Source organism: Pholcus phalangioides, unplaced genomic scaffold (assembly GCF_987345545.1).
Source record: "Pholcus phalangioides strain wild (caught in Gottingen) unplaced genomic scaffold, Ppha-v1.0 ptg000015l_1, whole genome shotgun sequence".
Lineage (NCBI taxonomy): Eukaryota > Metazoa > Arthropoda > Arachnida > Araneae > Pholcidae > Pholcus > Pholcus phalangioides.
The window spans coordinates 17,307,396-17,451,574 of NW_028301608.1; the positions used below are offsets into that span (position 1 = coordinate 17,307,396).

Here is a 144,179-nt window from a genome sequence, read left to right on the forward strand (position 1 = left end):
ACGTGGTCAGCAACGATGTGGAGGTAAGCACTGGCATTGACGAATGTTTCCAATAGAAATATGGAACCAAGAGTATACAAGGAAAATGCTCTCCAAACAGTGATTCCCCGCCACCCGCTCAAACAGTTGTCACGTGGCATGCCGAATCCTTGCCTTCGTTTTACTTGTGCCACACATGATCCTGCCATCAACATCACGGAAAAAAAGTCTTGACTCGTCAGACCAGACAACCTTCTTCCATTCATCAAGTGTCGAATTTCGGCGTTCTCTAGCCCACAAAAGCCGTTTACTTCAGTTTTCAGAGAAATCGAAGGGACTCTTGTTGGTCACCGGCTATTAAAACCAATTCGTTTTAAGATTCGTCTTTAGAGCGTACGGATATGCTTTGCGATGATCCTGAGTTGTATTGCGCTGCAATTTGTTGCGTTGTATACCTCTCCTGTTGCCGCACACAATGTGTGTCACTCACCTGGAACCTCTTTCGTCACAAGCGATTTCCGCCCACTATTCCGCTCGAAGTTTTTTGGCTTAGCTACCGTTCTTCGAAGACTCGTACGAAAAAACCCAAGAAAGTTAACGGCTTCGGAGATACTGGAACCGCCCCTTCTGTCGCCCATAATCATGTCGCATTGAAAGTCACTCAAATCTATTGTTTTCTCCATTAACAAGCAAATTGCATAGTTGAGTGGTGCTTCTGACCAGGAGAAAGTTTTTTTCATCAGTAAATATCCGGTTTATTACGCCAGTGCACGTGCTGAGTGTTTATAATTGTTTGGCCACTGAGTGTATATCATATAAGGCATTAAAATTCTACATATAACATTTACAAAAAATAATCTGAAGAAAAATCTTATTCAACCAAGTATCACAAATGTGCTTTTGCGCACTTTTATGAGAAAACATGAAAATTAATAAATTAAATATTTATTCCGAATTCAAAGACAAAATTTATTTATTGAAAATCCAAGAACCACATTTTCTCTCTCTAGTTTTTAAAATCGTGATTCTCCACGTTATGTGTTATTTGCATGTTGTTATGTTGCGTAGCATAAAGATACGTTTTCCTGCACTTTTATTTTCGTTATACTACGACGCCAATGCTCGTAACCAGGGTGAAGGGTATTGTAATGTGGTAGGTCTTCTCGTGGTGCAACTTGGGTACCGCAAATGCTACCACCAGTTATTATACCGCTTGATCATTGTTTGGCGCAGCATAACCTTGATGGAAGAGTAAATTAACTTTGCTCAAGAATATTAAGAAGTCACCAACGAATACGGCAAATGCATGAAAATACTAAAACTCCTAAGCATTTCGACAAACAATGGGTGTCGTCTTCAGAGGAAAAAATATTTAACCACTAATCACACACGTTGACTGAGGACCCCACTTGGGTTAGAGGCCTTTCACACGGAGCGGATGCGGGTCCGGAAGAAGTTTTAACAATTGGAATATACTGAGCCTTTCAGACGAGCCGAAATATCTCCGCACCTATGAAATGTTCATGCGGGTCCGGACGTCGTCCGCATGTGTCAAAACCTAAGTGCGGGCTCCGCCTCCGCACATAGAAGTTTTGACAATAGGTTTATTCGGCGCTATTCACACGATGCGGATGCGGAGCGAATTCGTCCGCATCTTTGGCTCGGAATTTTGCATGGGATTTTTTTAATGATTTTGCCATAAATACCCTTAAAAACACCATATGAGGGTCCCTCTTCATCAAATATGATGCACCCACATACGTCTATTCCTCCGTTTCCTTCTGACATTGAGATATAGCAACTTTAATTGCCTTTTGTCCATGCTTTACAATTTTATACAATGAAACCTGCCAACAACGGCCACTGACGGGACCGAAATGATAAGCCATTCTGTTCATTACGAATATTTAATTGACTAAATACTTTAATAACTTTTAAATTTAATTTAAAAATTTTAATTTTTTTCTTTTTAAATTTTTAAAATTATTTAAAAAATATAAATATTTGAAATATTATTTTACATATTTATTATTTTTTTAAATTTTTAGTCTTTTAATTTTTTTAAACTTAAAAAAAATACACTTTTATTAAACAATGTTATCACTCAGTTATTGATCACTCAGGGCTGGATTAAGACGTTTGAAGGCCCTAAGAACTTGAATATTTTTGGTGGTTCCCCGATGCCTACAAGTATATTTTACTCGGTATTCAGTCTATAAACTGAAAAAAATGAAATTTTATATTTCAGAAATGACTAATCTAACGATGGGATTTCACTCTAAAAGGTTTATGAAAGTTATATTTTATAAAACTTGAAAAAAGCAACCAATAAATTTATCGACTGCATTCGAGCAAATGCAACCGATCAGCTTATTGGTTGTATTTTTGAAAGAATTATTATAAAATTTTTATAGTGTAATCTGGGTTTAAGGCCGGGATCACACTATAAAGTTTTATAACTTAAAGTTAAAAACTTTAAAGTTTTTAAAAAGTTTAAAAACTCAACCAGTAGGCGCATCGGTTGCATTCAAGCAAATGCAACCGGTGATCTTATTGCTTGAATTTTTCACGTTTTATCAAAGAGCTTTTACAAAACTTTTATAGTGCAATCCCGGCCTAAGGCTGGTATTACCCTATAAAACTTTGATTAAAAATTCTTTCATAAAACGTGAAAAATTTAACCAATAAACACATCTGTTACATTCGAGCGAACTTAACTGATCCGCCTGCTGGTTGAATTTTTCAAGTTTTATAAACGAACTTTTATCAAACTTTTATAGTGTAATCCCGGCCTAACAGATTTGTGATGTGAATATTTCTAAGCATAGACATTTTGAAAGTCTCCACCCCCTCCCCTTTTTTTCTACTTGCAAATTCTTTGATATCTCCTGAATTTTTTTTTTTTTTTTTTTGGAACATCGAATGTTTTGGATGTTTTTGGATTGGATTTTTCGAACATTGGATGTGTTTTAGGAATTTTTCTTTCATATTTTTCCGAAAAGACAATTTTTTTTTTAAATTTTTTGAAAATATTTTAAGATATTTTCTCCCATCGACTACTTGTGAGGATCGGAATGAAGGCACCTTTATACCCATATTCTATTGGGCTCTAGATTAAACCACCAAAGAATGCCTCTAGGTTGCCTATGGGCACTGAATCGGGGGTAAAGGAGAAAAATAATTACAAAAATTGCGAAAAAATAGTTTTTATGCACGAATTTCAAACAAACGCCCGCATCTTTAGTGCTCGTGTGAAAGGGGCCTTAGATACCAAATCTTTTGCGGGTGCTTTTGTTTTGGTAATGCTTACAATCAAAGCTCTTGATTCGTGAATCAAGAGAATCACAGGCCCCTCTAACATGAAGTTGTAACGTGAAAAACAAAAATAGAATCATATCTGATGAGAATCATATCGGGCCCTGCCAGACCACTCCCTTTGTCCTTTGTAGGGGAGCATGCAGGAACCTCAGTTGAATAGCTTCCACGATAAGATCTAGCACAGTGATTTATGGCAATAAATACGTAAATTAAGAGATGGTGCCTAGACACTCTTTCATTTTGCCCTGGGGCTACGATGAAAGGACGGCATTAGGGACACACGTTTTTTGAATGAATATTCAAAAATTTCATTTCTGTAGAACAGCCTCATTATATCACCAAGAGTTCCACGGAACAGCCTCATTATCATCAAAGGTTCCGCGAAAAACTTTACGTTGCAAACCCTGATATAAAGAACAGACATAGGTATGCAGAAATGGGTAGTCAGAGCATTCCGGAGAAAAACTGCATCACGCAAGAGATTCTTTTCGTATGGTGTTGGCTGTGTGAAAGAGGCATTTGTCGAAAGATGAACAAGGAATCCAAACTTGTGCTGGGGGATTCGATTAAAGAAAGGAAAGTCAATTGGAAAAAAATTGAGAAAGAGCGAAAAGATCCTATCAAAAAAAGAGAAAGAATGTAATTTTTTTCAGACACCAGCTTCTGGAGATAGATGGCACTTTTTGGAAGTGCAACAAAGGAGGCGTGTTGAGATGAATTAAGTGTTTAAGAGCAAAGAGTTGAGTAGCATTTCAACAATGAAAAGTATTGTATTTATCTTGCTTATTTATCCACTCGCGCTTTCCCTTCAAAATTACTTCAATGCGTAAAAATCTGGGAGAGTGCAAACACCGTCATAATAAATCTGCCATAAAAAATGCCGCCCAAGTGATCAAGTCGTTCCAGGTGGCATCCTCGTGGCCTCATGCCTAGAGCCGGCCCTGAGCAGCAGTCTGATTCTCGTGTTCTTGAAACAGGCTTAGGACTGTGGATTTCCGGATGCATTTGCACTTTGGAAAGGTTCGAAGTTGTACAAGTGCTGTGTGTGAACCTGGGTGCATCTGATTTTCACGATTCTTATAATTTTTTGTTTTTTCGGAAAACCATTATGCTCCAGGCAGTGACATAGGAACCGGGGGTGTTGTGGGTGCCCGAGTACCCTCTGAATTGATTCATAAATCAAAATTTCCTACTCAAAGATCAACACGACCACACCCAAATTCCAAGCAATTCCGACGTCTCTGCACCTATCAACTGAAATGAAATAAATTTATGATTTTTTCAATGTAGATGCACTCTCATTTGAGGCGCTGAAGTAGAGGCATTAGTAGCCTCTCTCAATATTAGCAAATGCCCCCCCCCCCAGGTAGGATGGTAGAAGGCAGGGTCGTGTCTCCAGTGATGTATATAGTAGCGCACTTTCCCAGTTTGCAAGAGGACTTGGGTTCGATTCCCAATGTAGACTAGAAGACGTTACTTTCTGAGTTCACCTCGGCAGAATATCGAGAAAAAGTCCATTTCCTTGATGTATTGGGCTGAGGAAAAGCCGTCTCACTCTTTGATTCCATTGATTTAATATTGTCTTATTGTACGCCATAGAATCAAAAAGTATCAAATTAACTGAGACATTTCTTCATTAAGAATTCCAAAAATTGATGATACAAAATGGTGCTCATTTATTCATTTTATAGCGTTGTTTTGTTCAAGGAGTTTGCGCAATGTTTTCGAGCACAAAGAACAAAGAAAGCAATCATCAAGCAGAGTCTATCGTAAGTGCGCACAATATACGTGTACTCGTCATAACCTTTCGGATCCATTTCTTCGGGAAAACCGAAGTCCATCGAGAATAAACACACGCCAAATATGGAGACGTCCTTACCGAAACATTACTTTCTTTGTTATTTACCGTTACATCTGCACTCGAGCTTTCATCATGTTTTATATCACATCGAAAGTGAGTGACGAAGTACATCACCGCGTCACTCACTCATATTTCACATTGTTTGGACATTTATATGGTTGCGTCGTGAGATATTTCACACACATATCTCTTCTATCTGATGCTGCACCTATAAAATAACAAACAACTGTAAAATTTCCAAAAAGTTAGCCGTCCATTGTTCCTTTCTTGCTGCTGCTGCCAGTGGTGTGTGTGTACGCGTTAGTGTCCGTAACGGCCGATTAAAAAAAAGTGGACATTTTTTTTCGGAAGATCGACATTCTCAAGTTCTAGTGTCTGTCCATTATGTTGTTCCCGGCAATGTCTATGGAGATCTTATCGTTTTGCCGACACCAATGGCGTTTCGTTCTTGGTTGCATTGTTCCGTTCTTGTTAGCTCCGTTGCCGATAATAGCTGGTACAAGCGTAAGTTGAATGTTCAATTTTGTAACTGAAAATGTATCTTGAGCAATCAAATCTATGCGTATAACTGTGAAGCGTGACTCCCTGTGCAGAAGCCGGAGTTTCACGGGAGAGGCATGGGAAATTCCGTAAAAATTTTCAGTCATAGTCAGCACTGTTAACTTGAAAAATAAAGGGAAGCTGCGTACAAATTTTGAAGCCGCCGTCGTCGCACTACAACAAAAAATTTGAAAACTATATATATACAAAGGAAATGTATGCGAGAGAGCATCTCCCATATGGCAACTCGGAGACATTTCAATCAGCATAATGCAAATCTTCGAATATAATGTCAAAACTGGATGTATAATAGAGGGGTTGATTGCTTAGGGGACGTGTCTTAACGAGTTTTAGAGGAAAGAAAATTGAGCCCATTAATACTTTTCAAATGCAAATACAATTGGCCACAACAGGCAAAAATGCCCAACGAGGTGGCTGGAAAGAGATGCCTCGTTCTTCGAATACTAGGCAGTACTAGGCTCCTATAGTTTCATTTGTACTATAAATATGTATAAAATATCTCATAAGTGTATTAAAATAAAAAAATTCAACAATTTCGGGAGTCGGAAGTGTCTTAGACCTGTGGGTTCTCGATCTGTTCTTTATACTGGGGTGAGAGGAAAGGGGGGGGGGGTGGATTTCAAAAAATTAATTCGGGGATGCTCAGACAAATGCCAAAAAATACTGTGGGTGCTCGAGCACCAGCTGCAACCACAGCTACGACGCCACCGCTTTCGTTTGATTCAGAATACTAGGCCCCGTTGAACGATCTGCCAAGACGTCAACGGCGAATGATAAATCGAGCACGAGCAACGAACAATCCAGGTAGGAACTAATTTCGACAAGCGGGGCATTTGTGCAAAGGACCGTAGCTTTAGAGGACCCAAACAACATACTGTGTATATATATCCACTGAATAACAAAACATCTTTGACTTCTAAAGGATTTGATTTGAGTCCAGGATGCATCAGAAACACCAGGTTGAAGATGCCTGCCTATGTCAAAAGGTAGTTTTAGTGAGAAGATCGGGCATGAATTTGATGTATTGGCGGCTGAAAAAAAATCGCCTCTGTATTATATCGTGTTATACAGGTTGTATGTTTCAAATTGATTGCACAGCGGATATCTTTGTAACAGTTGACTTCAGATGCGCACTTCGATTACAAAAAGTTTTCAAATGACGTGCGGTTACTCAAATTTCGTATACATTAAAAGAAGAAAAATCAACATTTTATGTTGACCCTGTGTGCTAAAAATTTTAATTAGAGCACATTAGAGTAAATGAGCTCCGAGAAAAATCATTTAAAAAACACTGCGTATTTTTAAATGCAATATTAACGGCGATATTTGACTTCGAAGATTTCGGCATTCATCACCAATGATTTAGGGTGTGCTTCACAAATTGCGAAGCGTAAATTAAATTTAAAGTTGTTAAAATTTTGTAATATTCAAAAAATTCAATTATTATTTATTGTGAACAGAAAATAAAATGCTCATTCATTCAATGTTCTGTGCAATCCTAAAAATAGAAACTTTTGAACCAAAACACTGACTATTGCATATCTCGATAAACATTGCATTTAAAAATATTTTTTTTTCAAATGTCTTTTCAGAGTGGATCTACATTTCAATAATTCGAAGTTTTAGCACAAGGGGGCTGTATATAAAGTTAATATCTTCATATTTTTTATGTTTTCGACTCTTCACACCCATGGATACACCCCTGCCCCACCCCTAAGGGTATTAATTTAATTTTCGTAAATCAGACGCTCCAGCCCCCTGCTCAGTAAGATATTTGTCAGGGCGAAACGGAAATAAATCCTGAGTCGAGTGCCAACACGGTCTGATTCGAGGGGCGGTGCCAATCCTCTTAATGTCCGTACCAGAACCAGAACCAGAATAAAAATTTTAAGGGGATGCCTGGCCCTTATGCGGGCCATATATTCCCCATACAGGCTGGGGGCCCATCGCGTCCCCCTGATGAAGGGATAGACAAGTGAGTAATGTATGTATTTTTATGTAGTGTATGTATTTTTATGTAGTGTATGTATGTGGGAGGAAAGGTCATCATCATCATCCATTTTTTTTTTTTTTTTTGTCATACTCGGGAGAAAATTTTTCGATTAAATTAATGGTTCTTGGTTTTAACACTTTTGCAGGAAAAATGCCGGCACAACCTCAGATGTTAGTATTAACATGAGAAGTGAGATAGCGAAGTTGAAGCTGTGAAGAAAATGTTTTTTTCGATGGTACTTAATGTCCGTCGTGGGGGTTTTTGCTAAAGATACAAATCGATAGCTTTCTGCCACCAGGGCTTAGCACTGCATAACGGCAATGCCAATGAGATTTTGAGTAAGCGCACTTTATTTAAAAATATTTTGTAATTAAAAATATGTTTCAAAGTCAACGGTTGTAGAGATATATTCGGGACAGCCTGCATAATAAACTGTATTTCAAACAAGTAGAGATATAATTGTAAAATAAATACAGATGAGTTCATGTTTCTAACCAACCAAAAATAAGTGCCGTTTCAAATTTCTAGGAATCAAATTGTCTCTTCAGAGACCGTTGTTTTCCATTGAATCTAGCGATGCATGACTTTTCTATCAATACCCCAATAAAAACCACTGCCTACTAATGGGCCAGGCATTGAAACGCAAACTGGGGCCTTCAGGCGTAAGGTCAATACTATGAAAAATAATAATAACGCATGATTACGTAATAACTTTCTAATACAACTGTGACCAATCTTTTTTTTTTTGACGCTTCAAATATTCAAGAGTGCAATTTGAAAATAATAATCAGATAATCCAGCTCTTTTATTTAGCCCTAACTTTTGGGCCGACCATTTCATCGGAAAAAATATCGGACATCGCTAATTCTTGCCAAAAAGTCGATAAACGTGCGGCAGTCATTCATACCTGTCAGTTTCACCTACTTATCTTAATGTGCTGTTTTTTGGTGCGATAAATTTCGCAGCATTGTCGGGATGAGATTGAAATCATGTATCATTTCACGGTTTTCATTATTCATTTACGTTTTCCGTACTGATACCGTTCAAAGGAACCCCTCCCCCATACTAGATATTCATAGTTTCTGGGATTGCAGTATTATGTAGTTCGTGCGATATGTATGTATAAGACTTCAAGCGCGACCTCTTCTTTTCTAGTACTGCATAGTCACTTTACTGATAACACCTATACATCACACTCATATTAGTTATTTGAAAGTTACGCTGGTGTGTATAAACACTTTACTATGCACATAGCCTGCACAATTCATACTGAAGATTGTTTGGAAGATAATAATACGCTGTCACTGCTGCTGGCGAAACTAACGATGATACCAATTCGGTCATGAAGCATGACGACGCATAAACACGTTTGTTTTATTTACAATTCGTTACGAAAGTAAAAGAACTACAGAATATCTTCTATAAAATTACTGTTTCTTTTCTTCTTCATTTGCACATTAATTTTCTCTCATTTGACGAACGCAACCTGTATTGCAGTGGAACCTTTCCTGAAGTGGACACTTCCAGTTTTAGCGGACATCTCAAGTTAACTCGTTTTTGTAAGCATTATTACTGACACAATGGAAATCACTGAACCTTCTAGAAATTGAAGGAGAAGCTTTTTTTCTGGATACTTTATGCCGAGATTAACTCGGAGAGAAAAGTCTACTGATCTGAGCCGAGAATCGAACACATATAGTAGAATACTATAGCTGGTGTTGACCCAGTCCTCTTGCAATCCGGGCAAGCGCGCTATCCATATACACCACGGGAGACTTAATCATTCCTTCCTTATTTATTATTAACCTTATTTATTATTAACCGTTCCTCCTTATTTATTCCTTCCTTATTCCTTAACCATTCCTCCTACAGAGTGCGTCATGCTCTGTAGCGTGACGCGCTGAAGTAGATTCAGAGTAGCTCACCCCCCTTTAACTTCAGCAAATGGTCTCCAGGTGGCGGCAGTAGTGAGATTGAAATGATTTTGAATGTAGGAGGGGGCTACTATATGCCTCTACTTCCGCACGTCACATTACAGAGCGTAAATAATAAAGGAATTATAATGTGTGTCTCCTGTGGAGCATATGGATGTCCCAGTGGAGACTAATAGACGTTTCTTTTCGAGTTCTCTTCCGCATAATATATCTTGATAAAAAAAGTCTTTCCTTCACACATTTGGCTGAGAAAAATCAAAATCATCTCAATCTTCTAGAAATTGCCACCTATTTTCAAGAAGAATATTTTTTCCCGATTGCGTGAGCTGATAAATGCTTCCCCAACACCGAAATAATAATAATAATAATAATAAGGAAAAAATTATCGCATTTTTTTGTTGTTTATACTGAAAACGCTTAATTGTATACTATACGACATTTTTATAACAGCTGGCTGATGCAAAGATTTATTTAGGAAAGAAAGAAAATTCATTCAAAAATTTTTTTTTGCCCCTGCCGGGAATCGTCCTTGCACTTGCCGGTTGAGCGCACTAAACTAGAAAGGCAACGAATCTCAATAATTCTTTAGACCTCGTGTGCACTGAACGGGACCCTACATGGACGGTTGGATCTAACTCGGGACAAAGCTCACAACAGCTGACACTGCCATCAGATGGTGACTAGCTCTAAGGAGAGATTCGTTGCCTTTGTAGTCTAGTGGTCTTGGACACTCACCTGGCTAGTGAGAGGACGTGGGCTCGACTCCCCCGCATGGGCAGTTGAATTTTCTTTCTTTCCTAAATTCATCTTCGTATCAAACAGCTGTTAAAAACCTTCGTATGGATAGCGTAGAGTGACATAATTCTTTGTATAATTGTATACTACTTCAAAGGGAAAGGAAAAACGTCGTTTCTCTTCCCTCTTCTGTTATCTAACTTTGAACAAAAGCCGACTCCGTCCACTGGTAATCGATCAATTGGACGGGAGGGGACATGTTAGACTGTAGAAACAACTTCAATGCACTAGCTGGGCTCGGGATTGTGGAAATGAGAGGGTTTTGAGAATCCGGAAGATTTCGGGATTGCCGAAATGAAGCGGATCAAAATAGACGAGATATCTCGTCTATTTTGATCCTTTTGACCTTTGAAATCCTTTGGACTTAAGGGTTGACAGTCACTTTTGAAGTCTGTGAAACACAAGGCCTCAATGAATTTCCTTATATATTAATGAACATTCCCTGTTAGCGGACAAAGTTTTCGGTCCGATGGTGTCCGTTATCAAGAAATTTAGTGCACCTCTTTTAAAAGTTTTTTTTTTTTTTGCGAAGAATAGGGCAGATTTGAGAGGCCACTAGGCGAACCTCGCACAGAGCCGTAAAACTGAATTGTTATGTTTCCACTAATTTCGAAAAACAAGCACTCCCATGGGACGCGAAGCTGATCTTGATATTGATTTTGGGTGTCATGCTTTGCTAGATCCCTTTTTAATAATTTCAGCTATGGAAAAACCGATGCAGGGTCGTTGCCAGAAATTTCGTTCGGGGGGGGGGGGGGGACAACCAAAGTGATAGAAAACAATAGATCTGGCCATCTTTTTCCCTTTTTTCGGTCATTTTCTCACATTTCGGGGGGGGGTGACCAGGCCTCAAGTCCCCCTCCCCCGCTACGCACTTGAACCGATGTATAGGTAAATCACATTTACTTGTATATCCAAAGTTAAGAAAAACATTTAGTTTCATCCTGAAGAAAAAAACTGCGATATAGTATTTCCCAACCTCTCTCATCTTATCTTAAAGGTTCTGTCACATATGAGGCAACATGACAATGTACATTGTCATTAACAATAACTGACAGGGGTCACCGCTGATGAAGTATTAGAATTTCCGTTTCATTCACCTTTTCATTTAGCTTTCTTCGGTCTTTATAAATAGCCGACGTCACCCTCTGTGACTGTTATCCAGAAATATATGGAAATATAAAGGCTTTTCGTGTGTTTGAAATGCCCGAGCAATAGATCGGTCTCTTACATTTATCTATTCATGAAAAACGACATTCATTTCATGACATGTTGAAACATTCAAGAGACATTTTTCTTTATGCAGTCGATGCTCATTATAATGACCGTCCATCGCTTCACGTAAAACAGACGTTATATTGAATAGTCATTATATCGAAAGTTTTAAAAAAATTATGCAATTTTTTTGAAACTTTCAAAATTTCATACTCTAGCGGAATTAAAAAAGTAAGCTATTCAGTTTGTTATAATGTAAGCGGCAATGGAAATGGTTAGAAAATAATATTAAAAATTAATAATTAATTTTTATTATTATTTCAAACTGAAATTATTCAAGTTTCAAGTACACTAGGTAAAAAACACGCATAGTTGAAAATGGATTTTGTTAATTTTTTGCAAAAAAAAAATGAGCGGACAGATCCGAGTTCGGACGTTGTAATGGATGGAATGATATTTTCGGGTCGTTATATTGGGTTAAAATTGAATTGCAAACATTATGACATTTGGGGGGGGGGTGGGGTTGCTTTTTTATAGCTTTTTTTAACCTCAGGGAGTTCAGCATTATGGGTTCCTTGCGACAGTTTTTTATGTTTTTGTAAAGTTTCAAGTGAGTGAGTGATGTAAAAATACGAATATTTTTGAAAAATATTATGCTACTAGCTGTTACCCGTGGCTTGATTTGGTAATCTGAAAAAAATTTTAAGTAATGTTCTAAAAGATGGAGCACACAGCGAATTATATCTCCTGCAGCCCTTCCAGCCAGATGCAGATAAGTCAGAACATAAAAATATAAGATTGTCTTCTTCAATTCAATTTCAGTTACTTTCATACAGGGACTGCAAACAGTGAACATCTCTTAAAAATAAAAAAATATGTTTTATTTCAACATTGTTCAGTGCCAAAATATTTTTTATGCTTAAATTTATACAGGGTGTTCTGTCAATGAACCAACAAACTCAGAGGGTTGTAGGCATCAAGAGGAACAAAAATTGCGATGGAACATGGTGTCGCAAACCACGCAGAGTGGGTGAAAAACGCATGCAGGCTCTGAGTCCAGAGGAGGCGAAAGGAGGTTGTCAGTTGATCGCTGAATGCGTTCGTGGGTTCGCTCACCATATCTGACGTGAGTAGCGTCGCGAAACGCATGCGCTGGGATAGGATCACGCACTGCGGACGACGTAAATTAGCGCTATTGCTGTAGTAAGCATACCTGGTATCTTCGAGGGCGTCTGGGAATCGTTTTTACGTGGTTGTAGACTGTGCAATGACATCAGCGGCCGCCACTTCCAACAACTCTAGTAATAATTGATTAAATAAATCTTTTTGTAGTTATTATTGTACTTCTGGTCGTTCCAGCGTGACGTGGAAACCTGCATACGTTTTTTGCGATTTTCATCCCCTCATCGTGGTTTGCGACATGTTCCATTGCAATTTTTGTTCCTCTTGATGCCTACTAACAACCCTCTGAGTTTGTCGGTCCATTAAGAGAACACCTGCATAGATTGGAGAATCTACGAATATGAGTTTCCACGTTTCAAGTTGATTAAGATTACAATAACTACAATTTTTCAATGAGTGGATTGGATATGGATTCACAAATGGCTTGATTTGGGTTCAATCTGACTCTAGGGTTACCAAAATGCAATTGGACTAAAATTCTTTTGAAATAAATTTGACAGTTATTCATTAGATAGTCCTTCAAAAGAGTTTTTTATTATTCTATAGAATACTGATCCATAGAGATTAGTATATATTGTGTGTCGAGCTGATAATCTGAAAATTACACGTCGATGATTCTCCCACATTTAACATCTGAATCTTTCATGACCTCCCTTGGGGGAATTTAATTTTAAGAAATCCCGTCTTAGTGGGTATCTGCATAATAATATGAAATACTGGACCAAATTTCATATTTGTAGTTTCAGTGGTTTAGGCTGGGCGTGATTTCTCTGTGTTACCTTTGAACCCCATTGCGACCCCTCAGGGACAGAATTTCGAAAAACCACTTCTTAGTAAGTCTTTGCGTCATTGAATAAAGCTGCTGACCACAAATTGCATATTCTTAACTTCAGTGGTTTTTCTGCTCGGTGATGACGAATCAGTCAGTGAATCAGGACATGTCAGTTTATATACAAGGTGCACATCAAACAGGGGATATGACATTTTACTGGTGAACCGTTGATCCTAGGGGGTATACTTTTAATTAGAAAAAAGTTTCCAAATAACGTGTAGTACACAAATATGCCATTCATGTTTTAAGGCGTTGTATAGTTATTAAAATAAAAAATAGAAAAACTTTTTATACAGTCCCTGTATCCCCCAAAATCCAATTAGAAATCGGATTTGCGACGTCTCAATGTATAACTTTTAATTTTGACAATCAGATTTTTCACTTTTCTAGTCTACATTTTAACCCGTGTCACATAGTACAGGCCCACCTCGAAAACCCTCGTGAATCAAGTTTGGGTCGTGATCCACATGGAAGTTGAGGGTTGTGAGTGGATTTCAACGACCCATCTCGGAGGTCCTTGTGACCTATAGGTTAAGAACCCCTGCTCTATATATGCTCTTTTATTCCTGTGTCTACGGTAGTTAATGCGTATCATGTGTAATTATACATGCTGTTTTGTTGGTTTTTGACGCTGAAAAATGATTCCAGAACATTTCCAGTAATTGTTTTTTCGAGCTGGAGATTTATGGTGAGGAAAAGTTGGCAAATTTCCAGAAAACTTGTTGGAAAATAATTATGTATTATCAACTGCTGGATTGTTTTTTTTCCTCCTCTGGAGCATCAGCTGGAATAACAAAATTCATTCTCACTCCTGTTTAATTAACTTTTACGCACAACATGGCACGTAGAATAAAATAGACATACATGTATGAAGTTCTCTCACGGAATTATAATTTTTTTTTTCATTAGCATTATTATACATACAATACTCTTCCTTTAATTATAATTCCGGCACGATAATTTTTACCCAAGGGTCAACTTATAGTTTGATAATTATTATCACCACTGACCACGATCATTAAGCTGAAAAATTGCTTTAGAAAGTCTCTATTTGGATAGGATAGTGAAATAAAATGATAATTAAAGGTATTTTTGATTTGTGATAATTTTAGTCGTTCAATACTATTTTTAAATTCTTTTAGATAAGTCCGTGAAATTTTTTTTTCAATATGATTACTACAATTTCATGTCGACTTGTATCTTGGCTTCGATTTCCACCCAGAGGAGATTGTTCAAGAGCTCCCCCATGTATAATTTACGGCGGCTCTAAATTCAGGATAATTCACTATTACAAAGGAAAAAAACAAACATCTTTGACCCCAGTTGGAGACAGCTATCTACACCCCTTCAAGTTAAAACCGGCGGGTACTGCTTGTATCTGTTACTGCCAAAGCCCGAAATTGGCCTCTTCGCAAATTGGTCGGTTCATTTGACCAGGCCAATGTCCGAAATTCAGGCTTTCACCAAGCTTTGATTAGCCCCTTATATATCCCTCTGTATCGATTTCTATGGTTCGGGGTCATCGCCAAGTCGGCATATTTTTTTTTGTAATAATTATGGCCATTTATAATTATCAATAGCTAACCATAATAATTATCGTTAGCGATGGCAACCCCAACGATCAGAGGAATCTGAATATCGATATCTTAGTGATCCATATATAGGGATGTATAGGAATCGATTTACAGAGCCAAAAAGCCCAGCGAAAGCCTGGAATTCTGACACTGGCTGGGCCAACTGGGCCTGTCAGTTCACGAAGTGGGTTAACTTCGGGGTTTAACCTTTGGCAGTATTTAAAGATTTAAAAAAAAAATAAATATTTTCAATGTATTCAACACCCTGGAACATCATTACCATCATTGAATTAAAAAATTAAAAAAAATGTTTTAAAATTAAAAATGCTTTAGATCTATCATAATAGCTTATAATTTCATAACTATTATCATTATAGTGAAGGATCGTTTTAGTAAAATAACTATTCTTCAAAAATTCTCACTCCGGTAACGAAATGAGATTGTAATTACTGATATTGATTAATTAATAATTTTAACTATATATATATATATATATATATATATATATATATATATATATATATATATATATATATATATATATATATATATATATATATATATATATATATATATATATATATATATATATATATATATATATATATATATATATATATATATATATATATATATATATATATTCAGAGAGAGTATTATTTTAATTCCGGATATATAATTGTAATAACATGTAATAGTTATATTTCTTAATTTTATTACTGGAATTCAATATCAATTAGGTTAACTTTGCAGTGAAGAGAATTCCTTCGCCGCAAAATATAGTTCCCATATACCGGATGTTTATGATGATAATTTATACAGAATATTTAACTTTTTTCTATGATTTTTTAAAAAAAAGCTAAAAAAAATATCGTTTTGAACCGATGTTTATTCGTTTAAAATTTTTAAATTAGATAACATATTGGTTACCATTATCAAAAATCCATTGCAACCGCAACAGCATTTTGGCGTGACATCATGGAAAAATTTCCTGCCAATATCATTGTCTTGCTCTTTTTTCATTAGACAATTATATATATTTTATATCGTTTATTTGGTTGAATTTTCCATAACGATACAATTTTTCATTCAGTTATAAGCTTTTACATCCAGACGAATATTCAATCAGTTTTTTTCCCTTCCGAAAATAGGCTTCAATGAATTTAGAGAGTATTTCTCTTTGACGAGAGCACCGATACCATTGTGAGAGACTCTTCATGGGTGTAGGTGTTGGTTTCTCAGGTCCTCCTTTTATTTATATTATTTATTTCTTGTCACGTTCATGGGATAGGGGTGGTTTCCGAATTCCTATAGCCGATCACGGAGAGTAGTTGACACGAGTAATGAGTTTTCCACCCACAGCAGGGGTCACCTGTTTGTCCAGATGCCCCTTTAGTGTCTCTTCAGATAAAATTAGCGAGGTGGGGGGGGGGGGCCCACAGTGGTTTAGGCTTGCAGTACATTTTACGTCTTTTATGAGACAGTTCTATCCTTATTTTCACCTAGGATAGCCAAGCTAAAAAGTTATCTGCTCTTTTCATTCCTAAATAGTATATTTTTGTTTTTTGAATGCTAGCTGTAAATATAACTTGATAAGAATCATTCGGAATAATCACGAGCAGCATATCAACAAGTGAAAATGTCTTGAAAACAAGTGGCATCAACGTATAAAGTTCGGATATCTGTCGAAAAAATTTCGGCAAGAAAAGTGAGTAAAATACAAATGCAAATAAAACGCCACAACAGGCAAAATGCCCAACGAGGTGGCTGAGAAAAAGATGCCCATAAAAATATGAATATCATATGTTTCAAAAATACAGCAACCCAATTAAAAATGCAATTAACAAAAATAAAAGAATTCTAAACTTTTCCGTATCATTATTACTATTTGGTACGATTGAATTGGTATTGAAACGTGAAAACCGGGTAAGTAGTTAATCTGCTTGTTCTTAAATAATTTATTTTTTGACTTCAAAAATTTTATTTAACGTTTATTTCTTATATAAATTGAAAAAAAAATTATTCAAAAGTTCAAAATCCCCGAGTTTTCAAGAGCCATGGTGAATATACACTATTTCAAAATTATACGTTGCTTTCGTATTATTGTGTAGTATATTTTTATAAATAAATTTCAGCTAGGAAATATTGCAGAAAAATATTACTATTACTTTTTCGAAATTTTTAGCGTTACTTACGGCACATCAATGAAGAGTAAGTGACACGGTGATATACGATAATTATTTTTTATAAATTTTAAAACACTTTTCATTTTCAATCAAAAAACAAAACAAATGATTTCAAAAACGTCAATTTAATTTATTTCTGAAAGTATCTCAGCAGTGGTTTTTTTTCTTATTACACAATTATTATTAACTTACTGTGCAATTTTTTTACATGCATTACGTTGTATGTAAAAAAAATTTTTTTTTTCTGAGTGAGATTGGCGAGAATCGGCCATAGCTTACCAAGGCCGCTCATCGATACATTGGTTAAGAGGCTTTCGTTGCCGTAGCAACGAGTGATGCGGTTCCCTCGTAGCTTCCCCTTCACTGCAAAGTTAACCTGAAACGAACTCTTCCTATAATAACGAGACTCTCGCTATTTATTTATTCATAAACATATTTGTAAATAGAAAATTCGGCACCTACAACCCTTGTGAAAACGCAGAAACGTAAAAAATAAAATAAGTACTAAGTAAAATAATGTGTATAGAAGAGACGAGAGAAAATGGAAAAATTTTAAAAACTCTTATTATAGTTTTGAGAAAAGGAAATTCTACACAAAAACGTCATATGGAAAATCAACTGCTGTGAGACCAAAACTCAATTTCATCACTCGAATTCGGTTCATTCGTTAATATTATAACGAAATGATCTAAGGCCTTGATTACATTATAAAAGTTTGGTAAAACAAAATTTTATAAAACTTGAAGAAAACAACCAATAAGCCTGTCGGTTACATTCACTCGAATTTAATCGATACGCTCATTGGTTGAATTTTTCAAGAAGAACTTTTATCAAACTTTAATGGTGTAATCCCAGTCTTAAAGGCATTTAAATACAAATATTGTACAAAGGCCACAGCAGGCAAATTGCCCAACGAGGTGGCTGAAAAAAGATGTTCATGAAAAATATGGATGTCAAATGTAATGAAAAGAGCAAAGAGCAATTACCACAAAAAACTACATAACAAAAATAAACGGAAAAAAAAACAACTCATGATTATAACAAAATAAAGAACAATGTACATAAAAAAATTATGGTTGTCTTATCTGAGTCTGGACAGTTTCTTGATTTTCATCCCATTATAAGCATTATTTATTTTTTAAACGCGTCAATTGTTAACATTCACGATTCCTGGAGGTAAGCTATTCAATTTATTAACAGAGCTATTAGAGGAAAAACACTCTGCGACACCACAACCTGGCATTGTCCCTTACTAAACGATACCGGTGTCCCCTTTTCGAAACACTCGATTGACGGTGTAACAATAACTCGTGGTCCATCCTATCTATTCTGCTGAAAAATTTAAAAACTTCGATCATATCACCCCGACACTTGTGCTCTTCCGATATAAACTTATCCAAGAAATCAAGTGTATCTTCATAGCTCAAGCACCGTATACCAACAAGAATGCGCGTGACTCTTCATCCCCCTCAACCACGCATGTTGCATCATGAAGATAAAGTAGGAATTTTCTATAATTTTATAGCCTGACAGAACACAAAATTGAAATCCGCTTTTAACGAGAAGTCCGTAAGAACGACAGTTTTCCTCGTGCTCGTGCTGTCATTCTATCGGACTTTTACTGTAATTAAAAAAGAAAATAGATTAGTTGTACCTACACAGTATGTTGCTGAAGACATTGAGCTGCTCTTCAGGCATCCAATTTAATGTTCCAGACACTGCCACATAGATGGGCTGGAAGCGATCTCGGCAATGAGATAAGTCAGGTGGCTGAGTTCTGGCGTTCATTCATTCAGGCACCCAATTTAGGGAGAACCCCCCTCAACCCCTCGCCGATTATCCCTTTTCAGACCCTGGTGCCACACAAATGACTGGGTTGCATTTTCTCACAATAGAATTTCTTCTTTTGAGCTCAAGGAGTTAAGCTCTGATTTAGAAGATTGCGTAAGTTTTGAAATATAAAGCGAATATGAACTTTTTTGAAGGGGGGATGATTCATCACACACACACACACACGCACGCACACACACACACACAGATAGCAGCACTTGAAGTGTTGAACTCTCAAGGGGTTTATAAGATGGCTTCCGGGAGAGTGAGCCTCTGGGAAAAGTTATTACATAAAATTTAGCAATAAAATCGTGAATTCTGATAGATATTATTATAGACAGACCCTGAAGATGAATATACCCTGCATCATCTTGGCTGAAAAAAAATTGAACAAAGTGAATTATTTCTCTTCCCCCCCTACAAAAAATGAATGCTCGGGTCTGAAAGGGTTATAGGCGCTATTTTAACATAACCAGTTCATCGAACTCAAGAAGAAAATTACGTAGGTCCAGCAAAACTGATGACGGCCCGCTGAGCCCCCCCTGCCAAGTCAAAATTAACCGCCGATTACGGGCCATTCAAGTATTACGTTAACAGATTTTTGGCCATTTTTGACTCCCCCCCGTCCCCCCTTGTCAGCAACACACTAACACCCCCCCCCACCAGCTTAGAATATTTCATATTTTCAAAAAAGGGTGGTTGATGACATAAGCAGCCTTCAAGCCCCCCCTTGTCATCAAAAGTCAGCAAATCCGAAACTCCCTCGATGCTGACGTAATACTTGAATGACCCCTCCCCCCGCCATACCAATAGGTTAAACAAATTGCCATTCTCCATCTCCTCATCATATTATGATGACTGAATTAAAGAACAAAAACCCACGTATAATTGCGCTTGTTTAGTGGAAGTAGTATTACAATCACGATTGGGTAAACACTGAATTTTTGAGGCGGGATTGATGACTGATGTCGATTTTGCTTGGAACACAACTGGGTTTTTTTACCTGAAATTTTTACGACATTCGCAACTGTTTTTTTTTCACTGTCGAATATTGCACGAAATGCCGAATATTCAGTGCAACTCTCCGTTACGATATATTTCCTCGTATGATTTCTCGGAAACGCGCGCGAGCAGCTCGTTTCCAATTTTTTTGTTATTATATATTTTTCGACTTCTTCCGTCAACCGAAACCCTGATGGTTAGGCGTGTCACCCATTTCCTTTTTTCCCAAGAGCGCCGCCTAGTGTCGAATGGAGCAAAACACGGCCCAGCAGAACGATCGTTCGACGATAATTTGGCGGCTGTTTCAATTTTTGTGTGTGTTTTTTTAATCCCATCAAGTATGAGTAGCGATCAGAAATAAGTGGCAGTGTGTGCGTGTGAAAAATCAAGAGAAAAATATGTTCGGTATAAGATTTTTGAAAGGAAGGACGTGGAAATATCTCTTGGGAATTGCGCTGCCGATTTTGTTCCTGCCTCTGCCGCTTGTTAGTCAGACACAGGTAAGTGACACAAAGCTTTCGGCACCAGCGGCACCCTAGAAATCGTCGATGAATCCTTAAGAAAAATCACTGGTTAATACCAAGGGGGTGGTAATGCATAATGGGTCGATGCATATGATCGAGGCATAATATTTAAACAAACTAGCCCGACCTATTTCACCTATGTTCAGATACAACGTTGTATGCATAATATGCAGTGCCGTCTTAATGCATGGGCTCACCTGGGTGCCTGAAGAGCACAGGGACCTTGCGACGATGAAATCTAGTTATAATTTTCGAGTGTGAATACAGTGAAACCTCGCTACAACGATACTCGATATTACGATTAATCCCTTTAGAGCGAGATATTATCAATTTTTGTTTGGAATCGCCTGTAGTCTAATGTTGAACTCTCGATACAACGATATCCTTCACTAAGATAAATCCCTATGTAACTATATTTTCTGAGGAGGTTTTGAAACTGCTGAAACGGTATTTATGTTTCCATCAAAATCACTTTCAATGTGATTTTAAATTCCTCATCAGTTTTTTGTTCATTGGGGGAGGGGGCGTTCGATAACATCGGTATTTCGCACTATATACTCTCCGAAAGTGTTAATGAATTTGCTGTGAAGCTATTATCTACGTATAGTACCGAAGCCTCCTAGATCGAGTAGTATCTAGATCAGTTTCCCAACTTTTTCTGTCCCATCGCCCCCTTCTTTGGAAATTTTTTTTCTCCCACCGCCCCCCAACGTAGTCTAACTCATAGGATCCTATGTTATACTCGTAGCTTCTACCGCCCCCCGGAACATTGCATCGCCCCCAAGGGGGCGTTACCGCTCACGTTGGGAATCATTGATCTAGATAGTAGTATCATGGAGGTTATTTATCGGTACAAGGATGTGTTGTGCGGTCAACCCTTTTACAAATTAAAACAACGTACGGAATTTTATTGATCAACTAATCAATTTGAATATTTCGTTGCGAATAAAACCTATAAATGCATTTTATGGTACTAACAATACTAATTCAGAACAAATGATTGTATCGAAAGGTAGATACATAGATAGAACCACTCACAACCCCGGACTGATGCAAAGCAACTTACTTCCGTTACCTCAAAAGAGGCAGGGTTGTGTCGGAAAAATTAGCAAAAATTAATAGTAGTGGGCCCCCCCTGCTCGCAAGTATCGAATCACTCACGTCGTTCTCCCTATGAAGACAGCTATCAAGTCGATGTAACTTACAAGCCATTTGGGGAAAATTGATAGCTGCACCCAATGATCATCAGTTACCGCCAAATTCATGTTATCATTGGTATTTGGTCTGAATTGGTGTTAAAAGCGCCGCCATATAATTCTTGTACAATCGAACTTGGATAGTTTGAAGCTTGGATAATTCAAGGGGGACAGCAAAAGAAAAATTCGAATTATGCAATCCCTCAATCTAGGATAGCTATACCTTCACAAAAAGTCAAACTATCATAATGTATTGATCATTTTTGTCACACCACTATCATTTTCTGCACACGAGGGCTAATTAGACCGGAACCTACAATTTATTGCCGAACGGCAGGCTTGTTTTTTTATACTCGTCGAGGGGGTTGGTGCGCTAACCCCTCGGTGGGGGACTCCTTGCGGTAGCAATTTTATCCTGCGGTCGCAACCGTTTTTGTTGTACCCCTGTGGCAGGAAAGTTTTCTGACAAGGACGAACCGGGTATCGAACTCGTGACACCTCTAAACATCCGTTGGTACTTTAAGCGAGTATCTTATCGACCTGGGCTACCGGGCCCAAAAAAATGTATTGAATGCTATCACTTACTTTGCCAGTTTTCTCGTTGTTGCAATTAGTAATTGCATAAAACGTAAACGATCGCGGAAACTATTTTACTGCATTTGTAAATTTTTAATTTTCATTTGTTTTTTTCTGGATGCTCCTAAAAATTGCATAAAATCTTCAAGTGCAGCGGTTCCCACAAATACGGGACCCCCAGAAATAGAGGCGTACGCAAGGAAGGGGGGTGCGAACCCTAAGCCGACCAAAAATTAGGAAAAAAAATTAATATTTTGGTGAGAAAACTAAAATATTGAAAGAAAACACCTTTTATATACTAACCAATTTCTGTGATTTTGAATTCTTTTTGAAGGGTGGTAACTTGAAATATCTTGGAAAGAAAATTTCTTGAATTCCCTCCAGAGAGGTCGACCATACTTACTCCCCTGCCCGGAAATCGTCTGTCATGTACCCATAGATTTATAGCAGCAGAAACTACAGCCATTAAACAGGGAATGTTCTCGAACAGTGGAAGGCACACTATTCAGTACAAGTACAGTTAAACTTCGTTAATGAGTCACTCTTGGGAGAGCAAAAATATGACTTAGTAAGCGGAGTGACTCGTTTAACGAAGTAACACATAGCTGTGCCAATTCCTGCCTGAGGACAATTGGGACTTCCAGAAAGTGACCCGGTAAGCGGAGTGACGTGTTAACCGGGTTACGCACTAACGAGGTTTGACTGTAAATGTGATGCGATAGCAATGTCATCTACTGGACTACAAAGAAACTAAAATGTTTCGTACTCTCATTGAGAGATGTCACAAGTACAATTTCAATCAAATCGTAACATTACATTATAATTGCAGTCTACTAACGTAGCAGCGGTGTTTTGCGCATAAAATTTCTTTTAAAGTAATTTATATTAATATAATTCATTTTTCTTAAAATTCGATATCAATAATAGTCTTGGTGCCTAAAAAATACATCTACCTCAACTAGAGAGCATGAATTTTTTCTTATGACTATACAACTACGTCATGGACGCCCTCACCCCCAAAAAACCGTGAACTACTAGGAGTCCAAGTACTTTCAATTGGGAACCGCTGTTCTGGTGTATTTAGGAAATGATATTTTCGAGGTTAGTCTTTTTTTGTCTAACGTGTACGTAGTCTATAAATGTTGAATAAAAATTACTTTTAGGATAATTATGGAATGGAATTTATTTTTTTCATGTGCAACATAATTTTGCTTTTTTGAATTCGTTGTGTAGGTAACTTATTTTTAGAAATAACATGTTGCACTATCCGAATATGTCTCAATCCCGCTTCTGAAGTGATAGAACGCCATTTTTTTTCCTAGTGATATGATACTAATACATTTCTAACATGTGCATTTATGTTATCAAAACTGACAGTAGCTGTAGTTTTACTCTGTATTATAAATATATATTATAGCTAGTGCCATTTTAAATGATAACCGCAATGCACTTGTTAGAAATGTATTTGTTTTGTGTCACAAAAACATATAGTGACATGAACACTGTTTTGCTTTGCTTCATTTCAAAGCGGGGATGCGAAACGCGTGTACATTATCATGTGTGCTGGAATGGCAGGTGTCGTTGCTGACACAACATAGACAAATCCTGGCGACACGTTTAGCGGGAAGGTACAGAGCTGCTCCGGTGGAAGGCTCCGAAGGCATTATTCATCCGTGCCACCCCGCAACAAACAGTGATGAGAGAGACTAGAGACAAAGCAGTGTTGATAAACAAAAAATTGCAATTATTTTTTTCTTCGTGTGAATGAGAAAAATGTGGAAAAACTCTTCTTCGCTCAGTCAGAAAACAAAAAACAATCCAAAGAAACGTTGTTTCTATAAAAATACGAATGAAATCATATTTTCTGAATAGAAATGACTAAAAATATTATGAATATTTAATAGAATTTGCTTCTAAAATTTTTGTGTTCGAGAGGCACCCTTGAGAAGAATTTTGAAATAAAGTCCACACCGCTTAATGTGATCACATCGAGACTCGGGATTTCTGATGAAAATAATCGAATGATAATAACCGAAAAAGCTATATCCGAAAAAAAAATCCCGTTTTTTCAAATTGGACGTGTGGTAAACGGGTAATGGAATAACGTGACAACTGTTTTTCTTTCTTACATAATTGGTAGCAAAATGTTCAATCGTTTCATGGTTTTTAAATTCTAAAACGGGACTTCTTTATTTTCCTTTAAGCTAAAAAAATCCTGAATTTTTTATTCAGCCCTGTCTAATGAATATCGTGAATTACTTTCTTTTTTTTAAAATGTATAACACGTTTCATAGATCCCTTCGGAAATCCTCTCGGGAAAAGAAATTTGAATCTGGCTAACTGGAAGACACTGATCAAGAACTGAAGAAAAGGGCTTTTTTTGTGTCGTACATTGCTTTCACTATGGGAAGGGAATCACAAAAACAGTTCCACACGTACATGGATCACTACAGACAAAATATGGAGTACGGAAATGTTTGTAACAAGGGAAGGAATGCGAACACCCCTTCTAGCTTCCAACGTAGTCTTGCAGGATAATAACGATAACTTACGGGAATAACAATAAGTTTAGTTAAACCTTAGCTTGAGAATGCAAAAAAAAAAAAAAAAAAAAAAAAAATCCACGAAAAAGATAACATTATCCGAAGTCCCAATAATTATAAACAAATTTTTTCCCCATGTCATGATATTGGTTCGTTTTGTTCTTCGGAAAAATGATAACATTTGAATGATAACGTTACCCATGATTTTAATGAGCGGCCTGTGAACCTTTACCGTAATCCTCGAAGCCATCAATCACGCACTTATAAACAATGCTGTCAATCTCCACCATGTGAAGTGAAGTCATTTGCAAAGTCGTGCATATCCAGATCTTCCGCGATGAATATGCAATACACGACGTCGTAATTGATATTAAAATCGTGGCACGCAATTGTCTATTCATTATGAATTTATATATGCACGCAATACTACGTGTAAAACGGAATTTACAAGGTTTCCCCCCACAAATTCATAAATAGTTTAAAAATTCATAAAAATTGAAGGAATTGGTATATATGAATGGGGTTGAGAAAAAAATTAGTTCAAATTTTTGTCGATAGAAGGGGCTGCAAGAAAGTAAATCACTGGAAAAATGCAAATCAGAGTCCTATAATAACAGGTTGTAAGACTAATAGCGCATTTCTGAATTTCCATGTTACTGGCGCTTATATAATAAGGTTTTCACTGTAATGTTGATACTGGCAGATAAAACATTATTGGTAAAAGTTGTTTTATCTTTCAGCCACGAACAGTCGCTCTGAAGCTCTTTACGAATTTTTCGGACGCAGAAAAGATTGAAGAAAGGTTCAGATCCAATCACTCCTGTGAGACTTTTGTGGACCGCCTTCTATCGGAAAAAAATTTAAAGTATTTTTTTTCTACACTAAAAAGAAAAAAAAATCCTATTTTGTGAGAACAACGTTTTCGCAAACCGCATTAAAATGTACCAATTCTTTCAATTTTTATAAATTTTAAACTATTTTCGAATTTATGGGATACCCTGTATGCGCAATTTATTTATTATTTCTGAACGTATAATTAATTTGTTAATATTATATTTTGAGGATAAAGTATAAATCTGGCTTCCAATCCATCGGAACACGTATTTTCAATTTATAATTCGTAATAATACACGATTTTTTTTAACGTAGTAGTTTACCGTGTTACAACAATATTTTTTGCATTTGAAAATTTACTACTAGTTTCTACGGCCTAGAACAGTGTTCAACTTTTTCCATACCTGCGGACAGAGAAAAAAATACATATGGGGGAATAATTTTCAGACAAGCAAAAGCTAAATAAATAGGATATAAATAATTTAATTTATTTAATAAATAATTTAATTTATTTAATAAATAATTTAATTTATTTAATAAATAATTTAATTTATTTAATAAATAATTTAATTTATTTAATAAATAATTTAATTTATTTAATAAATAATTTAATTTATTTAATAAATAATTTAATTTATTTAATAAATAATTTAATTTATTTAATAAATAATTTAATTTATTTAATAAATAATTTAATTTATTTAATAAATAATTTATTAACTTGTAGGATAAATAATTCATTAACTTGTAGGATAAATAATTTACGGACCGACAAAAAAATAGGAAAAATAATTTTGGACTGGCAAAAAGTAAACATAGACATTAATTTGCGGATCGGTAAAGACAAGTGAATGGGGAAAATAATTTGCTGACCGAAAAAAATAGAACTATTTACACAGCGAAGTATGCTAAAGACATGTAAGAAACAAAATACTGTCTTCAAATTTATGCAAAGACGTGGACACAACAGGCAAAATGCCCAACGAGGTGGATGAGGAAAAGAAGACCGTAACAAATATGGACGCCACGTACTTCTAAAATACCGCAGCCCAATTACAAATGCAATTATAAAAACTATATATACTCGATAAAATATTATACAATGCCCATACAAAAAATATTTATGGTTTTCGTATTTTAAGCATGGATAGCTTCTCGATTTTCTCCAACATTAAAGACAGTACAGTCGATCCCGCTTATAACGTTTTCTCACACTTAAAGACGTATTTTCGTGGTCCCAACTCTAATTCTCATTAAGATTTCCCCTTTAAAGAGTTTTCCCTCCTTGCAACATTTTTTTCATGATGGCTTTTTTGAAAAAGGGTATAAGCGGTGTATCCATTGTATTTTGTTTTTGAATTCTGAAATTAGTTAATTAAAATTAGAATTCAGCTGTAGTTATAGGCTACATAGATCTGGCGAATTCTTTTACGGACCAGCAGAAAATTCCACGGACCAGCGGTTGAAGAACACCTGGCCTTTAAAAGAAGAGAAAATAATTGTAATTTTTTTAAAATATCTAAATTAAGTAGGATTCGGGATCATAAATTATATAGTTTGAATATATAAATCTTATTAAATGAAAATTATTCATTTACACACCCCAAATACTGTACTAATGATATAGACATACAATATTTGTGTATCACTACTATGTACAGTAGGTAGATAGTTTTGAAATAATTTAGATCCCTATATCGTAATTAGTGGTTCGACGAATTGTTTCGGATACTTCAACAGGTTCTTGGAAACAGAAAGGTTGGGAAAACACACAGCTAGCTACACGTGCATCGAAGAGTCACATTTATGGTGCCATTGAATACGATTTTATTGTGTGTGTGTGTGTGTGCGTGTTGCGAGTGTGTTAGCTATCGTTAAAGACAAGCGTCTCCAGGGTATTGCTGCTAAAATTGGACAGGCAGATGGGATAGGTTCATTTAAAGCAAGCACAATGGTGGACGAAAGATGGATGCTCTAGTGACAATGTAAACAAATACTTCGTCTTTGAATGCAACGTCAAGTCCCTACGATGGTGATGGAAAGGTTATCAGCTCATTTTTGTTCATGTCTATTCTATATTCATTCACTCGCACTACCCATCTACTTATCCTTTGTGCGAGTATTTCATCATGCCCATAGTTCATCGCTCTGAGGGAACAACGGATGAGGGTCATTTGCACTCCCTGAAAAACAAGCCAAACAAATGCAATCGCACTGGAATAAATTCTCAATTGAGAGACCCTATACACATGTTCAGGTTTTTCTGACTTGGAGCTTCTTGAAAATCTTTAATAAATATAGGTGCCTTAAGGCTAATACCTATAACAAACCTATCAGGAGAAATTTTCAGTTTCGACAAAAAAACAAAAGGTGAGGAAAGATTTGTGAAAACACGAAAAATTAACCATAATTCTTTTAATTCTGCGTGGAAACTTTGTTGATAAACTAAAGTCATTAAATTAAATATTTTTCATGAAATTTATTTTGAAATGTCGGGATCATAGGAACGAAACTCATCTTGACCCAGAGCTGCTTGAAAGTCCTCGCTGACTTATTCGCTGTGTTAGAGTGAAGTGTGACGTCAGTATTATCACTGTAGAGGACTGCTATTCCCTATCCTGGTTTTTTTTAACGATTGGGCGTCACTTTTAACAAAAAACTGGTTTTGCGGCTCCAAGATGAAGTACGATGAGTCCACCCGGTTATATACAGGATGCATAGCAAACTGGGGGTATGGAATTTTAATGGCGTACCATTGATCCTAGAGATATACTTCCAATTAGAAAAAGTTTCCAAATAACGTGTAGTGCTAAGGTATGTTGCTCATGTTTCAAGGGGCTGTATAGTTAATAAAATAAAATAAAAAAACTTTTTAAACAGTTCCCATGTGCCACAAAACCCAATAAGAAATTTGTTGCCCTGTCTCTCCTGATGCCAACAAAAACATTTCATGTTTCTAACTGCAATATTCACTGAGATATTCAAATTCGAATGATATTTCTGGATTTAGAGCTGTTTTTTTCTCAAATTTCCTCCGTTTCTCGAATTCGTACATGAGTACTACGTTATTTGGTAACTCTTTCTACTCGGAAGTATACTTCTAGGATAAACGATTCGCCAGTGAAATGCCATATTGCTGTATACAGGGTGTTCTGTTAATGGACCGACAGATTCAGAGGGTTGTTAGTAGGAATCAAGATCTGAGGTTCCCAATCGGCGCGAATGCGAGCCGATCTTCCTGTTAAAAAGTGTCTCCGCAGAGAGCAGCAGGTCTACAACGTTACAATTATTCATTCATTACACTTCACTCGCTATGAGTTGAGAAATAACTCGTTAAAAGATTGATTGTAGATGGCAGCTCTACACGTAACAAGCATTACACAAAAACAAACTTCACGGAAGGTCACTATACATACACACACACATTCCAACATGTACAAATTCGTTAGAAGTTCCGTATAGGAATATGAACGAGGTGCATGTCTGGTTTAGTAGTAGTAGTAGGAATCAAGAGGAACAAAAATTGCAATGGAACATGGTGTCGCAAACCACGTTGAGAGGGTGAAAATCGCGAAAAAACGCATGCAGGCGCTGAGTCCAGAGGAGACGAAAGGTGGATGTCAGTTGAATGCGTTTTCGTGGGTTCGCTCACCATATCTGACACCCGCGGACACATAGGAGGATCTCGTAGCGCGAATTTTCGTCGCTGCGGCAGACATCAAAAGCATATCTGGTATCTTCGAGCGCGTCCGGGAATCGTTTTTACGTCGCTTAAAACACGTCCATTAACAGAACAACACCCTGTACAGTCGCCTTAATTTGATTTATAGAATCAATCACAAATACTAACCTTTTTCGCTGCTGACGGTACTTTATAGCAAAATTTATTTTTTAACCCCGTAACATCCCTTACATACGGTGTTGGTATTTTGACCTAGGCCGTAGCTTCCCGAAATGTTTTAAAATGACCGAAAAAAGGGAAAAAGATGACCAAATCTATTGTTCTATCATTTTGATTCCCCCCCTCCCCCGAACGAAATTTCTGGCTACGGGCCTGATTTTGAAGTATAAAGGCTGTATAACTATTTTATGATCACCAGATGGCAGCGCAAGTGTGGGACATCTAGTTTTTTTTTTAAATATGTGAATTAATAAAATTCAGTTAGATGGCTCGTCCCTGTAAACGTGTTTACTGCATTACACAAAATTGTAATACAGTAAACACTGTATTTACAAAATGTTCACTAACACATGTATAAAACAAATTATGACTACCTTTGTTGGTAAAACAAATATTCATTATTATGTATTCAACATATTCGAATCAGTATTTTTCATTTTCATTGTAAGCGTATAATAGTGTTGAAGAAACTTTCAAGTACTAAGTTGATTAATTCATTGTGTACTAAATAGGTTTTTGAAAAAAAAAAGTTTTTTGTGTTCTAATTAAAACTAAAATGAATTAACAAAAAAATTTACATGATAATTATATTTTTTGATTGCGGTATTCAAAGGGTTAAAATACAAACAGCTGGACAAAATCCATACCCTTCCTGATCATTTCATTGATTATTTTTGTCGCACCATGGTCATTTTCTGCACACGAGGGCTAATTAGACCGGGACCTATTAATTATTATATTAATTTATAATTCATTGCCGATTCCGAACGGCAGGCTTGTTTTTTTATACTCATTGAGAGGTTGGTGCGCTAACTCCATGTGGTAGCAATTTTTTGCTGCGGTCAAGTCACCGTTTTTTGTTGTACCCCTGTGTCAGGAAAGTTTTCTGACAAGGACGAACTACCCGTCCTGAGGTTCGCTATGTTCACCAGCCAACTTAGTTTAGATCGACTCCATTCTCATTGATCCCAAAATTACTATCGGAACCGAATTTAATCATTTAAACGGTTTCTACAATTTCACTGATCCACATTATAACTGCCACAGTGGAAATCACTAAAAATTCTGTAAAATGCTACAACATTTTTACAAAAAATATTGTTTTTACGATTTTTGAAGATAATTATTTTTTTCGATTTTGTGTGAGGGGGGAAACACTTAAAAAAACACCCGAGGAAAATTACTCTTAAAAATTATATTTTTGAATAACTGGTTGGGGGATGCGAAACATGTTTGCGAACAAAGCCTACCTTACAGAGATAGCTGGCCTCGTCATTTCCGAAATAAGAGGGTTTTAATGAGGCGAGTTATCTAGCAACTGTCGAAATACGAGGCATCAAGTTAGGAAAGATTTCTCGTTAATGCCCCTGTATGGGTTAATTCCAGAGGGAAAAATCAGCAATCCTATCAATCTGCAATCATTATCAAATGTCAGTTTCCTCTGCGAATGAAGTATGATTTTTCCTCATTGTATGATTCGATATGAAATTTTTACGGCATTCTACGCAGTGGCGTCGGAGCCAGGGGTGTGGTGGGGGCTCGAGCATCATTTTGCAGCATGGCACCACCAAAGAATTGATTCAGAAATCTAAATCTCGTAAAAAACGTAAAATTTAGGCCGATCCTCCACAGGTCTGAAAACTTCCGACGCCTCTGATTCCACGTAACACGCAATAGTGGTGACGCACAACTCAAATTTTCGTCCGAAATAGGGATGTGATAGATCGACTGAATGTTTGCTTATTTATCAATGAACTAAATTAATTTACCTTAAAAAGGATGTGCGGTAGAATTATTCACCAAGGCCAAGACAGAGATGAAGATATCCGTATAATAAGAAGGGTATATCAATTTACGTTATGAACATCCTCGAGGTTTTTGCGTCATATCAAGGCTCTTGCAACATAGTTTATTAGGAATTTTTTTTACGAGATTTCATTTACGTTACAGCAAATTAAAGTGAAGAATTACACGAAAAGCGTCACGTCAGTTGATTGTTGTGTTCTGAGTGGATAAATTTACTACTGTAATCAGCATATGCAATTTCATTCAATATATATAATATTTAATTACAAAAATTTAATAAAAACAATAATTTAATAAATAATTTGATAAAATAAAAATACCAATTATAAATGATAAAAAATAATTTAATGAAGAAATAATTCAATAAGAAAGAAAATTTAAAATTTAATGAGAGAGAAAAATGAGAAAATTTAGCAATAAAAAATTGATAAATTCCGATAGGGAATAAAAATAACATTAATATAACATTTATAAACTGCACTAAAAAACTCGAATGTGTTCTCAAACTACGGTATTTTAAAAGTATTTTTTAAATTAAGGTATCCAACTACCTTTCTTGCCACTTTTATTTAAAATGATACTAGAGTGTGAACCTGGACATTTTTTGATGGTTAAAAATGTATTTTTTTTCATTTTGGGACAATGTCATTTTATATGAAAAAGTCATTTTTATGTTAAATTTTAAGCAAAATTTATGTGACATTCCAAACACGACTGCGAAAAATTCTGTGAATGGAATGTTTCGTTATTTCCACAGTTAGCTAGTAATGGTGAAGGTTATGAACTAAAATTTAAAGGATTGTACGATATGCTCATAAGTCACTCTCAAATCCGTTAATAGACGTGGAAAATTTTTGAAATTTTATTCCACATTTCGTTTATAAAACACTGTAATTAGACAAATATATGCAACAGACCTTAGATTTTGATTCATAACCTCAACAATACATAGCAGGATATCATAATAAAATTTCGTAATGATAAAATGAAATCCTGTTTCAAACTCAAGTAAAATGTCAAAAATAGCATTCTTCGTTAAATGCGTTTAAAGTTTTTATTCACATGTTCAACATCAACAACCATTTTCGATCCATTGCTGGATGAAGGTCTCCTCTAAATTTTTCCATTCTGCTCTGTCTGATGCTTCAGCCATCCAGTTGACTCCTGCCCAAAGCCGCTTGAAAGGTCTGATACTCTTGATGCAGCTTTGCTCCTGCCCCTTTCCTGATCTCGTCAATCCATCTTGCGTGGGGACGCCTTCTCGGACGTTCAACACCACGAGGATACCAATCTAGAGTACTTGTGGCCCATCTGTTGTCCTGTCTTCTTGCAATATGTCCAGCCCATTTCCATTTCAAACGTTTGATTCTTTCTATGATATCGCATACCTTTGTGTGGTTCCTTATCCAAGTGATTCGTTTTCTGTCTCTCCCCTTGAGATGCCTATCGTACATCTTTCTATGCTCCTTTGTATTGTCTGTAGCCATTGTATCGTCTTGCTTGTGAGTGTCCATGTTTCAGCTCCATAAGTCAGTGCTGGTTGCACACACTGGTTAAAAACTTTTCTTTTCAGGCATAATGGCATGCGACTCTTCAGAATCACAGTTTTTGACAAAAGTGCTCCATCCAATCCTGATCTTTCTGTTTATTTCATTAATGATTCCATCGTCCATGGTAATTTCTTGTCCCAGGTATACATAACTTTCTACTTCTATCTTTGTGTTGTTGAGCAAGATTGTCCTCTTCAACGCAAAGGGGTTGAACATAACTTTAGTCTTTTGCAGATTCATTTTCGAGCCCACCTGAATACTTGCCTTCGCCAATTCTTGTATCATTTCCTCTAGTTCGTCTGGATCACTGCTGATAACAACAATGTTGTCTGCAAAACGCAAATATTTGAGAAATTCTCCATTTATTTTAATTCCTTTTTATCCCAATCCAGTTTTCTGAATACTATTTCTAAAACAGCGGTAAAGAGCTTTGGTGAGATAGTATCATCCTGTCTGACTCCTTTTCAGAGTTTAATCTTTGCGTTTCCTTTATCCAAACGAATCGTTGCAGTTGCTTTGTCATATATTTTCTTGATGATATTGATGTAAGTCTTCTCTACCCCAATTACATCTAGAGCTTTAACAACAGTAGATGCGAAGACAGAGTCAAACGCTTTCTCAAAATCAATGAAGGCTATAAAAAATGGTAATTAGTATTCCTTGTGTCTCTCTATAAGTTCCCTCATTGTTTAGATGTGATCCATTGTACTAAATCCACTTCGAAATCCTTCCTGTTCTTTTGGTTGAGCTTCGTCCAATTTGGATTCAAGCCTGTTTTGGAATCACACAAGAAATAAGGCTTTCAAAAAAAACCGTCGTATAGTTATCAATTATCACAAAAAAAACATTTGTATAATTCAAGCAAAAATGTTAATTTCAGCTAAAAAAATTTCCAAAGGCATGTAAAAATGCCAATTACAGGGAAAAAGTCAAATGCAAGTAAAGTTGCCAATTACAGCCAAAACAATTAACAAAAGCAATTAAGTTGCCAATTTAAGTCAAAAAAATTGCCACAGGCATCAGATTGTTTTCATGACATAAATTCTTTTTTTTTCAGAACCTCATTGAAAGTAAGGGGAAAATATGGGGCATTTTATGAAAAAGTTGGGACGACGAAAATTACTGGAATGCCCGTAAAATTTCAGGTCATTCCGATGTATTTGATGCATTGCCACCCTCGTATGGCGAATCACCATTCGAGGGTTCCCCGGAAGGAGCATTTGTTTTCTCAATTAAAAAAATTTTACCTCAGGGAGCACCATTGGCCCACTGAGTTTAACAATTGACATTACATTACAATTATATAAACGGAACTACAAGATTATAGCTTATATTATACCTCGGGCAGCACCATTAACATGACATGAGCAGGAATATCATGCTTCTGATTTTATTACATTAAGACACTATTTAATATGTCATAATTATTCTTCTCTTTTTCATAGTTTACTTTAACAAATATATATTAACATGCATGCGTTTTGTCAGTCTTCCAAATATTAAATATGTGATGAAATATAAATTTATTTAAGAATATATCATGAATAAATGAAATTCCTATAATAACAAATATCTAAAATGAACAAAATTTTAACATGTTGTTTGTCACTATTAACTCAAAACTTGTTATATGCATGTTGCTGTATACGGATAATCTTTATACATGTTATCCTGTAGCCAAATATACACCTTCATTTGAGTCACATTCAAAACATGTTATTACAAATTATTGATATATTAACATGTCATTTTGAACAAACACACATGCCGATTATTTGGATAAGAAAGAGGGTGCATAAACATTTTATAATGCAAATGAAGCGAATCACCGCAATACGACTATTCATAAATACTTTGAAAAATATTGGTAATAACTATATATAAATCTATTTATTTCAGGAGCCTATTTCATTCCTCTATTTCAATCTGTTCCTAAGTATCTTTGTATTGCCAAGTTCATTATACTAGTAAGAAGGGTTCTTGTTTTCTGGCACCCCATGCATATATAAAATGTCTGGCTCATGAGTGGCAGAATTACCGCATATCTGGCCCTTGGACTGAAAAGGTTGTACCACCCCTAATATAGACATTACGGCGTGTAACTGCTTTCTCATTCTTATGGAGGTGAATGCACGCATGCCTGAAATAATCTTCACGCACATTTTAAAATCGAATGAATAGTGTAATATTTGATCTTTGTACGTGAATGAAGTGACGCCAGAGTGCTAACGATTCCGTACGTGTGACACGGGTTTCCCAAGATTGCGTAAAGTGATTTTAGTACATACTTCCTCCGCCATCAATTGGATTTTAATTGCTTTTTTTTTGGCGCTCCTCTTTCCTGGAGTTCATTCGTTATCTTTACCAGTATTTAATGACTGCGAGAAAATGAAAGCGACGTCCTGTCGCCTTTTTTTTTTCTCGTACCTTTACCAAGAAAGTTCATGGTTTGAACTGGAAATAAACTACAATTAAATCATTGTGGGAAACATAAAACTATTTCGATTTGAGAGTTTGTGTAAAAATTTGAGATTGTCACTAGATGCCAAGAATTGTTTGGAATTTTTATTTGTGAATTCCATAAGCTTTTCATCAGTTTGTTTCTGTTCGATGCAAGACCCATGGCTTAACGTTCTTTTATTACACAGTGCGTACTTCGCGTAATCTGCCAAACGAAATGGGGTGATAGATGAGCCCAAGGGGAGCATAAAACACCATAGGTAATCCTGTCCTGCCTATCTCTAACCGTTTTCGTAGTAGTCGAGGATAGATTATAGAATGTATAAGATCCACGCTGGATTACCAAAAAGCTGGTAACAAGTAGCAATTGTTGACTCTGATGAATGTGTTTTGGACTGAATCAAACGATACGGTGCAACGATTGTATCAACCCATCTGCTGATTGATTCAGTTACCAATGAGAGGCCGAAAATGAAACCAGATATGTATAATAAAAGTAGTCAATGAAAATCCCTGAAGAGAAGCTGAGCAAATTTTATTGAGCATCAAGAAGTATTCTCGATTATGAAGATTATGTGATTTATAATCTGTAATTCATAACTGTGTGATTTATTTACACACGTTTCCTATCATTTTTCCTTGAGTATAAAAAAAAGCGAGGCTGCCGTTCGGATTCAGCATTAAATTGTAGGTCCCGGTCTAAATTAGCCCTCGTGTGCAGAAAATGACAGTGGTGCGACAAGTATAAATTTTTATACTTGTTTGCTGGCGATATGCATAATGGCCTGTTTATTTATATATATCTTTGTTCAAGCATAATAAATGCCTTCCGGGCACCCTTCTTCCGGGGGCACACTAGTTCTCTGGGACAATGTGCTTACATCGCCTATGGTGACAGAGCCTGGGTGTCTCTGGGTTACTATAACCGAACTTACCTACCCGTTTCCGAGTTGTGGTTGATAAGAAGGAAAATGCGTCAAATCTGAGAACCCCACACTCAAACTAAGCATATGCGTATTTAGAAGGAACAGAAAAATCTTTTAACTTCGTCCCCGGAGAAGAACCCGAGAGATCCGCGCGACGGGACAAGCTGGTGAAAGAAATTCGACGAGACCCGGGGGGCGGCGCAACAGTATGCTTGGAGTTTGCTTGTAGGTCTCTCAGAAAATTAAAGAATTTAGATTTTTTCAGATTTGACACATTTTTCTTCTGTCATAACTCGAAAACCGATAAGCCCCGTTCACATGTACAATAAAACATCCCGGGAAGTTCCCGGTAACGGGGATTTTCGCTACAAACCGTTCACATGACGTTAAGTTTAAAGTTTATGCCGGTAATCCCCCCTCTTCTTTCCGGAAGTCGTCACTGGTTACGTATGTTGAACGGAAGTGATTGATTCAAGATGGTTGCCGGAGCTTATAGCAGTTTTCGCGGCACAAAGGATTATGGGAGAGAAGGTCGGGGAGTCGACCTCCAATCCACCCCAAGAAAGATGGGCTTTTTTTTGATGAGCTTCTCTCTTACCTTTTTCTTCCCTACGAGGGGAAAAAAGTTGTCATGCCGGTAATTATCACCAAAGCGACCCAGAATCTTGTACATGTGAACGGGGCTTTAGAGGTAGGAGGTTGATATGTGTGGTCTTTTAAGCTCCATTTATGTCTTTTACGTCTCTTATGCTCCACTTGGGCTCTCATTTTGTTTGCCAGATTAGGTGAAGTTCACCATGTATATGAGGACCAGTCATTGATGGAAATTGGGCAAAATGTCATACCAGTAGTGGTTTGCATTGAAATTTATGGAATCAGTTCGGATATTTTTTGTCACAAAAAAGTTTGAAGTTTCATCAATACAAAATAAAATACCGTCAAATTTTTTCAGAACAATTTAATTAAATATCTAATTTTGATTATATAGATATGGGGATGAAATTACCTTTATATTAAAGGCGACGGCAATGAGAAGATATAAATTTCATTTTTAAAGCATGAACATTTATTTACACACACACGGACAAGTTATACGCGACATCCATTCTGTACGACGAAATACAATCAACTGATTAAAACGTTCGAAAAACTCTCTGGCGATCCGTTGCTAGGTTACCATCCATCGCAAGGCGAAAAACGCTACAACGAGAAAACGTGACATCGTGACGTCACAGAGCATCGTTTATGATCGGTCACTACACACACTCCCCCCTAGTGTCAACGAAATTTGTGGTCGAATATCTGTCGGGAAAGTGGACGTGACGACTGGAGCGAGTCACAGTTGCTGGTACTGCTTGTGCTGGCAACGCTGTACTGGATGGCTGTATGGGCACTTCTGAAGGTACCTTAAAGCTATCTCCAAGGAAAGCTGGAATCAAACGATCAATGGAGATCCTCTTGCTTGCCCCATTGATGCCAATGTCGAAAAATTTTTCTCTGCGATCTTTGACAGGAAACGGGCCTTGATATGTTGGTTGTAAGGCAGGATGTGGTGCGTCGTTGCGTACGAAGACATGCGACGCGGATTGCAGATCACTAGGAATATACGTCGGCGTGTATCCGTGAGTTGTTGTAGGCACCGGCTTCATTGAACTCATTAGCTTTTGGATTTGATGGACGAAATCGGATTGTATAATGTCTGGTGTTTTCGAAAAATACTCGCCGGGCAACTGCAATGGTGTTCCGTAGAGGATTTCTCCGGAAGAGCATCCCAGGTCTTCTTTCACTGCTGCTCTTAGACCCAGTAGGGCGAATGGAAGAGCATCAACCCAAGCAAGATTCGATTGAATACGGCATCTCAGGGCAGTTTTCAGCGATCGGTGTTGTCTCTCGATCAGCCCATTTGCTTGTGGATGATAAACAGTCGTTTTATGATGTTGGAATCCTAGATATCTGCTCAAGCTTTGGAAAAGCTGGCTCTCGAACTGCCTGCCCCGGTCGGTGGGGAGTGTGTAGTGACCGATCATAAACGATGCTCTGTGACGTCATGATGTCACGTTTTCCCGTTGTAGCGTTTTTCGCCTTGTGATGGATGGTAACCTAGCAACGGATCGCCAGAGAGTTTTTCGAACGTTTTAATCAGTTGATTGTATTTCGTCGTACAGAATGGATGCCGCGTATAACTTGTCCGTGTGTGTGTAAATAAATGTTCATGTTTTAAAAATGAAATTTACATCTTCTCATTGCCGTTGCCTTTACTGTGTAGTGACCGATCATAAACGATGCTCTGTGACGTCACGATTTCTCGTTGTAGCGTTTTTCGTTAGATACTTGATGTAAGGCGGCACCTATAGCAAAATCACTGGCGTCCACATGTAAAACTAATGGTGATGATGCTGAAGGATGGTACAAAAGAGTGGCATTAGCGAGCTGAGTTTTGCATTTTTCGAATGCTTCTCTGGTCTCAAGAGTCCAAGGAATTCATGTTTTGTCATTCTTCTTGGTGCTGGACAAGAAGGAATGAAGTGGTGCTTGCACAGCTGCTGTAGATGGTAGAAATCGCCTGTAAAAGTTCAAAGTTCCCAGAAATCTTCGCAGCTGCCTTATGTTTTCTGGAAGAGGAAATTCTTGGATTGCACGAACTCTGTCTGGAAGAGGCGTCGAGCCGTGTTCATTGACCAAATAGCCCAGGAAGGAAATTTCGGGTACATTGAACACGCATTTAGATGTGTTGATTGTCAGTCCGTACTTATCGAGTCTTTCAAACACTTCTCTAAGGTGCTTGTGATGTTGCTCTGCGTCATGGCTGGCGATGAGCACGTCATCAAGATACGAGAAACAGAAGTCGAGATTACGTAGCACCTCGTGGATGAAGCGTTGGAACGTTTGTGCAGCGTTTGAGAGTCCGAACGGCATGACTACGAATTCAAACAAACCAAAGGGAGTTATGATTGCTGTCTTGGGAATGTCGTCGGGATTTACAGGAATATGATGAAATGCTTTGACCAGATCTATTTTAGAGAAAACTTTACATCCATGCAGATTCTGCGCAAAGTCCTGTATATGTGGCACTGGGTAGTTATCCGGCACAGTAATTCGATTCAGACTTCGATAATCACCAGTTGGTCTCCACTCATTCGGTCCTTTTGAAACCATGTGCAACGGGGAAGCCCAGTTTGATTTCGATGGACGACATATACCGTGGTCCAACATCATCTGGAATTCGGTCTTGGCAATCTTGAGTTGAGCTGGGTGCAATCTGCGTGGCTTTGCGAAAACAGGAGGACCTTTAGTTTCTATGTAGTGCAAGTTATTATGGGAAGCTTTCCTCGAAAACGGACGAGGTCTCGTTAATTCGGGAAATTCCTTCAAAATTTCAGTTATAGCACTGTTTCCTGAGATTGTTTTAATCGTTGTCGAAGGTCCATTGTAAGTAAAACCTTTACACGTGAGAGAAGTGAGTGGATCTATAAGTCGCTTGTTTTTGATATCGATGATGAGTCCGTAGTGAGCAAGGAAATCCGATCCGATAATTGGTCTTTCAACGTCAGCGAGGGTGAAATGCCATTTGTAATTCCGCCGTAAGTTCAAGTCCAATTCCAGGAGTTTCAAACCGTAGGTAGATATACGGGAACTATTTGCAGCGAAAAGCTCAAAAGTTGTCGGTTTGCCGTTGCCTTTGTAAGGTAAAATTGATATATCAGCTCCAGAGTCAATTAAAAACTTCATGCCGCTTTTCCTTTCCATAATGAACAAACGGCTATGGTGAGGACTGCTATCGCCGCCACCGCATGCCGTTACTGCGGGGGGCTTGGACCGTTTCCCTGAATATTCTGAGCATTGTAAGCGCAGGGGGACTTGCATCTGGAAGCTTTATCTCCGAACCTGCTATGATAATAACACACTTTAGGGTTTTCATCGGAGTCTCGATATCGCGAGCGATTCCTAGAACCAGAATAACGTCGGTCTCGACTGGAGTTTCGATAGCGGTTCCGGCTATTCCTCGGATATTTGCCCAACTGATCAACTCTTTTAGTCAGCTCCGAGATTTGCAGTTTAAGGTCTCTTATTTCCGAGCAAGACGAGGCTTCTGCTACATCACCGTAATTGGGTTCGGTGAGCTCAGCTACTCGATCAGCTAACTCGGCTAGCTTGTCCAGTTCTTCACTGCTAGCTGCTAACACCGTTTGTATACTCTTTGGTAGCCGTTGAAGCCACAAATTTTTGAGGAAAGTCTCATCGCTAATTCGCTCTGTCGAAAGCTCGCGCATTTTACGTAGCAACGTACTAGGCTTCTGATCACCTAGGGATAGGTCTTCTAACAATATCTTGACCTCTTTCGCGGCTGAATGTTTATACACAGCGAGAAGTCTCTCCTTGAGTTTCGAGAACGGATCCGATGCGGGAGGATCGAAAACAATGTCACTTACCGTTGACAAAGATCTCCACATCTAGGCAGTTGACTAGGTAGTTATACTTGGTTCCTTCGGCTGTAACATGGTTGATCTTGAAGGCAGCGTCGAGCTGGACGAAAAAAAGTTTGATATTGTCCTTCGAGAATGTCGGCAGTTTCGCGTGGACAGCTTGAATTCGAAGATCGCTCTCTCGCTGTTCAGCCATGGCAATAAGTTCTTGGCAGGTTCGGGATCACGTTCGGGTCACCAGTAAAGGCGACGGCAATGAGAAGATGTGAATTTCATTTTTTAAGCATGAACATTTATTTACACACACACGGACAAGTTATACGCGACATCCATTCTGTACGACGAAATACAATCAACTGATTAAAACGTTCGAAAAACTCTCTGGCGATCCGTTGCTAGGTTACCATCCATCGCAAGGCAAAAAACGCTACAACGAGAAAACGTGACATCGTGACGTCACAGAGCATCGCTTATGATCGTTCACTACAATATATAAGAACTTCTGTTTTAATTTAAGTTCGTGGATATTGATGAGTCATTGCGGGTCGAGTTTGGATGATCACACACACACACACACACACACACACTGCTGATTAAATAATTTTTCCTGACGGAGCGATTGAGCTGTTTCAGCTTTACCGCTTAACAATTGAATTTCTTCAATATTTGTCAAATAAAACGATTTTTCAAGTTCGCTGAAAGCACAAAATGACCATAAAAAGCAATGAGTTTTTTGAGTTTCAGAAGATTTTGAACGATAATATGCATTTGAAAGAATTTCTAAATGATAACGTCATAGATTACAATATGCTTACAATACTGCCTATAAACAACGATGATGTTGAAAAAATATTACTCTCACATGTATGAAATTTTTCTGAATTTTCTGAAATTCCATAATTTTTTGAAATTGAAAATTTTATCTCTTTTGAGCATTTTTTAAAGTCAAGAAGACAGAAAACCTAGAATCGTTTTTTGTTTAAAAAAATGTTTTAATTTTTTTAAAATAAAGCTATGGTGTATCGATTTGATACCTAATTTAGGCTTGCTACAGTTATGAATGCTTTGGTTTGGGGGGTGTGTGTGTGTAAGTGTATACCACCAGTATCCGAAAAAATAATTCTGAATAATTTCACTGCGCTCCAAAATTTAAATGGATATTTTTCTACAAAAAGGTTTTTTTTTTTTTTTTTGATGCGTATTGTGGCTAAAACTGCATCCAATCTCTCTAAAGGGTCACCTTAATGGGCCACTTTTCGTGGTCAGGAATATTTATAAGATAATCGAAATGCGTTGAACATATGTATTTGTAACTAAAGGAATGTGCTCCATATCGACGTTCATTTTGTGTGTTGTATTCTTAAAAGGAGGCGAGATGTGGTTACGTGATACTACTGATGGCCAGTTATTGGATGCTGGAGCCTATACCACTGGCAGCTACATCCCTGATACCTATCGTGCTCTTCCCTCTTGTTGGTGTACTGAGTACGGCTGATGCATGCACGCCTTACATGAATGTGAGTAAAACATTTTGAGTCAAAATTAATCCTATTTTAGAAATTCTTTAATACACGAGAATTTTTTTTTTCTCTACTTTGGAGATCCCTATGACTAATAATACAAATAATGGCGACTGTAGTGGGAAGCGATGCGACTCGAAACAAACATTTCTCCTGTCAGAACGACCAGAAGAGTTTCTTTATATATACGAAGACCGGATAAATACCCGACATCTGATCATATAAATCTAGCAAAATTTGTGGAAACTTTTTTAGATCATAGAAATGTGTTCAAACAAATGATTTCTTCTCAGAATAGGATTCGCAACATTTCATGACGCAACAAACTGAAAGTACCTGGGACTCGTTTATATATAGGCCTACATATTAGAAACATCTGCATGATATTTATAAGTTGGATTTAAATAGCAAACTCATTATATGATGCTTACGTGAAAAATTATATAAATTGATTACGTAATAAGGAAAATCTTTTGACATCGGTCAACCGAAACACGCAACACGTAGTTCAAAAATTCGTTTTAAATAGTTTGTGTTGTGTAAAATTTGACATAAGATAGGTCGTCTGGCTTAATTTTGCAAATAGTCTTATCACAGCGATAATAACGGATTATATCACAGACCTATAACGGAACCCCTGACACATCCCTTCGTTAGTAGTTTTCACTTCCATTTCGGAAGGTAGTATCTATCGAGAACATAACATTGAACACTGTGAAGACAGTCCACATCCGCACAATGCTAGGTTACTCACCTACAGGGTTGTAATAAAATAACTTTCCCGATGCACGAGCCTCTAGTGGACGAAAAACGCAATAAATCGAATGAAATTCGCAATGTAGGTGTTTTTGAGTATGCACCCAAAAATGAGAAGAGAGAGAAAAGCATAGCTCTCACGCGTGAGTAGGGTCACAGCAACAAAATGTTGAAAAATTCGAATAGCAATGCTCATTTTTGTGCTTCGCAAAGTGGTCGGCGCAATAAAAACCCATAAATGGCATTACAACAGTACCTGTAGCATGATGAACACCGGCGCCAGACCTAGACTTGGAAACGCGTGAAAATAACTAGTGCACATCACATTACTGCCGCAGGAACTCCCCCCCCCCCACTGAGTGGTTAGCGCATTAACCCTTTGGCGAGATATTCCTTGTCTGTGCCTTGCACCGGCATTATGGTGATACAGGTACCCTAAGGAAATTCACTTGGTAAAACTTTTTGTTTAGACGCATCTCTAATCTTTTGCTGTTCAAAAACATCAGAATAGAATGACAGCTGATATTATTAAAATTGTCTCAAGGTTTACTATGGTCAAGGTTCCATAGTTCCTCCTATAATAATATTGAAATATGCTTAAGACGAATGGGAGGGAGAGAGAGAATGTATGCATGCATATGATGAGTGTTTTGTGATAATTATCATTTTCAGTCCACTAACATGATGTTCGTCGGTGGCCTAATGATGGCAGTGGCGATAGAAAATTGCGACTTGCACAAGAGGATAGCCTTGAATGTTCTGAAAAGAATTCAACCGACAGCCTCATGGTAAGTTGGATTAGCTTTTCCTAATTTGTTGTTTTTTCTGTTTTCCTCAACACTTACAGCCCTGTTTGTATTCACTTTGAACCAGGAAAGAAATTAAGAAATTGAATCTTAAATGCTGGTAAAAGATTCTATGAAATCACCTGTTTGCGGGACCAATTTAGGATCATTTGGACCAACCAATTTTAAACATTTTATGATAGCGTGGAGTCATCCATTATTTCACACAATTAAATGTAGATTAACGCACAAAATTGATAAAAAATTCTGCACTGGAGGCAATTTTAAACTCGTGAGAGAAACAATTCCCGAAACTAATGAAGCGTTTAGAATTTATGAATAAAACATAATTGTTAGAAATAGTTCCAGCATCAATGAAAATTCTGAATTGATGAAAGAAATAATTCCAGCAATATGTAAGGAAAATTCTGAATTAATGCAAAAAATACAATTCCAGCACCACACAATGAAAAAAATGATTCCATAATTGATGAAAATGGAATTAATGGAAATGAAAAAAGTTCCACGATTGCTGAAAATTCCGAATTAATGGTATGAAAAAAAATCTAGAATTGATGAAAATTCAGAATTAACGGAAGAAAAAAATTCTAGATTATAAAATATTTTTATTTCCATTATGAAAATAAATGAAAGAAATAATTCCAGGATTGGATGGAAATTCAGAATTAACAGGAAACATAATTCCATTTCTATTATGAAATTTTAGAACCAATGAAAGAAATAATTCCAGAATTGATGCAAGAAACACTTTGAATACTGGTAAAAGCCTGTAATAATTTACATGAATGCGGGACCTCGTAAGAAGCGGGAGCCCTGTGCGACCGCACCTGTCGCACACCCCCTAAGGACGGTCCTGGTTAGAAAAAACTGCAAATTGTATGAATTGGGTAAATTTTCTGGCAAAAGATTAGAAAGAAAAATAAATCCAATACTTTTAAATATCCCACAGGATCATGCTTGGATTCATGTTGACCGCGATGTTCCTGTCGATGTGGATCAGCAACACCGCAACAGCAGCACTCATGGTACCTATAATAGACGCTGTGCTCGAGGAATTCGAAAACGAACAAGTGAAAGAGGGTGACATCCCACTTAAAACAAGTAAGTACTTGCCGAATCCTAGCTACAGAATTCTATCATTCAAAAAGAAAAAAATCTGAATATTTTAAACTTGTATCTGGATATTATAATCAAAATATTATCTGTATGTTATACGTAGTAAGTTTGTCGGCAAACTGCGGCTCACGAGACACATGCATCACTTTGGGTACGTAATGTGCAAGCGACTCTAAGTAAAATTTTAAATGAAACTCGTGAAAAATGCGGGACGTCAACGACTCAATCGTTCCATGGAGATCAGACGTTATTCCGGGAGGTCGTTATATCGAAAGTTTGCCAAAAGTTGAGTTACATATTTAGAACCAGATGGAAGAAAATATTTTCTAATGAATTGTATCAGAAAGGTTACAAGAGAAACTGTAGAAAATTAATTTCACACATGCACGCACTTACGTACATGTAATATCAGGTTTAAAGCATGGGCGGAGGTACGGGGTAGCATTGCCCCCCCCCCCCCTGCGTCAAAGGTGGAGTCGACTGATCTAATGTATAAATGTATATATGAATTGACATCCTCGTGCCCCCGCCCCCAGACTTCCAAGTCTAGCTCCGCCTATGGTTTAAGGGTATCGCGTTGCGTTAATTTTAGACAGCGACTGTCGAATGACTCTAAACAGAAAAAAAACCGCTTTTGTGTGTAATCATTCTGGCATTTGAAATTTGCACTCAAAATTCTGTGGCGTTTGGTCAGAACATGATATCTCCAAAAAATGTATTTTTGATCTAGTAGTAGGTCTTGCTAATTATAACTAATTAGAAATGAGATAAATGCACAAATATGTGCGTACGGCTAAACAACATTCTGACTTATATTTTCATTTGCGTGTATGATTTATTTCTGAGTTTTACATGACAATGAAAATGTTATATCTAAAAAAATGTGATTTTGGAGCTGTCATGTTCTGACCAAACACCACAGAATTATAGAAGGCAGTACTACTAGAACACGAAACGAGAATAACTCAGCCGACATAAATACATAAACTATACGCGAATGAACTGCGTTCCAATATTCGCATCCCTTTACTTAGACACAATTGAGTCCAGACCATAATTTGATAATTATCTACGTACTACAATCATATCACTGTATTTGAACATTGACGGTGTAATACTAGCACCTTCATACATTTAACAATTGTTTTTCTTCAAATTAATTTACATATGACTCACATATTTGAAATATTTATTTCATTATATATGCTGTCAACAATTATAAATTTGCTATGACATAAAATAATTTTCCAAAAAATATCATGCATAGATGGCGCTGTGTACTTTTTATTTTTCATCATTGAACGAAAAGACATGCATCACATCACGCTCTATCTATCGTAACTATCTGTATAATTCTGACTGTCTCTATCGTCATCCAAGTTAGGAAATGCACGCACCGAAATTAGCTATTGCTTTGACGTGATTCGAGCTATGCTAATGTTCTCGACATTAATATGTTCTGTTCTTGAAATTTTTGTGCCAAGTTTTTGCTGCGGTTTATTGAAATCTTTGTTTTCTTTAATTCTCCAGAAACGGGTGATCAAGCAGGGATCCACGTACCCGTTGGGGAAGGGGGTCCTTGGAAAGATTTCAGAGTATCTATGAGCCTATATGAAAAAAAAATTAACTCATTGTTTTCATATTGCACTGAATATTTTGTGAAGGGGTCCGTGGCCTTCAGAGTATTGGCGCAAGGGGTCCGTGGATTTCAAATTAAAAAATCTCTCTCATGAAAATAAAAAGTACTTTAATGCAAACAAATATCTCATACACTAATTAGTTGATTTTTATATTATTTTATGGAATGTGTCGTGGACTTATGGTATTAATTGATGCACTGTGGGTCATAACTTGTTTTGCGACATCTTTCTTTCTGATTTGTGAAAATATATTTATGGCTCTCAAATAATTTTTAAATGATTAGGAGAAACTGGTTTGGCAGTTCTATCTCTAAAATTGTAGTTCTGTAAGTTCGTTTGATCGTTCTGTATTTTACGGGCAAACAAATTTACCCAAACAAATTTGGCTCTTGGAAGGGTTCCAAGAGCCCCGGAAAGCTATGTGAACGAGAGTTCACATAAATTCCCCGGATCCGTGCTTGAGTGAAGATAGGCATCTTCAGCTGCGAATGAATCGGAGGCAGACATTTTCAGCTGCGGAGACAGGCTGGGATGTGTTGGAGAAGGAGAAGCGACTTATTGTATAGGATCATCCCTTATTTAACATGACAGACAAGATTTCCCTATATTTAGCTGTTGGGAGGGGCGATCACCCCCCCTCCCCATTGCTCACTCTGCTTGCGAAGAGCTGAGTCCCATCGCAACTTCGCGCTTGCGAAGAGCTGAGCCCCATCTAACGGCAAATAGAACGAACCAATAAGAAACATTAAACATCATTGAGAAATTCCCCAAAGGTAGCTAGCCCCAAACACTGTAAGCACCATAAGGAGTCCTCGAAGTCTCCGATTCGAAGGTTGGCAATCATGGCTCATGGCTCTCCATACTACTCGATCTTCAGCTTGTCTCTTTAACAAACGATACTGTTGCTCCACTAATTCAGGTTTTCTGTCCACACTCCTTGTACCCTCTTATGTATTCTTATATCTATGTCGTGTTCTCTTCTGCAGACCCTCTTAGGATGTATCCAACATGCTTTCACTTCCGCAGCATCTCTTATCAGAGTCGAGATTTCCAGTTCTCCTGACTTCTTCATTGGTGATTTTGTCAGTTCACTTTATTTTTAACATTCTTCTGTAGCATCAAACGAGTTGATGTTTTTGATAATTTCTGTACTTTTGTCGGGGACATAAAGCTGTTATACTTACTCGATTACAAGTAAAGTCTCAAACGGAGGCCGTTTCTTGGAGGCCATATGCAAACACGCCATACCGGAATGAAATCTGCAACAGACGTTTCAGTACGTCTGAATCGTTTATTATTCATTGGAGTTATTATTCATTTGCTCAGTAATTGAAAAAAAAAAATCATTTGTTGAATGGCGGTTGCTGCCGATTAGGTAAGAGTTCGTGTGGGTGGAACAGTGATGGTCGGCTGAAGTTGGCTTTCTGTAGTTTTCGAACTTCAAGGCGCGAATGCGAGCCGGTCTTCCATTTGAAGGAGGCTCTCCACACAGAGCAGGCAGACATTCAACATCATACTTACATAACATGATAAGTCAGACATTTGTCATTTTCAATTAGAAATATGGAAGATAGCTAGCAGCACCAGCCAAGCACGAAACACTCATAACTCCGATAATACGAATTTTGTATAAAAAAAAAATGTTGAGGCAGCTAAAATTATAGAGAAAATATGGTAATGTCCAAAAAAATACTGGTCATAGTCACCCCTCTATAAATACAGAAATTTTTGAGCCAATACCCATTGAATGAATGTATATACGTAGAAAAGACAAGTGTTTGAAAAACGTTTAAATAAATTTTCAATTTTTTTCATGATTTCGTGCAGTATCTGTGATATCTACACCCAAAACAACGGTAGTTGAAAATGGAAACGTGGACACTAAATCTGTGCAAATGCCTGAAAAAGTGCCGGAACCACCACCACCCAATGATAACGAAGGCAAAAATCGGTAAGATTTCCTTCCTAAAAGTTCGTTATAATGAAGAGATAATTATGGTGAAATATGTCAGGACATGTGCCTACTTTATACTTTAGGAGTGTTACGCCTGACTTGATGTCAACTAAAAAAAACCTTATGCCTAATGTCATTCTTTTTGCCTCCAATTTTTCCAGAGGCAATGATTCATCATCTGCCAATTCCCCGAAGACTTCACTCCTGCGCAAGACAATGCTGCTGAGTATCGCCTATTCGACCAATATCGGAGGAACTGGCACCATTACAGGGACCGGTCCCAATCTGGTATTGAAAGGAATCGTGGAAGAGTACGTAAGCGTGTGTTTTATTTGGAGAGCTCAGGAGTCAATCAGTGTAATTATAATAAGTGTTCTTAACCTATGGGTCATGATTTAAACTTGGGTCGCAGGTACTTCCGAGATGGGTCGTTCAATTCCATTTACAGCCAGGGATTCTTGTCGGTCAACGACCAAAAAGTCGTAAGGCTTATACTACTTTGTTGAGACAGCCGTGAGCCATGTGCTGAGGAGGAGGTGGTCACGACACACATTTGATTCGCAGGAGCTTGCAAGATGGGTCGTATGACCCACTTACAATCATAAATGAACTTTTGCGTTACTGGTTTCACTGGAAGAGCAAGCAGCTCCACGGATCGCAAAGCTGTTGATGTTGACTCAGCTGAAAAGGTTAAGAACTCCTGGTGTATTAAAAATGAGATAAAAAGATCTTTTAAAGCAGCGTTTCTTAACCTTTCTAAAGCAAAGCACCAATGAAATATCTGGAACAATGCGACGGACCACTTGTGTCCCGTATTACGGGACATTCCTGTTTTTTTCCGTTGCCTCAAATTGTTTTATACATATGTCCAGTTTTTTCAACGATGCTTATTCAAATTTGTAATGTTTACTAAAATTCTGAATAAACGGAGTTTTTTCATAATTATTACCATTATGGCTATAAATACAAATATCTTACGTATTTGTTAGGTTCAATGTCTCTTTCATCAATTTTTCAGTGATCTTAACCACAATTAAGGATTTTGCCGACTTATGGCAACGTATTTGAGAACAATTTGCAACTTCCCGTATTTTAACGTATTTAAGAGATCCCAGTTCCCCTAATTCTCCATGAAATATGATCACCTATTCACTTGAATATTTTTTCTTCAGATACAATTTTATTTACTCCGATTTCCAGCAGCCCTTCTTCCCCCCCCCCACATCCATTTTTGCAGCAATTTGCAAATTAGTCACAAATTACATCTTTTAGCTGCAATCAGTGATATCGCGTATTTAGGATCGCAATTTCCCACGTTTTCCTTGATGGTTTTGATGGTGAAACTAAGTATGTATATACAATTTTATTTGTACCCACATGATATGGATGTCAGTAATATAAATCACAACAACTGAATAATTTTTCATTCAGTTGGAATAGAATTATCAAGTCTGCCTGCGGACCACAGGTTGAGAAGTACTGTTTTATAGGATATCTTTTTATTCCGTGGCAGTTTTAGGGACGCTATCTGCTGTTGTAACGTAAAGATAGTGACTTGAATGCTTTGGTTAAGCTTTAAAGTTTTAACTTTAAATTCTTAACGATTCTTAAAATAATTTTAGTTAAAATTCTGCAATTGCCCAAGGCAATTGCAGAAAATTGACTGGGGCTGGGATTACACTATATAAGTTTAATAAAAGTACTTTTATAAAACTTGAAAAATGCAATCAGTAATCGTACCGGTTACATTCGCGCAAATGCAACCGATTGTCTTATTGGTTGTATTTTTGAAGCTTTGTAAAATACCTTTTATCAAACTTTTATAGTGTAGTTCTGGCCTTACACCGATTGGCTTCTGAACACTCTATTTTGAATCTTGGAATCATCCGTTTGATTTTCAAATATATGAGAAATGATAGTCATGTTTTTAGAATAAATATTTTAAATATATTTGTTTTGCTCCATAATTTCAGACAATTTCCGGAAAGTAACGATCTGACCTTTGACAAGTGGATGATGTACAACGTACCCGTAGTACTGATCTGTGTAATTGTTTCATGGATTTACTTGCAACTGGTCTACTTGAGAAAAGCGTAAGATTGAATTTTGAATCCCATCTCAGATATGGCCTAATTTATCATGGATGTTATGTACAGTGTGATAATTTAAATCCCCTCGCCGATTTTACTGGCAAACCGTTGATCCTACAGGCATACTTCCAAGGGGGCAGGTATCCAAATAAAATGCATAACTCAGATACGTCATTCATGTTGCAAGAGGTTGTATAGTTACAGTATTAAAATTAACTTTTTTTCGGACACTGTCCTCAAAAATCAAATTAGAAAACTGTTGCCCTGTCTCTCCTGAGGCCAGAAGAAAAATATTCCACGTTTGAAAGTGCAATATCAGATATTTGAAAAATCGGAGGAAAACTGGGAAAGAACAGAAAAGACTAACAATTCTTTCCCTTGTTTGTTTTTCCTTCTCAACTTTCCTCCGATTTTTGAAGCCAAATATCTCAGCTAATATTCCACTTAAAAACATGGATTTTTTTTTTGTTTGCCTCAGGAGAGACAAGGTAACAACTTTCTAATTGGGTTTTTGAGAACAGGGTGTGCGCATCAAAAGTTAATTTTTATATTTCAATAACTAATAACCCCTTGCAGTATGATTAACGCATCTGCGGTCTACACGTTATTTGGAAAATTTTTGTAATTGGAAGTATGCCTTTATATGATCAACGATTCACCAGTAAAATTTGGCAAAGTATAATCCCCGTAGAATTATATGTCGATATAATTAATATTGGCAAAACCATATTTACAGAAATTTCGTAACAATACTCATTCCAGAATGAGGCCGAAATTGTGAAATTTATTTTCCGGATAAAAGTTTAACGTACTGTGAATAGTTGGCGTCATTACCATCAAATTTCAGAAAGAAACAACGGCGCTGTTATCATACATATATTATAGATTATGTGCTCGTTTTTGAGCGTCTCTTGATCGTGAAGTATTAAAACGTTTTCACGATTCCGGCAATTCGATTGTTCTTTTAGATTGTTAGACCAATGCGAGGTCCAACACCATCACGAACCCGAGAAAAACGATGTTCTCAGGTCCTCTACCTTCTGAAAGCTCAAGTTTATAAATTTCTATACAGTGCCAGGTCTCATTATCATGAAGGCTTCTTAATACAGGGTGGTCATAAAATAATTTTGACGATAAACGAGCACCCAGTGGAAGCAAAAATCAACGAATGCGCGTGAAATTAGAGCTATAGGTGTTTAAGAGCATGCACTCGAGAGAAAGAGATGAGAAACGAAACCCCCTATGGCTCTCACGGTTACGGTCACAAACAAATTTTTTAAAAATTCAAATAGGAAAACTCACTTTTATGCAATGCAAAATGATCAGCATATGTCTAAAAAAAAGACATAAATGACGTTGGAACGGTACTCACTATAAATGCGAACGAAGACGCTCGGTCAGGGACAGAAAATCTGAAGAAATTCCCCAACCGAGCGTCTAGGGCACCAATCCCTTGGTGAGACTTTTTTTTTTTGTCTCTTCTGTCCTTTGCCTACATTTATGGTGCTACAGGTACTGTTCGAACGCCATTAATGTTTTTCTTTTAATACGCTGATCATTTTGCATTGCATAAAAGTGAGTTTTGCTGTTTGAGTTTTCAGAAACGTTTTCGTATTAGCCGTAACCACAAGAGCTAGGGGGTTTCGTTGTGTTTTTTTTTTTTTTCACATCCTCGAGCGCATACTCTAAAACGTCTATATCTTAAATTTCATCCAAATTCGTTCATTTCACTGCCACTACGGCCTTTTATATCGGCAAAGTTGTTTTATGACCATCCTGTACATCCAAGATCCCCGTGCCATGCTCATGCGTTAAAACGGCTGTAATTCAAAAAGGAGTTTCTTCAGAGTTGGAAAACTTTTTTCAAGCCCTGGTCCGAAATCAAGAACAGAACCGAGTGTTTATTTCACTGTTGTGGTGTGCATCTCTCTAAAATATGGGTTCTTGACCTATTGTGTTGCACCAACTCTTTGTACCAACAAAACTAACATCACGGACAGTCCTTTACAGATTAATATTCAGTGTATAATAAGGTGAAAATAGTAAGTCAAGGTCTTTCAGCAATACCTAGCATATTGCATAGTATGGAGGCTTCGTGAATAGCATGTTATTGCATCTGTTGATATATTTAATACTTAAAAAGATCTTGAAAACGTCAACCACGGTTGTAACGCCACCTTGGTTATAACGACAAAATTCTGAGGCATTTTCGATGTCATTATAACAGACTGACTGTATTTATAAATCTGAATATACTGTTTTTTCCATCGTGATTCTATGCAAACGCTGGAATCTGAGGCAAAGAATGAATTGAATTCTTCCAAAGCATTCGAAGAAGGGATATTTTTATTGTCTTCTCTCTCTCTCTCTCAAGGTCACTGCTATTCACTGAAAAAGTGTGATACAGCTGCCATCTTGTCTTTTCAATTGCTCAGTGGCTAGATAATGCTAAAAATCGTTGAATGATTCCCGCCGAGACGATTTATATACGTCTTTTTGAGGAGTTTTTTCTTTATATTTAAACGGGCTTAATGTTATATATAGCCTACTGTATATACATGCATACATAATGTACTTCATTCTTCATTTTCAGTGCTCCGAAATACACTAACGAAATGAAACAGAAGTTCCGTGATATTGTCGGCAAGAAATTAGAAGAGCTCGGACCGATGAAGTTAGTACACGGGAATGTGTTCCAAAGTGGTTAAAAAAAATAAATAAATAATGGCAACTTTAAAGGGGAAAAATTGTCATATCTCGAAACTCGTAAAAATATGAACATTTTAGAGCGATGAGTGGAACAAAACATTTTCCTGTGAAAATAATTTTGATGAGTTGCTCCAGAAAAAAAAGATGTTTAAATGCTATAATTAAAACAAAACGTTTAAATTATAGCAAAAAGGCTAAACCTGGAAAAAGAGTACAAGGAGAATTGAAAACTATGCGCAAAATTTTTGTTTTAATCAAAAAAGAAAGGCTCCTTTTTTCTTTATAATCTTTCAACATTCGAGATGCTATTGATAGAGATAAGCCATAACTAACCATTTGTTAAACCGTTTTCCAAGCTTGTTTGATGACCGCTGTGGTGGTCATAGTGGCAGACTCGCATCGCGAGAACCCGGTTTCTAAACCCGCAGTCGATATAATGGTGGTCGGCTAAAGTTGGTTTTCTGTGGTTCCAGCTTGCGGTTTCCCATGGCGATAGACTTCAGTTGTGCTTGGTTTGAAAGAAAGAATTTTGCCCTAGTCGCGTGCTGTGGCGGTCGAGTGGTTACAGTGATGGACTCTCCTCACGAGGCACCCGAGTTCGAACCCCGCAGTCGATATAATGTTAGTTTTTTGTGTTTCCCAAATTCGAGGCTCAAATGTGAGCCGATGTCCCCTTTAACATGTCTCACCACTGAGATCAACAAGCCTACAACATTACTATCATCAATTATTTATTCATTATAGTTCACTCATAGTTAGAAAAATTGATGGCAGAGATGGTGGCAGTACACACATAACAAGCATTACATAGAAACACATTTCGTGTCAGGTTCACTACGCGTACATTCCAACATATACCAATTTTTTGTTTTGCTATCTGCATCATTTTTTTGTGTGTTTTATTGTCGTGTGCGCACATATGTAATTTATACATGAATAATAAATTCGATTCCATAGCGCATGACTGATCATAACCGTCTCGGCTGTTACGCCAACATGAGAAAAAAAAACAAACTCGCAAATTTGTTTTCCCGACGTCAGAATAACGCGTGTTTTTACTGTTTTCCAGGTTTTTGATCTTTACTACAATTTGAACAATTTTTTTCTGGAACAGTGCAGCATTCTTCAGAATTATTTCCCTTTTGGAAGATATTAACTTCCCCCTTGTAATTGTCAACCACCTCGTTGGGCATTTTGCCTGTTGTGGTGTTGTATTTGTATTTGTATTTGTATAATTATCGCTCTAAAATTTCCATGTTTACATTCACACAATTTACCGAGATATGACGGTTTTTCGGTTGTCCTTTTTTCTCCCCACCTGATGTTGCTTAATACGTTTTCAATATACAGAAATATTGTTTGTGAACAATTTCTTTGTTTTTGAGTCAATAAGTTCTGATTCGCAGTTTCAGGGAGAAAGCAGTGGCGTTCTTGTTCTGCGTGCTGGTCATGCTATGGTTATTCAGAGACCCACATTTCATCACTGGCTGGGGTAAATACTTCCCGAAGTAAGTGGTGTAATTTTCGTTTCGATATACAGGGTGGGCTAAAAGTCCATCGCACGTAATTAAAGTTAATAAAAAGTCAATTATTAATGTAGAAAAAAAAGTGTGGTTTGCATTAAAATACGTATCCTGGCGTAGAGTTTTTTCCCCTGATGACTTGAAAAAAAATTTTCAGAATTCCACTCACAGTATCAATTCCACACACTGTATCATGCAAATTTCTACACATTGAACATTGAACATTGAAGGACCGGACACACCCCGCTTCCCATCTCAAGGAGATATCAAAGCGTTCCCGAAAGATGGGTGCATCCGGAATTTTATTAAATATGTATATGTATATATATCTATATAAATTTGTATAACAGAATAACAATCCAATTACAGGAGTATAAATCAACGAAATAATTATGATAAATCATGATCTAAGAATCGAAATCTAAATTGATATTATATCGTCCTTGGGGCATGTCCAGACTCGATAATCAAATTCCGTTGGTGGCGGTCCGTCCGCGTTCGTTGGATGTCACTAGTCATGTAGGCCGTACAACGACGAATCGATGTCATGTTTGCGTCACATGTCCTGGTCCAAGTGTCCAAGTCAGCCAATGTTCGGACACCCAGATGTTTTAGCTCATTCTAGGAACACATTCCTGTTCCATAAGCATCCTACGTCTTAATTCTCCTGGGCGATTAGGAGATTTCATCATTCCCGAAGCTACATCGGCTGGCTAGCTGGATTATGGGGTGCATTGATTCACAACGTTAACATGTTAAGTGTTTATAGTTTCTCCAATAAAGTTCACCGTTCAACGACGTATCAGTTTCGTGAATTTCCGGTACCCCTACGTGGCCGCAAGTTGTAGACTCTCCCTGGTATCAGCTTTACTGGTCTGGAGGGCTGAAATTCATCCTGCTTCTTCCGTAGTCCACCCATCTTGTCGTGCAGCAAATATAGGTTACGGTCTAAAAATTGAATCAAATTTTGAATGCGTGAGATGTTCATCGGACTTTTTAGTATTCTTCTTTTGAATGCCGTCATCTGACTTTGTGACATCTGACCAAAATGAAACGCTGATGTGTGTGGACATTGGCAGACGTAATGCCATAGCGAGCCCGTAGCACCACACTTACAAGCATTGTGAGATGATCGTCCAAAGCGCTGCAAGTATGTCGGAAATGGACCATGCTCAGTTAAAAGGATTGTTTTTGTTCGCGGCCATACACACTTGCGCAAAGCCACTCGACGTTGTATCTTGTAGACGTCTTTCGTTGAGTTCTTGTTCCATTCAACTTGCCAAAGATGAAGCATTCTGTCTTTCAAGATATTACGGGCATGACTCCTCGGCCAAGGTAGAACAACCAAGTCTTTCAATGTTGTCGCTTCCTTGGCAAGTTGATCCGCTTTTTCATTTCCAGCAATACCAACGTGCGCTTTGACCCAGACTAACCTTATGTTGTCATGAGCGCGTAGGATAAGACGAATACTTCGTACGTCAGGGTTAGGTGAACGAGGATCTTGTATGGCTAGGAGGCCAGATGCGCTATCTGTCAAGATTGTTACTGGACAAAGCATCTCTCCCGCACGTTTAACAGCATTGAGTATCGCAAAAATTTCGGCTTGGAATACGCTATTCTCTTTAGCTAACCTTCGACTCCATTGCTCCTCTATTGAACCATCTTCCGCTAGTACCACATACGCGCAGCCAGTAGCCATTTCTGTTTTAGAGCCATCAGTGAATATTTTCTTAGAGCCCAAGGAATCTATATTATCAATACCAAATGGCATTATTTGAGACTTGGTGAGATGTCTGCTTGGATGAAACAGCCATTGCTTATGCCGCTGCTCAAATTGGTTTGACGAAATTCTCTGCTCGTCCAATATTATGTCCTTTTCAAGATGTAGCAGTCTGTTCTTAAAAGCCTCGTACTCCATGTAAATACTCAAAGCTGGGTTGCCTGTAGCCACATACAGAACTTCGTTCGCGGTTGTAACGTATGCTCCTGTAACATATAGAAGAAAGGGACGCTGTGCGATATCCAGAGCTCTCTTTTGTTTTTGAGTTGGGTGCTGATACCAAGTGGCGCATCCATATGAAAGTTGCCTTTGTACAATAGTCTTATATAAGATGTTGCGAAAGGCTCGCTGCATTCCCCATTTCGATCCGGCCAATCTGCGCAGTAATTGCAGTGTGCCATTTACTTTGTCGACCTGTTTTTGGATGTGCGCCATAAAGTTCAATTTACTATCAAAGTACACACCAAGGTATCGTATTATCTGAGACGGTCGAATTCGTATACCTTCAATGTAGATCTTAGGTTTCATCTGTTTCTTTGGGTGCGGCCACAAGAAGCGGGTTTTTTCTACTTCCAATTGAAGTTTATTATTAGCCAGCCAAATGCTCAATTTTTCGAACACTGTCTGTGCTTCATCCGTTATTGCTATATGGTCTTCGCCGGATATAACATATACCAGATCGTCGGCAAATGCCTGTATATATACCCGCGGGCCCCAGTTAATCTGTAAAAGCGTGTTGAGGACAAGTGACCACATCAAGGGGCCGCTGCATGAGCCTTGTGGACACCCTTTCATCTGCTTTTTCATAGCTATTCCTCCGTCTGTGGACATCATTATATATCTGTCTGAAAGCATATTCTCAATAACTCGCGTCAGGTTTCCAGGAAGTGGCAGTTGGCGAAGTTGATTGATAATTATTTCATGGCGCAGCGAATCGAAGGCTCCACGAATATCTATCGTGACTATCGCCGTCTGATAGCCTTGTTGATGCATACCGACAATTACTTGCAACAGTGAATCTATAGCTTTCTCAGCTGACCCTCCAGCACGAAATCCAAATTGTAGAGGACTTAGCCAGTTCATGCACTCCAATTGATACATAAGTCTTTGCACTATAACTTTCTCGTAGACCTTACCTAGAGTGGGTAGTAGGCAAATCGGACGATATGACCGTAGCAATTGTGGGTCTTTATCTTTCTTAAGGAATAGCAGGAGCTTCCCCTTTTTAAAATGTTTAGGAAAGAGAGATAATTCCAGGAACCTGTTGAGAATTTCAGTAAACGATTCGGCATTGGCTTCGAATAATGTCTTCAGTATGGGAACACTAATATTATCAAAGCCAGGGGCTTTTCTATTCTTCAACCTTGTGACAATATTCCTGATCTCTTCCACTGTAATTTGCTCGTCATCTGGGATATCAGTTCTAATTGGTTTTACCAAGGATATTGTGTCCGTAGGATCTGGGTAAATCGTATCGAGTTGCTGCTCCGCCGCTTCCAAGATTGTGGAATTGTGACTCCCGCTTTGCATCATCAAAACTTGAGGCGGTACTCTCTTGCTTTTGAAAACAGAACGGTATGCGATCCCATAAGGATTATTTTCAGCAGCGCAAAAATTTGTCCAGCAGTCGTTCCTAGTTTTCCTAACCTTCTTTAGATATTCTGCTCTAGCCTTTTTGTAAATCGTATGGGCCTCACCCTTGAACTTACCTTTAGCCTTGAGAAATTTTCTCTCCAAGGCTCGAACCCTCTTTCTATGAATGGCTAAGTCCTGTGTCCACCAGTTGGGAAGTTTTTCGTTATGTTTTTGAGCACGTCCCAGTATATTTACGCAAGCAGACTGCAACACTTCCATAAAGGTGTCCACAGTTGCATTGAGGTCTTCTTCCGTATGTGTCATACGCAGCTGCTGTGCAAAATCGGTTAACATTGGCCTGGTGTGTGTCTTGAGCCTGATTAATCTCCGTGTGGTCGTCCTATAACGCCATTGCAGTTGAGATTGACATTCTATATGCAGGTCCAAATGAATATACCGATGCGAGCTGTGCGAATCCTCGTTTCCTACTGACCAGGCTGTGTGAGCAAATAATTCTTCAGACGAGGTAAACGTGAGATCCGGCCATCCTTTTGTACCAAAAAGTTCGTAAGTAGGTTTTGTTTGGCCAGCGTTAAATAGGTACATGCCGTGACCGCTGAGAAATTCTTGTAATTTCCAGCCTCTGGCATCTGTAGTTTTGTAGCCCCACAATGACGAATGACAGTTAATATCGGTTGCAAACATCTTCTCTTTAGCAGTAGATGATAGATGTATTTCTTCTAGTTCTTGTAGTACCCCGTCTAAACCCTCGTAGGGAGAAGCATAGGCACTCACCAAGATTATTTCTCTCTGTCGAAGGCTAAGCTGTATGGCAACAAGTTGTTTACCTATACGATAAGTTGCTGGATGCACCCGCGAAGAAGAAGCTATAATTGCACTTTTAGAATCTTGTGAACTCCATATAGTCCATTGTTGTGGCCAGCCACGGAGAGCACCGCGATTAACCCACGGCTCCTGTACCAACAATAGATCAATCTTGTGTTCTATTGCATAGGTCACCAAATGAAAAGTACAGTTCCTAGATCTGTCCATGTTAATCTGAATTAGACGCAAGGGCGCCTCCCCTTCTAATAGGTTTACGTCAATTTGAGCACTCATCTCTTCTTGGTCTAGTGTATCAAGCTGCGACCCCGTACAAGTAAATGGCTTGTACATTCTTTGCCGGCTGTTCTATGATCTGTTCTCAGTTGTGAACCGTGGGCCAAGTTCATCAGAGTGCAGTCTATGCACCTATTTTTTGCTTTGTTAATTTCTCTAGATGACTGGGTATGTGTTCTTCCAAATCTTGAATAACAGCATGACGACTTTCTTGCATTATCGCGTCTGTCTTCGCCATCATCACACCTAGCCGTCCCCAGTATGTGATTCCTGTTGATATCTATACTTCCCTTGCATGTGGGATAATCCCCCCTTGCTATTTCCTTGGGAACAGTCCATTTCGCATGTGTATGACGACTCTGTGATGACCATCTTCCTCTCTCTGAGAGTTCGTAGCCTGATCTAATCCCAGCTCTTCCGTCACTATGCCTCTGGAAGCGATTGTCTTGCATTGCTGGTATGTTACACCACCATTGTTTATTTGATCCATTGAAGGATGACATTGCTCTGTTGTTTCTTCTACCGCCAAATGGTCTTTTTGCCAGAACCCTGACATGCTTGTAGTTTTTCCCTCCATCATATTGATGCTGACGTTCACTTTTCTGCTTGTAATCGTCTTGCCAATCAATGTTCATCCGTGTTGGCTGTAGTGACCATTTATCTGCGATGTGGTTGTCTACCGCTCCTATCCTCCGATTTTTCTCTATTCGAGAGTACCATACATCCTTTCGACTGATGTTTGTAGATTCATTTATGGAATTTTGTGGTCTGTTAGAACCACTCATCACTTTATAACCATATCTTTTCTTTTTTAAGGGCTTATCACCTACCACCTGTGACCACGATTGCTGAGTACCTTGCAGTTCTTGGTCATTACGATTGTAATTTGCCTTGTCATTCTCTACCTTATGTTTTAGCCTTATCGAGGTGTCACTGGACTTTGTTAACGGAGGCCACGTGTCGAGAGTTGTAAAATCCGTCAGCTTTATTGAGATATAACCATTTTTTTTACTACTGCTGTCTTCCGATGTTGATGGATGCCGTTTATTTTTTCTGCATACCTTCTTCCAGTTTTCACCTTCCAGGTTACTATGAGCTGACTGCAAAACGTCTTGTTGCTTTTGCTGATCTTCGTTCCAACTGTCCTCCTCATAGAATGATAGATTTGAAATTTGTGATGATCTTATTGCAGAAATGTTTAAATTAGCATGGCCATCCGGCAATATCACAGAGTGTGCGTTTTCATCCTCACATAGGTTATAACTAGTGATTTCAGAGGACTGTCCATCTTTAGGGTTGTCCATATTGTTTTTATTCCGAAGATTATTCTCAGTTAACGTTTGTCCATCGACTTCGCATGCTTGCCCCATCGTGGATCGTTCATACCAATCCAGCCGCTCATTTTCATCATTTCCGGTTGTGAGGGTGCACTTGTGATTTCCAAGTTGAGTAGCTGTTTTCTGTAGGTTTGGCGATCGATCTTCCACTCGAGATTCTACTTCAGCTGCAACGTCACTTCCTTCGTCAGTGGGTAGATCAGAAAAGTCTAATAGAGATTTACGACCCGATGAAACTATTGGGTTGAAACATATCTTCCGATTCTTTTTGCTCATGTTGACATTTACCGAATTTTCTCTATCCACTGGAGCCTGGAATTTCTTCCTAGATGTCTGAACCTTTGCTATATCCGTTTTTTCCGTTTGTGATCCCCTGTTGACGTAGGTTCTCTTTGTTTCGTTCCGCACCTCGGTTACCTCTCGGTCGGTTGTAGTTTGTGCATCCACTGTAGAAGTTGTAATTAGCGAAGCTTCTCGTGAGCTGTGCTTGTGGCAGTCTATAGATGACAGTCCTTCATCACATTTTGTCAAGCCTTTACCAATCAACGCTTGGCAAGAAGGTAGTTGTTTAAATGCTAATGGCTTCGCTATTTCTTCAAGAAGCAGCTGGAGTTGTTGTAGAACTATTTCTTGTTCATCAAGAGGAACTCTGTAGCGATTCCTCCCTCGTACACTCTTGTGTGTCACGCTAATTAACGCCCATAAGTCTCTTATGTCATCGATTGTTCTTGTTAGAAGACCTTGTAGTTTCTTTCTTTCACTCATCGGGATTCGACTACGTGATTTGGCGTTACCGTTTTTCTTCGTATCTGTCAGCATTGTCCATATAGTCTTAGCAGCCTCATACGCGTAGGGTCCACCTTGTTGTTCACTACCGGTTTCCCCTTGTTCTGCGCCTGACACAGAAGATGGTTGCTTCATTACTTCATTCCCTGCTTCAGTACCATCTAAAATCAGATATCCCTTTGATCTTGAATCTGTAGATCTTAATACGGAAAGGAATTCCTCTTTCTCTGCACTGGGCTGGGCTAAATCCATGGTTCGGAGAAAGTTCCTCTTCAGTATGGTCTTGTACAGTGACGCTGAATTTTTGATGTCCTTCTTTGAAAACGATGTCTGTTGGGGGGAAAAATTTAATTGAGATTGCAGTGATAAATCCAGAGCCTCCATCAAGATCGCTCTAGCCCTGAACCCATCATCTCTTTTTTCGTTCGTTGAGTCAACATTCCTTTTTATTTGACCATCACTCAGCACACGACGCAACCGGCTGAATTTCATTGCAGAGTTGCGTTATCACTCCGGCTTAACCAAGGATTGCTCTGTTTCTTAAACAATTGTCTCTTCATACAAAAGATAAGATTTTATAATAATATAATTAAATCTGGAATCAAATCGAAATCACAAAATTTATCTATTCTCCCGAAAATTACAATCGGTGGACCAGACAGCATGCTAGAGTTGCTTGGTGCGAGAATCGTGATTATCAACATACGGTCACCGCCATCTTGCCACGCATTCGAACGATTCAGCTGCTGGGCGAAGTCTTCTTAACTTCGGTTCTACTCGCCCGATTTAGACGAAATAAAGACTGGGGCAATCTTTATGACATACTGGACCCTCGGTGATATCAATAAAATTAAAACAACTCTATATTCGCATAGAAAGAACGCATTGAATCAGAGCGACTCCGGTCAGAGATGTTTACCGATACATGCCTTTGTATCGGCCTCAAATTTCTACACAACACTTTCATTGAGTATAAATGTGTCGAATACATACACGGCATAGCGGTTCTGTTTCGGTTTTTTTTAAGTACATCCCATTTTGTTTTCAGGAAAGTCAAGGATGCTACTCCAGCCATTGCCATCCCGTTACTGCTATTTCTCATTCCTGCCGAGCCATGGTGTCCCCATCGCAGCCCACCGCTGATCGACTGGAAAACTCTACAGTCGAAATTACCTTGGGGAATCATCATTTTATTAGGAGGAGGTTTTTCGCTGGCTGAAGCTTCCAAGGTAAGTATCGAACGCTTGAAAATGTAACGCCATCCATGCAAACAAATCACGATGCATCAACATCAATGCTATACTTCCAGCTGAAAGCCCTTGGTACAAAAGGCTGCTGATACATAGTAACATGCATATCTAAGGTAGATTTTCTTAGTTTTGTGAAGTATAGAAAGATTTTTTCTTAGTAAAGAAAGATTTGGTTAGTTTTGTGCCATAATTGCCTATTTGGCATTTGTTTAGCGGCAATTAGCGATGTCCCGTACTATCCCGTATTTGCGAACAGAATTTCCCGTGTTTTTCCAAAGGAAATATGGCCAGCCTGTGACAAATGAAATGTTTTCCTGGAATTTCCTGCACATTTAAATTTCCCACTTCCCGCACATTTTTCTCGGGATGCATGGTCAGTACTTCCACTGTATGAAATTGCATTTAGGAACGAAGAATGAGAAGTGTCATCTATTAGTGAAATACGAAACGAACTTCTTTATCTTGTGAATTAAAACCCCATTTGATACGAATCCTGGTGCGAATCGAGTGCAATCCCTACAATTTGAATTTCTGAGTTTTTCAAATTCTGTTGATTACGGTTCATTGAGTATACAATATAAAACAATGATAATGCACTACTTTCATGGGAAATTACGTAATTTAATCACGAAAAGTCAATATGGTGCTGCCATCTGGTAATAACTTTAACAAACCAAAATGAGGGAAGGAAAATTTCCAAAATTATTTCGGATTTTTTTTCTCTTTCATTTTCTACATGTTTTTTGTTTAAAAATTTCTTCCCGGATTTTCTAACATTTCAGGATTGCTATCAGAGCCGCGATAGGGAGCCATTTATACATTAATTACATACGTTACTTGAATGAATGTTGATTTACCGAAGTAATTTATTTTGATATGCTTGATTATTAGAGCCCGGATTATATGCACTAAAAAAATTGGCGAAATATGCTCTTAAAATATGTGAATATGTACTTAAAAATGCCGAAATATACAATAAAAAATGCCAAAGTATACAATTAAAAATGCAAAAATATGCATTAAAATGACCCAAATTTTCCAGTAAAAATTCTGGAAAACTAAAAAATTCCGAAATACGTACCACAAAAATGAGAATATACATTAAAAAAATTACCACTCAAAAAAAAAAGCAGATATGTTTTTGTAATGCATATTTTCAATTTCTTAGTGCATATTCATTTAAAAAAAGATGTGTGTATAACATATGCTCCATTTTTGTGTTTAAAAAATTGCGCGCACAAATAAATTCTACGTATTTTGTATTTAGGCAATTTTTTTTTCTCGCTCAATGTAGCTGTTCAGTACAATGCATGAGCCCACCCGGGCAAGGCGCAGGGGACTAGGAAAATGAGAAGTACTTGAATTTTTCGAGAATTTGCCAGGTAGGGCTTCAAACGCCCCATTAGCTTGGTGGTGAGATGTTCGTCTACCATCGTGAAGGTTGCTGTCACGGTCCCAGGTTCAAACCCCTCCACGGAGGATATAGATGAGATCCTTAACTAGCTTGAGGCGATCACCCATAAACAGCAGCGCTTTCATTTCCCAACCCCCGTCATCAATGGCAGTGCAAATTAAATCTAATCTAATTAAAAAAAAATCAACGTGCAAATTAATCTTTTTCTCGTTGATTTGTATTTCATTTTTCTCTTAGTTAATCCTGATTGTATGTATCCTCAATGTCTTCTGATGGATTATTTCCATAGAATGTATATGATTTTTTCATTCGTTGAATCAACTGATGCTCTCCGACACGACCCAGTCTCCTAGGAGGTAAAGAGAGGAAGTTGTCTTGCACAACAGCTCTGGCCGTGAGCGGTCATCAATCAATCATTAATGGCAGTAAATAGCAGTATAGCGATATGGTCAGAATTGGTGTAGTAGGTAAGGCCTCAGAAACATCACTTGGTCCGGGTGCCCATGATACTATTAAAACGGCCATTACCCTCCTAGATACTAAACAAAAAAAAAAAACCACAACATTTTTGAGATGTCTAGAAATAGCGTTATGATGAAACGGTTGATGTTTGGAAAATGCTTCATCACAGAACATCTCAAGACAGAAAAAATATTGATGTTATGAAAATATTATGAGCAAAATTTTCTTGAAAAATTATAAAAAAAAAGGTGATTTAGCTTAAAAATATGCACTTATTCTGAAAAAATTCTTTGATTTCATGCATTTATATGCATTAATGCTGAATAAGGTAGCACATAATCCGTTCTCTATTGTTTTTTTTGCCTCACCGAGTAGCAGTCGGGATTATCCGTGTGGGCAAGTGACAAGTTGGCCTCACTGAACATCTCGTCACCGGTCGCAGTCGTCGCAATCTTGTGCTTTTTGACCGCAGCGCTGACGGAATTCACGAGCAATGTTGCAACAGCTAATGTCTTGTTACCGGTCGTCGCCCAGCTGGTAAGTAATTTGTTCTCCCTATAATAGCCAAATCCTCCGGTAGCTGTAGTTCACCTCCAGGCACTCTGATTGCCAAGTGTGACAGCAAACAATTTAATTAATACCATTTAGGGAATGCAAAATACAGTTGAACCTCGCTACAACGATACTCGATACAAGAAAAAATCCCCCTGTAGCGATATTTTTTACAAATCGTACTTGGAATAGCCTATAGTTAAGCAAGAGCCGCCCTCAAAGGTGTGCGACAGCACCTGTCGCACAGGTACCCGCGCACTTACAGTAATAATAATTCCTATCATAAATTCTAGAATATTCTTCATCTAGAAAGAAATAATTCTGGAATTTTTTGAACTTTCATTATTATTAGAATGCTGAATTTTCATCAATTTCTGAAATTATTTCTTGCATGTATTCTGAATTTTTCTTTCCCCCCTCTCTCCCACAGAAAATATCAATTCCGGGCAAAAGGACCCCGAAATTACCAAGACGCATCTGGCCCCACTGTTATTTTCGCATCGGTCCCCGCGTCTAATAAGGGCGGCCCTGTGTTATAGCAATCTTTCGATACAGCAATATACCAACTTTACGACCATAAACCCCTCTATAACGATATTTTTTGAGATTATTTCGAAACTGTACAACGATATTTTTTATATTTCGCGCAAAATTACCTGTTCAATCTGTTTTCAAATTCCTCACAAGTTTTTGTTCTTTCGAAGGTGTCTCGTTTCATCGGTGATTTGTGCTGTTTTTGAAAGTAATATGTGTGCTGTTTTGTAATGAAGCTACCGTGAAGCTACTTTCTGTGTAGTACATAAAAGTGTTGTGCTGTAAACTATTTCACAGGATGAAACAATTCACCGAATTTTATTCATTAAGCAATCAATTACAAGTTTTTGCTGTGAATAGCCACTCATAAATCACATTATGGTGGTACTAACCAGTGGCGTAGCAACATCTGGTGGCACCCGGTGCGGAGTTTTAACTTGTCACTCACCCCCCCCCCCTCCCCGATATCCATCAAATTAGAAAATGAAATTTATTGAGGAAGGAATTTTTTAAATTAAAGACAATAAATAAAAGGCAAATACCAGGAAATACTTAAAAATTTCTTATGAATTTCGACACGCTATGGACAGGGGCGACTCGAGCTTACCTGTCGCCCGGGTGCGAAGCCTCATATGCCGCCCCTAATGGCGACCGTGGCAGGAGGCTGACAGGGGTAGCTGACAGTAAAGGGGGACTTCGAGATAAACCTGAAACATAGTTTACTGTGCAAAATATGCGTGACCATACGTCCTGCTTTTGAAGTAGTTTTTTGTTTAATTTCAGAATTATCTTCATTCTTAATAATGCCCGATAACTTAATCCTTGAAAGAGCACTTATTTTTGTGAGCCATCATCACTTATCCTGTAAAAATGATATGTAACGAGATTATTTTTATACTTAGAAATTTTTTCAAAGGTGTTTCAGGGACCAGCCAAGTGAGAAGCCAAATTGTTCCTTTGCTTTCATTTGACTATTCTGGAACGAATTCTGGGTGATGGCATGACAACCCCTTCATCCTAGAGCAGGGCCCTCTAGGCTGGGATCTTTTGTGAGCCCCCCTCAGTCAGACTTCTCACGGGACTTCCTGTAGTTAATTTATAGCGTGAATAAGCCAAAAATAATGAGAATTGTCCCGAGCCTCAGGGCTAGAGCTCTGTCATTTCCGCCCTTGTGGGGGCCATGGATGACGGAACGAAAATGCACACTTGCCCATTGTGATGAGAATACAGGGGCGGCGCTTGGCCAAGCGACCCATTGCGGCTACACGGAGCGCCGATTGTTTTGATAAGTCGCGAGGGAGGTGCATGACCAAAGCCTCCCAGATACTAATATATATATATATATATATATACTATAGATACTGTATATACCTATACTCTCTAGGAGGCTTTGGTATGACCCCCCCCCCCCCAACAGTAGGGCTGACAGAGCTTGGGAGCTCGGGACACTAAATCCTTATAATTTTGCTTTTTTTCCCCCCCACACTATAAATTAACTGTAGAAGGGGCCCCCATGGAAAATCTGTCTTGTGTAAAGCTAAAGATTCCAGCCTGAGGTCCCTGACGCACGATGTAGGAGCTATAGGGTGGGCACAATAGGCAGGAGGCGCAAAAAATAGGTCCCGCACTGGTACAGATTTTATCTCGAGCCGCTTCGATTGCTTACATTCTTGTATCTGGTATTACAGGCCCAGTCTATTTTCTCAACGTTTCCGTTGTCGAGGTATGACTCAAAAATGTGTTGCCATGCAAATTTTTACTGTGTTAAATTTTGGGGTCTTAACTAAAGGCTGCACTGCCGCCCCTTACAACCACCCGGGTGTGCCGCACCCCTTGCACCCTCGCTTGAGCCGCCTCTGGCTATGGGTTTCGTCTTCAGAAGATAAGAATATCACGCTCACCGAGTTTACTTCGCAGGAGCTTCTTCGCTTCATTCTTGCCACGACGTTTGACTTGGACAGACGTATAGTTTTTCTTTCCGCTCAGCAACCGAGATTAAGATTTGGAAATCAAATGAAAAGTGGGAAACGGTCAGCGTGATATTCTCATCCTCTGAAGACGACACCCATAGTATCACGAAATGCATAAGAAATATTTTAGTATTTCCTGATATATTTGCCTTATTCGTTGACGATTTTTTGAATATTATTATGATGTTCGGGTGAAAAATATGATCTTGTTGCACAGAACGACTTAGGGCGAATGATATTTGTGGGAAGGATGAGATGATGGGTCACCAGGATCGGCTGTTTGTTTACTTGAGCACGAACACAGTTCAAAAGAAACGAGACGGAACACCCCCCCCCCTCCACTACGCACCACGCAATAATACTAAATTATTACAGCATCACATCGTTCACCCGCAATTTGCTGCAATTAGCGATTTAAAGGCCCATGTAAATTATTTGACATGTTATTTTATGTAACAAAAAAAAGGCGCATTAATACAAAACCGGCAATTTTTTGTCACCCCTCAGAGCTGGTACCCGGTGTGGGTCGCACCCGCCTTCCTACGCCACTGGTACTAACAACGCCAATTAAGAAATACCAACAAAAGCTCAAATTTGGCTGCACCTCTTGGTGATGCTACTACCTCTCGATAACATCTCTGCAACGATATTTTTTCTTGGTCCGCAGCGTTACAGTGGCGGGCTGAAGTTGGTTTTCTGTGGTTCCCAACTTCGAGGAGCAAATGCGAGCCGCTCTCGCCGTTAAAAAAAGCCTCGCCACAGAGTACCAGGCTTACAACGGTGCAATTATCCCACTTCAATCAATTTTTCTAACTATGAGAATCAGAAAAATCGATGACAGCACAACACATAATAAGCATTACCTAGAGACAAACTTCAAGTTAGATTCACAACACGTACACACACATATTACGGCAATTCGTTACAAATTCCGTAGAGGAATGTGTACGAGGTGCATGTACGGTTAAATGGTAGTAGTGTATCGCTATAGTGAGGATAGAATATATTTATTACGTCCGTCAAATTAAATAAGCTCAATATTCCTATTTTTCTGAATTATTGGCTACTCATAAATGAACGGATACTAATTCAAAGCTTTTGTTCCATTGTATATACGCAGGCTGTGGCGACCAAAGTGCACCCGGTATATTTCATGCTGCCTGTGACGATTGCTTGTTCTTTCGCGTTCATGTTGCCAGTAGCGACTCCTCCAAACGCCATAGTTTTTGATGCTGCTCGCATGGGATCCTTCGACATGGTAAGTCTTACCTCATTAAGAAAAACTCTATTTTGTAATAACAAGAAACGAGGTGAAATCGAGTGCTTAACTAGTAGACATGTCTCCCGCTGGGCTATCTTAATAGTAATATAGACCCACAGGCAAAGTGGTAGATAGATAGGTAGAACCGCTCACAACCCCAGACTCATGCAAAGCACCTTATTTCCATTACCTCAAAAGAGACAGGGTTGTGTCGGAAAAATTAGCAGAGATTAAAAGTAGTGGCCCCCGTGCTCGCAAGTATCAAATCACTCGCGTCGTTCTACCAATGAAGACAGCTATTAAGCCGATATAACGTACAAGCCATTTGACTAAAAATTGATAGCTGAACCCAATGGCCAGGGAGAAAAATTGCATGTGAGCCCAGTGGAAAGGTGGTATATTGATGTACCCGACACATCACCCACCTGGATTTACCGGCTTTGTCAAATGTACATTTACAGCAGGCACACAATCTTTCCAGATCACGGGCCATATATGCGGTATTTCTGCCACTCCTGGGTCAGAAACTTCTGCACATAGGGGTGACCATATGACCCGTGTTTTACAAGACATTTGTAATTATTGCTGATTTTGGCCAATTTTTAAAGTGTCTCACTTTTTTTCCTTTATTTTGAACAACTGTTAAATTTTTGGAACCAAGATTATTTTCATCACTTCATAAATTACATTATGGTAATCATGACTCTACATTAACCTCTTTACGATCACGGACGAAAATGTTTATTCAAACGTTAGTGGAATAAATTTCTCTGATTCAGTTCTCTGTGTTTTCTTTCCTCTCTCTCCCCACCATCGCGAAAGTTTATTGTAACCCTGTGAACCGAAGTTGTTTTGTTCTATATTCCCCTGTCAGTGCTTTTTTTTCTCATACATAATGTATCTTTCTACTATATACTACATACGAAGCTGTTAAAAACCTTCGTATGGACAGCAGAGTGTGACATCATCCTCGTATATACTACATGTAAGAGCGAAAGAGAACACGTAGGGCAGTTTTTCTCAAAGTGTGCGTCGCGACTCCTAGGGGCGTTGCTAACCTTTGTCAGAGGCGTCGCGGAGAGCTGTAGATACTGATATGCGTTCCTATTTATGCTTTGAATTGGTATATTTCATATGACAAAATATCTTATCGAAGAAATTATAGAGAGCCGCAGATGAAACATGTATCGAGGTGAGGGGCAGGCATTTAAGCGGGGCCGACTATTTTTACGTGTAAACTATACTTTATGTCAATTGTTGATTTTTTACTAATTTTTAAAATGTGTCACTCGCGGGAGTCATTATATAGTGTCACGAGCTTCTCGTGACACTATATAATGACTACCTCATTTGTCTTGGCAGCAGCTACTTTCTAATGATTCACTTTATTTTTTTCCGCGACAGGTGAAACCGGGCATTTTCTTGAACGTTTTGTGCGTCGCAATCGAAATACTAATGATCAACACCCTCGGTACAGTGATATTCGATTTCGGTCATTTCCCATCCTGGGCCAATGCAACGGCTTCAAGTGGGACTTGAGGAATAAACTCGTCACACAATAGGACTCTTTTTTTGTATCATCCATGTCAACCTCTTCGTCAATAGCAGCTGCTGCAGATTTGATGCGATACATTACACCGACTGAAGACTTTTCGTATTCTTTGAGGACACCGTCAAGCTGAAACTCGTCGAGGAGAAATTTAGACAAGTGTTGTTCAAATATTCGGATTTATTTCCGTCTTGTTTTGTTGAAATCGTCTTAAATCGAAAAAAAAATCGCAATGTTGCTATATCTGGACAAATATCTTTATCATAACATTATGGATAATGAATTTTAAGATTACATGCAAATTATGTCTGTACAACCCATCATAAAATTTTTACTATCTTGATTAAATGCTTCTATCATTAACTTAACATTTTATTTCTTCCATTAAGTGTTTGCATGTTTATAAATTTTCATTTGAAAATAATTGTAAATATAGATTTTAGTTTAAAATAATTTATTAATCATATATTTTATTACTATGTAATTAAGCTTGAATAAAAAAATGTATGTAAGCGTGCCAAATATTCACCGTCTACAACACGGGACATCGCGGGACGCCACATCATTATTGAGGTATTTAGGAATCAGGACCGTAATTAGAGGGGGGGCCACTGCCCCGGGTGGCAGTTTTAGGTGGGAACAAAGAACATAATTACAAAATTATCGAATTTTAAAGTTGTGGGCGGCGGCAAAATAATGTTTGCCCCGGGCTGCAAAAATCCTAGTTACGGATTACTGTTTAGAAATATAAGATGGAATCCAGATTTATAATGGCACAGCGATATCTTAACAGAACGGCCAACGGGACCCGCGAGTTAAACAGGGACCTAAAAATAGTTGAAGATTTTAATATTTTCCGAAATTATTTCCTTCATCAATTATCACTCTTGATTTAGTTTCTGAAATCATTTATTTCTTTCAACAATTCTGGAAAAGTTCCTTGATTAATTATTACTTTTAATTACTCTGAAATTATACTTTTTAAGGGTTCAGAAATTCCTTTTAAACTATTCTGTAATTATTTTTCCCGTTAATGTTGAATTATTTCTTTCATCAATTACGAAATAATTTCAATCAGTAATTCTGGAATTATCTTTTCATCAATGATGAAATAATTCCTATTGCAATTATTTAATTATCTTGAATTATTACTGCTTTCAGTAATTCTTCTTTGCCTCTGAAATGTGTGAAATCCGGTCCCTAAAAATTTTTTAGGCTTCCCGTACTCCGCCTTTGACCTGCAGGCGAAATCAAATTATTATTTTCTTAATCGTCTTTCGATATCTTTAGCCATTTCCTAAAAATGGTTGGTGGGCCACGGTAAAATTCTCTGAGAGCAAAATGTGCTCCGCGCACCATGAGGTGAAGTTCCCTGGTCTAAACAAAAAGTTTGTCTCAAATTTGTTTCTGCGCCATCTATTGAACACCAAACAACTAAATATTATAAAACACAAATTGCTTTTCCAATTATTGAATTTCTAGTGGTTAGCGTTTATTGATAAATTTTTTTTTTTTTTACTATTTTGATGTGAAAAAGTAAAATGTTGACGTTAAATATCGGTTCAAATCATTATCTTTTTGAATTTTATTTTATAAAAAAAATATAGGACATCACATAAGTGACTAATCTTGAAAGCTGCTACAACGATTCTTTACGGAAATATGGCGGTTATCTTGTGTGCTTATACTCAATAAAAGTACCCATTAAATCAACACTAGCTTGGAAATGCTAATATCTAGGGCGAGAGAGAGAGTCAAATCATTGTTTGATAGTATTTAGTTCCATCGATGTTCAATAAGTAGTAAAACAAATATCTCAACAAAAATTCTTGAGTACCGCAACTTTCGCGTGCAGATGGTGAATATTCTTAGATTTGAGTTTAATTGTAACTACTGTTTTTTAACTTATTTTTACCTTAGAATTGCATTTAATTTTTTTCTAAACTTCCAGAAAGCATCGCTCATTTCATATTTACCCATGACCTCGTCATTTCAAATTACGAAGATACTGTTACGGAGCTTATACTATAAACCTATATAGTCTCTGATACATTTTTTGAACGTTATGAATAAACACTTTGAATGTTGATAAGTTATTCGCATGGTTTATTATGGAAATAAAATATGTTGTGTATGTGCCAGGTGTTGCAAAAAAAAAAAAAAAAAAAAAAAAAAAAAATCCTCGAAACATAAATTTGTAAAAGAATACAACAAGGCAATCACCCCATTTTGGTGCGCTAAGGAGGAGGACGATGAGTCCGTCCGGTATTCCAGTTGTCTTATCCCAGGGGGGTTCCTAACCTTTTCTCAGCCGCGACCCAAAATCAACAAGAAGATTAGCTTCGCGACCCATGCGGCTAATTGTTTTTCGAAATTAATGAAACCGGTGATGCAATAAGTGCATGTATAACAGGACTCCAAGTGAATTTTCACGACCCCATATCGGAAGCCCCGGCAAAACAAGGTTGGGTCGTGATCCATAAAGCGCTTGATAATACGATGGGTAATATTTTACTCGAGGTATATAGGCAATACAGGCGTAGTTATGAAGTACTTATAATTACATGGGTAATGTATCAATTCTAAAATTAGCAGAATATGGAGATTGAGTCATAGTATATACAAGTTGTTGTAGAAGGAATGTGGCGGTAATTATATCTTTGAATTGTAGACGAAAGTGTTTGTCTTCAACCGCCACACTCCTTCTACAAAGCACATGTCAAAGACCCGGAACATTGGGACTGGACATCTCGAGAAAATTTTTTAGGCTGTTTAAGTCTAAAAGTACAGTGCTATTATAATTGATTTCACGATGTTCTTTTACGATCAGAGAATCGTAGCAGTTTCTACAGAGCCTTCTGGCATAATCCATGATTGGTATATCTGCGTATATGTTTATTTCTGATTAACCGAGGGATCTGGGGTGAAACGTTTTGTTAACAGAAGGTTACGTTTTGGGAACGTTTGAGCAATAATATTAGGATTTCTAGTATACATACATACATACATTCAGGTTTCTGCCTCGATGTATGCCAGTTATGATGGTATTATGCTATTACTTATGTTTATAAAGTAATCTAGGACTTATGATCAATTTATACAAAATCCGTTTGTATAAATGAAGTTTATTCCTGATGAGCAGGGCTGAGATTTTTATGCCCTAGAGATGAAACGTCGTTGCTGATAGGTTAAAAAATCCTAAATTTACCGATCAGCAACGACGTTTCATCTTTAGGGGAATAATACCTCTTACCCGGGTTCCTAATACTTCAATCGCAAATAACCTTTTAATAATAGTTTTTTCTGCCATTTTGAATTAAATTTCAAATATAAATTAGAAGATCCAATAAAAAATATTTACGAAATCGTCTTACGCCCATGTATGGTAAATGAAGATACGGGTATTGAAATGGCTTATTCCGTCATATATAACGGCAAATATAGACTAAATGTTGCTTCGAGATATTGGTCAATAACTACTTGTTTGCCAAAAATGGCGACAAACTCGGTGTCGTTTATTAGAGATATTTCAGTGAGAGAGACGTGATTTTTCCCTCTCTCTGTGAGAACGAAAAATGTTTCGTAATTACTCGGGTTCCGCGTTTCATTCCAGTCAAGAGAACATATATCTCTTCTCTCAGCCATACATACCACTTTTCATTTATTCCTAATGAGTAATACGTCACCCGGTTTCCGGCAGAAATACCAAACATAATTAATTCGGGGAAAGAGAGGATATTGGAGAGGCGAAGCAAATATATCCCCTCCTACGTAATCAATCGGAGGGGGGAACGACGACGACGAAAATAGAGAGAAAATTCCTAGAACTTCTGTATGTTGTTCGGCAATCTTTTAGTAATGATGAAATGTGAACTGGCAAAGAGTTTTACAATACATCCTCCTGAGTGATAATTGATGACATTTTTGGGGTTGGGGGGAGAAAAGGCCCGGATCCAAACCAATTCTATTCAGTGTTGTGTGTGTGTGGGGCTTCTCCTAAAATGCGGAAAACGGAATTAGTTACCGCGATGATCATTATTGTTAATCAAACCTCCGTTGGAATCGCATCAAATGTTAATGCACATTTTTTGACGCAGAGACACCGGTTATTTCTCGAGACGGGAGAGGAGGAAAAATGCCCTCATTTCTTTTTTTTTAGATATGGTTAAAATTTTTTTTCTGCAAACTAAAAAATTATATACATGCTCATAAAATAACACTCAAAAAACGGTGAAAAACAGCCCCATGTTACGGTACATCTTTTCATTTATTCCTAATGAGTAATATATATCCCTAATTCTAGTTCGTAATACATTAATCGCAAATAAGCAGTTTTTTTGTCATTTTTTGAATAAAATTTTAAATATAAATTTCAGTATCTCCCACAATATTTTGTGAAATCTTCAGAAATGCCTAACGTTACGCCATGTATGGTAAATAAAGATATGGTATTGAAACGGGCTCATTTTGTTATATCAACGATTGCCATGAACAGAATATTGCTTCAGGATATTTGACAATAACTACTTGTGCTACGAATGGCGTCAAACCAGCGCATCCTAGAGATAGGCCTCTGCAGTCTGCTTGTGACGTCAGTAAGTAGTCCATTTTCCCTCAAAATGTTCAGGGGAAAAAAATTCCCTGCTCATGCCAGTATCATCGTTGAGAGGAAAAGAAATGATCGGGCTCAGAATTGGCGATTTCTATGCCCCACATCCAATCACTATGCGGTATTTGTGAATCAATCGGGAAGATTCTACGCCAAAATAAGAAGAAACGTAATAGGATGCTGTGTTTCAAATGTCACAAACTTGCTAGGTAGTCCGAATGACATTTATGGCAAACAGTGCAGAGGTACTATTGAGATGCTATTGACATGACAAAAAAAAAATTATTGTCAATATTTAAAAACATGAAACGTTGCACTTCAGGGCAAATTGTATTTATACGATTTACATAGATTTGAATAGCATAAAAATGTAATTTGTTGTTTCTCAACCTACTTTTCTATCACTGTTGTAGAATGCACAGCAATATGTCATTTGCGCACATGGTTATATGTATCTCAATATGTCATCTCCAAAATGCAGGGGTCGAAAATCGTTGTTGCTTAGCTTGTCAAGAAATAGGACATGTACACCTTTGAACTATTCTACCGGTAATTACAGAAACTTCACGAAGAGCTCACACGTGAAAATCGAATGCTTAGAAATTTCTTAGAAGCATTAATGTCGAAACGAGCACAAAATATTAAATAATTTAATTCGGAAAATGTTAGGAAACTCATGTTCCCTGAAAGCAGCACTGCCGAGCAAAGGGTTAATTCATCATAATAATTCTTTAAAGTCCATCCAAATTTATGAGACACCCTGTATTAAGGGACGAACTGGAGAAATAAAATTGAAAAAAAATTAATTAGCAGTTCAAGTTTATTTAAAAAAACACTTTTTTCTCGAAGTTCTGAAATGCCCTCTTAACTATCAATCAGCAATATCACACTTAGAAACATGACCTTTTTTTGAAGGATTCTTACAGCCCCGTTTACATGTGCAAGATTGGGGGGTCGCTTTGGTGATTATTACCTGCATGGCAACTTTCTTCCCTCGTGGGGGGAAAAAAAAATGAGGGACGAAGATCCGTCAAAAGAGTCCCATCTTCGTTGCGGAATAATGGTGGGTGACTCCGACCTCCTCTCCCATAATCCTTTGTGCCACGAAAACTACTGTAAAGTCCTTCGTCAGCCATCTTGAACCAACCACTTCCGTTCAACCCACGTAACCAGTGACGACTTCCGGAAAGAAGAGGGGGGAATACCGGCGTTAATAACTAAACGCTATGTAAACGGGTTGCAGCGAAAATCCCTGTTACGTGTAAATTCCCGGGATATTTCATTGCACATGTAAACGGGCTTAAGAGACAGGATAAAAACTTCATAATTGGAAGACAAAGGACAAGAGAGGCAGTATAAAAAAAAAATTAAATTTTGTATCTTGGTTCACATACCCCAAGAAAATTGAATGACATGAAAAATGGGCACGTAATTCGAATACTTTTTCTAATTAAAGTATGTGTCTATCCCGAATGCTTCAAAATATAAAAGGGTTGTAAGAGAATATATATATGACTTTATACCCTGTATATCTAAAATTATTTTTTCACCTCATGATAAAAGAAAAATGCACCATATATATAATAAAATCAAAAATAACATAAAAACATGTGAGAGGAAAAACAATTTTAGTGAAAAAAACCCCCTTTGTGTTAATTTCTCAAGTTATTCTATTAAATCTTTAAAATTTTTATATCTCGGAAAAGAATGACAATTGAACGACGTGAAACTTTATTATTATTATCATTACTACATGTTTTTTTTTCCTGCCTTCTGTTGTAAAAATGAAATGGGTAAAAAAAAAAAATAATAACAACTCTTGTATTCTTTCCGAAAAGATTTGTTGGAGCGTGTTAATTATTTCACTGTCAGCCTTATTAAAGAGGGTTGATTAACACTGTCACGATGTTGATTTTTCTTTCGGACATCATCATCACATGGAGAAGATGCAATTTCTTGGAAATAATGGAGAAGGGGAAAAAATCCATTATTATTATTTTTTTTTTAACATTAAAAAGAGGGAAAAATATTCTTTTAAACGAAAAAATAATGTGATATTATTAATGGGGCCCTGTCTACAAGCCGCTAGAAAATTGAGAATTTTCGGAGAATAAGTAAAAAGTAAATACAAAAAATCGTCCGAAAAAGAATAACAATAACAAATTTAATCCCCGAAATCTTAAAAATGATAGAATATTTTTAAACTTCATTACCCTAAATGTTAATTTTTTCTAAAACTTTTTATTTCTAATTGTTTTTAATTTACAGTTTCGAGAAAGGATCAGTTACCAAACACTTCATTCGCATTATTATATCATGAAAAAAAAACCCCGTTGATGTTAACTAAGGTAATTACGAAGATTTTGAGCTAATTAATGGATTGTGCATGATTATTTTATTTCTTCTAATTATGATTTTAAAGGGGAAAATTATAATCATAACAAATTGATTTGTTACATGTCCCGTAAAGTCATTGAAGGTGGTAATTTCATAATAATAACACGATATGTTTTTTTTTTTTCCTTAAGGATTAAGATATTTTCTGCAGATTAATTTTAATATAATATTCGGAAATATTCAGGTAAAAGCTGAGATTTACTAAGTGTGAGTATAATTTTTTTTTTATAATCCTTGTGTTATTAATACAAATACAAAGGGCACAACAGAAAAAAATGCCGAACGAGATGAAAAAAGATGCTCATGAAAAATATGGATGTGAAACATGTATCCAAACTACAGGGGTTGGACAAAATAATATTGACACCTGTGAAATGAGACAAAATCTTTATTAATAGGCTTTTGCATTAATTACAGCTTGTATCCGTCGTGGGATGGACAAATACAAGTCATGCACAACAGTCGCGGGGATAGATAGATAGATAGATAGAACCGCTCACAACCCGGGACTGATGCAAAGCAACTTACTTCCGTTACCTCAAAAAACGGCAGATTGTGTCGGGAAAGTTAGCAGACATTTATAGTGGTGGCTTCCCTTGCCCCATGCTCGCAAGTATCGAATCACTCGCGTCGTTCTCCCCATGAAGACAGCTAACTCGATGCAACGTACAAGACATTTGACTGAATTGGACAGCTGAATCAATTGACTAGGGAGAAAAATTGCACGTGCGCCCAGTGACACATAAGGGCCGGAGACCGCAGACAGGGATTTCGAAAGAAGTGTGGAAAAGACTTGCGGGCAAGAAAGAAGAAGCTGGCATATTGAAATAGGAGAGATTTGAAAATGGTCTAAATACACAATATATAAAAAATATATATACACAGCGCCTCCACTGTGACGGGAAACGAAGAAATAAAGCCTCCGTCCACAGTGCTGGGCAGTTTTGTTTCCCTTTCCTTTTACATGATATGCAGTATACATACACAGAGAACACACACAGCCTGCACTGTGACGGGAATAATCAAACAGAGCCTCCGTTGACATTGCTGGACATTCACATTTGAATTACACAACAGACATTATTTACATTACAAAAATTTCCTTTCTTTTATACTATCGGGAATGCACATAAACATTACTATGAAGGTAATATTGGGTACAAATATCACCATGAGCATATATTCAAGGTTACAAAATTGCTATCATACTATAAAAGTGCGGCGGGAATAACCAAACACAGCCCCCGTTCACAGTGCTGGGTGGCAGCGATCACATTTGAATTACCCACACATATTTACATAATATATTTATATAATATACGCTATTTACATAATATAAATTTCCCTTCATATACTAATTGTTGATACACATAAACATTACTATGTACGTCACATATTCACAACAAATGCCATAATGAGCTTATACGAATATTCAAGGTTACAAAACCACCACCATACTATGAAAGCGTAAAAAAACATATACTAAGTCGCGGGGATACGTAGCCGCCACTCCTGCGAGAAGGTCACTAATTCAGAATGTGTCTTTGGAGGTGAAAACCTACTGCGCAGTTTGGCCTCCAAAATACCCCACAAAGGTTCAATTATATTAAGATTAGGGGATTGAGCGGGCCACACGAAGTATTGCAGTTCATCAAACCAGTCTCCGACAATTCCAGCAGTGTAAACGGGTGAATTCCTCGAGAATCAGAGAACAAATATTGCCATAAACCAAATCGGATAAGTTAAAAAAAACTCCAGTTTTAAAAACAAGAATATGATTTAAATGTAGAATCTTATATATGCACAATCCTAGATAATTGTATTGTAAAAAAAAGGGGGAAAAAACTAGAAAATAAGGATTTAATCTTGTTCACGAGATAAAATTTCTTATTGAAGAAAGAACAAAAAAAGAAACGGATCATTATCATGTGCTTCTCTTTTATTCGAGTGCACTTTGATTAATTTTCGAAACTTTCGAGAGAGGGAGACAATACTGCGAAATTAATTCCCGGGAGGGCGATGATTCTTGATAAATATAATTTTTTTTTTCCTTTTAAATTAAAATTTCCAGTAATGGCTGTTGAGCTTTGTGTATTTCTACGAACTAAGATAAATAAGAGCCTGGAGCAATATTTAAAAATGGATCTTTTTTTTTTCTTTTCAATTTCGCCGCGCGGTAGATAATACTTACGTACGCGTACTGTACATATACTAGAGATTAAGCACAATTAATACGAAAGCATTAAAAGCTCCGAAAAGAAATTTTTAATGTTGAGAAGTTGGAAAAAAAAAAGCGTCGGTAGATGGCTTTGTTCGTTGTTTGATGTTTATTCAGTTTCGAATGGTATAAACGAGGGAGAAAAAATTACAATATGTATATATTCAACAAGCGCCAAACGTGATTTAGTTTAATTAAAATCTTTAAATTTCCAGACGGGAAAAAAATTGAAATTAATTTTATGAAATAAAACTCCAACGCTATTATGAAGGAGAGTGGAAAGTGTCTAACGAAAAATAATCTTTTGCTTGGGATTCGAATATTCGGGTAATGAGCACCTGAACATTTTTTTCCGCACTTTTCAGAAACCTTTATTATTGTGTAAGTGCTCTTCGGTTTACATTAATAACGGTATAAGTATATTTGCATGTAAGATAAGTTTATCTATTTCTTCCCTCGTCTATATTTTCGTCATTTTTTAAGTTTTTATGGCGTTTCTTTCAATACATCGTCATTTTGGAACAGAAATTATAGCTGAATATTGGGATTATACTTTATTATAAAAATTGATTTATATGCTTACAGTAAATCTGATGTAGTTAATCATAATTAATTAATTTGGTACCGAATTGGGTTCGGGTGAATAAACTGCCTCGCCATAGGAACAGTGAAAACTATCAACTTCGACAACTCTATTTATGTGGTACATTGGTCTTCAAAAGTGTCACTACTGAGAGCAGCAGGCCTACACCGGTACACATTTCCAATCATTACATTTTACTTATAGTTCGGAAAATAGATAGGGGAAAAATATTATAAAAAAAAATATTACACAGAGATAAACTTTACGTTAGGTCCACAACACAGACACGCGCATTCCAACAATTGCTAATTCGTTAAAAGCTCCGCAGAGGAATATGGGTGAGGTGTATGTGTGGTTTAGTAGTAGTAGTGGTACATTCAGTGCCGTCTTAAGAGCATCATGAGGTCCCCCAGGCCAAGTGATTTTTCTGAGGCCCTACCTGACAAATTCTCGAAAAACACAACCACTTCCCATTTTTCTGAGGCCCCCGGGCCGTGCCCGGGTTGGCCCATATGTTAAGACGGCAGTGGGTACATTGGCCGGTTTTGAATGAACTTCACCATGATCCTTTGACTCAGAATGTCCACAATACTTCGCTTATACATCTAAAGCTTGGGCCACACTGATGCCCCTAACCTGATCCAATAGTCATTAGCAAATATTTACTTCCATGTATACCTTTCCCTGCTGCAATAGAGTACCAGTGGCATAAGCTGAATGCATACCGGCCCAACCTGGTCCAATATCCCTTGACGAATATTCGGTTAAAAAACATGTTGGCTGATGTTAGTTTTCTTTAATTCTTTAACTTCATGGTGTGATTTACCCGTTAAAATGTCTCACCACAGGCAGCACAGACACAATCAGGCTTACAGCATTTAAAAGTTCACGCGTGATAATCCAAGCAAACATTAACTAACCAAGTTGTCTGCTTCCGAATTCGGACGAGACATGGCAGCACTGTATCAAAACACAACAAGCATTCCTTAGAAAAAACAAACTTCACATTAGGTTCACAACACGTACGCGCACATTCCAACATGCACTCATCCTTTAGAAATGCTGTAGAAGAAATATGGACGAGGTGCATATGTGCGGTTTAATAGTAGTGGTAGTAGTCTCGAAACATTCGAAGATCATTGCCAATGACGGAGAGTCAATGCTATTCTCCCATGATTAATTATGGCCCGCTACCAACTTTGGAACGTATCGTGCCAGGCTGGTCACGAGTGTGCCCTCGGTCTTAGGCGCCTCTCTCCAACCAACTTGGATAGATTTTAATGGAGTTGTAGCAGTCCAATTTAGATAGGCTTTACCGTACTGCGAAGCAAATGGATCGTGTACTTTTTCTTCCACCAGGTGGCGGCATCTAGATTGTTTTAAAGTATTTTCATCATATGGTAAAAAAAAAAAGGTAGTCTGCTTTCTTTTCCTCAAACTGAGTGAAACTACGATCTATCGCCATGGGCAATTTACTACCGATTGAGCTTTGTTGGATGTGTAAGTGTGTGTGTACCTAACAGCAGCCCGAGGGCGCATATATAGTGTTTTGTGCAAATTTTTTATGTTGTCATCTATACTTCAAATTTTGAGTGAAGTGTAGTGATTCAATATTTGTACCGTTGTAGGCCTGTTGCTCTTAGTGGCGAGATCCTTCAAGCGGGAGATCGGTTCGAAATTGGGAGCCACAGAAAAAGAACTTCAGAATTGTGAATATTGCCTATTTGTGCTCATGAGATACAGAAAAGCATAACACATTTGCAAAATTACGTGTTATAAAAAAAGGTACTGTTGAATGTTTCATGCTTTAAAAATAGGCTTCGTGTGGATACAGGTTTTCCAATATTGTTTGTCCAGCGGGAAATCTCTGTACATAAATTTTTAACAACTTCTCAACATGCGGAAGGAAATTACGGCAAGCTAATTAAAATTACAATAATTGCTGCAACAGCCTATACTCCGGGCTCCCCGGTGAATATATCCCTTTCGAGAACTTAAACTAGCCCGAAAAGCAATTCTAAAAGAAATCCCATGGACTTATAATGCCAATATAGCACACGGGGTTAGATGCGACATGTGTAAGATTCAATGATAATTACGCAGAGAAAAAAAGTTCTGCATCAATTTCACCTCAATACCGTAATTATCGAGGTAAAAATACCATAACTATTGAGGTCAGAATACCATAACTATTGAGGTCAGAATACCATAACTATTGAGGTCAGAATACCATAACTATTGAGGTCAGAATACCATAACTATTGAGGTCAGAATACCATAACTATTGAGGTCAGAATACCATAACTATTCAGGTCAGAATACCATAATTACCGTAAACACTCAGCAGAGGATCGACACACACTTGCAATTGAATGAATTTATTATGAATAATCTTAAATTCGTAGTAAATGGATATTGCGGCGATTGAGAAATCCATGTTCAGCCATATTCGTCGGTCTTTTACTTTCAAATAAAAAAAACTCTGTCGAACATTTTGCATATATTTCCTCATTACGAAATATTCTTTTTTGTAGTTTGTTGTCTATTTTTACGCACCTAATTTAGACAATCTAAAAAGATGGACATTCAAGTGGACATTTTCGTTCAGAATTGTGCATGCGGTGTCACAGAAAATAATGTTTTATAAATCTCTATTATGGCTTTCGCAGCAATTCCCGGAAGAAAAAAAACGAAAGAAATGAACACACAATCCAAAATGTCTTAAGTGTCACGTTAAAATCGACGTTATATTTTAGATTCTACATTCGCCATTTTCCATCCGATTTAACTTATCCCACATTTTGATGTTAGGGAAACGATGCATCGTGGGAGTTACAACAACGATCACATTATTGTCCACCGGAGGAATTCGAACTGTGAGATCGATACGCAGGATATCGAATGCTTAAGTGGACGGACGTCTATGTCACTCAAATAGTAGCAATCGGTAGAGCAATAACGGAAGCTGCCTTTGCCCCGGAAGTTGAGTTCTCTGATGTGATGATAAGGAGCACTGATGGATGTAATAACAATAAACTGAGCCATAACGTAAACAGCTGCGAGCGCCGTTCGGCAGACAAAATACAGAATACATTCATACATAAGCTACAGAAAATTCTCGTGTATACCGATCATCCGTGTCCGGATCTACAGACGCCAGCTCATCGCCATGCAATTTACATACTCAACCGCTACTCACTCAACCACTAGGTAGCTCATTCTATCACTCAGTGTCTCGCTCACTTGCTCACCAAGTCATTCAGTCTGTCACTCACTCACTGGCTCCTCAGGTCATTCACTTCAAATTTCACTCTCTCACAATGTCAATCAATATATCACTCGATCACGCTCTCTCACAATGTCAATCAATATATCACTCGATCACGCTCTCTCACAATGTCAATCAATATATCACTCGATCACGCTCTCTCACAATGTCAATCAATATATCACTCGATCACGCTCTCTCACAATGTCAATCAATATATCACTCGATCACGCTCTCTCACAATGTCAATCAATATATCACTCGATCACGCTCTCTCAGTAGGTAACTCACTTACTGACTAGGTCACTCACTTTGTCATTAATTCACTAGGTCACTCATTTTATCACTCAATAAATTGGTCACTAATTCTATCATCAACTCACTAGGTTGCTCACTCTGTTACGAATTCAATTATCTGGTTGCTTACTTGCTCACAAAGTCTCTCTGTCACTCTCTGACTAACTCACCGGGTCTCCCACTCGCTTGCTCACTAACTACGCCGCTCACTCTATTACTCCATAAGTGACTCATTTTATCACTAACTCACTAGGTCACTCGCCTCAAAGTCAATCACTCACTACTGTATATATATATCATTTACTCTGACTCCCTCACTCGGTTATTAATCACTGGCTCACCGACTCGTGTCGAACTGCTGTGGGTGAATTTTTCGTCGATGAATTGTTGGTCGGTGAATTTCATGGTGAGCAATTGTTGTCGGTGAATTTTCCGTAAACCCTGGTGATGAACATTAACATCAAGTATTTGGAACATTTCCAATGGAATGGAATCACGTTCCTTTTTTTCGAAATCAGACACAAATGTGACCGCACAAGTACCAGGTAAATATTTCTGTAGAACCTCTAATGAATGATGGAATTTTTTTAGTGAATCATTATGGTATATAAATAATGTGTTTAATGCGTACAGTTAGTATTTCTTTTCTTTTCTTTCAAACCATTCACACTTCCGGTCCTATCAACATGAGCAATTCGCTTCCGCGTGAGAGTTATGCCAGAAGTGTGAGTTCGTGTCCCTAACAGTCTAAGTGCGTATCAAGTGTTGTGTCTGATTCTTCAGTGCTTCAATCTGTATTTCAAATTAAGAGTGATGTGTGGTAATTGAATATTTTTGCACTGTTTTGTACCGTTGGTGCTGTCATCTATCCTTCAAAGTGGAATAAAAAAAAATGACAGATGTTAGTTCAATGAGTGTAATACATCCGTGTTGTGTGGGAATCTGCTATTATTTGAGAAACTTTTTTTTGTTGAATGGGTAGCCGGCTTATACCACGAAATTCAGGCGGTAAAATTCTGCAGAAAATGTCAACGAGTGACGATAAATGTGATAAATCGGTCATTATGCATAATTACTAATAGCTTCGACAAGTTTGATAACATTCATTGCACTTATCACTTTTACCGGCGAGAATGCGTAATTCCCAAATAGAATTGGAAGTTTGATATGGCAGAAATCACGAAGAAAAATATCCCTTTCAATAAATTAATCCAACACGTACACTGCACATATTTCAAATAAAGTAAATTGAAATAAATGTCTTAAAAATAAATTTCAATGTCAACAACTATAAAAATGTAGGTGATCAACTAATAACAACTGTATTAACACTTATGAAGGCACTTATATATATATAAAGACTTTTATACCACGCATTATGATTTCTCAAATCAGGGCACGCATCCCACGAGTGTCTAATGAGTAGGGATACGCATTGCTAGGTGGAGGGAGGGGGAAGCAAGTGCCCACCCCCTTTCTAGGAATAACCGAAGGGGTTTTTCTAAAGGGTCCCTAATGCAAGCTTCTTACACATTTTCAGGAGTGCTTCAAGCATGGAAGGTTGGAACTATTGAATGAGATTAGGGTTCCATGGACCCATTGAAGAGGGTTTTAGGGGCCTGTGAGCTTGGATGAGAAAAAAAAAATACTTATTGGTTTCTATAATGTGCTGAATATTATTCTCTACAGTGATCAGTGGTTTTCATTTTATTGATGCAAAAGTCCCGTAGAACACAAAATGTTGAGAACCCCTGGATTATAGACGATTACACGACACTAGTACTGGGGGAATTTATGGAGAATAATTTCACTTAGATTGAGGAAAAAGGGAAAGTTGGAAATTCTTCTCTTCGGTTTTGCTTCTGGAAAAAAATCCATAAAACCACAAAAGAGTAGAAAAAGTCAGATAAAACCAGAAAATATTTTCCTAGGGACGTCGACAAAAGAGCAAGTGTATATCTCTCTTATTCTCTAAAGATATCATCTTTTTTCTTATTTGACCTAAAGCTTCAGGTCTAGAAATTCTTTTTATTTTGGGTGGAGGAAAAAAAAAATCCTAAACCACCAAAAAACAAAAAAATGGTATTTTTTTTTTTACATTTATTCGAAAAGAATAAACATTGAAAAAAATGTGTTGACCGCACAATCGTGATACAGATACAACTTCGAACGTTTTCGCATAAATGGACTATAGTTGGATTTGTTTAGACGCTATTGCTACTTATCTGTACATACACCTCGTACACATTCCTTTGAGAAATTTCTAACGAATTGGTAAATGACGGAATGTGTGTTCTGAGCGTATGTATGGCTCTAACATATTTATGTGGTGAGCATTGTGCTTCTTTCGTGATATGCCTAGACAACATTTCAATCCGTTAGTTAATATCCATAGAAAACAACCGCTTCTATCTTTGGCGTATATATTTTGATACGTTCGATGTGTACGTAGTGACGGTCACGGTGCAATATAACCAATCTGGCATCACACAAAACTCGAAGATGTACTCACATGAAATGAAGTTCATAAAATGAATATAGATTTTCAGGTAACTAACCTATACCTAACTAACCTCGCAAACCTATCCGTAAATTATATTGACTTTCATCTGCATCGTGCACTTTTTGAAGTATTCAAGTGAAAAATGCAATCTGTTTTCGCGACGGTACAATAAAACTGATATGGTACATATTTAAACTTTTACTGGGTATCGTTTGATCTTACTGAAAAAGATTTGTTATCTATCTAACTGGAAAAAATCTACCATTTACTATTACGATGTTTTCTGAGAATCTAGAGAAGGGCAATCGCTCCCAAGAGGCGAGTTAATTGCGAAAAATTCTCCTGCACCATAACATACAAAATAATTTTACGAATCAACACAATTAGTCACCCCTCCCAAGGTACTGGCCTGAATCCGTACCCGAGTACAGTCGATGTGGTACTCTAACTTCAAGACGTATTTTTGTGAATAAGAGATATCGTTTGATATTCGTCTAAAGCTATCCATAGACACTGTTAACTATTATTTACGTCAGGTACTTGAGATATTAGTACTCAAGTGAGTGTGACTAATTTTCATGATGTGAACTCAGTTGTACGAATTTCCAGCCGGTAAAATCAGGTATTAAAATTTTTTGCGAATACAATTCACTACCACTACACCGTTGATGCACCTCGTAAACATTCCTTTGGAGAATTTCTAACGAACTGGTGCAGGTCGGAAAGATTTATGTGTGTACCATGTACGGGTTGAACGAATTCACGATGATAGAGTTTCTAAAATGTGCAACAGCATCTAGCTCTAGCGATTAAAAATTCAACTGCAAATGCAAAAACTGATCTTCCCTCTCACTGAGGGAGGATCAGTTCAATTGCTTGATCTTCCTTCTCAATGATTTTCTCATCTACAATATTAAAACACAGTCAGAAATCTATTCACTCAACTATCGCTTTCCTATTTCAGATTCGGAAGCTAGATAGTTGAACACACAACATGAATGCTTCGTTAATGATTACTAATAATTAATTAGTAGTTCGTTATTTTACACAAATGATTCGTTTACTAACGTATAGGCTCAACAAAATATAGTCCAACACAGCTCATCTCTTTGGGGGGGGGGATTAAACGGTAATAAATGTCCCCATGACGACAGACAGGGGCTGCGGCTGATCTGTAAACATGTAAAGGGACACGATTAAAAGAAACGCAAGTGGATTTCTTCAATGGGAGCGTCATCCCTTGCTAATATACAAAACCTCAAATCTCGAACAAAATAATTCACATTTAGAGGCCACAAATCAATAGATCTCTCTTCGACCGCAAAATTTTTCGTTTTCTAAGAAAATTACATGAAACCTGGAAACCATAATTGGTGATACCGGGATTTAAAAATGGGCAGCAATAACCCATCAAACTCCCTTCATAGTTACTCTGCCGATTTAGCAGTAATGCGCTTTGCCGTGACTGTTTGTATGCATTAACAGGACGAATACATCGATTTACCTGACCCCCAAAAGGGTTAATTTTTCAGGAAATAACTTACAGAATCATAATACAGGAAATAATTATACAGTAGCCCCGCTAGTGTGTGCCCGTGAATACGATACTTCCCGAGGGGAGATGAAATACACGAGTAAATAATATAAATGCGATTAAGTATGAGAATCGATGCGATTGTGTGTGTGTGTGTTGTGTGTAGATGCGACTAAATGTATGTACAACATTTTATTTAAAATAACCAGAATCATCACCAGACAACAGCAGCATCGCGAAAACCGGAAGGGAAGCCAATTATTCAATTCTCGATGAATTTCTTTAATTTATATTTATAAAGAAATTCATTAAGAATTAAATTTACCTTCCTACCCCTATTTTTGTTATGAAGAAAATAATGGTGCAATCTTCATTAATATCTGTTTACTTGAACGATTTTTTGAAATATTTGAAGAATTTGTTAATTTTTTGTTGGTTGTTACCGCTTTCGATTTCGTCCTTCGTTTCAATGCTAATACGAATTCGAAATCAATAATGCAATGATAACGATGAAAGCAACGGAAATTTTACGGTTTTATTTCTTGAGAAAACAATTCTCGTTTTTTTAAATACCTTTTTGATTAAATTTAAAAGTTTTTGTAAAATTAATTTGCATATTGTTAATTGATACTTTTTTTTTTATCCAAAGGGGTTTCGGTTGCATATTTGTAAAAGCATTTTCTAATTAAACTTGAGAAATGCTAATTTAATGTGAAACTGGATAAAAGTTTATTTTAAGAGATATATTTATCAATTTCTTTTTTTATGTAAGCCGCAAATATCTTCAAGTAAACGAGCTCTTTTCAACAACAACTGCTTATTTTGTGTTAAATGTAATATAGGCATGTTTTAAATTTAAACGGATATAAGTTAGCTATACATGACATCAGTTATACATGTTACGCGCAATAAATGCGATAAATTCGGTTAAATTATGCATAATCACCTACCATTTTGGTGAGTTTGATAAATTTCCCTAGATATACCACTTTTACCGGTGATTACGCATAATACCCAAGCGTCGTTGGGTAATCATACTGAATTACCCAGATTTCCGGTAATTATGTACAATAATTATTTCCTATTACTAAATATAAGTTAATCCCGTTGCCATGATGAGATTTATTATTCAGGTGACCGTACTTGGGAGCTAGAGTCTGCACCGGATTATAATGAACTTTGTATGTGTGGTTTAACTAATTTTTTCGAACATCCCCGAAATAACTTCTATAATTAACTCCTACTTCACGAATTCTGAAATCGGACCTTGATATAATAAACCTCTCTTTTTGACAAATTTTGCTATCGCACCCTTCGTATCACTTCTCATGAATTTAGAATCGCCCTGAAATTTGATTGTATTTTTCAATGCTTTTTTTCCCCAACTCCCTCATCAAACAAAAAAGCTCAGTTTAGCGTCACTACATTGCAAGAGTTTTTATTAGCCTTCATGAAACCCTTAAAAACTGTCAAGTTATTTTCTTCCTCTTCCGAAAATCTTCACCTCGCTAAAACTTCAGAATTTCGCACGGGATGTGCCTAAAAAAGTATCGGTCACTTTTCAAACGTACATTGCTCTTTTCAACGGATACAGAATTCTGCCTATAATAGAGGAAAAAAAGAAAGATATTTCGTAATGGGTCCAGCAAAGCTCATTAAACACAGTTTCTGAAAGAAAAGATATTATTCGCCTTGTGCAAGAACCAGATTGGACCTATAACCCAGGGGTGTTAAACCTCTACGTAGTTTAAATCGCAGACTACGTCCCGTTATTAAGGGACATGTGCATTCTCTCCGTTCTTGCAAAAAATTGTTCGGCTGTCCTCTTATTTTCCTAAAAGTGTTCGGTTTGTCTTCTATACTCTTTCGAGTTCTAATTGTTTTTATTTTTGAGTTATGAATTCGGTTATCGCAATGCAGATTTTGTATCTGCGTGTATCGGTAGAAGTTCATCCTACCCATACCATGTTGGGCATAGATACCGGAACCTGAGGACTCAGGTTACTTTGGCCCTCCCATCCCCAATAAACTTTGTAAGAGGGCTTAGCGCCCCCCCACCCACCCACCCAAGAATTAATTGATATACAAAGTAATGACATTGTGTAATGGATGTTCCCCATGCGGTCGATCCTGAATCTCGTACACATGGGACGTCCAGCAACTATGCCTAAAGATGAAAAACCAAACAGAAAACGTATTTAGCAGAAAGTCATCACATATTATTTTAAGAGTGCCCACCATACTAAATATAGGATTGGCAGCCTACAAGATCAAGGAAAGGATTGTTTAAAAGATGACGAGAATTTCTTTGATTGAAAAATGGAATAGAATTTCTTTAATTTTTGAAAAGAGTTAGCTTGGAACTCCTGATACCATGGCGTGCCACGGGTTGGCCACCCCTACTCTTACCCTAGAAGCGGCACTCACTAAAAACCATTGAAGCTCCTTCAAAATGTCATGTCTCTTTAAATAAAGTCGACCTTCTTCCGATTTTCAACAGATGCAAACTCAGGGGTATATTGTTAAGGGTTCCATTGAAAAATCAATTTTACAAAATATCGGAGCTTGTGAATGCTGAAGTAGAGGATTATAAGGCGAGATATCTCGTCAATGCCGCTTAAAGGGTTAAAAAACAGAGCAGAGTCTATTTTTCTAGTGGGAGAAACTTGAGATGAGTTTACTTGGGTTGTTATTTCGCTTCGATCTTGGAGCGAATAGATTTTTCTCGTCAAGTTCTTTTTTCACCGGGTCACTTTGTCTTGGCATCACAATCATTTCGTGGGATGCAAAAATATCAAAGTAAGATCTGACATGACATCGTTAAACTGGGTCTTAAGAGAGCTTTACATTAACCTTTCAAGTACAAGACTTTGGCGATAAATTTGAAACATGTATAAGTGAAGTTCTAACGGCATATCCTTTAGATCCTGGTGCCACAAATGTGTGGGTTGCTTTTTCTCACTGTATAGTTTTTTCTTTTGACCTCAGGGATTTAAGTCCTGACCTAAAGAACCTGTAAATTTTGAGTTAGAAATTTAATGAATAAGAACTTTGGGGGCTTTCATCAGGGGGCAGCACTTAAAGTTTAACATTCAGGGTTTTTTTAAAGATGGCTTCCAGGAGAAAATGTCTCCGAGAAAAATGTAGCAGATTTGAATCAAAAAATAATAAGTTTAAAAATTATAAAATCTAACTTTTTATATTTTCCCCCAGTCTCTACAGTTAATATTTAGGAAAAGTTCGTCTTTTTTTTCGAAAATATGTAAAACCAAACAAGTTTTATCGCCGTAGGACAAATATTGAAACAGATATAAAATTTTAAAGTTTGAGAAGGGATTCAGGGGGTCGTTCACAAATTGAAGAGAAAAAATAGTTATAGATTTGTACTGTATCAAATAATGAGATAGCGATTTTAAACATGTCTCTAATATTAATATATATTGAATGATTATGCATTTATGCATTAAACATATTCCACTGTTTTGAAATGAAATTATTGATGGAATTCAATAAATTACTTGCAAACACGGAATTAATTATTGAATTTCCCCCGTACGAAATACGTGACAAAATTATTAGAGGATTTCACGTGCTGATAAATCAGAAATGAACGGCACTGAGCGACATTGTTAAGGAAAAAAAAAGCAACCTCTGATTGCAAAAATTTCTATTTTGTGTCTCCTCGACGACAGCTAAAAAGGTAGCTTCCAAGAAAAAGTTGCAAAATTTAAAATCAAACATATATCGCTTAATTTATGTCGTACGTAGATGAAACTTGTTTCGTTTGTCATATGCCTGCAATAGAGAAATCTTTGTACAATAGGTATGACTATAGGGGCGCAATTGGCGTAGAGGTAACATGCTCGTCTACCACCATGAATGCTGCCGTCAGGTCAGCGGGTTTAATTCCGGAGCCTTACGAATACGAACAAGTGAGGAATTACAGGTTATATATAGTTAAAGACCACTATTTCAAAGTTGCCTGCGGCCGAAACCAGTCATCAAAAAATTGTGAAATTTCGTGGATGACTTAAAAAAAGGATGGGAATTTTTTTCAGGGAAAAAAGTTTGAATATCGCCACTAGGGGGCGTATTACTTTGAAAACCTGTAGTATACATGTTATTTTTTTTTCGACGGCAAGTAGCAGCTGTTATAAAATCTAGAAACATTCGCGGAGATCTTGTTTTCAATATGCTTGCTACTCACACCTTAAGTTTTCGAGATCGTACCTTAACTCATACAGTGGCAATCCCGAGATATCTCGTGTTCTTAAAATGCTTTAAAAACGGCAACCCCGATTCCACATACTATTGTAAGTTTTCTTCTGCTGATATCAGGTGACGAATGATAACATGGGCATAGTGACGATCAGTTTGTCCACTCGACCACCACAGCGGCCCAATCAACTGCTAGTGAGCGAAGTCGGCTTCTGTTCAACGTCTCTGATAACAGAAGGGGGAAGAGAGGATGTTTTTTTCTTTTCTCTCCGAGATTGTATACGATTATGCTTATAGCATAAATAACAGAGAGAGAAAATGGTAGTTTTTTCCTTCCTTGTTTTTGATTATGACTTTGTATTTGGGAGGGGAGAAAGCATTTATCAGCTTGCAATTTCTTTCTTTATATAGACTATTTCTGCAAGGTTTAGTGATTTCTACTGTGGCAGTTATGATGCGGATCAAGAAAGTTTTAAAAGCTGCTTAAGGGGCTAAGTTACCGATTACACACTTTGCTCAACTATGGAACATGCCACATTGCGATGTTAGCTGAAAATGATAGGCCATCATGTGGAACATGTTTTGCTGTAATAGAAGTTGTAGAGGTAAAAAGTGTGGCTGAATGTGTAATTTAAAAAACGCCCTCTTTTTCTTTTTTTAAAACCGAGCACAGCTCAAGTCTATCGCCCTGGGCAATCTTTTACCTAGTGAGTTGCGCTGGAAGTGTTGGTGCGCGTACCTAACAGTCTGAGTGCGTATCTCGTGTTGTGTTTGCTTTTTCAGTGCTTCCGTCTATATTTCAAGAGTAAAATGTAAGGATTGAATATTTATAGCGTTTGTAGTCCTGTTGTTCTCAGTGGTGAGACTTTTTAGCGGGGAGATCGTCTCGCATTTGTTCCTTGAAGTTGGGAATCACAGAAAACCAACTTCAGTGGGGTTCGAACCCGGGTCCTCGCAATGCGAGTCCGTCATTATGATCACTCGACCATCACAGTGACAGAAAACGCCCTCTGGTAGCGAAATTTGGATTTTTTTTTTTCTGTGAATGAAATTTCCCTTTTTTTAATACATCCCCAAATACAATTTTGTAATAGCTAGTTCCAGCTGTAGGCAGCTTTGAAATATTGTTCTTTAATTATGGATACACCTGTATATCACGAAACTCGATTGGTAGTAAACTGCTGTATAGCGATATTGCTGAAATTATTATGTAGTAAAGTTGTAGTAGGTATGAGATTATAGACCGGGATGAAATAAAAAAATGTTAGGATTTTGTAATTTTTAAAAAAAAAAAGTTGTTTACGTAAATACGCTACAATATGATCACATAGATTAAAATCTCGTTAAGTCGAATGTGCAGCAGCCGACAAAAAACTTCGAGTTATCGTTAGTTCGATTCATCGGAAATTTCGATTTCAGAGTGGGCAAAAGTGAAATTTATTAAAATAACAGCGGTATATACGAATATCGTTTCGGTAAAACATGTCAAATTCTTGCAGTTGAAAAAATTCGTAAAGTTAAGTTATTCTAATTTAATCATATTTAATTATTGAATTAAAATGTTTAGAAATAAACTAGACGTACATAATGTCTTATGGAAACGGACACGTACATGATACTCATAAATGAAACGAATCATCAATAAAGTGTACGCAAGAATATTTTCTGTCATAAAAAATGCAATGATTTTTGACTTTATCTCTTCTTTCGTGAGAAAGTCATTCACATTTTGTAAGGAGACAAATGAATCCTCAAAATGAATCTGTTAAATTATATTTGCTAAATGCTGAATTCTATTGCTGAATTCTGAATTTTATTGCTGAATTCTGAATTTTATTGCTGAATTCTGAATTTTATTGCTGAATTCTGAATTTTATTGCTGAATTCTGAATTTTATTGCTGAATTCTGAATTTTATTGCTGAATTCTGAATTTTATTGCTGAATGCTACATTCTATTACTAAATGCTGAATTATATCGCTGAATGCTATATTCTATTGCTACCTGACAAATTATATTGCTAAATGCTACTTTCTAAATTTATCTCATTTCCGAAAACTTCGACTTGAAGGAAGAAAACTTCGAGGTAAGGAAAAATTCTAACACTAAAATACGGAAAATCTTCTTCTGGGGCTGAGTGAAAACTTCGACTTAAACAGATATTCGAGCTATCGGAGTTTGAGTTATCGCGAATTGCGAATTGACTACACCCATTCACTAAAAAAAATGTTTTGTGTACAATCAACGGTTGAAAAGAGAAAAATCCTGGGTAAGGACTTTCTGGACACGCTGTATATTCTCCGAAATGTAAATGCATATCACTTACCACGACCTCTACCGAGTAAAGATATAAAATGGCCGTGCACAGATAATTCAGGATAAGGATGACTTGCGTCACACCGTTCAAATATTCCAGCTGCCTGTACATTTGCGACTCCATCATTTTCATTTCGGAGATGCTTTTTCCAAACACGTAATAGTTCATGGATTTTTCAAGGTATGTCATGAATGTCGAGTCGCCGCAGTGCGACGTGTCTTCCAGCAAATCATCCGTCTCGTCGCGTAATTCCGACCACTGGTTTCCTACAATCAAAAGCAACACAATTAACATCACTGATTCGAATGGTCCCGTTAATCAAGCTTGGAAATGATTTCAAAATCAGCGATTTACGGTAACTCAATTTACGGTAAATTTGATAAAGCGGTCATTATTTGTTTATTTGAATATTCGCAACAACTGCGCAACGGTACTGGAAACCCAATTACAGTTGTGCAAAAAAAAACACAAACAAACAAAAAACAGACAGACAAAAAAAACAAACACGATACCCAAAGCATAAAAAGAAATTCATATAAACATTGAAATCATTAAAAATCATGAAAATTATTAAAAACCATTAAAAATATAAGAAATCATAAAAATCATTAAAAATCATAAAAATCCATTAAAATCCTTAAAAATCATAAAAATCCATTAAAATCCTTAAAAATCATAAAAATCCATTAAAATCCTTAAAAATCATAAAAATCCATTAAAATCATAAAAATCCATTAAAATCCTTAAAAATCATAAAAATCCATTAAAATCATAAAAATCCATTAAAATCATAAAAATCCATAAAAATCATAAAAATCATTCAAATCATAAATATCATTCAAAATCATTGAAAACAATATCCAAACAAACCAAACATAGTAAATCTAAAAATTACAAATATAACATAAGATCTCTAATATTCTTAGAAGTACAAAAAGGGTCAAATTATTCAGATAAACTATTCCACACGAATTGCTGAACCTTTGAATAGCCTCCTAAGGCTGTCTATTGCGCAGTATCGTTCAGCTCAAAGGCTCAAAGGAACACAGTGTTGTTAGGGAAGAAAATGTCTGTCCTCTGTCGTTTAATGGTAGAACACGAGCCCGGAAGTGAGAGGTCGGTGGTTCGATTCCCCACAGAGGAGAATGTGACATTTCTTTCCAATTATTTTCGCTTGGCATCCAGTCGTCTGTACTTCGTATGTATTGTATCATTATATCGGGGTACGATAGCAAAATTTCATATCATTATGTATCGGAGTCCGACTAGATTCATCACATACTAGGCTCATTTGGAATTTTTTTCATCCCTATCAAATTCACGAATTACACTACGGTATTAGGCATAACCAACCACTGACAAAGTTGATAAATTTCAAGTATTTATATCAAATTTACCAACGACGCTTGGGTATTATTGCATATTCGCCGGTAAAACTGATAAGAATTTATTAAACTTACCAAGACGATGTAAGTGTGCATAATAACCGGTTATAATGTATAATGAACGATTCATTTACCGTAACATATATGTGAACATTATACTACAAAAAGGGGGAGGGAGGGGTCCGTGACCTGCATTTTATAGGCAGAAGGGGTCCTACTGAACACAAAAAGTTAAGAACTCCTGCCCTAAATGCAAATCTAAAATATGCTCAAGCTCAAAATCCAATTAACAATCGTTTAAATCGGGAGTGCACACCCTTTTTCATCCCGCGGGACAGTTGTGTGTTGTTTCTGGCTCTCACGGGCCAGAAAGTGGAATACATATGGGATGATCATATGACCAGTATTTTACGGGATACTTCAGTAATTTTTTTCGTCTCTTATAGTATAAAATGTCCCGTTTTTTCCCCATTCTTAACAAGGCTCAGTTAAATTTTTGAAATCAAGAATTACGATAATTTTCATTGCTTATAAATTATATTATGATTATTATGACTATTTTTTATAGTTAAAACATATTCATCTCACACACTGTATTTGTCAAACATATACGTTTTTTGGTGAATTACATACTGTCTTGCAAGACCCATCATTTTCCACAACTGGCGATTTTTCAGTAATTTTAGCGATAGTTGCCAACTTCACTTTCCTTTGGCAATTTATTTTTGGCTGTAATTGAGAACTTTACTAGCATTTGATAGCTTTTTGGCTGTGATTGGATTTCATTTGCATTTGACAATTTTTTTTGACTGTAATTGGATTTTATTTGCATTTGACAATTTTTTCGGCTGTAATTGGCAACTTTACTTCCATTTGACAATATAATTGAAGAATAAAATATGGCCAGCAAAGGTATTTATCATATTGCGAGTATCGAAGCTTTCTACCGGAACACACTTCGCGGGCTGGATGAAACCCCTTAGCAGGCCGCATTTGGTCCGTGGGCCGGAGATTGTGCACGCCCGCTGTAAACGGTTTTTTTTTATGAAAGTATCCGTCAATATCTCGGGAGTTCTCGAAAATGGGTCATAACCGTCGAGCACCGCTTTCGTGCTTTACCTGTAGATGCCTGTTCTTGACGCCACTTAAACAATTTTGGCGTTCAAATTAAGTAACTTTGGAGATGATGAACGCACGTGAATATTGATCATTAGTCACTCACCTAGGATAGTTTTTCTAACAGCAGACACGTCAATGGTAGAAAAGGAAGCCAAGAGCACGGCCAAGATCAATAGGAAATTGAGTTTCGTTGGGCCAGTTTCTACAACACAAAAAAGTATTTGAGAATGAATACATTTTGAGTACTTTTTGTCAAGAAAAATTACATGACGAAACTAAATTATATTTAAAAATTTACCCGATGCTTCATTAACCTGGTAATTAGTTTTTTGTGGTCCTTCGATTGCGTTGTTTTGGTTTCCTGCCATTTCGATTTTATCTACGGCCGAGTAAATAGAGATTTGTTTTTGGTATGTTCGATAACCACGTATATTCTTTGCATTAAATACATCCATTCTTGTTAATTTCGTTTGTTACTCCTCATCCCACTTTGATGGAGCGTATATTGTAATCGTGATTTACTTTCATCTCCAACAATCGTCAGAGATAAACACAGTATAGTTCACGGGTGCACAACCTCCGACCCTGTGGCCAAATGCGGCCCGCCAAGGCGTTCGATCCAGCCCTCGAAAGGTGTTCAGTACGAATGTATGAATACACACATCTTCCCCCCCCCCCCCCCCCCGCTGATCATATTTCGTCGAAGAAAAAGACAGAAATCGGATCTTTACGGGAATATACAGGATATTTCTCGTCAATTATCACCAAAAAGAAAAAAAATCAAATGCAAGTTGTTTAAAGCCTGAAAAGTTGTCAAATACAAATATAGTTCAAAGAAAGTACCAAAGGTAGTGGTACTAGAGCCAAAAAATTGTCAAAGGCAAATGAAGTTGCCAATTACAGCCCAAACAATTGCCAAATTCAAGTAAAGTTTCTAATTATAAGAAAAAAAAAGAGTCAAAGGCAAGGAAATCTGAAAACTATCGCTAAAATTGCTAAAAAAATAGCCAATGGCAAAAAATGATATCTACTGCAAGCCGCTATACGTAGATGGGTATATGACTATAATGTGTTATGTCATATATGAGATAGATTTAATAGAGTCATAGCTATCATAATATAATTTATAACATGGAAATAATCTTACTTCTTTATTTCAAAAATTCAAATAAGCATTGTTGAAAATATGAGGGAAAAACCGGATGTTTAAAAAAAAATGTTGGGACTGCCAAAATTACGGCAATGTCTCGTAAAAGGTCACCCAACATACATGTTTCTGGTGCGAGTATATCTGGTACGTGGACTCTCTTGTAGGTTGTGCACCACTGGTATAGTGCATCTATTATGGTGTCAAAAGAAAAAGCAAGACTACTGTACAGAAAATACTTGGTGAATTATTACTTTTAAATTTGAATTGAACCATCTCAACTATAAGGATTCGAACGTGGATGAATTTTAGTCTTTGTAGGTAATGTCAAAATTGGAGATTATATTTAACGACTTTCTAAAAAAAGCATTGCAGCTGGTTTTTCAGCGCATCAATAACCACACTCAAATACAAATTCAAATACAAATACAAATACAAATAGAACGCCACAACAGGCAAAATGCCCAACGAGGTGGCTGAGAAAAAGATGCCCATAAAAATATAGATGTCATATATTTCAAAAATACAGCAACCTAATTAAAAATGCAATTAACACAAATTATAATCAATATATACACTCATGATAAAATATTATGCAATGCCCATAAAGAATACTTATGGTTGTCTTATTCTAAGTATAAGTTTATCGTATTTCTTTTCAAACGTGTCAATTGTGTTACAATTTACTACCTCCGGGGGTAAGCTATTCCATTTATTAACAACCCTATTAGAGGAAAATTACCTGCGACACCATAGCCTTGCATTGTCCGTTACCAATCGATACTGGTGTCCCCTTGTAAAAGCAGTCGATTGGCGGTGTACTAAAAGTTCATGGTCCATCCTATCCATCTCATTGAAAATTTTGAGCAGTTCGATCATATCTCCTCGACATCTGCGTAAAAAATGAAGAATGAATGAAGAACATATTCAAAAAATGAAGTCTCTCTTCATAACTCATAACCCCGTGTGCCAATAAGAACACGCGTAGTTCTTCTCTGCACCCCTTCAACCAAGTCTATGTCCCTCTGTAGGTATGGTCTCCAAAACCTTACAGCATACTCCAGTCCAAGACGAACTAAGCCTCGAAAAAGCGGAAAAACTCCCGGCACTTCTTGGGTGCAGCCGTTCAAGTATGTTGAAAAGCTACAAAAAGTAGCAAGAAAATGGTACTACCATAGCCAAGAGTAAAAAGTAATAATTAAAGACATCGTTTTAAGATTAATAAAGAACCTGACACATTTCGGCAATCCTCGGCACCGTTGTCGCTCTTGGTGACAAATACCATCCAATCTCCCATTTAAAAAAAAGTCGCTTTACGCAACAATCAGGCACACTACATTAAGAAATTCATGCATAACTATGAAAAGACAAAATAAATTGCCGCGCTATTTGCTTCGAAAGATGATAGCACTTCTTGGACGTACGACAGATATTCCTTAGAATGTCAAACTTTACGTTAGGTCCTCAGCGCATTCCGACATGCACCAGTTCATTAAAAGTTCCTTAGAGCAAAGTTTATGAGATTTCATGAGCTGTTTAGTAGTAGCAGTAATAGTATCGTCGATCAATCGACATGTTGACGGAAAATGTGACAGGCATCTTGAACCATTGTTGGTAATCTATTAACCTAAATATCTCTAATTGTAGAATGTGCAAGAAGAACTTGACCTTTTGGGGTTACCTTTTTTCTCTCTCCATCTTGGATAAGGATTAATAGTATGTCTACTCACGGTACTTGTTGTGCACTAACTAACTTTTTGAAAAACAATGTTTGTTTTATTCCTTTCTCTTTAATTAGAACTGTTAGAAGCAATTAAATGACTTACATGAGAAGTATTTATTTTCATCAGAGTGATATTTTTATCTGTAGCTGAATCTCGTTATAGCGAACTCCAAGGAACTGAAGAAATCACTTCCTTATAACGACATTTCGTTGTCAAGGAATTTTTGATTTTAGGAATTTTAAAATTTGTTAAAAAAAATTGCGTTATAGCAGAATTTCGTTCCAAGGTAAAGTTTGCGTGTTTATGTTCTAGATTATAAAAAGAACGAAGTTAAATCTCAAAAATTTCCTCAAAGCAACTTAAATCAATTGAGCATTAAATATTTTTTTTGGATTAGTTTTACCTACTTAACACATTTGAGGCAAATAATCCGTAATTTTTTTTGTATAAGTTTTGTAGACGCCGAGGCACAACAAATTCTCTCTCTTCTCTAAAGTACAAGATGGGCAAAAAGTGCGCAGAAACTTTAAAAATGCGTAGAAAAGGAAAAATAACCGAAATAAAAACGGTTTGCAGGGTCAGTATCACTACATAAAGGGAATTTTTTTGACAGGAAAAAACTTTAAGAAAAAACAAAAAAAACAGCCGATAGGTAGTACTAACGTACACAAGTCAAAGAAAAAGATAAGTAAATAACGAACAGAATGCCTCCAAATCGTTTATTACAGCAGTATGTGTTCCACATGACCACCACCACCACCACAGGGGGTAACACATTACAGGTGAGTCACAAATCCAGCAACGGCAGAGTGCAGCAGGTCCACATACACGGTTTACAACGGTGAACTGTTTGTGGATTAGGAGCGCAAGTTCTTATAACCGCCTCATTTGCATATTTCCACCGAAGTCACTAGATGACTAGCATCACCTATCGGATGTTTTTTAGTTATTTTTTTTCCTGTCTTAAAAAAATTCCCGTGACCTATCGATGCTAATCCTGCTAACCGTTTTTTTATTTCGGTTATTTTTCCGGTTTTTATTCATTTTTAAAGTTTCTACGGACTTGTTGCCCACCCTGTATATGCATATGCATGCTGAAACGCGTGCAATGCTTGGAAGATTTCGCCCCCTGTCTATTGACAGGGGCGTCCAAAAATTTAGATTTTTTTTATTTCATGACACACTGTATTTTCGCTTTAGAAACAATCGAAGTGGTACGAGTGATTTTTGAACACATTTCGAGTATTTTTTAAAGTAGAAACATACGTTTACGACGAACGGTTGATGAGATAAAGGCCGAACGTAGGACTTTCAGTACACCCTGTATACAGTAATAGTGAAACTTCTGAGTGTAGATTCTTAAAACGCTAATTAAATCAGATTATTCTTCTCTAATTGCGACCATTTCCTAATATTTTCCATCTTTATTCTAACTTTATGCAAAATAAAAATTCACGCAATTTCCAAAAGATGGCGATTATGACTTTTCGAAAGTGATTCACGAACTCATTACACTATTTATTATTTCTGAACCATTTCTGATGTTGCCTAATGTCCACCTACAATGGACCTTTGCTCTTTTGGCGTTTCCATCTGGAGAAACGAAATTAAAACTTTTACCGAGAACATCCCTCGTGGGGAAAACATATTGTTTTCTTCCTCGTCCACGAACACGCAACGAGTTTGTTTGTCGAAATCGCGACACAAAACCAGGAACCAACCAATTACGATATTTCGATACCCAACCGCTATTATATTCCGAGAATTCTCCGCGCGATTCCTCCTCCCACCACTCGTAACAATTAGAGATTGTGCGCATTAATATCTTTTTCGTAACGGTTGCGGTTAATGACCATTAACCACGTGGGTGTCATTATCTCCACTGATCGTTTCGTTACTGGGAATAAGTGGGTGATTGCTGCTGTTGCTGCGGGAATCGCAATCCTGGGAGATATTAAGCGAAAGATGATGGGGACGGAAAAATCGAGAGAGATTCTTAGTAGCAGGAAGTACAAATGGCCGAGTAACCGAATACATATATGGTCCATTACACAGTGAAACACGGGGAGTTGATAAAAGAGTGCTGGGAAGAAAAGTGAATCCCTCTCGGCCCACTTCCCACCAGTACTCTAAGTGCCCACCGAGTATACTGGGTTTTTTTTTTCCAACTGGATATTGCCACTCCCAAAAGCTTCTTCCCGTAACGGCAGCTGTAATTTCCTCGAGATAATCTAATGGGAACGATATTATCATTCCATTCCCCATGAATTTCATCTGGGGTAATATATGGGATTTTGTATTGAATCGCGTAACAGTCGGCATATTGATGGAAAATGTAATAGCTATCTCGAACTATTGTTGGTCAGGCCAGTCAATCCGAATGACAACCCCCGTTGTTTTGAATTCCATATAATAGGTATGGTAGTGACGTCATTTAATAATCTAAACAAGCGATACCCAAACTTTCATCCTTCAAGTACCCTTTAGAAATGGGAAGAATGCTTACGTGCCCTTTGAAATGTGAATGATACCGGCGTGTTTTTAGAAATGTGAAGGATGGCTAAGAGTTCTTACGAATAGGAAGAATGCGTTTTGTCAGAAATGTGAAGGATGCCTGCATTTTCTTAGAAATGGGAAGGATGCCTGCGTGTCTTTGGAAATGAAGAGGATTCCTGCATGTACTTTGAAATGTTTCCCCCCCCCCCAAAATTTTGCCCACATGAATAAATGCATAAGCTTGCCATTGAAATGTGGAGGATGCCTGTGTGTCCCTTAGAAATGAGAAGGATAACTGAGGGTCCCTAGGAATAAGAATAATGTTTGCAAGCCCTCAGAAAAGTGAAGGATGCTTTTTGCGTGTAATTTGAAATGTTTTTTTCCCCTCCAAAATTTCGCCCACATGAATAAAGGCTTGACCACTGTAATGCAAAGGATGCTTGTGTACCTTTAGAAGTGCGTAGGATGATTACGTAACCTTAAAATGTGAAAGATGCCTGCATGTCCTTAGAAATATAAACGTTTCCAGTTTGTTTTTAGAGTTGTGCCCGAGTGGCATGGTGGTAAGATACTCGTCCACCATCGTGAAGGTTGTTGTCTGGGTCCCGGGTTCGAACCCAAGGGAGGATATAGACAAGATATTTTCCCTAACGAACTCGAGGCGACCACCGATAGACAGCGCCTTCACTTCTAACCCATCTCACTAATGGCAGTAAATTGCGATATGGCCAGAGTTGGTGAAGTAGAAGTAGTATGTTTTCAGAAATGTGAAGATGCTTCCGTGACCTTACATTTGTGAAGTATGTTAGCTTACCCCTAGAGAAGTGGAAGTGCTGCGTGCGCATAAAAATACTCAGAAAGCATGCGTTTTCCTTGCAATAGGTAGGAGATTTGCACACGCGAATAAAAGGAAGTGTGTAGGAAGTTTGTTTGCTTCTGATGTGCATACTGCTATCTAAGCATATCTCTTGAAAAGGCAAAGAGATTTGCGTGTATCTTTATATTATCTCTTATCTATTATATATCTCTTATCTCTCTAAAAAGGCATGCGTGCACTTCTAGAGATGCGTAAAGGGGTTTGCATACCCTTCAAATGCGCAGGAAATAGGCAAACCCCTTGGTATGCATAGGAGATTAGACATTGTCTAGAAAAGAAAAGTGGGTATGCGTGTGTACATATAGGACACTCCTACAAATGCTTGGGAAGCTCTTGCGTGCCTTTTGTATATTACTGATGTTTTCCACTTCTTTATTAATTTACTCGTTTTCTCCGTTATTGTTGGTTATTCTTCTCGTTCCACATGTTGAGAAGAACTGATCCAAGAACTGATCTTGGTGTTGGTCTTATCGTGTTTTTTTGACTTCTACAGCAAATAAATGTGCAAAATTTCTTGACATCGACAAGAAAAGGCAAAGATATCGATTAATTTACGTCAGGGCTGCTCAACGTCAGGTGTTACTACATCAAGGCTCCGGCTTGCGGATTAAATGTGGCCCGCCAAGGAATTACATACGGCCGTGAAAGTGGTTCTGGTGAAAAGTTTCAATACAAATATCACGATAAATACTGACCATAAAAATACGGTAAATCCCCAAAAAAGTTGTCAAGGCAAGTAAAAGTTACAATTATAGTCAAAAAAATTGTGAAAGGCAAGTAAAGTTGCCAATGGCAGCGAAAAAATTGTGAAAGTCAAATAAAGATGCCACTTATCACTAAAATTGCTGCAAAAATCATCAATCGCTGAAAATGATGCAAGTCAACATGTAATTAACGAAAAAAAAGTATGGGATTGACCAAATATGTGTGATGACTATATTTATTTCAATATAATTAATTACGATAGAGTCATAGTTGTCATAATATTAGTTACGTCATGAAAAAGATCTTAATTCTTGATTTCAAAAATTCAACTAAGTCTTGTTGAAAATGAGAGAAAAAAACATTTTATAAGAAAGGCTGGGGTGACCAAAATTACTGCAATATACCGTAAAATAAAGGTAGCGTAAGGTTACTCTTTCTACAGAAGTGTTTGCACGGGCAGAAATACTGCATATCTGCTTCGTGGACTGATAAGGTCGAGCACCCTTGTTTCACGTTATCGGGGAAAAAAAACAATTTGACATTATCTTTTCTTACATTGATTTCCCGATTTTTCAATATAGAAAAATACCTTTGAAACGTCAAGCTTATTCTTACGGACGTCATACTTTTCATCATGAATACACACGAAAAAAGAAAAAATCGAAAAACGTTTATGATTTACAATTACTTTTCTATTAAGAAATATCCGTTGTTTCGAGCCATTGGCAATTTCCAGCTCATAAACTACTTTATACGTCTTTTATCGACAACACCGAGAGAGGGAGGAGGAGAATTACGAGTTTTATTGAATACGTGAGAGAAAAGGGGTACGAGTACTGAGTAGATATTCGATTTCCAACATGGCTTTTATACAGGGTGTCCTGTAAGTGCTGATGTGGCCTTTATCTCATCAACTGTCTGTAGTAGAGGTATAGTTCCAACTTAAAAAATGCTAAAAAGCCTTCTAAAGTTATCCTGCACCAGTTTTGAGAATCAAAATACAGTGTGTAACATGATAAAAAAATTTAAATTTTTATACGGTCCTCCTGCCCTCTAACTTCCAATAAGAAAGTTGTTGCCATGTCTCTCCCCATGTCTCTCCTGAGGCCAACAAAAAAAATTTTGTTTTTAAGTGCAGTATTCGCAGAGATATTCTAATTCAAAACCGGACAAAAGCTGGGGAAGGACAGAATAAATGAGTGGAAAGGAGCCTTTTCCGTTACATTTTTTTTTGCTGTTTCGTAAGTTTTTTACGATTTTTGAATTGAAATATCTCGCCGAATATTACTCTTAGGAACATAGAATTTTTCTGTTGGCCTAAGAAGATACAGAGAAGATAAAATCAACTTTCTAATTGGAAGTTAGAGGACAAGAGGTACCGTCGATTTTTTATTTTGTGACACACTATATTTTCTCTCAAAACTGGTACAGGGTAATTTTCTACCACCTTTTGAGCATTTTTTAAATAGGAATTACACGTTTAAGACGGATGGTTGATGAGATAGAGGCCGCATTAGGGCACTTACATGACACCCTGTATATGACGTGACCATTCTTTAAATTTTTTTTTTTTTAAGCTGGATTTATTTTCGTGTAGAAACTATTAATGAATGATTCATTGCATGGATTTTCCCTAGAAAAAAGAAATGAAACTTCTTATCTTCTATAATACCTATACCATGTTGCCGTAAGCTCCATCAGAAGATATTTCTAGAATTTTGAACTCACTAGAGCCGTCATCAGTATTCTATTCGTGTAGAGCAATGAAATTCGCAATCGTGGAAGTGGAAATGACTGCCATTCCTCAGTGGGATTCCCCTTTTTTTTGAACCCTCAATGGATCTTAGTGTGTTGAAATCTGTTTTTTTCCCCTTTCATTGCCCGATTTCCCGTTTGTAAAGTATAAATATTTCTTTTACCAGAATATATTCGAGAAAAATCTTTCTGACCTGATGCCGAGAGTGTTCTTAAATAACTTCAAATGTCAATTAATCGGGTTGTGTAATTTAATGGAACATGCACGGGGTAAGAAATTTCCGATCATGTAGAAACATTTATCAAAATAGCCTGCTATATAAAAATTTCAATTTACAGGTTATTTCATACACACGAGAGCTAAAATTGCAGAAAACTGTATATAACTGTATATCTATGTCTGCTAACAAGATCAATGCTTTGATTAATTTTTTCCGACCTGTGAGACATTTCAGGTCGAATTTAAACTTCCCACACACATGAACTTTTAAATTCATATTTCAAACTTCCTAAAAACTCAAATTTCAAGAGCTTTCCAAACTTTCTCAGAGTGATACTGTGGTATTTAGAATTGCAAGGTTTGAATACACATCAACGAGGACGGGATTGAATGTACAGCGGCATCTATCTCATTGTCCAAGTAAAAACAAGGGCCTCCTAATAATTGAAAATTTTTATTTATTCTATAGTCATTTCTTCCCAAACATTCGGAAATCCTTTTCGATTAATTCCTGTTTTATTTATTCTGAAATTACTTTGAATGATTTTTTGAATATTATTTATTTCAAAATTTCTCGAAATTATTTCTTTCAATTTTTTGAAACTGTTCCTGTAAATTTTTCTGAAACTATTTCTCTGAATTATAACCTAACGAATACGTGAAGTAAAATATGTGAAAATTTTCTACGGTTGATCGATTAAACTAGAGTGCGCTTCAACCTTTCAAAGTAGGCCAAAAAAAATTTCCATCAAGCCTGAGGCCCAACTAGTCAGACTGTCCCTCCTTCTTCCTTTTCTATAGCAAGGCTCTCCGGCTGGTATCTTTGGTAGGCCCCTAGGCCCGATTATTTACAGCCCCCTCCTAATTGAATTCAGAGTGTGGAAAAGCAAAAAAAATGTAAGAATCGTTCCGGGCCCCGAGTTAGCGAAAGGGACATGATCTAGATTCTAGATCATAGTTTCCCAAACTTTTTGTTCCATAGCCCCCATCTTCGGAGACATTTTTTCCCTCATCGCTCCCAATTCAAGCGAACCCATAGGATCCTATGTTATTTATACTCGTAGCTTCTATCGCCCCCCGGACCATTCCATCGTCCACCAGGGAGCAATATTGCCCACTTTGGGAAACACTGTTCTATATCATTGTGTTTCTCAACCTTTTTACAGTCCATGGCCCCATTTAGACAATATTCAAGAGCTCATTCAAGAGCAAGACCCTGACCACTTATCGATTGAATTTAATAAAAATTAAATTTATAATGAACAACATTATGGTAAATAAGATCGATCTCTGGAATCCTGGGCCAGGCACAGATCCAGTGATCATCCCTCCTAAGAGCAGAATTATATAGGAAAAATAGGTATGTATAGAATACGGGACGATCCAGCAAGCCTACACAATGAATCGAATCTTCCAATACATCATCCTGGGTCAGCACCTACATGGGGTTAGAGTTCCGCGAGCTTCTTTCCTATGGGGGTTTTTTGCATGACCGTTTCAACATTGTGGGTCCTTGGGAAAAAGCGATGATCTGGAGCCTTATATTTAGTTGGAAGTAATAGCTTACATATTCACATTTGGAAATCATTGTATCAGATCTCATGATGTGCGGTTCCCCCTCCTATGAATATGAGGTCATGGGCTCCCATGGGTTGAGATGGCCGTTGTTCTATGGTCAGATCTGTTGAATTTTCTGAAAATAGTCCCATTTTTGCCCATCACATTACACTTGAAAACCTTGTCTTATAGCCAAATTTTCGAATTGGCAAATTTCATTAAATATTCATCCGGGCCGGTCAGTTCGCGATGTGGCCAATGATTCTTGGCCAAAGTCCGATCGATAACAAAAGACATGATTGTTGTCAAGTTGGAATATTTTTCATGATAATTTTGTCCACGTTAGTTATGGGAACCTATCAAATCGCGGTCACGATGCTGTAATAATTTTTTCTCCAAAATTTGACAGTAAAAAAAAACTATATGTTTATGTAATTATTTTTTATAATTTTTCCAAATTTCACTTTTTTTTCCCACGTGGAGCTAATTTAATACAGCTGCTATATATAGACATGTATCACAATAATCTTTGGCGATTAAAAAAAATGGATTTGGCTCTTACCGGGCCGTCTTACATCAGCACATTGAGCTTTGCTCAGGGATCCCCGGTGAATTCTCGAAATGGCCGGCCAAAGTCAGAATCATTTCTGCAATTCGGACTTTTGTGAAGTGGCTGGCCCCGCCGCGAATCGGCCGCACTTTGGGCTTTGGTAGTAATACATATACTGTATTCATCGAGTTTTATTTTTTTCCAGCATTTCCAGAGTTTTGTTACTTACAAGCCTGCCTATACGAAGGTTTTTAACAGCTGTCTAATTTGAAGAGATATTTAGGAAAGAGAGAAAATTCAACTGCCCTTGCGGGGAATGAATCAATGCCCTATACTACTTAGACTACAAAGGCAACATAGGCGGAATTGACTTGGAAGTCTGGGGGGGGGGGGCACGATGATGATGATGATGTCAATTCATCTATACATACATACATTAGATCAGTCGACTCCACGTTTAACTCGGGCCCCCCCCCCGTATCTCCGCCCATGAAAGGCAACGAATACCTCAATCTTTCCTTAGAGCTCGTGTGCACTGAACGGGTGCGATGCATTTACGGTCGGACCTAACTCAGACTAAAGCACACAATTGCTGTCACTGCCACCAGATGGCGACTTATCCGAGGAATATGTCACTTTCCGCTATACATACGAATAGGGTTACCAATCGTCCTCCTTTTCAAGAGGACGTGCCCTCTTTATTTGATGTCATTTCAAGCCTCCTCCTACGTTTCGGAAAATTCGCCTTTTTTGTCCTCCTTTCCAGGTTTCCGGCAATATTTTTCATTTTTTTTCCGGGAAAATTTTTTTTTCCTCCACTTTGAAAGAAATTTCTCCATTCATATGAATGTGTTTTTGTGGTTTTTTTTTTCACACACACATTCACCAATAGCCATCGAAATTCCCAGAATCTTTGCTGTTTCTGTTTTTTTTAGCGGTTCTGTTTTAGAGGAGAGAAAATTATTATTGTGGCCGGTTTTCTTGGTTGAAAAAGTGGCACCATCTATTAGGAAGATTAAGATAAGCGACGCCACTAAGGATGTGTGAGCAGACGTCCTCCTTTCTCAGTCTTCGGATCTGATAGCCCTACATACGAAGGTTTTTAACAGCTGGCTAATAGGAAGATATATTTAGGAAAAAGAGAAAATTCAGCGATTGTGTTCCGTTGTGAATTTTTTCTCTCGTTCCTAAATATATCTTCGTATTAGCTAGCTGTTAAAATCCTTCGTATGGATAGCGGAGAATGATATCATCCTTGGAGTTATAAGCCTTTTCGTCATCGGGCCACTGTAAAAAGCTTCGAGGGCCACATGTAGCCTGCAAGGCCATTCATTGAAGAATCCTGAATTAACCAATTTTCCAACGTCTGTATCAATACGGAAAAGTAAAGAAAAATTTTTTCATATCTCTTGTTAATGCCAATCATCTTTCGTTTCTGAAACAAAATATTCCAATCTGAACATGATCGGATGCATTTTTTGAAAAAAAATAAATAAACACAACAAGAGAAATAATAATTATCAAAAAGGGGAAACATTTTCCATGTCACGCATCTTTTATGTTTTTCCTCATTCCGTTAATTAGATTACGCTTAAGTCTTGATGAATATTATCATGTGCATTCATTCGTTGTGGTTTCTAAAAACGATTTTAATTAAACTAACTAGAAGCTCTCGAGGAATTTGGAATCAGTTTTTCCTCATTGTATATCGCTATCTATTTTTTTCATTATTATTATTTTTTTCAATTATTTACCACATTTTATCAGATTTTTTATACAAGTCGATTGTTTCTTATTAAAGATTTATGCGAAATTTCCTTTCAGGCGTTAATTATTTTTAAGGATGTAATGAAGCTTTTTTTTTTGAAGAACACTAAATTCTAAGGTGTATTCTTTAATATTTTGAGGGTAAATGTGCCGGGCATAGCTCTAATTATTTTATTTATGTTAAAATATGTATTAATTTTTTTTCCTATGGGTATATTGTGATAATTGTCAAATATCTAAAAGTTTTGATCGACTGAAATGATATAAGATATCGTTTTTCGGGAATATTTTCTAAAAACAGGAGAAAATTATGGGAATGAAACGATGCATTACATAGACTGATTGAAAACTATTGGCACAAATTACAGGGGTAATTGAAAACGCTTAAACGAACACTTAAACAAGTATTTTTGCTGATGTAATGAATGATCAAATATAAAGCATAAAAGCTAACACAAGGTCGACTCGAGACAAAATTCTCATTGATGTGAGGCATCATTTCAGTGCCCCTGCATCGTATAGCTGGTAATGACGGTAATGCTCACCCAAATAGATAATCACTGATGCACCGCAAAATCCTGACATTTACAATAACAAAAGCCTCCCAACCCCATCATCTCCAAGATGATGTCATTTTGATTGCAGCAGATTTTTAGTTAGTTGATTTGATTAGTTTTTTGGGTCTTAAATCTGAAAAACAATAAAATAATATTATAAGATTATCCACATTTGTTAAAAATATGAAAATTGAATTATTTCAATGTTCATGAGAGTAACTAAAACTGCAATTAAAAAAAATTATCAAAGTTCACTAAAAAGCGAAAAAGGTGCACTCATTTTCACAAGATTCTGAATTAATACCTGCTTTTGTACTCATTCCTACATGATAAAAGCAATTTAGGCCTAAATGTCAACTGAAATGCTACTACTACTTAACCGTACAATGCACCTCCTAAACATTCCTCTGCCGGAATTTCTAAAGAATCGGTACATGTAAAGATGGTAAATGGGCTTGAATTTTCATGTTATGCATGTTATTGTTTCTTATGCCAATATGTTAGTATTTCTTGTCATGCTGAAGGTCTACCTGCTCGCCGCTGGTGAACTTCATCAAATGGAAGACCAGCTTGCATTCATACCTCCACGTTGGAAAACCGCAGAAAACCATTAAATGTATCTTTATTGAGAATATATATGTTGCTTTTCAACGGCAGCATAACCCAAAATAGATGCACGATATGGTGTTTCTCATCAACACACTCATCCAATAAATTATACATCGCATCGCAAATTGTTCACAAAAAGGAAGAAAATAATGAAAAAACCAAAACCAGGTGCACAAAAAATATAGAGTTAAGACATAAATAATACATACAGAGCATGGATAGAAACAACACAGTGAGAGACACTGGCAGGGACGTCCATGCACTCATCAAAAATTATATATGTGACACAATTAATATAAAATTCTAAATTTGTGTCAAAGTGTGCCAATCTACAATATATACAAATATATAATGAATTTCTGTATAAATAGTAATAAACTAGGCAAAAAAATTTTTTAATTAATTTAGCAAACCTTCCCATCATCGTTTACTTAGAAAACAAAGAAATTATGCAAACATAAAACACAATATCTATATCTACATATATACATACACACAATTCATAACTATTTCAAGGAAAAAAGAATAAAAGATGGAGTTTATGCAAGAGTGAAATAGGGCCTGTGGGTCGTCATCAGGGGAAACCCCCATGCATGGTTCGAAAGAGTAGGCGTTTCTGATGGGTGGCTATGCCTGATTACACTAAAATGCCAATCCTTGTTGCCCGGCGCCTGCCTTCTCAAAAACGTATTGGACGAAATAAATGGAATGAAAAATGAGTAAAAAATATACTGAAGAAATACAATATTTGAAAATATACAGAGCTTCAGGTTATAAGCAAAACGGAGCATGAGGAAAAATACATACCAAATCACAAAAAATACAGAAATATTGCAGGGAATTTTTACAAAAATTGCAAAAGAAAAATTAAAAAATCCAAAATGTAGTAAAAAATTAGTCAAAATCACCGCACATACATTTGACTAAGACACCGAATATAGATTTTGACTACATTTTGAATGTTTTAATTTTTTTGTGTGTATTTTTTTTAAAACTTAATTTCTGTATTTTTGTAATTTTGTACATATTTTCCTCATGCTTCGTTTTGCTTATAACCTGAAGCTCTGTATATTTTTAAATGTATTTCTTCAATTATATTTTTACTCATTTTTCATTCCATTTATTTCGTCCAATATGTTTTTGAGAAGACAGGCTCCGGGAACAAGGGATTCACACTGTTTAGTGCAATCAGGAATAGCCACCCTTCAAAAACGCCTACTCTTTTCTATTATTATGCTATTTTTAACTATTATACTATTTTTAACTATTTATTCTACTAATTTTTGTATTTTTTGTATATTTATAATTTTTATTAATTGCTTTTTTTTATTGGGTTGCTGTATTTTTCAAATATATGGCATCCATATTTTTATGGACATCTTTTTCTCAGCCACCTCGTTGGGCATTTTGCCTGTTGTGGCGTTGTATATGTATTGGTATTTGTATATATATATGCAACCGGATAAGAAAAACGAATAGAATGTGATACTAACAAGTAAAATATTAAGCTCTTTGAAAAAAAAAACCAAGAAACAAAGTCTACACTACTGTTAGACAGCATGCAAGAAATGGCAAAACCAATATCGCACAATTCAACAGAATCACAGAATAATAATAATAATACTTAAGCGGAACACCACTAAGCCGTCGAAACTGGATCCTCACGACAAAAACTGAAATACCGCCAATAAAATATGAAAATTACTCAAAAGTGCAGTATAATTAATTCACCATTCACACTATTTTCGGAAATTTAACAATAAAGGAACAAAAACGTAAAAGGTAGTATTTTCGAAATTATGTAGAAAGCACAAGAAGGAAAAATATATTTTACATTTTTGTTCTCTCACAATGTAAAAAAAATGAGAAAGATTCTTATATATAGAAATTATTTTCAAACCGATAGAAACGAAAGGAAACTGAAAAAAAAGTTAAATAATCAGAATACATAATAATAAAGAATTCAGTGTTCACCCATTTCATACATCGCGGGGACATTTTCTTATTACTCTCTGGTACTTCAAAAAAATATTTTCCAGTATCTTTCAACTAATTAACTGGATATTATGATATTGAAAAGTTCTTTAACTTGAGAGTTTGTTATATTAGATGCATGAAGACTTAATGAATGCGTTCGGATTTCATGAAGTTTTCTTTGGGCTCGTTTGTCAACCTTCAAATATGAAAGTATAAGAAGAGAGGAAAAAAACGTAAGAAATTTTATTTTTTAGAAAAAAAGCTCTTCACACAGATTTGAAGGGAAAATATATATATATTTTTTCTTTGCTTATTATTCCTTCAGAATGTTCAATTTTTCTTTCTTGGGAACTTGGAGAGTGCTTCAAAGAAATTGTGTTCATTTTTTCTTTCTTCATGTTCTTCATGCTTTCAAGTTATTTCTTCAAAAAAAAAAAAGACTGGAAGTTTCGTGGAACTGAAAGCGCTTTTTGCTCAACACAAGCGGCCATGTTTGTTAGTTTTTGTAGAGAAAATATTTAAAGAAAGGAAAAAAGAATATATATTTTTCTTTCTATACATAAACTTTAGAGAGAAACGTTGATTTGTTCTTGTGTGATGTAAAATAATAAATGTTTGGAAAAGAACTGTTTTGTTCCGACGATCGCAAAGAATAAAATAATAGGACGTAAACATTATTACAGAATAAAATGACAATGGACTATTATAATGTTTTTCCTTTAATTATAATTCATTTTATCCAGTTTTCAGGAATGTATTTTGTTTTGTTGGAAAATGGATATTATAAAGTTTTTACTAGCATAAATCGGAGACAGACATACAGCCGAGTACAATTATAACATGCCTTGGATATAATACACTGTGGATATACGAATAAATAATTCGGATGTAACTTACCGCAAACAAAACGAAAACAAAAAGAAATGCAAAATGGAGTCAGAAAGTGAGTAATTTATGTGACATGATATTGCGATTGATGCCTTGTTGGCTTTTCCTGACAAAAAATAAATAAATTGAAAATTTATTTAATTTATTTATCAAAAAATTTTCGAATAACGAGAAATTTCACTGTTAAAATATACTTACACTTGTCACCAACAGACTGCCCAGAAATCCAATTGGAAAGCTGTTGCTCAGTCTCTCCTGAGGCCAACAGGAAATATTTCCATGTTTCTAAGTGCAATATTCGCTGAGATATTTGAATTCAAAAACTGGAGAAAAGTATGGAAACAACAGCATAAACTAAAGGACAACGCTTCTTTTCCTGATTTATGCTGTTCTTTCCCAAATTTTCTCCAGTTTTTGAACTGAAACATTTCAGTGAATATTGCATTAAAGCCGTGTTTTCCTAGGAGCAGGTTCCTACAGCATTTGCAGCGTGAAAACTCTGATTGGTCAAAAAACGTGAATTTCAGATTTTCACAGAATTTTCACGCTGCAGACGGCTCAGAAATTCTATTCCTAGGAAAACTCGGCTTTAGAAAGAAACGTGGAATTTCTTTTGTTGGCCTCAGGAGAGACAGAGCAATACGTTTCTAATTTGGTTTTTGAAGACACAGTGTTCGTATAAAAAGTTAATTTTTATATTTTAATAACTATAATGCAATGCTCCTTGCAATATGAATGGCGTGTCGAAGGTCTATACATATTGTTTGAATACTTTTTCTGATTAGAAGTATGCCACTAGGGTTATCGGTTCGATAGTAAAATGCGGCAAGGGGAATTATGTTCCCTGCACATATTCAAATGCAGTCTGTTGGAAAAGTATATAGACAATCATTTTTCTTGAATAACAAATCAACCGTTCCACATTTCGATCTCAAATTTTTTATACATGAACCCCATGAAAGTAAAGTCATTTCAAAATAGTAGAACAGAATTTTCCCCCAAGAAATGAATTTACAAAAATTCAAAACAGTCTGGCTCAAAAGTATATAGACTTTATTTGAAAAAAACTTGCAGAGCAAGAGATCGGATATTTGCATATTTTAATGAGGCTGCTATGAGTAATCATTGATAGAGTATAAATGCTAATTTGGAAACTTTATTGCAAGTAGTTTTCATTATGTCTCGCAACGTTCGTTACACTGCAACGGGAGGCTAATATCTTGCCTTTGAAGTCTGAAGGGTGTGGCTGAGAAAGATATTGCAAAAATAACAGGGCCGTCAGATCAAGTATTTATAAAATATCATCTAAAAGTGATAATGTGGAAGTGAAATCGTGAATTGGGAGACCTGAAGTGACCATAGCTTAGATATATACAGTAGAGATATTTTGCATTTTTAGCGTGTAGCCAGAAATTGTCTGTGCATGAAATTTTACGAACCTTATCAATTCTGGTATCAAAGGACATTGTTTATCGCAGTTTGGAGTTTAGCAATAGGCAATATCATTTCAAAACACGTGCTGTAGATCTCTTTTGAAGCAACACTACAAATATGATCAATTGACTCGGGCTAGAATGACATGAATTGAAGCGATGAATGGTTCACCGTTGTCTTCAGAGACGGAAAGATGTTCAATTCCAGATGGACCTGATGGCTTCAGACACGAATCTCGCACTTTCTACAACAGTCAGCATGGAGGACAATTTGTCATGGAATAGGGAGCAGTCGGATTCAAGGTAACGATTGGTATTGGTTTTTTGTGAGACTGGCAGAAGTCCAAAGACTATCGGAACATTTTCGGAATCTCTCTACTTCTAATCAGGAGCACAACAGAGGGTCATTGTTAGTTGTTTTAACAGGATCAATGCTCCTTATTCCCACATATACAGGGTGTCCCATCAAGACCGCCAAAACTCTGCACAGCCAGATTTCTCGCTTGGAATACATGAAAAATTCCCAAAGAACTGTACTCGTGCAATCCATAGTTTTTGAAGGAAAAGTATGACGTCATATCCGGTGGAAGAAAAAAAATTATTGGAAACATAAACATCGGTATTTGCATCCCTCGATATGTGTGGTGGACATTTTGAGCATCTTCCTATGTAAACATATGCAAATACCGAGAGAGAGAGAGAGAGATGTTCATGTTTCCAATAAAGTTTTTTTTTTACTTGCACAGGATATGACGTCATACCTTTCTTCGAATTTTTCTCGAAAACTGTGGGGCGTACGGGCACAGTTCTTTGGACATTTTTTATGTAGTCATGTATTCAAAGCGACGAATCTGGCTGTGCGGAGTTTGGGTGGTCTTGATGGGACACCCTGTATATCCATCAGTGCAAGGTTTACCGATAATAAATGACGTGAGTTGGAATAATCAGCTATGAGGCCAGGCCAAAACCTTTGGAGGTGGGGGGTTCTATTATCACTTCATATTTATTCCCAATGTCGCCAGTTTTCAAATATTACGGCGTTGAAGTAGCGAATTATACAAGTTTGTTTTCTCTGGATTCTGTTCTTCCTATACGTCCAGGAAAAGCCAAAGATCAAGTTCCCACTAGAAATGTCCTCTGACGTCGCAAATACTTTTTCAGCATGCCCGATCAAGTATTTCAAGTGATCCGTATCAATGGCGCAACTGTGAAACTTTGAATATTAAAATTATGCCGATGTTTATATACTTTTGAGACAGGCTGTTTTTCATTTCTAAATTTTTGTTAATTCATTTCTTGTGAGGGGAAATTGTGTTTATTTATTTATTTATTCAATATTGGTGGGCCGAGGCCTATACAAGGGAATGCGGTGATGAAGTTAGACAGAGATGATTGATGTCACAAAGAAAATCGGAAATTGTTTCACAATCACATTGTGTTCAACAATCGTGAAATGACTACCGGTATGGGTTCGTGTATAAAAAAATTGAGATCAAAATGTGGAACGGTTGAATTTGTTATTCAAGAAAAACAATGTTCCTCAATCTTTCTGAAAACAAGGACCAGTAAAATGTTTGAAACAATTTGACGGGCAACTCGTGTCCCGTATTACGGGACATACCTGTAAAATTTTCGTTGTTTCGATTTTATTTATACATTTGTTCAACGATACTTATTTGAATTCGTAAGTATTGCTAAAGTCGAAACGCACACACAGCGTTTTCATAATATGAATTATATTATGATAATTATGGAAAAATTATATATTTTCATCTGAGATATTTGTCATGTTTAACATTTTTCCGCAATTTCTTAGCAATTTCAATTGCGATCGGTGATTCTGCCTACTTTTGCCAATGTTTTTTGATGAAAATTGGTTCCCGTATATTTAGGATCCCAGTTCACCAATTTTTCTCAATGAAATATGGTCATGAGATCATTTGAATATTTCTCGTGAGGTACTATACATTTTTGTCGTTGATAAGATTTGTAGGTACCTGCGGTTTGTAGCAGCACTTTATTCCACACCTTTCAGCAATTTTAGCAGTAATTAGCAAATTGCAGTTAAAGCAAGGAATTATACTTTGGTTTTTACAAAAATTAGTCATATCCCGTATTTAAGATCGCAGTTTTTTCCTGTATTCTCGTCGGTGATGTATGGTGAACCTATGTTTGAAAGAATAATTTTATTCGAACCCTTTTGATATTACTAATATCAATTACAACGGGTGAATAATTTTATCAAGTCTGCCTACCTCTGGTCTGCGGATCATAGGTTCATAAACGCTGCACTGGATCATATAGGGTTAGGGATCGTCTTAGCTCTTAAGAAAGGTTGAAAAATAAACTTTAGCCCTATAGAATTCACGCAGCCTCTTGAACTGGCCCTTTAACGACGCGCTCTCAAAGAAAATCCATCTCAGACTTTTGTGGTTGCGATTTTTGTAAAAAAAGTAACAAAAATTTAACATTTATTTATTTATGCAATATTGTTAGCCAGTCAAGGCCAATACAAGAGGACGAGGTAGATTTGTACGCATATGCTGTGTTACATTTGTCAAGAAATCGGAGATCGTGGGGAGCTTGTTCCATTCAACTATGGTATTGGGAAAGAAACTGAATTTAAAACAATCTGTAGAGGCAAAAATAAGTTTTGATTTTTTGGGATGGCGAAGTTCATTGGAAACATAAGAAGGTTTAGTCAGAATACCGGACGTATCGAAATTAAAATGACCATGAATAATCTTGTAAAGCATAGTTAAGCGGGAGATAAGTCGGTGATTAGCGAGTGGGTGGAGATTAAGTTCGAGTTTAAGATTGGAATCTGAACTAAAAAATGACCAGCAGCCGTGAACATGGGTGATTTATCGTGAAGAAAAGTGATAGCACACGAGTGGACTGCAGAGGCATCCACCATTGTTGGAAAGGGTCAAATAAGCGAATGCTATCCCGTAGAAAAAAATTTAAATACTTGAAGTCTGTAACTATATTCAATAAATTTTTTCATATATCTATGATTAGTAATATAAATTCCTGATCTTGCTAAAAAAAAATTGAAAGTGAAACTAGAATTTTTCCGCCAGATAATGTCTCATTTAAACTGAGTAATCTATTCCGGTTCTATACGAGAGTAAAACATATATTCCGATAATCATTATAACTAGGAGATTTAGTTTTAAGTCGAAATAGGTATTACATGAAATTTTTCCGTTTCGGTTACCACAATCATGAATAATGCATTCCACGAAGACCATGGATGAAGACACGCATTAAAACCGCACAGAGACTATTCCTTTCTCTGGTGTTATAATCGAGACCCAGATTTTAGGAGATCATACATTTTATCGATTCGTAATCTGTATTGAGCGAAAACACAAAGGAAACATTCTTTTTGAAAAGTGCATTTCGATTTACGTTGCTTTCGAGGAGAACAATGGGTGTAATGCAAATACGTTTAATTACAATAGCCTATCCCACTTCCTTTATTAGCATTTTATTTGCATAGTAGCGAGCGATGTACGGATTTTCCCAGACTCTGGTTTGAATTGCTTTACCTCATAATGTTATTCTGCATCCGTTTGGGGTGGGGAAACGAGAAGAATGTGCTCGATACACTTGGAAAAATCTGATTCATCTTCCGGGATATTTACGGTGTAGTCTCACAGTATGTTATCTTTCAGTGCATTTCGTAGATTTTTTTGTGTGTTTAACCAAAAGTGTCCGAAAAGAATAAAATATCCTTGGTTCATTTCAAAATTTAAGCAAAATATCAAATAATATTAACAAAGAGAGCCGAATATTATTATTATTATTATTATACGACAGTAGAACTTTAAATTGTTGTCAAAAATACAAAAAAATACAATTTTTAAATGATCATCAATTACATAATTGTCAATTGGAAAAACTGACGCTTCTCTTTATTTTACCGAAAAAAAATCAAAAAATTCGCCGAGTTATTGGTGTTGAAATTCTTGTTTTTTTTCACTTTGATATTTATAAGTGTTGAAATTATCGTCTCGAAACAAGTAAAAAACTAATAAATAGTTATTTGTAGATAATAAATTTTTAAAAATACTTAACATCCATTATTTTTATGGAATTTTTTTTCTTTGTATATTTTAATAGTCACCTCGTTGGACATTTAACTTTTGCTCTGTTAAGGGTTTTGAATTTATATTTGTATAAAATATAAAGCCTATCACGCGCGATCAAAAATATCCTAGTGAGTTTTCATTCAACTGTTAGGGTAATTTGTTTTCCGGAAAATAAAGAGCTGCGAAAATTTTCCTTATTTACAATTTTGTGATTGCTGCAGCAAAAAAATTCAGTACTGATAATTTTGAAGGCTAGGAATATTTAAATTTCAATTCAATTTTCAATGTATTCAATTTATCCAAGTATTAATCAAATTTAATATATTTATTCGCTCAAAAGTATAAATAAAATGAAATTTATTCAAGTTATAAATATGATGCTGACCTATAAAGTCATGGCCAGCAGGCAAATACAAAATTTTTATTTTTCTGCAGAGAGAAATTGACACAGAAATAACACAATAACAGTAATGAAAAGATCAAATATTGTCAGCAATGATAAAGTTACGTAGAGTGAGACTACTTTGTACACACACACATTGTGCCTGGTTGAGCCCAATTTAGCGTGGCAATAAAATTTCTGTCTGTAGGGTTGGTATAAACGGATTGAATGAAAGACGTGCTTCAATGTTTAAATTGATTGTTTCCATAATGCGCTTTTTGATCAAATGAACGTTATTTTATGGGGTGATTTTAATGCAGTTAAACCCCACAGATGCGGTCACTTCTCTTTTACGCCAAATAATAATTTCCCCTGGTATAATAAAAGTATGCATTTTTCAAACCCCTGGTTAACGGTCATCCCTCTTTCACGGACGAATTTTTTTTTTGTTCCGTCTGTGACCGCAAACGAGAAGTTTACTGTATACGGATTTCTCAGTCAAAAAGTCGATTTTATTTTTCGCAATGTTGCAACAAACCAACGAGTTAATATTACACTCAGGTCTAGTAAGAGTAGGAGTAAAGATTTACATGATTTTGTATTGATAACAATTTAGTAATTGTAAATTGAACTTTGCCGAGAGATCCGCTTTGTGATTATACATATTTAAGAAAAAACGGTTGCAGTGTTTTAGATTTCATTATATAACTTCAAATTGTCTATCATAGAATAATTCTAATTTTACTTCCTTTCCTGGTCTTATATGTATTTACAAAAAATGTTTTAATCAGAAGTGGCAGGCATTTACATGTCGGACAAAATCATTATTATGCAGTTGTATTCATGTTCTCATAAACACGAAAGCTTTTACACAAAGAAACACGGTACTTTCTTCGTAAATTTTACTCGTTATAATATATTCATCTACCGATGAGTGGAAGAAAAAAAAACCGTCTTAGACGGAGTTATTATTATTTTTTTCTTGTTTTGTAGACGGGAAAATTAATCGATATCGTTACGGAATGGACAGAAAAAAAGCATGATATATACGGAACAACATCTTAATAGCCCTATAACCGGATTCTTGGAAATATCCGTCAGTTTTTCTTTCGATAACCTTTTCCTTCAATATCCGAGATCCATCACCATCTTCTAACGTTTCGCCTATGAAATATGAATCGCCATCGGGTGTGATATTTTTCATAACACGATTCTTATAAATCGTAATTTTATTTCTGATCTTGTTTTTCATACTTTTTGTGCGTGTTTTCATGTAATTTTTTTAAAACTTGCACTGGGAAACTTCTTCCCTTATATTTCACAAATTTTAAAATAATTTTTCACTCAGAAAAAACTTAATTCGGTACAAGACAAATTCATATTTTGAATACTTTTTATGACACCAAGGAATAATTTTCAATTAGTTTTTGAGATAATTATATTCAGCTATTCAATAATGAACATATAAGGGAATAGAACAGAAATATACGTGTATTGGGACTCAGTCAAAACCGAACATTTGGTCCAGACCAAAGCTGTATTAGAGATCTTGAGCCGCTTTGATCCGCACCGTCAACAGCGGGGAGTTGGTTTTTTTGACCGAATGTTCTGCTTTGACTGTGTCCCCCACACGTGTATGTCATACAAAAACTCTGCATAATCCATATCAGGGACGAGATATCTCGGTCCTCTCGGGAATGGGAGGGTGAGTGAAGCGCACTATCTTATCTCTGAGTCAGCTCGTTGTTGTTTTGTTTTCAGAAATTTTTGCAACGATTTAAGATGATAGATGGCGTTGTGATGCGGTCTTTCATCCAAGAGGGTAGAAAAAGACCTGTTCGCGCACTTTTTTTTCATGTCGTACAACTGAGCTATAAAGAAATATAAAGAAATTCGTCCTAGCTCATTGTGTGTCGCACGCAAAGCGGCTCAATCTTGAATACAGCTTTGGTCGTACGTAGTTGGCGGTTGAACGTCATGTCGCAAGTCTTTTGTATATCATTTGTAGTTTTTATTCGTGTGAATGCCATTTTATAATGTTGTGTTTTCCGTCATTAAATATTGTGATTGTTTAAAATTTGCTGCCTCGTCTATCTTTGCCCTTTCGTGTCACGCTTCTACACTGTACACGTGCTGTGGATCGTTAGATGCTTGTCCATCCACCATGAGTCGCAAGCAGCAGTCAGTTCCTCTTGGGAGTTAAGCAAAAATATTTTAAACGGAATTAAAGATGGTAGTTTAAAAAATTATCGAATGCTGCTGGTATGTAATTTTTCCGTTTTGAAATTTTTGAAAAAAAGTTCGTTGCAAAAGAGACCTTGAAGATCAATTCTGTGTATTGCATTTGTATTCATTATCACTGTAGTAAATTTAAGACTAACGCAAATAGATTGCCAAAAATTATTTTTTCGTCAGTCTTATCGTTTAACGTGAAATTCGATTAGCGCGAAAAATTTCGGCGGAACATTGAGTTTCACGTTAACGAGGTTCGACAGTCCTTGCACATTTTTTTGGTTACTCACATGCTTCTACGCTCTCTAGATTAGTCTTCCAAGTGTGGCTTGGATTTTTTTTCAACGACACTATCTCGTTAGAACTTCAACAAAGCTTTGCGAGTATTAGTGACAAGAAAGTTTTCGTCTTTGAAAGCACTTCGTGTTCCGGGGTTTTTAGGCGTTCCATGGCGTTGGATCATGTGGAACCCAAAACCCCTGTCATGGAACCCAGGGATTCGCAAAACACAAGTTAGAAACCCGTGCCCTACTACACATTGCCCATAGATCCCTTATAGAAAATTATTGTAATTTGTAATGCATATTAGGCAGTTCCATTCTAAGTATTTACAATTTCTGAAGAAAAAGGGATTTCATCTTAAAGAGAAAAAAAATTCTGTTGGAACAGCTTTTCCAACAGAAATCATTCTGAAATAATTGAAAATAAAATGCATGATGTATAATATGTGTGTAACATCCTAAAACCTGTTAATGTGGGAAAGAAAAACGGAGTTCCGTTTCCATACGTCCTGTTCAACCAAACAGCACATATGGTTATAGTGCTCATAACCGCGATTTTTTCGTATATAGTTTTCAATCGGTTATTATTATCAGAAATCTCGTCTCGATGTTATCACATTAAGCGGCGTGCATCGTATTTTCAATCTGGTACTACAGATTTTATTCATAAAAACAAGAAACCTCGCCTTATATTTAGCCAGAAACAATTTTGTTAACTTTTAAAATGTTGGGATCGAAAAAAGAAAGGTTGAATATTTTAACAAGTGCAATATACAGCAATTTCATTTCCTTTATTTTAATGAAAAAAAACTCGAAAAAAGCCATTGAAAAAAGCTGAAGATTATAAAAACGATAATTTTTTAGCAGCTCATTAAAATTCTTTTGGATGCAATTGATCAAGACTATTTTTTATTAAATCTTCCGTTTCTAGATTCTTGTGAACGCAGCCCTTTTTTTAAAAGCATTCTTTTGAGATTTACTGCTGAGAAAATTGCCAAAAAAAAGAGAAAAAAATTTTGCTTAGTGCCAAAAAATTTAAATAATGGATTTTCTTCTCCCTCATCAACAAAAAGAAATAATTTCCAGCTATTCACTTAAAAAACTTGCCGGATATTGAGAAAATTCGGAGTTCTTGAAAATTATATTTACTTTTATTTTTAAAAGAAAAAAAAAAGCGGAATACATTCATTGGACTGTCACGTGATATCCTCCGAAATTACGTATTCGTTTTCGTACTGGTAATACAGAAAATTTTAATGAATGTAATCTGTTAATTTTCGTAAATATATTATTGATGATTTTCTTATGAAGCTAATTTTAATAAATTCTTCTTCTTCTTCAGTTCAGAAACTTAATTCGTTTTATCGTATTATGGTCGTTTTATAGACTCCAATCACCAAATTAGATATAATTTTGTGAATAAGAGGTTAGGACGGATTCTGATTGGCTGAAAACAGATAACCTCGAATGCTGGGATTTTAGTTTGAATTTAATTATACACGGGCGGGGGGGGGGGGTTAATGTGTTGACTAAATTACTCAAGATAACATTAAAATAAATAACAGTTTTGAAATCTCAATTCACTCTCTTGGCGGCAATCACAAGATATCTCACCTATCTTGATGCCTTGTATTTCAACAATTACGAGGTATCTCGCCTAAATTGATCCTCTGTATTACAAGTCTGCAATTACAAGTATCTCGCCTCCCCAAAACCCTCTTAAGCCCAGAAAAAAAGCAAAACTTGCTTTTCCGAATGAAAATCTTCATTTATGGTTGCGCTTTGAATGGCTATAACAAGGAGAAATTTAAACGCATTTGAGATATCCGTCATTTTATTTGGAGCATATCTCATATCTTTTAGTTTTATTTACTGTGAAAAGTAAATATCTTTTGCAATTGTCAATTGTCCGTTCACAGACGTTTATATTTACATGCACATATTTAGCAATTACCTAACGTATCTTTACGCAGTCGAACATAGGAATCCAGCACAACAGGAAGATTTGCGATTTCATCCCAAATATGCACAACAAATGCTTTTCATATTCGTATTACTATTTATAAAACAGCAAAATCCAATTTATCCCTCAATTTTAATGAGATTCTCTCTTTCGTGTGCACCTCTTATAAGTTTGATAACTGCCGTTCGTTAGTGATTTAGCATATATCACTGTCCAGCATATTTCCTATACATATTTTCGTAGAGAGCTGGTATATACTGGTTCAAGTTTGTCCTGAAAATCTCTTCATTTGAAATGTTATTCCATATAAATTATCTTCCATAGTGCAATTCATTTTCTTGCATGGATAAACTTTTCGAATGTGTTATCGGATCAACTGACATAATTCAATTGTAAAAGTTCTCTTGAATCGCAATCATTCTGCTTGCAGGTGCATAAGAAAGTTTAGAACAATTAACTTTTTGAAATAAACTCTTATGGGGTATTTGAAGGGGAAATACTAAGCGCCCAAGACTTTTCTGACTTTTTTTTTGCTAGATTAACGAATTCGACTGATGTTTTCAACTTGTCTTTTCCTAATGGAACGCTTTCAAATATTCTATTGTACGTAGATGTTAAAGAAATATTAACAGATGTCAGATATAAATTGGAAGATCAAGATCCAAATTGTGGCCAAATGTTTTGCAATGATTTCAGAAACTCGCGAGTATCAATATACCGATTTTACGGCTTTTCGTAAGAACGGAAAAAAATATATCAATGATTTTTTTGATCAAAACAAAAATTAGAAAAAGTTCAACCCTCAGTAAATGGAATTTTATTTATGAAAATGCTAATATAAATATAATAATAATTAATAAAATAACCTGAAATTTGACGTGTGGGGTGGGGGGGGGGAGCGGCAGACATATCTTGGCAAATAATTTTGGAACTTTTTTCTCAATGAACTTAACTAGCGTAATATCTCACTAAATTCATTTTGTAAATGTATACTGTATGAAACATCATATAAATTTTAAATTACTTTTTTTCCTACTGTAATTATGAAATACGTATTTTTGGAAAAGCAAAAATGTTCCAATGTACAACAAGGAATGGACATCTTTTTCTCAGCCACCTCGTTGGGCATTTTGCCTGTTGTGGCGTTGTATTTGTATTTGTATAAGGTGGGGGGGGGGATATTCTACCGCATACACTGTTGTACCTTGAAACAGGCTAAAATTTATTACTAAAATAAAAAAATACAAATATTACAAGAAAAATAATATAAGTATTTTTTTTGAAAACATAAATCATATTGTAACGCTTTAAGATCAATAGAGAGAGCTTCGAGCGTCGTCAGGAAGAGAAGAAAAAAAAGTTCACGCGTTGTTGAGTGTTATGATGGTTTTGTATGATACGCACGTGGTTTTGCGTTCGTGTAATTTTTATCCGTTTAAATGTTGTTTCCCGGTAATAAATGTCGTGCTTGTCTAACTGAGCACATATTTAGAAAAAGAGGAAAAAATACTAAAAAGCCATACCAATTTGTTGAAACATCTGGATTTAATTGCGACCTACAGGCACTGAAAGATTGGCGAAGTTCAGAATCAAACTGTGGCCAAAATTTTTAATTGCCAATTTTGCAAACACCCTTCTAGCTACAATCGGTCAAATTTGCCATAAACTTGCCCATTCCACCAGCATTCGAAAGATTCTAGAATAAACCAAATTGGTCATCTACTTCTGGAAAAATTTAGTCGTTTGTTTGCAATACATCACTGAAATCAGCGCTTGTCTAAGTAATTTTCGTAGGTGTGTTTTGACGACAATTCGATTTTTCACTTCACCGATCTCGCAGCGCTTGTAGCTCCCCATTAGATACTGACAGCCTGTAGATAGAGGAAGTGTGTCACCTTATAGGATTTTTTGTGCAAAATCAAATTGTTGCCAAAATCTGTAACCACCAATTCCGAATTTTCGTCGAATATCTACTTCGATAAACGCTGATTTCAGTGACGTATTGCAAACAAAAGACTAAATTTCACCTGAATCAGAAAACCGATATGGTTTATTATAAGTTCTTTCGAAAGCTGATAGAATGAACAACTTTTCGGTAAATTTAAACGATTTCAGCCAGAAGGGCGTTTGCATAATTAGTGACGAAAAATTTAGGCGATAATTTGATTTTGGACTTAATCTCGCCAATCTTTCACAGCGCCTGTAGCCAACACCTTCTATAGATAAGATCTTATCTATAGAGGGTGTTGCTGTAGCTCGCCATTAAAACCAGATATTTCGATGAAACTGGTGTCACATTATACCATTTTTTCTGTTCTTTCGAAATGTGTGCTTAGTTTCCATAATTGGTCTTTCATAAACTTCGCAAATTTTGGTTTTTTTCAGACTTAACGCATTTTTTCCGTAATTGATTATTATTCCATAATCGATTCACCATAACTCGAAAACAGTTTGAAATAGGACAGGATTGGTGGGGTGTTTCATGATCCACTTGGGCTCGTCTATCACCCGTTTTCGTGCTGCAGAATAGGTCGGATTCACCATGTGCATAAGCAAAAGTAACACTAATAGAGATAGGAACATATTTACATAGATGAAATGCATATAATATAATTGTGTATAATAAAGAATAATTATTATTCTTTATCATACTTGCAGAAAGTAAAAAATTGTTTTTGAATCTTTAGTTCTATAATTTGTCATAAAAACCAAAAAAAAAAAAGAAAAAAAAAAGATAAGTCTGTGATGTAATATGAACGAGTTTTCTCGTATTTATTTAATGGGTGTTTGAGATTAAACTTATATTTTAAATATTTGACTTTATACCTGTTTGGCTTGCTCAAGATCCTGATATAGTTTGAAATATCTGCCATAGATTTTACTAGTGCACATGATACCGAGCCGGTGTTGTCGCACTGGGCCTGGAATAGGGAGGTGACTATCTTCATAACAGGACACGGCCCATTCCCTATATATCTACATGAACGGAAACGACGCCGAACAGACAAATGTGCCTACGGTATGGCGGGTACTCAAGTGGACTATGCCACAGAGTGAAAATTTACAAAGCATCTGCACATGTACCAATATTCCGAAAACAATGGTTCACTCAAATAATCAAAAACAAAAATACAGCAGCAAGGATTACAACAAGCTTTGTCAAATATGTACACGCCAACGAAACTTGCGGACTAGAAGACAGCACCAGTTTTATAGGGTTGAGTTCACTCGCTCCGGTGGATTTAAGGAAAATATACAAAATAGGAGTATTGTGTGTGTGTGGTGGGGGGGGGGGATATATACAATTAGGGATCACCCGTGCCATCTCGAAATACAAAAAATCTGTTCACCAGATTTATACAATAATGTTTTAAGAGTTACGAAAATGAGGTGGAAAAATAGAAATAGATAAAAACAAAAACACAAATATATCATATCCACATAACTGCCACTACTAATACATAACCATTACATGTCGTTTTTATTTTATAGATATTCATTTTTTTTTAAATATAAATATAACCAGCCAGAGCGAGTCAACCACAACACCGAGACCGAAGCTGATCCTTAGCTAAGGCTTTCTCCAGACAATCCCCCCATTTAAACTAATCCCACATTGCTCACCAAAATAGGTTTAGGGCGAGACGACTCGACCTGGCAATGATATATATCTGTATAAATGTGCGTATATGTGTATTTCTCTTTCCTCTATTCAAATTCTTCATGCCACAACACCCGTGCATACTCATATTGTGATATTCATATTGCTCACCGAGTAAGGTGCTAAGCGAGATGGCACGGGTGATCCCTAATTGTATATATTCCCCCCCCCCACACACACACAATACTCCTATTTTGTATATTTTCATTAAATCCACCGGAGCGAGTGAACTCAACCCTATAAAACTGGTGCTGTCTTCTAGTCCGCAAGTTTTGAAACCCATTTGCTCACCAATAAGGTGTTAATCGAGAGAGATGACTCGCTCCGAAGAATATTTTATATTTCACAATAAGATTTTCATTTCGTTTGTTTTTTTCCTGTGTACTGAATATGGCAAGTGTAAGATAACAGTTGAGATGACATGGGCCCCCCCCCCAATTGCTTTTAAAACATGCCTCCATCCTAATATGCGTTCATTCATCCGTCTTGACGAAACCCCGAAACATTTCCAACTCTCAACCCCATCTCGTCTGTAATCACCACAAAATTTGTTAATCGCGACAGTACTTAATTGTCCGGGAAAAAAATATGTTGTAAAAATTGTGTATGTTTTTTTTTTTTTTCGACACAAAATAAAGTGTTCCAGACTCTGCCATGAAGCTGGGCTGGAAGAGATCTCGGCAACGGGGTAAGTCCAGTGGCAAAGTTCTGGCTTTCATTCATTCATTGTCGCACTGGGCCCCACACACAATTACGGTTTTACAATAACCTCTCTCTCGTTAACTCTGAGTTTCCATCAATTCTGGAATTATTTATTTTATTTATTCTGAATATTCATGGGTACTGGAATTATTTTTTCATTTATTCTGAATTTATAGTGCTAGAATATGACTGGTAACGTTATAAGCACTTTCATAGTCAGGCGCAGCAAATATTTCGTCGAATCATGGCATCAGATTTCCTCTAATACGGATATGATAACTTCGGATAATTGAAAGCATACTTAATGATCGATCAATTGCAAAATGAAAATATTATATGGCCAAAAATGAGTGATGCATACATATCATTGAATCTTTTCTGAAAACTAGTAGTAATCTGAGCACGTGATGATTGTTTTACTTCATCAATACTTGCTGAAATACCGAATAACAATAATACTACCTTGGTAGAGGTATAATAATAAAAGATAGAAAAGTAATTTCACGTGAAATTCATTAGGGACAACTTTATATGAGACGCATTTGATGAGTTCACACATAAAAGTTGCTTTTTGTGTTGTCTGGGTAAGGGAAAAAGAATATTCTTCTAATACGTTAAATGCATTGAGATATATATTCTGAAAGTGAGAAAAAATTCTGAAATCGTTTTGAGTTTTACAGCAAAACGATGCATAGTGTTGAACGGCTCGAAACAACTTCGTGCACATATCCTTTCATTTGCCAGTGCGCGTTTCCCACAACATTTGACGTAGCCTCAAGATATGCTTAATCTATTTGCAGAAAAAAATAATAAAACTGGGAAAGTTAATTCCCTTCTTATTAAAATTAGCGAAAAAGCTTGGAGACTCTTATTTGTTCAGGAACAAAAAAATTGCTAACAGCAACAAGTGCTGCTACTGTACCAGGAAAGTGACAGCGATGCCAGGTCCCACTATGCAATACAAAAATAAGCGATAAATTTGAAATGCGTAAAAAATCTGTACGCGGAAAATGTGTTTCGGACGTAACGAAAGTGTGGATGATTCGCAAATGAAATTGCAATTATGATGTTTGGGACGTAAATATATTTTATTTATTAGTTATGCAACGAGAAACTTTTGGGTGTGGGTAATATCTTCTTCAAATCTTGAGCCTAGACATAACTTTTCCTCAGTTAATGTTATTAAATGAGCAAAACATTTTTTTTTCGATTGATTGCGTTATTATTAGTCAAAATGGCTTTTCCAAAAAGAAAAAAAATTGTAAAAAAAGTAATTGATTAACTTGATTAATTAATTATTTAAATTAAATAATTAATAATTAGATGACCTTACGCATAGTTACCTCAAGTCTTACCTTAAAAAAAAAAGAATCATTAAAAACGCGTTTAAAACTATGAAAAACCGTTAAAAAAGAGGTAAACATGTGTGAGTGCTTATCGAGCAAAAAAGTTAAAACAAAATTTAATTATATAAAATAAAATTTATTTAGAAGATTCCGAGTTTTTATATTCTGTTGCTTACTTGCACTCATATCTACAGTGAAAAATAACTTACAAAAAAGTCGAGATTTTATAGTAAACATCAACCTCCGGCCATTTTGACCGGTATCGGTTCTTCTAGGTTGAACGGAATGTCGGTCTTTCTAGTGTATTTTGAACGGGATGGAAAGGATGGATCATGAGACATTAATATAATCAACTGCTTCGACAAGGAATTATCCTTTACTTTAGTAAGGGATAATTCCAAGTTGAGGTGTCGAGAGTTTTTCTCTAATAGGGTTGTAAATAAATGCTTAACTCCGGGGGTCGTGGATTCTAACAGAATATCATAAATCGAGAAGTTATCCATACTTGTATATGACAACCATAATCTTTTTTATGGGCAGTGTACCATATGTTATTAACTATTAGAATTATTTATTTTGGTGACATACATGCATTTATATTGGGTTGTATTTTGGTTATACACCGTCGAATTCCGTTTTAACAAACGCCGTTATAGCGAAAATCTCTTTTTAACGAACACTTTTCTATTCCGCCAGATAAGTTTACATAGGAACAATGCAAAAACAAAATCCTTTTATAAAGAAATTTATTTATAACGAAGTGATTTCTCCGGTCTCTTGGAGTTCGTTATAACCGGATTCGACTGTATTTGTCATTCACATTTTTTATGGGCATAATTTCAGCCACCTTGTTGGGTAATTGCCTGTTGGGGTCTTCGTGTTTGTATACTTTACAGCACGCTTGTATATTTTGTAATGATGTATGAATTTTTAGATGCCGATTCCCCTCCTCCCCACACAATAAAGTCGGGGCAAAGGAGCCCCGAAATTATCTTGTGACTCCTCTACACCAACTACCGTTTTCGCACCAGGCTCCACGTCTAGTGCGGGCGGCTCTGATATGATCTAAAATCTTCAAAGAAATCTGAGTGTAAAACGAAATTACAGTAGTACACATACCCCATAATACTCTACATAGAATATACACTTGCAAATAATTTATTTCTGCAATTCTCGTCTCTCACATATATGGCTGAATTTTTTTTTCATGAATATTAAACATATGGGGAATCCATCAATGTCATTTACCATTTTTTAAAAAAATTTTTTGAATGTAAAAATGTTTTTTAGAGAAAAAAAAAAAGGCGAGAACTGACAGAAAATATTTTATAAAGAAGCAAACACGAGCGAACCAATGGGAAATGCATTTTCTTTATTTCCTTTCACAAGGGCCTTTGACAAGAATTCAAAGAAACAGTTGATCCCTTAACATACCGTTTTTTTTATACCTTTGAGAGAAAACTGCGAAATTGACAGTTTTTTTAGTAAACAGGTACTGACGATTCTGTGTACTACTCTTCTTTTTTTCGCCTATTCACACAAACATATAAGGGAGTTCCCAAAACAAACTTCTATTCAAAACACAACCAGTTTACATAGAAAGGGTGTTTTAATAATGAATTAAAGACGAATGTGCAGATTCTCTAAAGGGTATTTCTTTTAATTAAATGGCAAAAAAAGTTGTGAAATAATTCGTTGAATTAAAGCAAAAAAATATCAAATTTGATTTGCATGCGGAAGTTTCTTTGATTTCCGAATGAGTTTCTCAGAGCATCTGCATTTTAATTGGGTTGCTGTATTTTTGAAATATATGACAACCATATTTGTTATGGGCATCTTTTTTCTCAGCCACCTCGTTGGACATTTTGCCTGTTAAGGCGTTGGATTTGTATTTGTTTTTAGAGTTACTATTTTTTTTTTCAAATTAGTGTACAGATTCCGGAAAGTTTTTTTTTCCTTCCAGCTTTAAACAGATCTTTTCAATTATCTTTACTATTTTTTTTTTATTAAACAAACAGCACAATGGACAAAACAGACAAAAAATAAGAAATTTAAACAAACACTTTTCGACCCAAAGAGATATAAATAACCTTCCATGGGTCGTATTGATACATTACATAGAGCATTTCTGGGCAACATACAAAGGTATATTTTACTACAATTGCTGCAGGCAAGTCACACCAAATATATTGCTTTAAAATGTTATACTATAGTCTAACGTGTCAAAATACATATATTTTCTTATAATAAATATATAAACAAATTTTACTCCTTATATCATTTGCAATTTCATTAAGCATCGAACGAAACGAACCTCTCATTATCTACTATTTCCAGTATACGATCTTTTATAGCCTTTTTAAACATATGAAATGATTGCTGTTGTCTAATAATATCATCAAATTCTCTACATATTCTTGGAGCAAGAAAACATATTTATTTTTTGAAAATTGTTTTTTTAGGTAATGGTATATGATATAAATACTGTGATATCATAATGCTTCATTGTATATTCACTCTGGGATACCAATCAGGATGATATCCCATCTTATACATGAATACTAAAACTTTATACAGATAAAGTTGACGTATATTAAATTGGATTAATGATACTTTATTATGTGAAGAACTGTTGGTTTGTATAATGTCAGGTCTCAAACAATCATGAAGATTATCTATAGTATATATTGAATTTTTATATGTTCCCTACAAAATTGTAGTCCGTATAAAATATGTGGGAACACCCATGCAAAAAACACTTCTTTCAAACTTTGGTGTGAGATGATAGCCTTTAATTTATACGTCACTGCTGTAATTGCTCGCAATTTATTAACAACTTGATCAGTTGCTATTTGATATCATTGTCACTACATACGAAGGTTACAGGGGTAAAGCCACTTACGAAGATTTCGACAGCTGTCTGAGGCGAAGATGAATCCAGGAAAGAAAATTCAGCAGCTCTTTGCTGGGAATCACTCCCACGTTCTCTCATTTTCCGGGAGAGTCCACTAGACTACAAAGATAACGAATCCTTTTTCCTTAGAAGCTTTTGTGCGCTGAACGGCATGGACAGCTAGACCTAACTTAGGCCAATACTTACATTGCTGCAACTGCAGAGATTAGACGGATCGGCCAGGCTGAGGGGAAAAACTACAGCTCCTTCTTGCTGAGGGCTCCGATTCAACACCTCCTATAGATAAGATATCTTATCTATAGGGGGTGTTGTCCGATTCCGGCCAACACAAGTTCTGCGGAATTGCGCATTGAATACTGTCGAAGGATTCCTCAATGGTACCCCTCTGAAGTCCCCCTTCCCCCACAAAGAAATATTTTGTACGCTATATAAATGTACGCTAAATAATGTCCAGATGATTCATATCATTTTGAAAAAAAAATGTTCTTGACTTTGTGTCTTATCTGCGTAATTTTGCTATTTGTAAATTGCGAGAATGAATAAAACTGTTCCCACGCGGCCATGCCCTTCGGGGGCAATGTGCTTAAATTGTGCAAGCAACAGAGCCTGGCAATGTTCGGTAAGCAAGTAAAGTAAACTAAGGTAAGGGGTATCCGAATAAGATGTCACACACAAACCGCTATTACTACGAAGGTTTCGAGAGATGGATGATGCGAAGATATCGCTGTACGGCCCCGTTCAGCAAACACGAGCTCTAAGGGAAGGGGATTCATTGTCTCTGTCGTTTAGTGGTCTGGAGCAGATTTTCCATCGTAAAACTTCTCGTGGAACCCTTGATGATAATGAGGTTCTACGGAACTCATTTATTATTAGTTTTTTAATATTTTATCAAAAAAGGTGTGTCCTTACTGCTGTCTCAAGAGTATCATAGCCCAAGGCGAAGTGGAAGAGGGCATAGGCACCATCTCTTAACTTACATATTTATTGTCCTAAATCATTGTGCCAGATCTTATCTTGGAAGTCTTATGTAAATGGCTTATAAGGTCTACGTGCCGTGCCCTGATGAGACTCATGTGTTAAGATCACCCTGCGTGTCTCTTAAGTACATTCTGCGATTCAAAATCTTCACTTCTAGCGGATAAAAAATTTCCAAAAATTTTATTTAAGAATTTTCTATCGCTTTTACAACTTTTAGTTTTCTGATGAAACGGAAAATGCCATTCATGAACTTCTGGTTAGGAAATTCGATATGAAAAAATTTAAAGTTATTTAGTAACATGATTTTTTCAAACGACACTATGTCTTAAAATTCAAAATAAAGAACAACTTTGCGAATATCAGTAACAAGAAAGTTTTCTTTGAAAACTCTTCCCGAGTTATATATACGGAATTTTTAAGGATTTTTACGGGGCTTTTAGCTCACCCGGAACCCCAAAAAAATAGCCCCGGAGCCCCAGTTTGAAACCCATGGTCTGGGGCACTCACCCAGCAAGTAAGAAGACGTGGTTTCAATTCCCCTCAGGGTCAGTTGAATTTTCTTTCCTGGATTTATCTCCGCATCAGCCAACTGTCGATGTCTTCGTAGAAATGCATGACATCCATATTAGTAATAGCGGAGGGATATCAACTTCGGGTGAAACTATTTCACAGCAATTTTTTCCAAAATGAGATAGCGGTGTCATCTCGTAGCATTCAAAAGGAGGACTATATATCTCCCCACTTGCATTCATTCTTTTCATTGAAGCCGTAAGAAAAAGCCATAAAGTTTTGGTATACTGGGAAGAAACCACTTAACTCTACGCATTCCGGTTCGTCTTTCTCAAAATCTAATTTTGCTTGTAAAATGCTTTTATCCCTGGATTCTTCACATATCATTTCCACGTTTATTAATTGAAATGACGAATCAATGTATATGCAAGGCTTTCAACTGCATAGAATTTCTCTCTCTTATGATTGCCCTATTAGGTAAGCAGCGTGTACAATAAAACCGCTCTTCTGAGGAAAACAGTGGGGCAAAAAGAATAAAAATAAATAATAATAATAATAATAATTCTGCCGTAAAAGGGGGAGGGGGTTGGGATCGTTAATCAGGGGTTTAAAACGAACGATTTTATTATGCACGAGGAAATTACTATTTCGTATACGGCCTTAAAAGCGGGTTGACCGCATCTGTGTGGTGTCCGTTAAAAAAGTTAATTTTTTGGAATTTTAAAATTTTTTGCATTCATTTTTTTGCAAATATTCATTTTTTTTAATTCAAATTTTCAGTTTTTTTTTGTAAAGGAATGGATGCAGGGTATATTCATCTTCACATACAATTTCTTTTCTAGAATTTTATTGCCAAATTTTATGCAATGAATCACACTTTACCCGGAGGCCTTTTGTCCCCGAGGCCATCTTAACCCATTAAAGACGACTTTGATTTAAAAAAAAAACCACGGGTCGGAACCACTCCCACCATTTATTGGCAAAGAGAAAAATTAAAATTTCTAATGGCAAATTTTCTTACCAATCGGCGTCAATGGGTTAAAAAACCCCTCAAGTTAAACTTTAAGTGCCGCCGTCTGATGGAAGCTTCCAAAAAGTTCATATTCATCATATTTCTAATTAAAAACTTTCTCAATCCTTAAGTCAGATTAACTGCGTGGGGGTTAAAAGAAAAAAATGTACGGTGAGAAAAAGAAACCCACACATATGTGGTAACAGGGTCTGAAAAGAGTTATAAACATTACTCTATGGCCTAAAATCAAGAGAAAAGTAAGTTTTATACAAAATTTGAAAGGAAATATTGACAAGTTGATGGTAAAACCGGAGGATTCCGAGCATATGCATGATAATACAAACATCAGCTAGGACATATTCGCTATCCCTAAAGCTCGTGAATTTTTTGTTTTCAGGTTGTTTCCATTCAGAATTTTAGATGCTTTTATTATTCTTTGCTGTTGTTTTCTGCTGGAAGTGCACGTTTCACCAAGTATAATATCGAAAGAGATGCTTCGCTTCCTTAAATATTCCGGATTTTCCCTCTGTTTCCGCAAAACCTCGCGCGGCGATCCCGAATATTTCCCCCTACGCATACGTTTTTAAAAGGGCGGCCTTTTTAGTATTTCATGAATTACACATATGCATGTGCAACGATCGTGTCTTTGACAAAGCGATGTGGTATTGCTTACGCATCAAAAAACTTTTCCGATATTTCGAATTCAGATAACATGATCCGAGGAATTCCTGACGGGATACTTTCCCGCGCTATTGACTCCTGATGTTTCGTACGTGTTTCGAAACCTTCGTGAAATGGCAGAGTACCTACCTATACGATGGATTTATACATTGATATTTAGTTTTTCAGAAAAGCTTTGATTTTGACATTCAGGAAAATGTAAATGTATATGATGTGGTGATATGGCAACACAATTGTGGTCATGCGCAGCCTTTACTTTGAGCGAGAAAAGTAACGTTCGGATTGCGGATATTGATAAGTCAACACGATGCCTCCTCTGCTTATTCATTAAAAAATGGGGAATCTCAAATATCGTTATCAAATTTTAATATTGTCGAAATATGCTGCTAGTGTCACAACACGCAACCATAAGAAAAGATGATACAATCGCTTCACAGTGATTTCATTACGATTTTTTTTTCGAATTAAGAAATAATTATCCGAATGAAAACACAGTAGACTTCCTGATGATACAATTGAACGAGCGATGTTAGTAGACCTAAAATTGCAAAAGGAACCACGACTATACGCATTTCGGAACTGTATGAAGTTCCTTCATCAGTAGCAGAAATGAAGAAAATAATTATAAGTACTCCATATAGCGGGAGTTAATCGATCTTGTAGACAAAATAGTCGAATTCAAATTGAACCGGCAACAAGATTAGAGGAGGAGGATAGAAAAAAGAAAAATGGCGGAGCCAATCGCAAACAAGAACGTGATATTGATGCTGACGGAGAAGAATAATTATTGCAGAAACTGTTGCCAGATTTTTGAGAAGGGTGGTGTGCTGGTTAGGTCGTTGACCAACTGGTTTGTGTTTTTGTTGATGTGAAATGTCTCGAAGAAGTCCAAGTCGGACAGTGAGGGGCATTTTTGGGTGATTTTGGCAGAAGAGAAGTCAAATTTATGGTCAAAGGACCAGCAGTGTTGGGATATGGATGAGCGGTTAGTTTTGGTTGGTTACGTATCTTCTATGGTCATTTAAACGGTATTTTAGGGCACGTTTAGTCACTATATATGATAATCCGCATTGGCATGAAATGCTGTAGATACCGCAGTTGTTGAGTGGGTCAATGGGATCTTTTAGTTTAGAGAAGCGTGAAGAAAGTGTATATGTTAACTTCCTGATATTCATAATTTCATGAAAACATTAACTCATCAAGAAAACAGACTTTCCGTATAATAATAGCAAGATGAGAACTTTGGTAGTTTGTAACGCGATTGGAACCCTGGTCCTCTTGCAATGCGAGCAAGCGCCCAAACCAATACACCTCGGAGGCACAGCTTTTATTTCCCCGAAATGTCGCCAACTGGACAAGGTATCGGTGAATTTTTAGGAGGCAACCATGTCTCTAGCCGGTGCGTCACACGACTGTGCATGTTATAAAGGAAGAAAAATTGTATGCTCGTGGTATAGTTTTGTGGGTTGAGAAAATAACATCTCTGTGTATATGTTAACTTATTGTTGATTTGACTTCTCAGGATATAACAATTCATTTGTTGCTGTAACAATATCTGAAGGATTCTTTCCCTTAACTGATTATACTGGGTGCAAACCTAGCAGCAGGCACTGCAAATTACTGGTGAACCGTTGATCCTTGAGACATATTTCTAATTAGAAAAAGTATCCAAATAACGTGCTGACCTCAGATAAGTCATTCTTACTTCAAAGGGTTTGTATAGTTATTAAAATAAAAAAATAACTTTCTATACGCACACCCTGTGCTCAAAATACGATAAGAAAGTTGTACTGTCTTTCCTGGGTAAACAAAAAAAATTTCACGGTTCTAAGTTCATTATTCAATGAGATATTCTAATTAAAAAACGGAAAGAAAAGAAACGGAGAAAACAGCATAAACTAACGGAAAACGCTTTCCCGTCATTCATGATGTTTTTCTCAGTATCTGAATTCAAATATGTCGACGAATGTTACACTTTGAAGCGTGAATTGCTTTGTTTGCGTATAAAAAGTTAATTTTTTTTGTTTTGATAACTGTACAACCCCTTATTTTTTACAGCAGTTCGACGATTATGTCAATTGATTGACCGGCTTTGATTAAATTGAGATGATTTCGGATAGTTATCTATGAAAAACGGTGACCGTCATTGAGCCTATCGAGTGGATTGTGGAACGCTGAGAAGACTGAAGGTTCGAAAAGCACTTAGTATATGCAAAGCCTCCTAGCTACTACTAGGAGGCTTTAGTATCTAGGCTCTATCTAGGAAGCTTTGATATCTAGGCTCTATTTAGGGGGCTTTGGTATATGCTGAGGTTAACTAGCCTGATCCTTGAGAAGCCTGAGCTTCCTCTTCGGGGGGGGGGGGGATCGGGCTTTGGTTAGTCGGAGAGCGGAGGCTTTCATCAGGAATCGGGACGTGGATCTCTTGTGTCTCTTGTCCTGCGACGATTTCTGAATGTGGCTCCATGTTCTACAAAGTTGGTGGGACCGGGTGGAAATCTACTCTGCTTTCTTTCCGTATGTGATTGAAATCTTAACGACGAGTCGGTCGTTTCTCGAAAGAGACAGTAAGACCATGAGTTGACTCTTGTGAAGAGTCGATTTCATGGATAATCTGGCATATGTTAACTTCATTCTTGGACCATGAAATCATCTGAATTAAGACAACAGATAAAATATAAAGAATGCCAAAAGAACTGAGTGTTAAGGCCGAAACACTACGCTGACGTGACGTGATTATCATGTCACGTCAGAGACGTTGAGAATTCTGATTCGTGGAAATTTTGTGACGGGGAATTCCCACGTCACAAAATTTCCACCAATCACAATTCACTGTCCCTGACATGACGTGAAATCACATCACGTCAGTGTAGTGTGTTTTGGCCTTTAGACATTCATTCAGAATCATAAGAAAGGATTAAAAAGATGTCCATGATTATTTCAGACAAAAGAAAAAGAAAAAAAAAACCCGTGTTGAAAAAGATTGATAGTTAGTTATACGTAGAAAAGTTAAACGAATCGCGAGGCTGTGATTTGAACAAAAATTTGAAGCGTCATCTATACACTTAAGCTTTGAACCAATTTTTGTTTTTAACAAAAAAAAAGATATTTTTGTTGAAAATCGTACGAGAATTTCATTGATTTTTATGACTTTTAAAATGTCCACAAATCAAGAGTGTTACTTGATTTGGTAAATCAAGGTTTAATTTCAATTTTGGTTGTCCGCATTTAGTTCTGTTTATTCATCGGATTAAGTAATTGGAAAAAAAAAAACTTTAAGAATCTAGAAAAATCTATTTTTTTCTCAATTTAAATGTATACGAGGTCTATTTGCATTACATGAACTGAGAGAACATTTCGATAAATAATTCTCTACCACACGTGCTTATTATCTGCTATTTTATCGATATATGTACCTACAAATACGAAAAAAAACTGCAATCGTTCTCTAAAGTATGGTTGTTCCTCACAAATGTGCGAAAAACATTTTGGATAAAATGAAACAAAACAAATAAAAATGCCCAAATTGCGAAATTAACAAAACACAGTGTTTTAAAATTGTTCACACGTGTTTTAAAATTATCTACGAAGAAAGCTAAACACATGCCTTGGCATGTAAACAAAAAAAAAAAAACGAAGAATTCCTGTCTTGAAAAGAAAGTTTACTTTCCGAAAAATTTCGAATAGAAGAGGAAAAAAAATATATTTTCTAAAAATTTTCAGAAAATAGTTTTCGTTTGAGGAGGCAAAACAAAAATAATTATGCGTTTAACAAGCGCTTGAGGTATCGAATCTTTGTGAAGAAGAACATCTAAAACTCCTGTCAATGTCACGACTCATAAAACTTATGAAAGCGAGAGGTAAACAAAAGAAATCATTTTTGGGATAAAAACATAGTTTTTTAAAAAGAAAAAATCTTATGATCTAGCGATTGTTTTCCCTCGTGTTTTCATTTTTCTCCACTTAATTTAAGATTTTTCTCCCCTAAAACGTGTCTTTTTCTGAACCTGAGATTCATCTACACGCTGATGATATTTGACATTTAAAAATATTTTTTTTTTGCGTTTTTTTTTAGAAAACTACTGTTTTTGAATATCGTTGATATTTTCCCACTTTTTTTGCGCGTTTTTGAAAATTTTTTAAAAAACATTTAAGGAATAAAAGCCGCGATTAGCTCATGTTAAAAAAAAAGAAAACACGCAATACACACACATTCTGGCATATCTGATGCGCTGGAATATATCTAAATACGGTAGTAAAGCCCGAATTAGACAACGTATTGTGTTACACCAAGATGAAGGAGCATTGGGCTCTTTTGAGCTTTTGTGGCTGTGCATAAAATTCATCCCCATACGTAAAATTACATTGTTATCATTAGTCTAAGCTTTCATCGCTCACTTTTGTATCAATCAAAACTTTATGAATGGAGATTGTCGAGAAGCATGATTTTCATTCGAGTTGTTTGTCCACATTTCCGATCATGAAAAATGCGATGAAATTTGCTTCATTAAATTTGTTTACACTTCAAAACCATATGATGTAGTCCAGGAGTATACAACCCTCGACCCGCGGGACAAATGCGGCTCACCAAGTTGTTCCATTCGGCCCGCGAAAAGTGTTCCGGTGGGAAAGTTCAATAATATCCCCCTCCCGCCCCCGGTCTGCCTACGAATTGCGCTACCTGCGCTCTTCCAATGTCAAGATATTCTACAAATCAAATCCCCTTGTGTCCTAAAATCCCCTACTTTAGGCCCGTGTGTCATCAAGAGCACGTGTCGCTCTTCTCTGCAACCCCCCCCCCCCACCAACCAAGTGTATGTCCCTCTGTAAGTATGGTCTCCATAATTTTACGGCAGGCTCCAATCCAGAACGAACTAAGCCCCGGAAAAGTGGAAGGGATATGGAAGAATTCGTTTCACATATTTTGTCATTTTCAGTGTTTTTTTTTTCCTGAAATAAATTGATTGCGATTTGTAGTAGTCTTACAACCAGTGGCAATTTCAGCTACAGTTAGCCAAATTCTAATCCTTCGTCAAGAATTGGCAATATCCCGAACTTTTCCATATTTATGAATTACATTTTAAAGGAATATTTTGCAAAATAGGGCCAGCCCGGTGGGGAGCGGTCTCATCAGCTTTATGGACAGAAAAAGCAAGGGCATACATATGCAGATGCGGTAATATATTGTATTCCTCAAAAATGACATCAATACATTTACAGCTGGGATCGACCAAGACCTTCGTTTAATTAGAAAATGTTTTTTTTTTGCAAATGATCTAACCCTAAATCTTGCTAAAACAAAATATATTCACTTTAATTTAATCAACGCTGAAATTAATCTAAACTTAAAATTCCGCAATCCATTCTTTCTATAAACCATGATTGCTATTGTAGTAAAATACTTAAAGTCGAAGTAATTAAATACCTGGGTCTCCACATCAATCAGAATCTAAAATGGAAAACACATGCTGATGAAATTTCAAAGAAACTCCTTTTCGTTGTATGTAAACTTTTTTTATCTTAAACACAAAGTTACAACCGAGTTCTTGAATGATTTATATTATGCATTATTTTATTCTGCTATATAAACTATGGGATAATAATCTGGGGTGGAGACTGTAAACTAAATTTGCAATCAATAGTGTCAATTCAAAATAGATGTTTTAGAACCATGAATACTGGTTTGTCCTCCTCATACTCCAATATACAGAACCTTAAACTTATTACCTCTTAGTCATAATGCTATATACCGAATTCTTTTCACTCTATACTGGGATAAATCATTATGTGTAGTAAATAATAATATACGATTGTGCGACGACGCAACTGAAAGTTTTACCATACCGCACTGTCGAAAAGAAATTTTCCGTTAACATCATTACATTACTTAGCTCCAAAACTTTACAATACATTACGTTTAGAAATTCAAAATTTGCCTATCTATACGATATTCAAAAAATCCATTTTCAAATTAATTTTATCAATAGAAAATATTGACATATATTTTCATATCCGAAATTCTTATTACTTTTATTCCTGCGTGTGCCATAATTATATCTAACTCCAGCATCAGATATGAAATTTATTTGAATGTATTATATGAGAATTGTATTTGAAAATACAATAAATGCATTTGTAACTGTATATAATTACGAATGTGTGTGTGTGTTTGTAATTATTATTTATATGCTTGATGTAAGAATGTATGCTCTCTAACACATTTAGCATCTACTTATGGATTGCCTTTTGTCGACTGATAATACATTATACATTGCAATTTATGACATATCTTGATCTTGAACAAAAAAAAAAGAAATAACCATTGTTAACATCACGTCACTTTGAAGACGAACAGCAATTATTACAGTATTGTTATTGAGCAAATATTGTTTTATGAATAACAACCGAGTGGATTTTTTATATTTTGATCGAGGTCTACATTTATTTATAGCAGAAAATAATGTATGAGAATGGCAACCAAAATAAATAATGCATTTTTTATATACGGAAACATACAGTTCGAAGACTCGATAAAAAAAAAAGATCCTCTTTTTAAGCATATAAACGTGGGATGACATCGCATATTCCAGGAATCACTTGCAGTGTCATCTTGTCACACGGAAACGCAAAATGAAATTTCTTGTTTTTATAGATTTACGTTTTTATAGATTTTCTTACATTTTTCTTTAAAAACAAAAAATAATAATACTGCACCAAAAAAAAAAAAAACTTTTCAATTTGAAATACTTGTTTTTATTTATTCGAAAACGTTCTCTTCAGACAACGACACCCCCATTTTTTTCACGCATTTCATATAAATTGTTTTCACATATGTGTAAACCATCTGTACAAATAGTGTTTGGACTGTAGCGGTTGCATGAGATGTATTTGAAAAACAAAACAAATACAAAAGCCAAATGTCGGCCGAGCAAAATGTCCAAATAGGTGGCTGAAAAAAGATGCCCACAAAAAATATGGTGACAAATTACATTTTTAACCTAAAGCACAGCAACCCAAAATAAAAGCAATCAACGCGAGAAAACAAATATGGACGAAAGTGAAACTCTTACAAGGAAATGATTATGATGAAATGAAATAACTGCCGCATAAAAAACTATGGTTGTACCTTATCTGAGTGTGAATAGCGTATCGGTTCATTCCAATATAAACATCGTATTTCGTTTTAAACGTGCCAATCGTGTTAGAATTCTCGACACCCGGGTATAAGCTATTCCATTTATTCACAACCCCCCTGTTAGAGAGAAAAATTCCCTGCAACAACACAACCCTACAAAAGCCTGACTACACGGTGTCATTTACAGAACCTAGCGCCCGAGTGCCGTGATGGTAAGATGCTCGTCTACCACCGTGAAGGATACCGTCCCGGTTCTAACACGAGGGAGGGTATAGGTAAGACATTTTTTCCTTAACGAGCTTGAGGCGACCATTTATAGATAACGTCTTCATTTCCATCTCATTAATAGCAGTATAGCGATATGGCCAGAGTTGGTGAAGTAGATATAGAACCTGAACTTCTCCCTTAAATGAACCCTTCAGAACCACCTCTCTTCATAAAAATTTTGGTGCAATTATAGCGTTCATCCAACTACTCATTTCCTGTATTACTGTTCACAAATCTGATTACAATGTCGAACAGAGACAACTGTTGACCCTTTGAAATTTTGTTTAATTTCTTTGGAAACACAAGACATCTGCAGATGATGGGTAAAATGTGCAACAGTGTTCTCTCAACCATGTCCCGATTTTCACGCGAAACAAGACGCAAGGTTTATTTAAATCGGGATTTGTTTCGGATATATTTAATGATTGGCTATTTTTATTGGAAATCCCGGGAACGGATGTGATCACATTAAGCGGCGCTTGTACCGTACATACAGTCTTTATCGGCTTTGATTTCCATCTCATAGATCTACGAACTATCCAACGCTCTTCTAGTCTGTGGAAGTCCGCACAATTATTCACCTATTTTCATCGGTCCACAGGTG

At 36.6% G+C, this 144,179-nt stretch overlaps 1 protein-coding gene across 2 annotated transcripts; it reads left to right on the top strand.

The window, feature by feature from the left end:
• The first annotated feature begins 5,359 nt into the window (after window positions 1–5,359).
• LOC149075585 (Na(+)/citrate cotransporter-like) lies at window positions 5,360–71,068 on the top strand. 2 transcript variants are annotated; one of them, XM_089243080.1, is made up of 13 exons: window positions 5,360–5,662; window positions 42,370–42,519; window positions 43,951–44,066; window positions 45,034–45,185; window positions 48,668–48,791; window positions 48,956–49,105; window positions 50,768–50,887; window positions 53,478–53,558; window positions 55,000–55,101; window positions 62,762–62,942; window positions 65,215–65,376; window positions 69,016–69,153; window positions 70,561–71,068. In XM_089243080.1, exons 1-13 carry the CDS (start codon window positions 5,543–5,545, stop codon window positions 70,693–70,695), a joined length of 1,731 nt encoding a protein of 576 aa, XP_089099206.1. In that variant the 5' UTR covers window positions 5,360–5,542; the 3' UTR covers window positions 70,696–71,068. The 2 variants fall into 2 exon arrangements, with proteins under 2 accessions (XP_089099206.1, XP_089099207.1); XM_089243081.1 differs by lacking the exon at window positions 5,360–5,662 and adding an exon at window positions 20,433–20,762.
• Window positions 71,069–144,179: the final 73,111 nt, after the last annotated feature.

Bases quoted from the DNA above. Each gene is read 5' to 3' on its own strand.
- LOC149075585 (XM_089243080.1), top strand. From the start codon at position 5,543: ATGTTGTTCCCGGCAATGTCTATGGAGATCTTATCGTTTTGCCGACAC. The intron at 48,792-48,955 runs GTAAGATTTCCT...CAATTTTTCCAG, and splicing joins GATAACGAAGGCAAAAATCG to AGGCAATGATTCATCATCTG. The intron at 55,102-62,761 runs GTAAGTGGTGTA...TTTTGTTTTCAG, and splicing joins TGGGGTAAATACTTCCCGAA to GAAAGTCAAGGATGCTACTC.